Genomic DNA, 118,782 nt, shown 5'->3' with positions numbered 1-118,782 from the left:
AAAAGATTAAAAGTAGGTAAAAGTAGGTAGGCAGCGGCTTGGCTCTGCCCCTGGCATTGCTGAAGTCCATGGGCGACGGTAACCACTCACCATCAGGTGGGCCGTATGCTCGTCTGCCTACAAGGGCAATAAAAAAAAAAAAAAAAAGTCTCGAGAATAACGTATCCTTTTATTTTATTTTATTTTATATAACCTTAATGCATTTAACAAAGCGTTGTACAACATTCACAAACATTAATATTCTATGTAAAAAAATTAAATTCAATACACGATATAAATAAATAATAATATTTGAACGACAATTAAAGCGTTGTAATTGATCAATAGTTTTGCCTTTGTAAACGCCCGTCTATGGTCGTATAATAATGTCGAACTAACGGAATTGTGAACGAAATGTGTTTCGGCCCGTCTCAGACTCTATTAAGTGCTTTTTTTTTTATTGCTAGATGGGTGGACGAGCTCACAGCCCACCTGGTGCTAAGTGGTTACTGGAGCCCATAGACATCCACAACGTAAATGCGCCACCCACCTTGAGATACAAGTTCTAAGGTCTCAAGTATAGTTAGAACGGCTGCCCCACCCTCCAAACCGAAACGCATTACTGCTTCACGGCAGAAATAACGGCAGGGTGGTGGTACCCACCCGCGCGGATTCACAAGAAGTCCTACCACCAGTAATAAAACAAGAGGTCCTACCACCAGTAATAAAAAATTGTCAACGAAATGTGTTTCGGCCCGTCTCAGACTCTATTAAGTGTTTCTTAAGTACTTAACAATTTAACTCCCATGCAGGTCACCGGTGACCTACGCGGCGCACTGAAGTAATTGTGTCAATTTCTCTCTTCGATCTTCTTACTAAGGGGCCGAAATATCTAGGAGACTCTAGGAAAGACGAATTAACGGCCGTCTGGTGTAGTGGTAAGTGAAATGGTCACTAGACAAGGGGGTCGTGGGTTCGAATCCCGCCAAGGGAGGATATTTGTATGATAAATATAAATGTCTTTTCCAGGGTTATGGATGTATCTTAAATATATGATGTGTATAATAAAAATCTTACATTTATTTCCGTTATCTGGTACCTGTAACACAAGTTCTTTACGAACTTAGCACGGGACCAGTTAACGTGGCGTGATTGTTAGTTAAAAAAAAAAAACCGAAGTTACTGAGAATGAATCATATTGAATACATTGAATACATTGAATTGAATAAAAGAAGGCAAATTTAAGCAATCCATGGGCTTAGTAACAAATCGACATAATTACTTCAGTGCGTCAAAGGGTCAAAGAGTTTATAGACATCAATCACCGCGTGTTGACAGCGAGATGAGTAAGAGAACTAACTATACTTGAGACCTTAGAACTTGTATCTCAAGGTGGGTGGCGTATTTACGTTGTGGATGTCTATGGGCTCCAGTAACCACTTAACACCAGGTGGGCTGTGAGCTCGTCCACCCATCATCAAAGTAATAAAAAAAAAAACAAGAAGCCCATATTAGATTATGCTTGAAAATTTCTTATTCGTCTCTTGAACTTGGCTTAATAATACATAAATACATTTATTCCAACAATATCTTCCAATTTAATGATAAGTGTGTGTTCAAAGACAATTATAACTTATCTACCTTAAATTTTTGTATTAAAATGTAAAAAAATTACAATTCCGCATTGCCATAAATGAGCGTTTACTCGCAAACAACAGACACGTTTTCGGTCATATTGCAAAAACAAGCCAACAAAAAATCATACACCCACATCCATGCACACGTATTGTATGTACTATCAGGTGAACGGAAGTAAGAAACCACATCCATTCAAAGTTGCAAATCGTAAAAATAGTTTTAAAATACTTTTCATTAAAAGCGGAGTATGATTGGGCTGCTTTATTAAACCATTCATAAGAGTGTGATGAAATTTGCTATGTTTCAAATGCACGTCCACGTTTTTTTTATATTGCCCCTTCACACACACACCCTTCAAACCGAAACGCATTACTGCTTCACGGCAGAAATAGGCAGGGTGGTGGTATCTACCCGTGCGGACTCACAAGAGGTCCTACCACCAGTAACGTGTAGCTTCAACAAACATTCGAGACATTTGGCAATAGTCATATCGGAATATGATCAGTTTTCCGTATGAATGGAATGTTTTTATCGAATTTACCATGAAACCATTCCGTCAAATTCCATTCCTTATCTTAGATCTATTGTCCGTTTTCATGTGTGTTTTTGCAGGACTACTTGTTTTTAGTAGATAAAAATTTACATACAACCTTCACTCGCAAAACGATTTGCAATATGACCGTTAATACTTTAGCTATTTAAAATCACTAACACCGACATTACATTATTTCGTTTCTTACAAAGGATACAGATAATTCTATAAATGTTAGTAAAAAATACAAGAAGACCCTTTATTTCATTTTAGTAGATATGTGAAAAAGAATACCTTGTCTTAAGGGCTTCTCATATTTTAGATTCCGAGGGACGAATAAACAGAATAATGCATTTTTCTCGGTTTTGGCGAGTCCTTTAAATAATTAAAATGAATTTTACGGTTTATATTTTTATGGTTTTACCACATGCCCGACCGTGACCACGACAACTGTAACTCAATTCGAAACATTCGAAAGTATATAATGAATATTAAAAAAAACTAACTATATTAAACCACTCAGTTAACTGATCGAGTTTAGACCAATTTCATTTGTCTTCACGAGTTGGTAATTTGTATAAAGAGTGTTCTTTTAATTTTTCAAATCCATTTCTCGCCCACATTGTCTAACGAGCAAGCAACCGAATCAATTATTTGGCCAATCTCAATTAAATTCTTAATAAAGATCGCGAGCAGAATATCCAAAATTGCATGCATTAGAGAAATTGTCAAAGTCGGCTTTCGTAAGCAAAGATGACATTTAAGTCGATAATATCGTCAAATTTTGATAGTAAAGAACAAAAGCATCTGTCTATTTGCCCCTCCGAACTAGAGTACAGAAATTGGACACAGTATCTATGATCTAGTTAAAGCGAAGGACGTATTATTGTCGTATTGTAACATGTCATAATATATTTCAACTATAGTACTTTCTACACACCGAATATACGATAATATAGTGTAGGCATAGAATAGATGTTCTAATTTATACATGATACATTTTGAAGGGAATTTCGATTTGGTCTCTGACATTATGACAAACGAAATATTACATACTTAATTTAAAGATATAAGCAATTAATGTAATTGATTATTGATTTCGTTCTTTCAATTTAAATATAATTTTATGTGAAAGTAAACAATTTAAATTTTAAGAACTTTTTTTGAGAAAATAGTTTATAATTATATAATTACATATATGGCATATTCTAGAATTACTAAATAATAATGAAAGACTTAATTGCGTTTTTTGTAAAATATTAAGAAAACAACATTTAAAGCCTTTAATCTCCTTTTTAAATTATTATTTTAAGCAGTATTATTGATTTATGTAAAACTGAACTCTTATGACAGACCCATGACAGACAGTGTCAGGTCAGTGAATCTGTCTAAGAAAAATCTTTTTTTAAAACAACAGATTTGTAAAAGTTTCTCTTAAAGATTTTTCTCTACACTTATTTAAATGTAAATAATACATTCGACATTAAAATTGTACAAAAATAGGGCACACTTAAAAAAAATTTTCACAACAAGTTGGCCGTTTAGTATTTACAAGAAATAAATTCAACTTGAAATAGTTTTCCTCGTAAAGTCATCCGAAACCTTCACCCAAAATCAATACATTCATTATTTTTATTTTATGTGCAGTAGACAACCGGGCGCATCAATTACAAAACAACCAAAAATTTTATAAAGATTTCTAGTGTTTTCTGCGCATTTTGCGAGTCGTAGACTTAATTAAAATAACTTTTACGTGACCACGAAAACTGTAAAATATTCGAAACTTCACAAAATATATATGTAGATCAACGATCATTCAACTAAATTATGAAAAATTAATGGTAAATTGCAATATCACGAAAAAAGCTTATTATATAAATAACATTTTTGACATCAATAACAACGCTTGTAATTTGTGGCAATATTTTAATTAACAAGTAACGAAGCCGTGTTCAACCTAATTTTGTAAATTTTGCGCGGCAAATTAAAAATAGAAACTGTCCGGTTGTCTATTGTCAAATAATGTCCAATAATATAAATTCAGCAATATGTTCAAAGAAAATTATGTTGTATTGATAATAGTGAAAATAAATTATAATTCTTTAAATTTCAATAATCAAGAATCCAAAAAGTATGTGTATAATAACTGTAAAATTAATTAGCAAAATACTATTATATTAGAGAATTAAATAATAATTAATATACAATTATCTTGTATTTATAATGCATATGGCTCAAATGCATAAGATAATAAAACATAACAATTAACAATAAAAAATTTAAGATCTTAAATCTAATTAATGGAAGACTCATTATAATTTAAAATAACATAATTAGGTATTAACTGTTGCAGAATTAACATCAGAACATTATTATAAATTAAGTTCATAACATTATTAACTTAAGTAATCTAAAGGAATATAAATAAATAATGAAATACTTCGTGTATATTCCATACTGTTTTAAGCAGAATAAATTTTGATAAATGTTAATTATTAATTGTGTATCTGTATTGTATATTTAGTGAACATTGTAGTAAAGTACCGAAACAACAACAGAGTGACGTCAGCCTTCAATTTTATTACTTGTATTATATTGAAGTGCTTCGAACAGATCAATTTAAGAATAAATATAACGAGATTTGTTTACAAACAATATAAAAACAATACTTATTATTTTCTCGCTAAATTGAAATCCTTGCTTACGGGTTTCTTTTTACAGATTTAGCGAGAAAGTCGAAATCATATTGAGAAGATTTATTTATTTATTTTCTTATTATAAAAACATATTTTATAACAATACCATCTTAGTTCAGCTTTACACGATTTTCATTATATACTTTAAAAATTTACAAGAAACTCGTCACAACCAGTTTTAAATTACAAATTAAGTTTTGACATTAATTAAATTCTGCAGCGACTTACCAATTATAAATCTGTTAGATAAAGTAATGTTCGATACCACTAAAATTTATAAAAACTAATTAATTAAACTTTAAACATAAGTACTTAATATAAATATAAGTTTCAAATTCAATCAAAATTTATAAGCATTTCAAAGTTGAGAAGCTAGATGTATTTGTTTGAATTTTCCTCATAGGACCGTCTTTTCAATAACACATGAGACTTGGCTCGAAATGGCGTACGATGTATTTTCAACTTATTCAAAATTCATTTAAACACAGCAAATTGCACTTAAAATCTAAAATAGGAACGAGAATTATAAATTACATTAAATTAACGGACGTATCAAACTTTCTATTTTTTCGTGGAAGAAATAATTTCTTTTAAATAATTATTATATTATATTTTTCGCGCTAGGTATTTGGCAAAAAACTGTATTATTACAACAAATTGATTCGTCATATCTACACGCACAAAATTAACAAATTATTAGTTAAATACAAAACATAAATAATGTCATCAAAACGTTACTAATCACACACATTCTGAGATATGTTTAATTCTGTCTACGTAACAACATTTCTATCACATAACAAATATTACATTACGACTATGTAATACACAATTAATATATTGATTAAACACGCTTCCAACAGCTAGATAAAATACATTTTATTTTTTATAATTTTTTTACTCAAAGACATTGTGAATGCCGCGACCAATCTAGAGATACGCGGTTTAAATTTCAAATAATTAATTTTGTATGGTGGTTTTCTTCGAAAATGAATTCACCGTTATACATATATTGCGTCAAATATTTGATCGAATTTATCGTGATATTTATATACCTACTACAAACATTCGCAAAAAATAAAAACTGGTGTTTCGGCGGTAATGGATTCAACTCACGCTAGAGCTAGCTAGGATTAGCAATTTCTTCATCTCGAACCTCGTCCGCGCGTAGTTGAGATAGATAGCCCTGACATTTTTTATCTAATATTTTGGGCTACAAATGGGAAATAGGGATATAATGTATAAAATATTTTATTCTTGTTACTGCCCGGAGCGATGAACTCATGGCCCGTCTAATGTAAAATGGTTACCGAAAAACAACAGTGTAGATATCACAACGCCAATTGTGAATTGGGTGGTGTCCTACCCATCTCGAAATATAAATTCGAAATGTTAACTGAGAATGCGAATTTGATTTTTAAAACAGTTTTCGATATGTGTCCCGCAAATCCCGTCATTCAAATTCGAGAATTGCGTTATAGTTATTGGTCAAATTCTGTTGACATCTTCATAATTACCTTGCATCAGAAGTTTTACAAATATTCTTACAAAAAATACGGCCTCGAGAGCCTTTTGTAAAGGGATCTTAAGAATCGAAATAATCAATAAAAATATGTTCTAAAAGCTGGGCTTTTAAATTTAAAAGGTTCCAAATCGAAAAGCTATTATAAAATATGAATATGAAAAAATTAATTGCGTTTCACTTGCGATTTCTTCTGAATAGTTGTAATTACAGAACGCCATCTTCATTGATCGATATCAAGTAGCTTCGGATCACCACTATGTAGTAAAAGTTCTCAGCTGCAATAACGAAATCATAGAAATTAGATCAGTTTAAGCAACGGTGTTCTATAACCGTCCAAACATTGATAGATTTCATTTAATGATAATGGTATAACAGCACTAATGGTTAGATAAAACACTAAATGGATAAAACACTTAACACAACACAAACAACACAACGTTAATGGGATTATATTATAGTAAACCAGCCTTTCTCAAAGTGGGCGATAACGCCCCCTTGTGGGCCTAAAGGGGGGCGGTAAGAGACCCAGAAAAAATGGGGTCGTTGTGTAGATAGAGGCTTGGGAGGCGATTTGTAATTTCATTTAGGAGGACTCTTATATACCGACTAAGCTCTCGCTGTAGTGGTTTTTGAGTAGGTGAAAAAATGGGGGCGCTAAAAAATAATTTATTCTCAAAGTGGGCAGTAGACAAAATAAGTTTGGGAGCCCCTGCAGTAAACGATTAATGCCGGTCACGGGCATCAGCAAAAGCAGAGGTTTAGCTGTGAACTAGCTGTGAATTAGGTTCCGGTTCGATTTAATTCGTAATCAGCATCTTTGTGATAATTATTTGATATTCAACGGCTGGTGGATATTCTTGTCTTGTTTATTTCAAGCAGACAGGAGAAGTACTTCGTTTGATTTCAAACATTAACACAGCTCTACAATGCATATCTTGGGAACGAAAATGTGTTTAAAAAGGTAATAATTTTATTTCATTAGGAACTCACCTAAGAATAGAATTTGCGCGATGACATGGCCAGCCCCCATGTGAAACAGTGACTTCAGGAATCCAATGATGAACAGGACGAGAAAGATTATCCAAAAGATGCAGTACTTCTTCATTATTCCACATTTCTCCTGTAGGCATATTAACTCGGTGCGATTACCCGATTAATGTGTATGATGGTTTTTTACTTTGATTGTCAGACAAGAATATGTGCCTGGTGATGGTTGATCATCCATAAACGTGCATTTTTTTGAGAACACCAATGTGAATCTACTCCTGGATGCTCACACATCCGAAATAATACATTGTGTTGCGATAGCTTATTATAACCGCTACGACCACAAAAACGATTCGGTTATAACTTATGTGCTTTTTTTATAATTATTTTTTATGCCTACCTTTTTCTAATAACCTCGAAGGGTTATGTTAGCTTCACAGAACGTGAGCTCACAAGGCTCAGCCTGGAAAACTTTTCTAACATTTTCCATAGCAGGAGCAGTGCTTCGCTGACTCTACTACGGGATCGGAACCACGAACTACTGAGAAGATCCGGCTAGAAACTCAGCGGGCTGTGTCTGTGGGTTAATTTACTCGCTGAGCCCTTCGTCGCAAGCGACAGATTTGAGGGGAAGGGTGACCTGTGCTTGAGATACCTAAAAGCACCGTTAGTGGATCGGGCTGATCCGAAATGACATGTTTGGGGCGACGGAGACTGTTTACCGTTTGGTTGTCTTTAGTTTTGGTATGACAAGAGGGTTATCGTGTCACGTACGCTTTTTCGGAGAACTTGTACGCTCAATTTTGCTTCCCACCTTTACAAAACTGTTAAATAAATACGATTCACAGTTAACTCTTCTATTGGAACTGAATGATCCTGGTTTGCGTCGTGCATCAGTTAAACTTTGTTTTTCCTACCTAAGCTGAGAGCCTTGAGAGGCTATATCAGCGTAACCTTAACTAGTAGGTGCGCTCACGGGGATCAAACCTGACGACGTTGCTAACACGAACCCTAGCAAGAGCAGTGCTTCACAGAATCAAACACAGGATCGGAAACGCGACCCACTGAGAAGATCCGGCGAGAAACTCAGTGGGCTCAGTTAAACTATCACTGGTTTCTTATGCTGGTCTAACATTCATGCGATTTCATTGTGCTTTTGCAGTTTTAGAGACCTTTTGGCGTACACATTGGCTCGTTAGATTATTCTTCCACGCTCACCTTGTAAACAGCATAAACGAACACCAAATCGAAGAAAAACTTCACGAATAGAAGTACCACGAGCAGGATCACGATGGTGTAAACGACCGACGACATGGCGGCGTCAGCGTCGTCGCGCCTCAGTTGCGCTTCGGTCGCGCTCTTGATGTCCACAGCAAACGTTATTAGGATCACCGCGAGTACAAATGTCAATATCTAAAATAAATTTAATTTTTGATTAGGAAATTAGTATGAGAGGAATCTAATATCCTACACTTTTAAACGAGCAATTCTTGTGTATTAATATATATGTATATAATCTGAATATCGGAAACGGCTCCAACGATTTTCATAAAATTTAGTATACAGTGGATTTCGGGGGCGATAAATCAATCTACGATTTATTTTCAGAAAATGTTGTTTTATTCGTGTTTTCAATAATCAACTCTTCTCGACATCTATTGGCGAATAATAATATTATTTTTCTTAATTGAAGGAAACTAACCGCTTTAAAGAAACAACCAGATGGCGTTATAAAAAAAAAACGAGCAATGCTCGGTTATCATCTAGTTTTTTTTTTATTGCCCTTGTAGGCAGACGAGCATACGGCCCACCTGATGGTGAGTGGTTACCGTCGCCCATGGACTTCAGCAATGCCAGGGGCAGAGCCAAGCCGCTGCCTACCGCTACGTAGCCGCTGCCTAGTTAATATTAATACGTGAAGCAAAAACTTTGTACCCCTTTCTATGAAGATTGCGCGGAGAGAGTCTGAAATTTCGCAAGGTTATAGAGAATATAGGGCAGGAGTGCAGACTGCTAATATTTAAAAAAAAACGCAAAAGAAAACATAAAATCAATTAAAAAAACATACAGACTACCATCTATTTGACACACAATAAAATATTACATTATTTTATTTATTGTTAAAGTCTGTGGTCAAATTGAGAATAGTTTAATATTGTTTGTCTTTAATACAATTTGTCTATAGTGTACCCTTGGTGAAATGCGTGAATATAGAAGTAAAGTCTTTGAAAATAGAATCATAATAATGTTGAAACTTTTTAAATTAATTATGGTCGAATGTTGAGTACTGGGCAGCCACTATTATATTTTAATACGTCACGAAAAACGTTATACAAGTTTGGAGACATGGGAGACATAAAACTGAACTCAAATTATGGTTCTATGCGTGGTTCTATGGATATCAACAAAGATTGGTTTCGAACTTTACAAACAAAGAGCATTCGAGAAATTATAATATTATTATAAATAAATTAATATAAATTATTTTTATTATAAATATTAACAAAAATTTCGTAATTTTAAAGTGAAATAGTTTTAGATTTTTTTTTATTGTGTACATCGGGTTGTCTGGTATAAAGTTACCGGTGTTTTTTTTATAATAATTAATACGTACAGAGTTGATGATGCCCATCGTGATGCATCCACCCCGCAGGTTGAATACAAAACAGAATTTATCCAGCACCGGAAGCTCCATTCTTGCCTGGAATTTCAATTATAACTGGCTTTAAATACATTTTGTTATCAATTAACAACGCATAACAGTTAATAAGTGATTTTTTTTTTTTTTTTTTATTGCTTACATGGGTGGACGAGCTCACAGCCCACCTGATGTTAAGTGGTTACTGGAGCCCATAGACATCTACAACGTAAATGCGCCACCCACCTTGAGATATAAGTTGTAAGGTCTCAGTATAGTTACAACGGCTGCCCCACCCTTCAAACCGAAACGCATTACTGCTGCACGGCAGAAATAGGCAGAGCGGTGGTACCTACCCGCGCGGACTCACAACAGGTCCTACCACCAGTAGAAAATAGTAGTTGGCACTAACTTCACGAAATTTGGACCAAATTATTTGTTGTATAGGGTGTCTACCCATACCAGCTTCGAGTTCCATTCTTTGCAGCATTTACAGTATTTTTATAAATGACGTAGTCTTCAGATCTCTTGTCGCGTTTGGTACAACCCGACAACAGGTTCTGCGACGGCGACCTGTTGTTATCGGACACGTGTGGAATGTCTATCACAACTGGACTGCGAAGATTCTCGCGATTATGATTAAAAAGATATGTCCCAGATCTCTGGATACAGGTCATAGTAAAAAATTAGCTACCTCTGTAGCCCAGTTTCAGTTGTGACAGATAGTTAAATTTTATTTTTATTTTGATTATTGCTTAGGTGGGTGTACGAGCTCACGGCCCACCTGGTGTTAAATGGTTACCGGAACCCACAGACATATACAAGGTAAATGCCGCCACCTACATTAAGATATGAGCTCTAAGGTCTCAGTATAGTTTTTTTTTATGAATGAGTTATTACTAGTGGCCCAGAGGCCTTTCCAATTTCACAGGCCTTTCCAGTTTTACCAGGACAGGTGGGCGAGCAAAGACTCACCCAGGAGGGGTGGGATTTACTAACAGCTGCCCGAGCGCCTCCAAAGAAGACCTAACAACTCAAGAGCAACTGCTTCGCAAATTAATCTACCACCGGATCAGAATCGCGACCCACCGAGAAGATCCGGCGAGAAACTCAGCGGGCTGGCACATCAGTATAGTTACAACGGCTGCCCTACCCTTCAAACCGAAACGCATTACTGCTTCACGGCAGAAATAAGCAGGGTGGTGGTACCTACCCGTGCGGACTCACAAGACGTCCTTCCACCAGTAACCAGTCACATACTGGATCGTCCCAAGACTGAGACTAGAGTTGCACTAAACATAACAGACTTATTTCAGGGGTCTCACAGCCTGAGCGACAAATAACGAGTAAAATAACTACGGAGATCACGATTCACGGAATTAAAGCATATGACTTGAATACGCAAGTATAGCAGATTGGGGATGTAACAAAAATGCATTGATAGTACTTGGCTTTTTTTTCCTACCTATGCTGATAGCTTTGAGAGGCTATATAAGCATTGCCCTAGCGTGTAGATGAGCTCACGAGGCTCAAACCGAAGGTGTTGCTAGCACTGGCCCTAGTAACAGCAGCGCTTTGCAGAATCTACCACCGTATCGGAAACGCGACCCACTGAGAAGATTCAGCGAGAAACTCAGTAGGCTGTGTCTATGGAATAATTGGTACTGTTTCTTACGTCAATTGTTCCTAAAAATATATAGTGAGCTGTTGCATTTTTTTTTATTAAAGTACAAAGCATCAAACTCATTGACAAACACTAAAGTAGCTACCGAAAAAATAACACCTTTTCACAACATTTATTTAAATCACTTTACGATTTCCAGTGTGTGTGTGATTTAAAAAAATTATATAGTGTCATGTAAACTTCTATTGTCATACAACCAACATTAAAATTAACACAATTGAAGCCCGAAAAGGTTTTAAAATACTCACCATTTTCGTTATTAGAATGCAGTATATGAAATCGCGTAGTGTAACTTCGATGATAGACGGCACAAGTATTTTCTAATACATTTTAGATTTGTCGCGAGTTCATTGTTAAGACGCGCGCTCCGCTTGGGAACGGCCGATTTGATTCATCTCTGTTACATAGTTAAGGAGATGGATTGCACATTTCAGAATCGATACGAATTTTTTTTATATAATTATTTATTGCATAGATGGATGCACGAGCTCACAGCCTTAACACCAGGTGTGTTAAGTAGTTACTGGAGCCCATAGACATCTACAACGTGCGCCACCCACCTTGAGATATGACTTCTAAGATCTCAGTATAATTACAACGGCTGCCCCAGCCTTCAAACCGAAACGCACTACTGCTTCACGGCAGAAAGGGTGGTGGTACCTACCCGTGCGGACTCACAAGAGTTCCTACCACCAGTGAAACACCACAGTACACAGTTTGAGTACACCAGCCGTCATAAGAGATCATGGATGCTATGACATTATTAATGACATGACTAATAAGCACCCGAACAGTAACATAAACAGTTTATTTTTGTACTTTTTACTCAATTATTACTTACAGAGCGTTTAGGCTTCCCAAAACCAAGATGAATTAATATTTCAATACATTTTTTTTTAATATATCATCATTACCTTATTTCTCGAAGTTTAATAGTATTAAATAAAGGTGTAGTATTCTCCTTAAGTAGGAGGCTGCGACGATCCTGCGCACAGAGAAGCACTTCTAATCGATACGAGCTCCGGACATGAATTCCCGATAGTGTATACATAGGTACATCTAGTTATCTACCTCGTAAACAATTACCTTCACATACTTATTTGTATCTCAGATCTCAAGGGACTCTTTTTTTTTCTCAAAACAGATTGATACCAAAGTTTAGCTCGGTGGAAAAAAATACATATTATTATGTATTATTTAAACTTATTGCTGAATATATATTCGGTAATGAGTTTTCGAGAACGTTAATGGATTTGTTATTTTTAACAGACTTTTGTCAGCTTGACCATTTCTGTTTAACTTTTTTTTTTATTGCTTAAATGGGTGGACGAGCTCACAGCCCACCTGGTGTTAAGTGGTTACTGGAGCCCATGGACATCTACAAAGTAAATGCACCAGCCACCTTGAGATATAAGTTCTAAGATCTCAGTATAGTTACAACGGCTGCCCCACCCTTCAAACCGAAACGCATTGCTGCTTCACGACAGAAATAGGCAGGGCGGTGGTACCTACCCGTGCGGACCCACAAGAGGTCCTACCAACAGTAAACTATCAATATAGCGGAAGATTTAAAATTTGCATTTAGTTGAATTCTGAAGTATACGACTGTATTTTTTACACGTCTATCAAGAAGCGATTCAAATACTATAATTTTATTGCTTCGTAGTGAGTTCCTGAGCTTCTGGTGATTTTCACCAGAATAAAGAAAGTTATTTGATTTTTTAGTTCAGATTGAAATTATATTAGTTTTTAAATAATATTCGTGAAGTGCGTATCTATTAATGAATGTACTACCCCAAATTGAATGATTAACCAACAACTGACGTAAATGCAAATAACCCACTTTGAGATTCGAAGGTCGAAGCCACAATTGTGTTTTACATCAGCTGCCTCATCGTACAATCCAGAATGTTCTTTCTACTTCGCGGCAGAAATAGGGAGGATGGTGATAGGTCAGGAAGGACTCACATGGCACTATCAAAAAATACCACGCATGCTTAAAGTCAAAATAGACTTTTTCCCTACCTAGCCTGGTAGTCTATCCCAGCTACGCCCGGAAGGGTAGGTGAGCTCACGGGCGCAACTGATAGTTACTAACACTGACCCTAACAAGAGCAGTGCTTATCTGAATCTACCACTGGCTCCGAATCGCGACCCAATGAGAAGATCCGGCGAGAAACTCAGTCGGTTGGAGCGCTTCCTTTTTTTTTTTTTTTTTTTTATGATTGAAAGTTTACTGGTGGCCCGAAGGCCTTTCCAGTTTCACCAGGACAGGTGGGCGAGCAAAGGCTCAGCCAAGAGGGGTGGGATTTGCTAACAACTGCCCGAGCGCCTCCGAAGGAGACCTAACAACTCAAGAGCAATTGTTTCGCGAATGAATCTACTAGCGGATCGGAATCGCGACCCGCTGAGAAGATCCGGCGAGAAACTCAGCGGGCTGATGCATGGGTTAGGTTGCACGTCGACCTCTTTGTCGAGTTCGACGAGTACGGTTACCGGGGTCCCTAAGCCTGCCCCTAGTATTAGAGCTGAAGGCATCTAATGCAACGGTTATTGGATCTGATGGATCCGTAAGGACGTGTCTAGGGCGTCGACGGTGACTGGCTCCTGCATGATCAGGATTCGGGGAGTAGTCAGCGGCGGCAACGATAAGGCGATTATCATGACGCATAGCCTTATCGAAGTATCGTTCCGACGTTGACTTCATGTATTTCCGAATTGATTCGAGGCCCAGGTCGTCGTGTAGGTCAACGTTCCTCACGAACCACGGAGCCCCGACAGCTAACCTGCAAAAGCAGGATTGTAGGGATTGGAGGGTGTCTATGTGTGTGCGGGCCGCGTGAGCGAACATCACACTCGCGTAAGTCATGACGGGCCTTATGCAAGTTTTGTAAAGTGTCACCTTGTTCCGAAGGGACATTTTACTCCGCTTACAGATCATGGGGTAGAGTCTACCGAGAATAAACGCGGCACGGTCACGGACTGATTTTATATGCGGGCGGAATGTCATCGATGCATCCAGGGTAACGCCCAGGTACTTGACCTTCCTGGCCCAGGGTATGGGTTGTCTAAAGAGAGTAATCGGGGGTGTGAGATTCCTCCTCCTAATCCGGGAGGAAATCCGTGTGGAGCTTCCCCTCTGAAATAGCACCGCAGTACTTTTCGCTGGGTTGATGTCTATGCGCCATTTTCGGAACCACTGTCCTAGGGCTAGGGCTGCGCTCTGAAGCTTCTTCGCGATTAGGGACTTATTTCTACTAGAATAGTAAACAGTCGTGTCGTCGGCGAATAAAGCTAAATGGGTCGGCGGCGACCGGGGAATATCGTTGACGAATAAGCTAAATAGGAGGGGTGAGAGGACAGAGCCTTGCGGGACTCCAGCTGTGAGAGGTCGTGGGGAGGAGCGGGTTCCCTCGACTCGATATCGAAAAGAGCGGTTCGACAAGAAGTCCCGTATAATGAGCACGAGACTATCCGGCACGCCCATGTTGAATAGTTTGAAAATCAAACCATTGTGCCAGACTTTGTCGAACGCTTTTGCGACGTCGAAGAAGAGAGCTCCCGTGTATAACGGTTTTGGTCGATTAAGCCCCACAAGAATGTGCTCCGTGAGGCGGTGCACCTGTTGAACGCATGAGTGATTTGTACGGAATCCGAATTGTTCATCGATAAGAATGCCCTTGGATGAGACGAAGTCTCTGAGGCGTTTGTAGAGCAGACGCTCATACAGTTTGCCTAGAGACATGAGGAGGCTAATCGGGCGGTAGCTCGTCGGATGATTTTTTGGTTTACCGGGTTTATGTATGCCGATAACGTCCGCTTCTTTCCACACCGCGGGAAAGATACAGTTCGCCATAGCGGCATTGAAAATAGATGCCAACATCACGATGAGTTGGACGGGTAGAAGTTTAATAACGCGGTTGGATATACCGTCGGAACCGGGAGCCTTGCGAGGACGTAGGTCTTTGATCAAGTCTTTAACTTCCATCGGGGTGACGGGTGGTAGCGCATCAGAGGGTGGCAAGGAGGCTCTGCGTACTACCTCACTGTCTACTAATTCTACATGAACAGGGTCCACGGATTGAGTGCTGGGCGTGCACTGGGTTTGCAATGTATCGGCCAGCAGCTCTGCTTTTTCGTCATCATCGAACGCCGCGAGTCGGCCTGAGGGGCCTACGAGGGGGGGCATAGTTACTACCGTATCCGATTTGAGAGTACGAGCTAAGCGGTAGTAAGACCTTTGGGAGGGCGCGAGTCCTTCTAAGAAATCAGACCATCTGGCATCTCGGACTTCGGCGATGCGAGACTTTACGTCGCGTTGTAGGGCACGCATTCGAATACGATTTTCCGCGGTAGGATACCTGTCGTAGGCGCGTATCGAGGCGTTCTTAGCTCTAAGAAGTTCCCTAATATCGTCGGACAATTTGAAGCGGTGAAGGAAGTCCTCCGCTACAACTTGTTTCGATGACCTATCTAATGTCGAGGTGATGTGTGACGTTAAGATGTCTATGGCTTCAGCGGTATCCTGAGGAGACGGGATAGAGTCCGGGTTAAACGGGAGCGATGGTGGATCAGATTCAGCCAGGCTGATGCCCAGCGTGTGCCAATCCACCACAGTCCTCGTGACGGGAACGGAATCGGGAGCGCGACCGAGCTTCATAACGACGGGACGGTGGTCTGAATCTAACTCTGAAACTACTTCGATCGAGTGTAAGCGCAGAGTTACGTTTTTTAATAACGCTATGTCGAGTATATCCGGGCGATGCGCGATATTTAGCGGGTAGTGAGTCGGGGTTAGCGGAGCGACGATATCGAAGGCGAGATCATCGACTAACGCGTCAAGCCGCCTGCCATTCGGGGTTGTGGTGTGTGAGTTCCACCTGATGTGTTTACAATTTAGGTCGCCCGCCAGAATGACAGAGCTCCCCATGCCGAGCAGCGCCTCGATATCACTGCTTAGAACGATCTTATCCGGTGGAAGATAAACGGACGCGATAACGATCGGCGCGTGTCCCGTCAGTGAGATTCGGCACACTGATGCTTCGATATTAGCGAGCGCGGGAGGATCGAGCGGGACGCAATGCAGGGCTCTTCTATAGTAAATGACGGTACCACCACCACGGGCAGAGAGCCTGTCGTTCCTGACCATGTTATAGTTCGCGATTTTAGGGTCACGGCGCGCGGGCTTAAGTAGGGTCTCCTGCACTAAAAAGATATCAATTTGGTGGTCACGCAAAAAGTCAGAAACCTGATCACGTTGATTTGCGAGACCGTAAGCGTTAAAAAATCCTATCGTTACGGATAGGGGCTTTATTCTACTTATATACGCCATTGATTACCGGCGGAGTGAGGGGAGGACGTACGTATTTAATGACGCGTATACGTCGGCGTATTCCTGCACAACGGCGATAAAGTGTTGTGCAGTGGAGGCAGCGCGAATAGCGTCGCCCAAAGCGTTAACGCGCTCAAAGTTGATCGACTGAAAGAAGTCGATCGCTAAAGCGAGATTGTCGGACGCGGTCGGAGGGCAAGTCGCGGGAGAGGGACGAGTCGCGGGGGCGGGACGAATCGCGGAGGAGGGAGTTGTAGCCGTGTTCGTGTACGGCAGCGGTTTTGCCCAGGCCGAGACACTGGGCACCGCCGCCGGAACGAACGCTGGCTTAGCCTGCGACGCAGAGGGTGCCGAGGCTTTGATGTCTGGGCCGGAAGCTCGGAGGCGGTTTTGGCGGGCGACGCGGCGATTTATTTTAGGGGCTCGGGGGCAACCACGGTAATTCGCGGGGTGACCCTGTGTTCGACACAGGACGCAGCTAGGCGGTTCCGTCGCGGTTTTTTGGTCGCGAGCGCAGAGGGCCGTGGCGTGATCGCCCAAACACTTAACACATCGGGGGCGCGCGTGACAGTTACGGGAAGAGTGCCCGTACAATTGACAGTTATGGCACTGGCTAGGAGTGCCTTTTTTATGGGGGGCTTCGACAGCGATACCAGAGAGCCTACAGACGGTCTGTGTGTTAAAGATTTTCTTACCCTCGGGGGTAGGCTGGAGAGCGACTAGAACCATATTATATGGCTCCCTACCGCGACCGGTGTGCATACGGTGCACAGAATTCACTGGTAGGCCTTGTTCTAACAGGTCGGCTTTTACGAGCTCTACATCTAACTCTTTAGGGATTCCGCGTATTACAACGCGGAGTTCGCGCTCCTCCTGGAGCGTATACGTATGGAAACTTATACGCTCCTTACGGAGGTAAGAAGAGAGGGCCCTATGGTCGTCGGGTGTTTGAACCTTAATTTGAATGCCGTTCGCGAGGTTACGGGCATTCGTGAAATTTATATTTTTGGCCTTAAGGGCCAGGCAAACTCGATCCCAAGCTGCCTTCTCCTGAAGGATAACCGGGGGAGGGGTCTGGGTTTTATTTTGTGCCACCGGACGCGGCGACGGAGTGGCACGGGCTGGGGGCGCAACGGGAGTCTGAGGGCGGGGGCGCGACGCGTTCACGGCTTTGCTAATTTTAGCGGCCGCGGGAGCTCGAGACTCCGCGGCTCGCTTCTTACCCTTCTGTACCAGGGTGAATCCATCCGTCGATGAGGCGGGGGCGAGGTCGACCTCCATGTCCGAGTCAGAGTCGGAGCACGAGGAGGCGGGTGCAGGCGACCTACGAGCAAGTGTAGGTGTTTTAGAGGGCGCGACGGAGGCCGCGGATGATCGCTCAGCTGAAACGATGGTCACGGCGGACGACGCAGCAGTTTTTCTCGCCAGTATAGGCGACACGGGAGCGGCAGGCACGACAGAGGCTGCGGTGCTCAATGCAGAAGCTCTGCACGCAGGTACAGGCGACGCAGGAGCAGCGAGCGCGGCGGAGTCCTCGAGAGGGCTCGCAGTGTGATTGGCCTTGAAGGCCAAAAACTCCGAGGCGAGCTGTGGGTGGCGAAGTCGGAGGAATTCCGCGAATACAGCGTCCATGATCGCTGAGTACCCAGGTGGGGCGGCCCCGGGTCTTGAAAACACTCGCCTTGCGGCGAGGCCCCAACTTCTCGGACCTGAGCGGTTCTATTGAACACAGGTGGCAATGCGGCGCGATTACTACAGGACAAAGAAAAAGCACAACAAAACAGAAATTACGAAAAGAAACAAAACAAATAAATACTTGCAGGAAACCACTTTGTCGGCAGATGTACCACGAACACAGAAACAACAAAAGGAAACAAAACAAATAAAAACTTCCAGAAAGAGCACTTAGTCGGCAGATGTACCACAAACACAGGCCGCGCGAACAATGGCCGGGCTAACAAAAGCCGGGCGAACAAAGACCGGGCGATCGAGTGGACGATGAGCACGTCCGCACGTGACGGGTGCCTCTATCGGAATGAGGAGCGCTTCCCTGTGTCACTGGTACATATTATCAGTGTTGTAACCCAGCATAAGCTGAAACTTTTGTACCGTAAGCAATTATTCGTTCCGGCTTCAATAGTAGATCTCAAGGTGGGTAAAATTCATCTTAATTAATGAGCACGTTATTATCACCCGCGGGTATTTGCAAGATTATGATAAGTAACAAAAAAAAACATAACAATAATCATAACTACTTCTACGGCTTAATCTCGCCTTTTTTATACCCGTGCTATTTCCGATGTTTCGAGTCATCGATGACCATGAAAACTGTAAAGTATTCAAATCCATAGATAATACACAAAAAAATATTCAAAGCGCCGGAAATAATATTTCATTTAATATGACATTTAAAAACGCGCGATTTTAACTGTAAAAAACAGTTTGAATTAAGTAATATGATTATAATTCTCGAAAACCGAAGAAAATACTCAAACTAGATAACAAATTAAATAATAGTCTTAAATAGTGTTTCTCAAACGAAAACTTTTATAATTTCCATACATGTAGGTAACATGCATTCCATTATTTTTATTGCCGTCAATTTAAAGACGCTCTAGATCGTTCGTCGCTAATTGGACAGTATTTGTTACACCGGCTCCACACGTTGGCCCCAACGTTGCTACCAACGTTGAGCGGTTAAATTGGTGAAGTATCCAAACGTTGGCTGTTATACTAGTTCCTTCCCGTCAGAGCCAACGTGAAGATGTGCAATACCGAAATTGAAATTGCTGTAAGCGCTTTTACAGTGCTGAGTGCGTATAATAAATATTTGTTATTAAAAAAAAAGAAAAAAACAATGTCAAAGGAGATGGTGGATGACATCGCGACATGCACACTCGACCCATGTTGCAACAGGACTGAGCAAAGTGCAAACTGAAGCAAAGCACCAACATGGGGACGGATCGCGAACGTTGGTACGTTTGATAAAACCGATACTCGACGGCCAACTACCAACAATCGCTTCAACGTTGGGGCTAATGCTATTTTCTAGATCCACACGTTGGGCGAGTGGCGTTGGTGCCTATGTTGGGGCCAACGTGTGGAGCCGGCGTTACGTATTGCACTAGTCCACGTGAATCTGACCGTGGCAGTGACTCATGCGTTCATTCACGAGTCAAATAAACGAAAGCGACGCGGTCTAGTCGTTGCCATGTTCCCGCGCATTTTACCTGTGTTCTTTGTTATTTACGCGGCAAAATGTACCTTACGAACAGGTTAGTTTACAATCTTTAAACACGAATCAATTTTGTTACGTTCATTATTAAGATGAAGATTAAAGATATTTATTTTAATATTCGATGTTTAACGTCGTCTCTGGATTTTGATAAATGTACATATTTATTTAAAAAGAAACTCGCGATTATCTCTGTACTAAAAATACAAAATGTGTTACTTATGATGAGAAACAATTCAATCGTTTTAGTTATAATTATTTTGTTGTGCTCTCGACCGACGTCTGGTTAAAACGGAGCTGTGTGATAAATGTATATTTGTACTTAACTGTTTAAAAAACTGTATTTAAATAACGATTTTTTGCAATTAAAGATATAAAAGTTTTTTTCAACATTGATTGTACGAGTATATAAATAGTTCGTTGACTTTTGAATTCTTTTAAGATAGAATATTATTGTAGGTTATGGTTAAATAATAGCTTATTTTATTGTGTAATCAGTTTGTTTGTATTCAAACATTTATGCGATAACAATTTCAATGTAATACTCCGTTGATACATTACATAATTACTGTAGTTTTGTTTTGTAGTGGTGTCAGGGCATCTTGCAAAGTCATATAGGTATCAGGCGGCCTGTTGTTGCAAAAAAAAATTATCTTGCTTGCCGGTTTGATCAACAACTTCAGTAGGTACAGTAATCGGCACCAGTCGCATAGATAATACACTTAATATTTAAGAATGAGTCGTGAGCTTTGATCTTGACATGCGCAGAAGTGCATTTTTGGGTCTGTTTGGAGGCACGAGGCAAGAACGGGGTGACGCATGACGCCGACCATTTCGATTACGTGGTTGGATCGTACCGCGTTGTGTGACAAGCCGTCAGTTGTGATTCGTTCCCTGTGTTGTGTACGCACATCCCTGCAGCAAACTACACTTTCGTGCAATTTTATTATCCACACAATTTTTTTTTATCAACCTCATTTAATTCTTCCAGACACCAACTTCTTATGTAACATTTACTGTGGAGAAACGTACATTAGGGCCACAAGTATATATCTTGGACATTGATCAATACTCGTACAAAAAGATAACATATCAAGGAATTGTTTATATATCACATAGTTCTTTTCTAAAGTAACTTTAGGATTCTCTTATAAGCTTATCTATAGCTAGCTATATACAAATGGGTTTAGATATATTATTCAAATGGTTTCCCTGGTACCAGAGAAGCCAATGAAAGTCGTCTAAAATCTAGTTTAATAATATAAATTCGTATATATCTTCCATATCCATCACCACAAGGAAAAGCAAATCATATAGCGGTAAAAACTCGACAACACACTGTTCTACAAAAAAAACGGGATGAATTGATAACCTTTTGAAAGTCTGTTAAAATAAGGTTATTTCTGGCTATCTTATAAGCAGAACCCCGGACAAAACTATTATAAAATTACTAATACATTATAATATCCCAAATTGAACGAAGTTAATTTAATTACAAAAAAGGTAATAGTTGATTGAACCATTTAATTTTACCCTAAGTGTACGATGCGCAGACGCCCTGCCCCGCCCCACTCTTTTATTTAGAGCTCACCATCACTGGTGCCTCCTACTATATCACAATCTTATACCCTAAGCTGCGCATTGGCATTTACGTCCAGCTGGTGTCTATAGGCTCCAACAAGGCTTCACATCAGCCAGCCCGCCTGTGGCAAAAACTGTTTATTCTTTAACTTCGGTTATAGAGTAACCGAGTTAAGTTTTCATGGGAAATGAATAGACTTTTCTTTTCTATGAGGTCAATATGGTTGTTAAGCTAAAATTATGTATTGTAGCGACAGTGGCCTGTAGGCGAAATGAATTAAATAATTAAAATATAATAAAAATAATGACTTAAATACATACCGAACGCATGTTCTACCTTTGACGATGAAGGATCGTGAATGATTATACTTTTTTTTTCCACCTAAGCTGATGGCCTTCAGAGGCCATTTCAACGTCACCCTAATAAGTAGGTGAGCTCACGGAGCTCAAACCTGAAGAGATTACTAACATTAACCCTAGCAAGAGCAGTGCTTCGCAGAATCTAATCTAATCATTGAGAAGATCCGGCGAGAAACTCAGTGGGGTATGACTGTGGGTTAATTTACTCGCCGAGCCCTTCATCGCAAGCGACGAGTTAGACGAGAACGATGACCGGGTTTTTGTTAAAGGAGCACATCGGCATTCAAGATTGGCAGTTCGCTAATCTGGTGCAATTTAAAATGTTTAGGTTTCATTTTATCGTAGCAAAGCAATATTTAAATTAATCCGCGTCATATGCTCACACAGACCAACAATTCTGGACGGAGCTGGCTGAGAACGAGCTAGCTGAGGCTTTGCAAGTCAAATGGAACCTTGGAGTCGCGAAGAACGTGATCCTCTTCGTCGGAGACGGCATGGGACCTAACACTGTGACGGCGACCAGGATATACAAAGGGGGAGAGAGTCACAGATTGGTTTACGAGAAGTTTCCACATGTTGGACTATTAAAGGTTAAAGAGCAGATAAAAAAACATTCTATCAAGTGTTCCTATTTTTGTTAATTCGGTTTTTTTTATTTTTTTATTGCTTAGATCTGTGGACGAGCTCACAGCCCACCTGGTGTTAAGTGGTTACTGGAGCCCATAGACATCTACAACGTAAATGCGCCACACACCTTGAGATATAGTTCTAAGGTCTCAGTATAGTCACAACGGCTGCTTCACCCTTCAAACCGAAACGCATTACTGCTTCACGGCAAAAATAGGCGGGGCGGTGGTACCTACCCGTGCGGCCTCACAAGAGGTCCTACCATCAGTAATTAAATTAATTACATGGTGTATGTAAGTACATTGTAATGCTTGGATGTTGTGTACAAATCTGAACTATAATTTAAGTAACAAAATTTGAAAATCACCTTAAGAACCCGTTAAATAACAGTGCGTGTAGTATAATATGGGCGCGAATATTTAAAATAATTTTATCCGAGTCGAATGTTATTTGTTTTTTTTTTTAAATAAATTTCTTCCAATCTTTATATGTTCGCACTCTTCAGATTTTCATTTTGTTTCCAAGCGGTTGTATGTACTGCGTGCAAATATTTTATTTTTCAATATTTTATTTTTATATTTTGCACATAGGTATGTCTGAAACCCACAGTCCAAATGGTTGTTAAATAAGAAAAGATTCTGTAGGCTGTATCTAAACATCTGATTATGTTTAAGCTGTACTGGCTGTTGACACTTTTAAAGCTTCCTGATCTGACAAAATTTTATTATTCTATCCTTGGATCTGAAGCTAAAACTCGAACCATTGCTATTAATAGCTTGATTAGTTTATAAATCGTTGCAACAAAATCGACCACTTCTCTGTATTATTATGTTTCCTTCGCGTTTACATCAAAGCAATTGCGAATTACACTACACAAATTTCCTTCATTCCATCAATCGGTCTGTACAAACATCTGTTTTCATTCAGACATTTCCTGTGATGTATTCCTGTAACGCTGAAGTTAACTTTTACCCATGAAATTTGTACGAAATCTTAACAGAAAAGAAACGCTAAATCTAACGTAATAAAATTTGAATTTCATTAATGTAGACAAAGTCAATCAAATATATGCATATTAAGGATAAATCAGAAAGTATTTGTCAGATCTTGATAATATTTGAATCGGTCCACGTGAGTAGCCCCAACTGTTAAATAATATTTAAAAAAAAAACATCATAATCGGTTCACAACGGTGAAAGAAAAGTTTTTAAAAATACGGTAGAACTGAGAAACCTCTTTTTTTTAAGTCTGTCATTAATTACATAAATTATATCCTCAACAAATAATAAAAGACTGTAACAAACATCCACCCGTTCTAACAAACTTTTTCATTTATAATGGCAGTAGAACCAGTTCAGATCAGTTCAGGTCAGTTCATGTCAGTTCAGGTATTTTTTTTGTTGCTTAGATGTGTGGACGACCTCACAGCCCACCGGGTGTTAAGTGATTACCGGAGCCCATAGACATCTACAACGTAAATGCCACCACCCACCTTGAGATATGAATTCTAAGGTCTCAGTAGAGTTACAACGGCTGCCCCACACTTCAAACCGAAACGCATTACTGCTTCACGGCAGAAATAGGCAGGGTGCTGGTACCTACCCGTGCGGACTCACAAGAGGTCCCACCACTAGTTGAGCTTTCCCAGAACTTAATTAAAATGATAAAAATGTTTTATCTCCAGACATATTCAGCTAACAAAATGGTCCCAGACTCATCGTGTTCCGCCACGGCACTGTTCTGTGGGGTCAAAGCCAATCAAGAGACCATAGGAGTGGACGCTAGTGTGAAGCACAAGGATTGTTCTGCTTCGTTGAGGCCAGAAGCCAGGTTGAAGTCTTTAGCCTCGATAGCTCTGAAAGCTGGGAAGAGTGCTGGTGAGCAGAATCTATTATTTCATCTATACTAATATTATAAAGCTGAAGAGGTAGTTTGTTTGGACGCGCTAATCTCGGGAACTACTGGTCCGATTTGAACAATTCATTCAGTGTTAGATAGCTCATTTATTGAGGAAGGCTATAGGCTATATAACATCACGGCAAGGCCAACACAATTGGAGCACCAATAAACAATGTTTCAAAATAGGGGTTTAAATAGCTCCTTAACATTCTATAATTCAAAAATATTTTCACTTTCTACGTAAATGAAATGGGAGTAAAATTTAGCGTTAGACATTCTACTATTGATTAGTAACTAGACGCACCCCCCGGTTTCGCCTGCGAATATTTGTAGTCATTCAGAAATTATGAAACAGTCTGTTTTTGTCCGGGATAACGAGTAGCTTGTGTCATCCGCTACTCGATAAGTTACCGGTCGATTTGTACGTAAAATCAGCGACAGCCAATGATTAAATTATCGTGACGACTGTACACGAACCGAAAAAAATAAACACGATTTTTTTCGAAATGTCACACACATCTGTGGCTCATATTTATTTACCATCAATTCAATGCCGGAACGCGCGCCGTGGATACAAAGAATATATTTTCGTCGAATTATAATGTTAGCAGCGAGATAAGACAAGAGCATTCGTATCGTATGTAGCGATGCAACGGTGTTCGAATCCCGCAGGCGGGTACTAATTTTTCTAATGAAATACGTACTTAACAAATGTTCACGATTGACTTGCACGGTGAAGGAATAACATCGTGTAATAAAAATCAAACCCGCAAAATTATAATTTGCGCAATTACCTACTGGTGGTAGGACGTCTTGTGAGTCTGCACGGGTAGGTACCACTGCCCTGCCTATTTCTGCCGTGGAGCAGTAATGCGTTTCGGTTTGAAGGGTGCGGCAGCCGTTGTAACTATACTGAGACCTTAGAACTTATATCTCAAGGCAGGTGGCACATTTACGTTGTAGATGTATGGGCTCCGATCACCACTTAACACCACGTGAGCTGTGAGCTCGTCCACTCATCTAAGCAATAAAAAGAAACAGTTATTCGTGATGAATCATTATTTTCTGTTAGGTTTTGTGACAACTATGCGAGTCACCCATGCGACCCCGGGTCCCATTTACGCCCACAGTGCTGATCGTAAATGGGAATGCGAAGACAAAATGCCTGCTAGCGCTGCTGCTTGCAAGGATATCGCGAGGCAACTTGTGGAAGACTGGCCCGGAAAAGACTTGCAGGTTTGTAAACTGAATGTGCATTTTGTTTTGATGTCCGGCCTTTTGTTCGCATGGTCTTCAATTATGTAAAGTTACAGGATAAGAGGTAGCTCCTCAGTGATGACATTTCAGTAGGTACGTGTATTCTTCGTGTCATCCACAGCATAGACATCAGATGTTGTTTCAGATAATTTTTAATTGTACCTGAATCAATTAAGCGTTCTGAATCCAAGGGTAGGGCAGCCGCATATCTATATTCACGGCGTGATATGAATGAATGCCATGAAATATGTAATTTTCTTTTCACCAGCACAACCCAGAGCTTTTTTGTAAACCTATAATCAGTCTGTCGAACTTACGCATGTTTAAATCAAAATCCGTAAAGTAATAAAGTCTTCTGAATTCATAATCACATGTCGAGAGCAATATGAACAAATACCATATTGTGAACATGATTTTATTGACGCTTACCGCGCTGTTTGTTAAACAACGCTTAGATGTGCCGGAGACCTGCGAATTTTTTTCAATTAAATACATTGCACCAGTGGTGTTCCGTCCTATAGCTTCTATGGTCCCAGAGATAGAGTGGCATGATGGTTTCCAACGGTACAGCAGACATCTCGCCACTAATACAAAAATGCCGCTGTGTTGCAAGTGGTAAATATAAACAGTCAGCGTTGTGTGTTCCGTGCAAAAGGACGTGCACGAGGAAGATGTAAAATTTAAAGTTCCAATATTTCAGGTAATCCTAGGTGGAGGCAGACAGGTTCTTGTATCCAACAGCACAGGTACTAAAGAAGATCCATTAGATACGTGGTCTTGCATCAGAAAGGACGGTAAGGATCTCATAAAAGAATACCAGAAGGACAAACATGACCGCGGCTTGAGATATAGCTATGTATCAAATAACAAGCAGCTTAAAGGATTCGATGTTGACCAAACCGATTATCTTTTGGGTGAGACTTATTTTATTTATTACCTTAGAGCGTAGGTACCACTTGCACGAAAATTTGGTAATTTTATTTTTAGTAGATATGGCAACACCATAACTTTTTCATAACATTAAAATCGTCATCCGAACAAAATTAGGGTTAGATGTATTTTGTTTGTCACTTCTAATTAACAAATCCAAAATACACATGAGCTAAGAGCACAGAATAGTTCAGGCTCTACGAAATGGTAAGAAACTCTACGGCCGTAGAAGCACCATCAGGTGGGCCGTATGCCCCTCTGCCTTCTTCTTCTTCGTCGCTTTCTTCATTGCTGAAGGTCGTGTCCCTGAAACTTGACCGTTGCCTGTCTCGTGAGCTGTTTCCATCTCGTCCGGTCCTCAGCTGCTCGAATGGCGGTTGCGACTGGCAACCCAGTTAGAGCGGTTACTTGATCACACCAACGGCTAGCTAATCGGCCGCGGGGTCTCTTTCCTTCTACTTTGCCCGTCACAATCACTTTGTCCAAGTTATCTGACTGTCGGCGGGCAATATGACCGAAGTAGCTGAGGATCCTCTGGTAACAGATTGTTGAGAGCCTGACTCGGATGCGAAGCTGATCTAGGATAGATTTATTTGTCCTCTTGGCCGTCCACGGAATTCGGAGCATTCGTCTCCAGCACCACATTTCAAATGCGTTTATTTTCTTGCGCTCGGATGCCTTAATTGTCCAGGACTCTGCCCCGTAGAGAAAGATTGAGAAAACTAAGGTTCGGACGAGTCTCATTTTCGTGACGTTAGAGAGAGTTTGCCTACAAAGGCAATAAAAAATAAAAAAAAATGCATCAGCTGTTGGGTTTTCAAGCATCCTCTGAGAGCGCCCGGGCAGTTATTAACGAACGTTTCGCTCCTAGATGAGTTCTTGAATTCTCCCGCCCCTCCTGGCGCAACTAGACAAAACTTCGGACTACCAGCTATCCTCCCATCCCGCAAAAGAAACACAACCGCTTCACTCGCAATAGTTTCGAAAGGTTTTTGTATGTCTCATAGACATAGGTTTGGGATTTGTACGGCTTGGACTGGATTATAATAAAGATCAACCAGATGCTGTGCTAAGGGTTGAAGGTTAAAGAAACATTACGTAAACTTAGTACCTCTTTGCAGGAATCTTTGCAAACGGGCATCTAAAATATGAACACGAAAGAAACAAAGGTCCTGAAGGTATGCCTTCGATATCCGATATGGTCGAAGCCGCCATAAAAGTGTTACGGAAAAATAAAAACGGATACTTTCTTATGGTCAGTATGAGTTTAAAGCTAAAAGTATTTTGTCAGCAACGTGAGAAAATTTTGCAAAGAAAATCTGAACTAATCGGTCTATATTACGTTAACGATGTCGTACAATAAGTGACGTGTTTGTAAATCAATTCAACGCCGATTGCCTCATAGGCCAAACATAGGAGGACTGGATGGTAAACAAATCTAATCTATACTAATATATAAATCTACAGTGGTTTTTATGGATGTTCCATTATAACTTCTGGACCGTGCATCCGATTGACTTGAAACTTAGTACCCATGTAGAAAATACACGTACTTAATGGATAGGCTAATATTTATATGAGTGTTGGACACTCTTGACCAGTTGCGGGGGCGTTTATTATAAATAGGCCTAATAAGAGTTCATAGGATTATGCGAAAACTCCGGGAAAATCCGTAATGCCGTAATTTTTAATGTTCCTTTCAAGGTAGAAGGCGGCAATGTGGACATGGCCCACCACCGGGGCTGGGCCAAGCGCGCCATCGACGAGTCCGCGGCCCTCGAGGGCGCCGTGCGGCTCGCGGCTGCGCACACCGACCCCCGGGACACGCTGCTCGTCGTCACCAGCGACCACACGCACACGCTCTCCATCAACGGCTACCCCTACAGGGGCACTGATATATTTGGTACGACTCCTTATCCCTACTGTACCCAGTCATCATACATCATCATCATAGTCCAACATCCCAGGGCCCCAGACGTCACGTATTTTCTGACGTCGTTTCTGATATTGTCGTCGTGGCCTAAAGGATAAGACGTCCGGTGCATTTGTATGAAGCGATGCACCGGTGTTCGAATCCCGCAGGCGGGTACCAATTTTTCTAATGAAATACGTACTCAACAATTGTTCACGATTGACTTCCACGGTGAAGGAATAACATCGTGTAATAAAAATCAAACTCGCAAAATTATAATTTGCGTAATCACTGGTGGTAGGACCTCTTGGGAGTCCGCGCGTGTAGGTGCCACCACCTCGCCTATTTCCGCCGTGAAGCAGTAATGCGTTTCGGTTCGAAGGGTGGGGTAGCCGTTGTAGCTATGCTGAGACCTTAGAACTTATATCTCGAGGTGGGTGGCGCATTTACGTTGTAGATGTCTATGGGCTCCAGTAACCACTTAACATCAGGTGGGCTGTGAGCTCGTCCACACATCTAAGCAATAAAATAAAAATTAAAAAAAAAGACGAACGAAATGTGGCCAATTGCGTAGTGTCAGTATGTACTAAGAACCCATGCCTACCTGCTACCTTGCTTAGACGGTAACTTTCAGGTATCAGGTAATCAAGGTACATAAAATCATTACCTACTTCACGTAAATTCTGAAAGCTGATTTTTATATATGTCCACCAGACAACTAATTTAAGACCTCTTACAAAAAAACAGACCGATCCAAGGGGCCAATCATCTCCTAAATTCAATTTAGTAACTCTGTGGGTAAGAGCGCGAGGGCATTATCCACGCGCGTGAGACTGAGTGAGACATGTATTAGGATATATTGACTTCACTGTCTCTGTCTCTCTCTTACAGTTGACTCATATCAATTAAATATTAATATTAAAAGACCTTAGAACCTTGAGTACCTGATACCTGAAAATTGGCCGTCTAAGCAAGGTAGCAGGTAGGCATGCGTTCTTAGCACATACTAACACTACGCAATGGGCCACATTTTGTTCGTCAAAAAATACGTGACGTCTGGGGGCCCTGGGATCTTACTCTATCACGTCATACCCTCAGACACAGCCCACTGAGTATCTTGCCGGATCTTCTCAGTGGGTCGCGTTTCCGATCCGGTGGTAGATTCTGCGAAGCACGGCTCTTGCTAGGGTTCGTGTTAGCAACGTCGTCAGGTTTGAGCCCCGTGAGCTCACCTACTAGTTAAGGTAGGAAAAAAAAACCTATTGTACCAAACACTAGAACGCTACCAACCCTGAGCACTGGTGAACAACCTTCACGTCACGCAATGTAGACATCAAAAGTAATTGCTTACTCATAGATAAACTACTAATCATAAATGTTAAAAAATATACACATGTAGATATTAAACACCCAAGCAAGTGGTAGGACCTCTTGTGAGTCCGCACGGGTAGGTACCACCGCCCTGCCTATTTCTGCCGTGAAGCAGTAATGTAAGTAGAAGAGCGTGTACTGTTAAAAGTGAGACCTTACAACTCATGTCTTAAGATGTGTGGCGGCATTTACATTTTAGATGTCTATGGGTTTCAGTAACCACTTAAGATCAGGTGAACTGTGAGCTCGTCCACTAATTCAAGCAAAAAAAAAAAAACTTTTGACTTAACAGTCAAGAACCCTATCTACTGCGCCACAATATGAGAGGCACTCAATGAGAAGATTTCAAAACCAATCATGACCTTCCAGACATAGCCCAAACTTCAAAATACGACAACGTGAACTACACGACGCTGTCATACGGCACCGGAGGCCCGGGCTCCATGAAGTACTCCGTGAAAACCGAACACAACAGGACCGTGGCCGCCAGAGAAGACCCCGGCGTCAACACCGACAGCTTCGACTACCAGCAGATAGCGGCCATCACTCTGGACGAGAACAGCCACGGGGGCGGAGACGTGGTGGTCTACGCGCGAGGTTCGTGACCACGGCCTGGTGGTACCTCAGGGTATATGTTGGTACTTTGAAGTCGTCGTGGCCTAAAGAATAAGACGTCCGGTGCATTCGTGTTGAGCGATGCACCGGTGTTCGAATCCCGCAGGCGGGTACCAATTTTTCTAATGAAATACGTACTTAACAAATGTTCATGATTGACTTCCACGGTGAAGCAATAACATCGTGTAATAGAAATCAAACCCGCAAAGTTTGCGTATTACTGTTGGTAGGACCTCTTGTGAGTTCGCTCGGATTCGCTTCGCACCCTTCAAACCGAAACGCGTTACTGCTTCACGGCAGAAATAAGCAGGATGGTGGTTCCTACCTGTGCGGACTCACAAGAGGTCCTACCACCAGTAAATATGATCAAATTTCAAATGAGTTTGAAAACAAATTGACGTAATTTACGTTACGCCCCCTTTCCCACGGGTCAGTATTGATATTGACTGATATGATTGGCATTTAATTCTTAAAACGAGGCTTGTGGAGAGTATTAAACGGTAGGCAGCGGCTTGGCTCTGATCCTGGCTTTGCTGACGTCCATGCTCGACGGTAACCACCATCAGGTGGGCCGTATGATTGTATAGAAACAAGGGCGATAAAAGAAAATAAAAAGAAAAAAACGGTGCGCGTGTAACTTGGTGCCCGTGAATGAAGTGAAACTTCTTTTTCGATGTGCGATTTTCTTAATTTTTCAACCTTAAATAAGATTGCTCTTGTAATAGGGAATGCTGTATATAAGAAATGCGACATCTTCAACATTTATATTATACTAGCTTTTGCCCGCGACTTCGTCCGCGTGGAATAGTTACTTTGGCATAACGCTAAATTTTACCCCGCCTCTTCATTTACGTAGAAAGTGAAAATATTTTTGAATAATAGAGAATGTTAAGGAGCTATTTAAGGTACCAAAATCACGCTTTAACTAACTTCAAAAGAGAAAGTTTTCAATTCGACCATAATTTTTATCTATGCATGTTCACCGATTTCTCGAGAACGCTTGATCCGATTCTGATAATTCTTTTTTTTTTGTTCGAAAGGGTAGACTTCCCGGATGGTCCTGTAATCATCAAGATTTGATGATGGGATCCTGGAGAAATCCAGAAAATGCCTATGTTGAAGTGATTTGGTTGTTTCAATGTTGTAATGAATAACGTATTTATTTGAATAGAGAATAATATAATCTTTATAAAAACACCTTCACAAATAATGCTTTATTTTAGAACAAATTTGGCTAGCATAAAAACGGTTATAGTGAGCCAAACTTTAAATATATGCTGTCGCGGATATATTGTTTAAAGCTTTTAAAGGGGAACTATTTTGTCATACATTATTTTAGCGTCACTTTAACCGTTTCCTCAGCGCACACAACGGAACCTCACAAACGGGAAAAATACCCCGATTTTGAAACATTCTTTATTGGTCCTCTTATCTTAGCGTGATGTTATATAGCCTATAGCCATCCTCAATAAATGGGCTATCTTACACTGAGAGAATTTTTCAAATCGGACCAGTAGTTCCTGAGATTAGCGCGTTCAAACAAACAAACTCTTCAGCTTTATAATATTAGTATATACTTTATATATTTTTTAAATTATATTAATTCATATTTACACGCTACCGCAAATATTGGCCGCTACTCATTGCTAACGCTCGCGATGGCCTGTAACAGGTATACGCGCATGCGTTCGAGTGCCACGCGTTCACTCTCGCTCTGTCTCTTTCTAGTATGGTAGCGTTAAACGTTTAACGCAACCTTGTTGGAAGTCTCATAAGAAGTTTCACTTCAAAAAAAAAAACAATTATAATAAAAGTTGTACATTATTCGTCGACCAGGTCCCCACGCTCATCTGTTCCACAACGTGCACGAGCAGCATTACGTGTACCACGCGATATCGTACGCCGCCAAAATGGGCGCCTACTCCGGAACCAGCGCCATCTATACCAACATTTCGTTGTTAGCAATCGCCGCCTGGGTTGCCATATGTATAATGAAATAAACGTTTCCTTTTTTAACACATTTTTTATTAGCTTGCTATATCTTTCCTGCTATAACTTTACACGCTTATGAAGATCGATGACAATACAATAATTTAATGATTTTTACTTTTTTGCTCAATCACTCTATTTTAGAAACTTATTTTCTACTTTTTAGTTGATAACAAAAGCGTGTTCCTTGGTTATTTAAACAATTATTTAATTACTATTTTTTTTCGGAGACTGTGAAATAACATAAGATATGAAGAATAAAGTTGGATTTCCACCACCAAACTAAAAATTAAATAAAAATATATATTGTAATCTATTACCTACGCTATCATTAATAGTTTTATTTAAGAACTAAATATTAGTCTAACGGTTACGACCACATTATCTTTAACACCGGCAAACAATTGTGACCCCAAGCAAGACAAATACATATATAAGAGTTGGAAGAGCGAGCATCTCTCAGATGTGTCTTTTATTCTCTCGCGGGCTAAATCATAGTATAGGACAGTGATTCTCAAGCACTGTGCCGCGGCACTTTTGTGTGCCGCCAAATTTCAAAAGTGTGCCGCCAAATTTTGCAAATATATAATAATGTTAATATTATTAAATTATATCATTTAAAAAGAAAAATATTTTTAACATGAATATATATTGAAATCCACAAAAAAATAAATTATTTTATTATTTGCTTTGCAACGCGGTTTTTCTTAGTGCCAAATTATGATGAAGCGGCGCGCATAGCAATAGGAATATTGATAGTTGGGATTCACAAGGTATATAGTAGTTACTGCACCTTTTCTTTCGTTAAAATTAGCAAATGTATGTGATTCGGTAGTAAGTAAATAATTTTTATCTTTTTCTTTGTGTGCCGCCAAATTTTGAAATCGTTAAATATGTGCCGCAACAAAAAAAAGGTTCAGAATCACTGGTATAGGATATCCTTTATAATAATATATTCTATGTGCGGAGTATCGAGTGGGTAAGTCTAAAAGGAAAGTAGTATCACGAATAATTATTTATTGTGTATGTGTCCGAGTGGCGTGCTGGACTCCGATGGACTGACTTAGCATTGACGTGAGCTGGCACAATAACTTTAGTCTTCTTTTAGTGCCGAAGAAACTTACACTACCATAAAAAAAATGGTAATACTCTTTTTGCGTCAAAATAGTTAGAATTACGCGATACGATGTGGAAAGAAAAAAAAACGAATCACAATAAATTATAATTTATTGCCACATTCAAAATAGAACATCTAAATTACATACATACGTCACAACAATCGGGATTGCGTAAACAACTACCAACATAAACATAATTGTGCAAAATATACAAGAAAAACGTAGCACCAACATTACGATCTAAAATTAAATCACCGGGTATTTTGAAAGAACCGGTTTCACTAATGCTAAATATTTTCGTGACGGGCTTGTATTGTATACACGTACATAACAATTTTATAAATTCGATTTATAAAATTGTTTCATTAAAAATTTTAAACAAATTAAACATTGTTATCCGATTGATTTTGATACTTGAAAATTTAGACACAAAAATTCTGATACGCTAAGAAACATTCTCTTTATTAGGTGACCGTTCTAGATTGTTCCAAAGACATAATTTCAAGGCAATTAAATTGTTATCTGAATTTTATTTTAAGGCAAAATTTGTCTTGATTACTGAAGTAATGAAAATTTTAACTGCTTATGTTCATTTATTTACATTTCATAATACAATATCGTGTTGGTTGATTTTTCTATTATCATCTACAAGTCTCCCAGCAAAGCAATTATAACCCAACCGAATGTAAAAGTATGCTTTTCGTTACAGTTGGTAATGATTTGGGTGATTCAACCGTATTTAATCATATTCAAAAACTTTAAACTGACAGAAATATCAGCAGCAATGAACAAATTTATTTGCAATAAAATTCATTAAACATTAAACACCTCAACTGTGTATGCGTTAAAAACAAAATTTCAGATAACACGAAGACTACAAAGCAAGTTACCTTTAAGGAATATGATTTTTTTTCTTTAAGTTGGCACACTGTTGAACTGTCAAATCCCGAACGTCACCCGCGCAATCAACAATGTCAACAGGCTGCCAACCGTGAGCGCTCGTGAACACACTCGATGTTACGTACATATGATTTTCAGTAAAACTGATAACACAGTGGTACGCGTCCAGCCCGGGTGCCGCGACCTCACCCCCCAACCACCCAAGCCTGACCCACGAGCGCCCTTACATATTGAATAAAACATTTCGAAAACCACATAGCAATATTTCAAAACGTTCTAATATCGTTCCGTATTCATTAACATCTTGATAATCCGATTTTAAATCGATCGGATTCGCGTAAAATGTGTTCCGCTTACAGTTTAATTAGTTGAGATATTTCTTGAGGACGATCCCTATGAGCAAGGCTCCAGCCAGCGCCACCACTGCCCATTTCAATTTCGAACTGTAACAAGAAATATGCTCGTTAGGTTTCAAGATATACGCGCGCTCAACATTTCGTAATCACCCAAGTTTTCTAAATCAAATGAAAATAATGATTTTATTTTACTAATGAAACTTAACATAAATTTTGGTAATACGTATAATTCGCTCACGTTTCACTTTCAAAAGCCTATAAAGATAACTGCAATTTTAGGGATACTTTTTGAAGTGAAAACTTCTTTAGAATCGTTGTGATTTCAAACCGGATGCAACGGAAAAAACGACAGGTAAGAGACACAAATACAACAATGTGTAGGATGAAGCCAGCAAAGAATGAGACAGAAATATACATACTATTTAATACAGCGCCATCTGTGAGATTTTTTAATACTAACGTGTGTATGAAAGCTCTTGTAGTGAATTTTAATTTAGGATTATACGTGAAATTAAAATATCAATTCACAGAGGGCGCTACCTTACAATTATTTACTAATGACAAAATTTTACATATACTTAAGACGTTTAGGATAATTGTATTTTAATTTTGGAAGGTTTCACTTCTACCACGTGTGAATTGCACACATGTTTTTTTTTCTTTGATGCATTTATGGGCGACCCAAACTGGTGTCCAGGTGGTACCAGAGGTCGTGAACGTTACAAAGCAAATAACGTCACCCACTCCGGGGCATGAGATCAAATTCTCTATTGCAATACGCAACGGCTGAACCTCACTCCAGACCAGACATCCTTCAAGGCAGAAATAGGCAGAGCTATTACGGGCTTAACAATACTGCTAATAATTACAAAAAAATGCGAGATTTTCTTTTTATTAAACAATGCTGTTCCCTCAGTGGAAATCATGCGTTAGCATGTACTAGATGCTTCTTTTTTTTAAGGGATATTATGACCTGGTAACTAAGACCTTTAGGTCAATCCCAAGAAGTTACGTCCAGCGGTTTGAAATGAATGATGAGATGAGATGATATGGGATGAAATATAATCTCAGTAAAATGGTGGAAAAGTCAACTGAAACTTTTTCAGTTGACTTTTTGGGGGATCCCAAGAGGTTACGTCCAGCGGCTTTCTTTTATTTTCCCACATTTGTGCACTTTCACAGATACTAAACAGTTGATAAACCACCATTATTACACATTTAAACCCGAAGAAACACTAAATAGACAGAACAAAACAAATCACACAACTTCCCTCCTCGCTTTCCCGCCAAAAAGTCTGCACTAGATGCGTATTTCCTCAGAACTCTTATACTATGCGTTTTTTTGGTATATAAAAAAAGGTATTTAAGCTAAAACGACTTAATGAGGGTAGTTGGAATCTATATCATGGGTATTATGATAAACTGCGTACTATGGGAAAACTTTTTTTTATTTTCAACTAAAACGAATCAATATTTCTAACTAATCAATTATTTTTAATACAATGCTTATAACGACTGGTGGTAGGACCTCTTGTGAGTCCGCACGGGTAGGTACCACCGCCCCGCCTATTTCTGCCGTGAAGCAGTAATGCGTTTCGGTTTGAAGGGCGGGGCAGCCGTTGTAACTATACTGAGACCTTAGAACTTATATCTCAAGGTGGGTGGTGCATTTACGTTGTAGATGTCTATGGGCTGGAGCCCATAGACTTACTGGAGTAAGCACTTAATATCAGGTGGGCTGTGAGCTCGTCCACCCATCTAAGCAATAAAAAAAATAAAAAAACAAAAAAAACGAAATATGACTAGATACAGTGATTTCAAAGTTAAAATTTATGTCTACTATGATCTTTAAGAGTACTGGTACTCAATAGCTACCATAGTCATAGATACTGAAGAGTTCTACAAGAAAAAAAAACGATAAAAATACAAAAAAAAAAACAGTCAAAACCTTCTTGGTGGCGGGCAAGGCGGTGATCTTCCACACCTTGAAAATCAATTAAGTAAATCATTAATATAAAAGTAAACGAAAGGAAATATTTTAATGAAAGCCTCGTTTGAAGCAGGACATGTCATAGCGCTCGGGAAACACCGCTCATTCCAAAGCCGGATGGTACGTGGCAAAAAATATTTCTGGAAACGCACTGTGGATGAACGCAGTGGCTCAAGGTAGTGTGGATGAACTCTACTCCGGTGGCTGGCGGTGTGATGGTAAAAGCGAGATGATGGAATCATCTTAAACAATTCCTCAGAGCACTCCGCATGAAAAATACGGTACAAAATACACAGAGAACTGAAGTTCCTCCGCAGATCCAGAGGTTCCAAACGATCCGTGAGAATGGGATAACAATTCGAACAGTACACACATCGTCTATCTCTTTTGTTTTGGTCACGATATGTAAAATGAAGGTATTAATTTTATTATACATATAAATCTGTATAACAGTATTGAGTTACTATTGACCAAATCCTCCACAAAATATATCAAAAACTATCATTTCAGTTGTTAGTAATTTATTTTAAATTAAAATAATGAATTGAAGATTGAAAATTAAAATATTAACCTTTCTCTGGGCACTACAATAGTCGAAATCCTTCTGTCGACTCTTGGACTCGTCGGAGGTTTGTATTCAGATTTACAAGGCATCCTTCGACTGCTACATAAGTGAGCGTTTAATATCTTATAATATGTATATACTAAAACGTATATAAATATTATGTGCATCAGTCTCCAGTTCTTAGACTAAGGAAACTAATTTTGGGACCAGCTGATCGTTTTTGATTTATCCTCGATTATTTCTATATTTGCCATTTTTATTTCAAAACTAACCGTACTCGCCCGCTTCGCTGGGCATTAAGATTAACATTATTATGTATTGTCATTATTATTAGGGAGTCCAACACTTATATAAATATTAACCTATCCATTAAGTACATGTATTTTCTACATGGATACCAAGTTTCAAGTCAATAGGATGCATGGTTTAATAGGTTTTTTTTTTTTTTTTTTTTTCTTTAAACAATCACACCACGTTAACTGGTCCCGTGATAAGTTCGTAAAGAACTTGTGTTACAGGTACCAGATAACGGAAATAAATGTAAGATTTTTATTATACACATACATATATTTAATATACATCCATAACCCTGGAAAAGACATTTATATTTATCATACAAATATCTTCCCTTGGCGGGATTCGAACCCGCGACCCCCTTGTGTAGTGACCATATCATATTTATCATACAAATATCTTCCCTTGGCGGGATTCGAACCCGAGACCCCCTTGTGTAGTGACCATGTCACTTACCACTACACCAGACGGCCGTTATAACGGAACATCCGTAAAAACCACTGTAGATTTATATATTCGTATAGATGCACCCATACTAGTTTCTCTAAGGAAAATAAAATCGATTACAAAGCGAACATTTTGTATAACTCATAACATAACATAAAATGAATTTAATTTTTTTATTGTAATTACGGTCGAATTATTGGCGAACACGTTTATAATGAAACAAATAATTTCTAGTTTACATGAAGTTTCGCTTTGGAACATTTCTTCTCTCTTATTAATTTAATTGTTAAATATAATGAATTGTTCAACCTCGCCGGGGATCCGTCGTAGGTCCGCCATGATTTTTCACTTGAGTTTCTTGAACTGTATAGAATAACAATCCCATTACAATCTAGTTTCGACAAATTACGATCTGTACTAGAATACCAAAGAAGACTTCCAATATTAGGCTTATATTTTTATAGTTATATTCACAAGATTTTTTTTTTCAATTGCCAAACTGGTACACGATCCACAATGGTGGATTTACACTAAGGGCAGTCGGGGCTAGTGCCCAGGGCCGCAACTTTTTTAGGGCGGCAAAATTTTGAAAGTGATAAAACATTTTTTTAGTCTTTCAGAATATTGTTCAGAATAAAATTAATTAATTCTATTAATTAATAATTTTCAGTATAATTGATAATTCAAGAAATTCAATTCATCTATTATTTGTGAATTATAAATTTGGCACTTTTGGAAAAAAAAATGAAAATTATTTCATCAATTAAAGAAATTTAATTCGTTTTTTTTAGTCAGGAAGGTGACATAGGCTACCTTTTATCCACAAAAAACACCTAATTCCCACGGGAAAATGTTTTATTATCGACTCACTTATTTACGACTAAAAGTTATTACGAAGACATGGTCACTAACACGTTCGACGGTGTTTTTTAAGGAAAACAAATCAAAGTTCAATGACATAATGAGTAGCTATTTGTAACATGACCATTGAACAATATAAGAAACGGCAACAAAAAATATTAACCTTGAAGATCTAGCAGCTCTCGTTTTGCAACTGCAAATAAAAAATTATCTAATCACTGCCCGTGTCTTAAACGTGAATAGTAAAAGATTTTATTATGTAAATACATATTTTGAAATTCATAAGTATACGATAACGTGGAAAAAGAGACTTTATTGACGGCAGTTATAAGAGCCAAATTAGAAGAACCAAAAAAAAATTTATATAAAAATAAAGTCAAGGTAATATGTATAAGTGGAGATAGTGGAGATAAGCGGTATTCATACTAGACATGTCAACGTTCGTTATCATGTATTATAACAACAATATGAACTTTTGAATGAATAAATATCAATAAAGTTTGTTTTTGGCACAGGTTATCTTTACGAGTTATAGATAGCTTTTAAAAAAAAATCCGTTTTTTCGTTGTACCCATTTGATATAAAAACGTAACTTGAGGAGATAAGACTTATTTAACTTAAAATCTTCTTATTGTTAAGATACACTACGCCAGCTGAGTCTATCGAGAAACTTGTTGTTCAGAGTTGGGACAATGGCAAAAGATCTCGTGAACAAAGCCCCATGCGCTGGACTGATCTGTGTGTTTAGTGCGAGTTTTTTAACGTTCACGATAGCGTAAAAGTTAGCTCATATTTGTATGGAATAGGATCGTTTGCCTACGTTTGCCGCTAGGGGCGCTGTGCCAACTGCGTAAAAAATTGGGTTAACTTTTACGCTATCGAGAACGTTAGAAAACTCGCACTAAGCAGACAAATGAAAATCCTTACCAAAACCCCACTTAACCAGTGCGTACCCAAGCCTCAGTTCGCGAATTATGGAGAACATCTATCAAGGCTTTAATAAACACAAATTGACCGCGACTGTTCTGCCAATAGTAGCCGTCTATGATGATTGTCAAGATGAAACTCGAATTTTAGCAAAATAACAGATTTTCAACGATTTTCAATGGTAAGGCGCATTGTGTGCCTCATTTAAAAAAAAAAAAATGAATAATAGAGCATAAATATTATAGAGCATAAAGCAATAGAGCATTATCTCTTTGACTTTGTTTCGATGGCTGTTCTTAGGAATAGATTTTATTCGAAACAGTGTTACACCTAATGTGGTTTGACGTTCATCAAGTAGGTATTGGTGCCCTTTAAATTGAAATAAATGATCATTTGTTATCTGAATAAATATAAGAAATTATTTGATTGTAATTGACCATATTTTATTTGAATTTTTTTTAGGCAATGACAACCAGAGACAGCCATAACAACCATACATGAATATTGTAATCATAATGAAATAATGATCACAAAATAGCAGTCATCTCAATTGTAAATGAGTGCTGCAAATTATTACAAAATAAATATACACACTTACCAATCTGTGATGATTTTGCATCTTTCACCTGGAGGCAACGTTCCAATTTTGTATTTCTTCAACAACTCTCTGAAAATAAGATTATTATTTTTTAATAGCAAGAAGTAGGATTCATAGCAGTACCTAATATCCATCTACTAAATGGAATAATCTATACTAAAAAATGTTTCAAAATTAAATATAATTTAAAAAATTAAAAATTATACAAAAAAATATATACCGAGCATCATCACTATGTCCCACGTCTTCAAAAGCCTGGGTTCCATCCTTCCCTGCCACTTCTAACAATGAATCAGCTCCACCTGGATGCTATAAACATTTAAACTCTTTAGTTTCAGAAAACAATTGAAACAAAATCATTTCTAACAATTCTTTGTTATTGTTCCAGTATTTAAGTCCATAACAGAAATGTTGACACTTTTATAACATTAACAAATATAATATAATCAGACAATCACTGTTCCCCCTAACAAGTGAAGTTGAGCGAGATTAGGCTATTTAGGGACTTATTATGGTTATATTAAAAACATCCACTGCCTAAAGAAGTCAGTCAGAAGTCAGTCAGGAAAGACTTGTAGGGCACTTCTAGTGATATATCATATTATTTACTTAAAATGGGATTTAAGAAGGACTAACACTAGTCCTCTATGATAAGTAGAAAATGGGTCCTATGTGTGTCATCACAATTTTAAATTTGATATACATATTCATAAATCGGAATAATTACTTTCAGTACTACCCACATCAAGTATGTATTACTAATCTACCTATTTCCATGGCAAAGAATATGATAGTTATGGCTTGTATCTTAGAATTTAGATATGTGATTCTTAATTACTGATGGGTTTAAAGTACCAGCATAACTTACGAGCAATTATTTGAGTGATGTAATAGCTGTTATAAAATATTTCTAACTATGATGGTGAGTAGTGGTAATGTTAATGATCTCTGTTCATAGCCAAAGTAATCAATTACGACGAAGAGTTCGACCTGCAAATTAGCCCACAGACAAAACTGACTGAGTTTCGGATCTTTTCAGTGGGTCGGGATTCCGATCCGGTGATAGAAGGTAGCGAAACACTGTATTAGCCAGGTCCTGTGTTAACAAACTCTTTCAGGTTGAGACCGTGAGCTCACCTACCAGCCAGGGCGTATCTGGAATAGCTCTTTAGGCCATTAGCGAAATAGGGAAAACAATATCTCCGAAAACAGCTTCGACACAAGGTTTAACGTAACCTCGCCGATAACTTCTAACAAGCAACCAAGCAATAACAAAAAAAAACCTCCTTACCTCCTCCAAAAACTTAGTCACGTCGTAAACATCATTATGAATGATTATCCACACGCTCTTTTCGTCTTTATGTTTCTTGACCTCGTCAAGTGTTAAATTTTTACTCATTTTTCTTTGAAAATTTTTAAATTTTTGAAAGAAGTTTTAGTTGGGTTTTGACGGTAAGCTTATCACGGTATGAGTATATGGAAATTTATTATGATTAATGGTTATAAGACGAGTTACAATGATGAAGTAGTTTAGGGACGATCAATATCAAGCCCATAGATAATACACCTAAAGGTTAAGCCATCAATAATTCTGATTAATTCTATGATTCTGAACAATTTTGATTCAATATTGTGAATGTCACAAATTGTCAATTGTCATTTAACAGTTGTGCTTTTTTAAATTATAAGGCAAAGAAGTCTATTTTATTACTCTATAGCTATCATTATATATAATTTATTTATCGAAAACCTGAACTCTACTAAAATTTTAAAAATAAGTTGTCAGCCAGCCCAACACTAAGAAAATGAAATAAAGCTGCTGGACGTAGCTTCTCGGGATCCTCCAAAAAGTCCATTGAAAAAGTCTCAGTAAAAAGTTGGAGCTTAAAGTCGTCGTGGTCTAAAGGATAAGACGTCCGGTGCATTCATGTTGAGCGATGCATCGGTATTCGAATCCCGAAGGCAAGGTACCATTTTTTCTAATGATATACGTACTTAACAAATGTTCACGATTGACTTCCATGGTGAAGGAATAACATTGTGTAATAAAAATCAAACCCGCAAAATTATAATTTGCGTAATCGCTGGTGGTAGATTGTCTTGAGTCAGCACGGGTAGGTACCACTACGCTGCCTATTTCTGCCGTGAAGTGAATGCGTTTCGGTTTGAAGGGTGGCGCAGACGTTATAACTGTACTGAGACCTTAGAACTCATATCTCAAGGTGGGTTGTGGCATTTACGTTGTAGATATCTATGGGCTCTAATAACTACTTAACATTAGGTGGGCCGTGAGCTCGTCCACTCTCTTAAGCAATAAAAATAAATAAAAAGGGTTCGAATCCCGCCAAGGGAAGATATTTGTATAAAAAATGTCTTTTCCAGGGTTATCGATGTATATTAAATATATGTATGTGTATAATAAAAATCTTACATTTATTTCCGTTATCTAGTACATGTAACACAAGTTCTTTACGAACTTACCACGGGACTACGTCATAACGTGGCGTGATTGTTAGTATTTTTTTTAATGACCTGGTGACAGAGACCTTTAGGTCAACTAACATTACAAATCAATCAAATCATAGATAATTGTACACTTAGTTAGAACAGACAAGGCTATATGGGCTTAGATCCCCTTGTCTTTCCTAACAAGGAAAAATTGTACCAAAAAAAAATGTTTTTACAAATTGTCCGGTCTGTCGGTAAATATGGGTAAAAAACTTGTATCGAAATACTAAACTAAGATTACGCAGAATAAAAAATCGTCAGAACTGTTCAATTTAAAAACAAAAAATTTGTTAGATGCACACTGATAGTATAAGTTTAAAACGTATATAACCTAACCTGAAACAAAAATCGAAAACGGCGACCACCAGAACGTTGCTAAACTATGTCTACTAATGGCTGTAAGTAAGGATTTTAATGACGTATTAGATGACATAGTGCTTGGTGAAGAAAAAGAGAGCAAGTCTAGCTATGATGAAGGGTTCAGAGCAGGCATAGAAGCTGGTAACATAGAGGGTTATCACTTGGGCTATCATCGGGGTGCTGAACTGGGTCGTGAGCTAGGTGAGTGACATTTCTATGACAGTAAAAAAGGGTTCTTACTAAAAATATACCACTATTCAAATTTCTTTAGGTTTCTACTGGAGCACAGTAAATGAATGCCTTGAACTAAATGAAACATCAGACGCAAAATTATCAGAAAAAATAATAGCCCAGCTGCTCAAAGTTAAAGAACTAATAGATACTTTTCCTCCTAATAATTCTGAAGACCATGACATACTAGGTATGGCCGATGCAGTTAGAGCACAATATAAGAAGGCTTGTGCTTTGTTAAAGATACCTTCAAACAATCCATATGATGCAGGAGTCTCATTCTAAAAGAAAAGGTGAGTTACCTTCTTATAGAAATATAATTTTAACTCCGATAGATTTGATACTTATATTTTATAAGAATAAAAAGTATTTGAGGAGCTATAGTCTTCCTTTAAGGAAAACAATAATGTTTAGTAGTTTCAGATTGTTGCAAATTATACAGGATAATTACTAAATATATTTTGCATTGATCTAGAATTAATGGGGAGTAAACCTTATCTCAACATCCTATATGTTACCATACATGTCCTTAAAGGTTATTACTTAATGCTCAAGCCTAAAAATTCACCAGAGAATCTGCTCTCACTAACCCACATTTTCTTACTGTTTCAAATTTTTTTTTTCCTTAGGTAGATATGATCATCCTGTCTATTTCTGCCACAAAATAGTCATTATTGTTCTGGTTTGAAGGCAGTAACAATTAAGTGTTTTCTCCCTTATGACTCTACGTGGGTGGTGGTATTCATAATGTGTCATCTAATGCGTTCTGATAACTATTTTATACCAGATAGGCTGTGAGCTCATTTATCCATCTCTGAAATAATTAAAAAGTGTAATAATTTTTATATTTACTATTTACTACATTAAAAGTCATGAATGTCTATAAGTTTATCGATTTGAACCTTAATTTTAACAGTTTAAAGAACCTACATAATTCCATACCAATTTAATTGATCCAGATTCAATGAAAACAACAATTCGTAGTCTATGTCACAATATAGATTCCATAATCAACTACCTTGCACCATATTTGCCACTGGTCAACTGTCATATGGTAGAATTCCTAACAAATGACCACTGGAATACATACTTGCCAAATAATTTAAAAGAATATCTCGATCAGCTGGATTTGAATGAGTCACTGGAGCAGTTTTGGAATGCTACTAACAGCTATAAAGGCAATGGTAAGTTAAATAATTATTCAATACAGCCACTAAATACATTTCTATAACTATTATATTTTAAAATAAACTCATTATATTAAATAAATAATAGTTTTCAAAAACTAACAAAATACACTTTTATAGAAAATCCAACTAAAAAATAGAAAATAAATTTTATAAATTTGAATTAAAAATAGTGTAAGAAAAAATGATTTTATTGTAAAAAAGCGTTTTTTTAAACTATTATTTATTTTTTAGTTGAATTTCAATTTTTTTTATATATTTTTTTCATTTTTTTTTTAATATTGAATTGTCATCGGTCCTTAATAAGTATACCAAATTTAAATTTAATCCGACGTTTTGAACGGGGTCAAAATCATGTTTAAAGATTCCGTTACATCTGAAGCTAATTAAAGCGTAATAAAAACAATCAACACCGAATTACAGAACCGACTGAATTGAGAAAATGGATAACGGAGGCCAGAAAACATTATTTGGAAGTCAATAATGACTATTGTTTGTCAGTTGAACAGTTGAATGAAAGGATCAAGTCATGGGGCGGGGAACTGCAGCCAGAGATCAAGGTTAAAGAATTTATGAATAACAAGAAGAGTTATGAAGTAAGTCATTGTTTTTCTTATTCTATATTTGTGAAATTGAGATGTATTATAATATCGACGCTTGAAAGGCAAATGTGACTAAGCAAAAATAACTGCTTTATACATAAATAATAGGCAATAACCATATTCGAAGCGCAAAATAAATATATTTGTAGGTCTATTAAAATCATTTCAATCCCACAGCTAGATTCGTTAAAGTATAATTTTTTTCAGGTATTTCTACTTTAAATTAATCTACTGTAAAGTTCACGCATTGTCGCTTAGTCACGTTTACCTTTCAAGCGTCGATATGATTCAAAATTATATATATTTTTTGTACTATTATGATATGGGTAAATAATAAGTTCATAGCCCACCTGATATGAGTTAATGACTGGAGTCTATATACAAATATGAATACCATCTTCCATGAGATTAAGGTTAAAATATCAACTATATTGTACACTAGTCCTGTACACCCAAGTAAAACAGAAAATCCTTTGCAGTAGAAATTTATAGGTTGGCAATCAATCCCGCTCAATCAGGCTTATAAGACTCCTTAACACCATCAAAAACTAAATACTGTCTACAATTATCATAATCGATTACTATGTAATTACCATGTTTTAAAGTCGTCGTGGCCGAAAGGATAAGGCGTTCGGTGCATTTGAATTGAGCAATGCACGAGTGTTCGAATCTCAGGCGATTACCAATTTTTCTAATGAAATATGTACTCAACAAATGTTCACGATTGACTTCCACCGTGAAGGAATAACATCGTGTAATAAAAATCAAACCCGCAAAATTATAATTTGCTTAATTACTGGTGGTAGGACCTCTTGTGAATCCGCGCGGATATGTACCACCGTCCTGCCTATTTCTGCCGTGAAGCAGTAATTCGTTTCGGTTTGAAGGGCGAGGCAGCCGTTGTAACTATACTGAGACCTTGGAATTTATATCTCAAGGTGGGTGGCGCATTTACGTTGTAGATGTCTATGGATTCCGGTAACCACTTAACACTAGGTGGGCTGTAAGCTCGTCCACCCATCTAAGCAATAAACAAAAATTGTAATAATTATGAAAGTCATAAGAAAATATAACGATAATCTTCAATCTTAATCAAAACTCTCCATGTCAGGTACAAACAATGGCACGTGCAGTGTCGTCTGTATACTCGGCGGCATCAGGCACGTGCTGCGTGGAGGCGGGGGGAGGCCGGGGACACTTGCTGACGACCCTAGCGCTCGGGTACCACATACCCAGCCTCACTGTGGATTGCGACCCGAAAACACTAAGTGCTGCTATAAATAGAGTCAAAGTTATACAGGTGAATATAACAGTGCTAAGTGATATGGACCTATTTTTTCTTGTAGTTCAACTTATTATATGTACTTGTTTAAGATATATAGAATAATAAAATAAGGTATATTTGAAAACAAGAAAGCTCTGAGCTTTTCTCAAATCTTTTGAGTAGTTACTCTTGTATGAATTAGTGGTAAGGTGATGACCGTTTTGCAAAGCACTATAAAAGCCTACTATGAACATACACATATTATGTAAGTCTATGTAAGTACACAATATATTGCGAATAATTAAAAGTCAACTTAAAAAAAATTATTGTTTTATTGCTTGGAAGGGTGGACGAGCTCACAGCCCACCTGGTGTTAAGTGGTTACTGGAGCCCATAGTCATCTACAACGTAAATGCGCCACCCACCTTGAGAACCTTGAGATATAAGTTCTAAGGTCTCAGTATAGTTACAACGGCTGCCCCACCCTTCAAACCGAAACGCATTACTGCTTCACGGCAGAAATAGGCAGGGTGATGGTAACTACCCGCTCGGACTCACAAGAGGTCCTACCACCAGTAATGAAATACATATACCAGTATAAATCGTAAATAGTTTTTCTATTAAGCAGCCTAGTATTTAGTTACATATTAATGTGAGCAAGATTAATAAGCTGTTGAAAGGTGAGAATTTCTAAAAATATAGTAAAATCTGAATATGGTGAAAAGAAACGGCACTGACTGCTAGATTAATTAAATTAGTTTGTCGGATAAATTTGTGGTTTTGTAATGTATTTTCGATTCTTAACGGTTTTATAATTAAATCGGTTACACAGAAACAATGGCACGCCATCGCCAAAAGGATACACGACGGAGCCGAAGAGAAACCGCCTCACTTCAATAAAGACCTCCAGAGATTCGCTCAGGCTTTTATAACCAAAGACACTGATCTTGGAGGCGTCGTCAGAGAGATGTTCCCAGAGTGTAAAGACTTGGATACTAGGATTATTCTCACTGGTGAATATATGTTTGATAATATCATTAAATACTATTAAACTATCAGAGGATCTTTTTTGATTCTAAAATGGTTGGAAGAGCTCATGACTCTCCTGGTGTTAAGTGGCCACTGGAGCCCGTAGACATCAACCACAATAATGCCGTCGCCCGTCTTGAGACATTAGTTCCAAGTATTAGTTTCTACAGTAGAACGGCTGCCCCACCCTTCAAACCGAAATGCATTATTGTTTCACAACAGAAATAGGGTGTCCCGATCCTGCGGACAGAATGGAAAGCAGTCGACGTTGCCCAAAACACGTGATTTCGGATCCTCCCGCTCCACTAACGGTGCTTTTAGGTACCTCAGGCACCGGTCATCGTTCTCGTCGAACCCGTCGTAAATTAACCCATAGACACAGCCCACTGAGTTTCTCACGGGATCTTCTCAGTGGGTCGCGTTTCCGATCCGGTGGTAGATTCTGCGAAGCACTGCTCTTGCTAGGGTTCGTGTTAGCATCGTCGTCAGGTTTCAGCCCCGTGAGCTCACCTACTAGTTAAGGCGACGCTGATATAGCGTCTCAAGGCTATCAGCTTAGGTAGGGAAAAAAAATAGGCTGGGTGGTAGGTACCCTACCCGTATCTACCCGGCACAGTCGCTCGATTCTTGTCCTAAGAAACTATTCCTAAGACGCCCGGTGCATTCCTAAATACCGGACGTCTTATCCGTTAGGCCGCAATGCCTTCGGAACATATAAAATTTTATATTGTCCAAAGAGAATTAATTGAAAATACCTCTGCTAACTGAAAACGTCAATATTTGTTCTAAGGTCTCCATACTTGTGGGAATCTTGGTCCGGACTCGCTTCGTATCTTCACGGCTCGATCGCAGATAGCAGGCCTCCTCACGGTCCCGTGCTGTTACCACCTCCTCACCGAGGACTCAGACGTGGAACTCTTCGATGTTTTCCAGAAGGAGTACGGAACTGGAGAGAGGACGCAGGGTTTCCCGATGTCTGAGTATCTGAGAGGTATGGTTGAAATTTCAGAATCTGATTAGAACAAGGTTGGTTTTCAGCTAAACCAGAGGTGAGCAACCTTTTTAATAAATGGGCCAATTTAAAATTTCATTTTTATTGGCGGACCACAATTTACGAAACTTTATCTATCTATCTGCTATCTATATATATAAAAATGAATTGCTGTTCGTTAGTCTCGCCATTAAGCAGGCCGAATGCAGGCAAAATTGGAGGAAGCTGGTGCAAAAACTGGGCCAAAGTGGTCACGACCCTCAGTAATGAGGAAACGACAAAGAAGAAGAAGAAGAAGTCTCGCTAAAACTCGAGAACGGCTGGACCGATTTGGCTAATTTTGGTCTTGAATTACTTGTGGAAGTCCAGAGAAGGTTTAAAAGGTGGATAAATATGAAAATGCTCGGAATTAAATAAAAATAACGATTTTGTTTTTCCTTTGATGTGTCCCCCGTCGGTGGGATGCCTTTGGTTTGTTTTAGGTTTATTTTATACAAAAGCTTCGGTCTTTTATTTATCGATTGAGGCACTACGAAGTCTGCCGGGTCAGCTAGTTTATTATAAAAAAAACACCCGTAGCTTTATATCAGACAACCCGATGAATACAATAAAAAAAATTATAACTATTTCACTTTAAATGTGTGTGTATATTGTGCGCAGGCTACAGGCTGGGTCGCAACGCGCGCATGCTGGCGGCGCAGTCCGTGGACCGCGTGCTGCACCAGCGCCAGCTGCCGGCCCACAGCCTGCTGCACCGGGCCATGCTGCAGGTATACCGGGCTCACTAACGCTCACAGACGCTCACAGCTGCCGTAATAACTTAGACGTGAACCGAATTACCTGAAAAGGGAAGGTCTTGTTCCGAATGTGATCTAATAACGTAACCTTGGTAACGGAATAGTCCAATTATTATTTTATTTTATTATCTATATATTAATACGTGAAGCAAAAACGTTATAGCCCTTTTTACGAAAATTGCGCGGATGGAGGAGTATGAAATTTCCTACACTTTTACTAATTTATTGCTTAGATGGGTGGACGAGCTCACCTGGTGTTAAGTGGTTACTGGAGTCCACAGACATCTACAACGTAAATGCGCCACCCACCTTGAGATATAAGTTCTAAGGTCTCAGTGTAGTTACAACGGTTGCCCCACCCTTCAAACCGAAACGTATTACTGCTTCACGGCAGAAATAGGCGGGGTGGTGGAACCTACCCGTGCGGCTAACAAGAGATCCTACCACCAGTAAAAAACTTGGTAAGAGGTTCGACGTACAACATAACCTATACATCAGCCTACTGAATTTCTCGCCGGATCCTCTCAGCGGGTCGCGATTCCGATCTGGTAGTAGATTCATTCGCAAAGCGGCTGCCCTGAGGCACTGAGGGAGAGCGCCATAGGGCGTGCGTGGCATGTCCATTAATTTATTTCATAAAAACAAACAATATGAAAAAGTATGTCTTAATAAAATCTAACGCTCTCTCCCCAGGTTGTCATCAAGAAATATTTACCAAACACCACATTAAAGGAAGGCAAATTGAAACGCATCTCGAAATGCGACACCTTCGAACAATACCTCAAGATGGCCGACAAAATTCTTAATTTAAATCTAAATCTGCCCGAAACGTTCTACACAGATACGCAATTGTATTTGGATTGCCAGTGGAAAAAAATGACTTTATTTTATTTAATCAGACTGTGTTTGGCCCAAGTAGTGGAAAGCGTAATATTGTTGGATAGAATATTGTTTTTGTATGAGAACGGCTTCGAGAAAGTTTATTTAGTTAAATTATTTGATCCGGTTTTATCGCCGCGCTGTCACAGTATTGTTGCTTTAAGATAATAAAAAAAAACGCGTAGACTGAAGACGTTTATATTTATCTCCGACATTGAAAATATAAAATATCTTTATCACAAAAATCACTATGTAAACGTTTAGTGTGATTTTGTTATTAGAATCATGATACCCTATAGACCAGTGATTCTAAACGACTGTACCTCGCCACTTTAAAATGAATATATATATTTTTTTGCCTTATAGGCAGACGAGCATACGGCCCACTTGATGGTGAGTGGTTAACGTCGCCCATGGACTTCAGCAATGCCAGAGGCAGAGCCAAGCTGCTGCCTACTGATTAATATAACGTATTTATGCGTTTTCAATTTATCTTTTGTCTCGTTAAATTTTACGATCGTTAAAAGAGTGCCGCGGTGAAACAAAGGTTGAGAATCACTGGTCTAGACAAAAATTTGAAATCAAGAAATGGAAAATTTATAAAGACATATAATATTACAGAATGTTGCCTGATATGTCTTTATTAAACTACAGAACAAAATTTGAACTTATTTGAAAATTTGAATTTATTTGAAAAGTTGAAAAAATGAACATCCGACCTTATACAGCTTATATTTAATATCTAAAGACTCATTAGGTAATGGCATAGTCTTATCCTTTAGGCCAAGACGACTTCATACCCTGTTGTTATTAAGGTTCTGGATTCTGGATAAGGTGTCTCTTTCAGGATTCTGGAAGGTTCTGGATAAGGATTTGATCTACATATTATACCGACACTTATAATGTAGGAACTTCTATGTAAATCTCCTCGCCAAGTAGATGATATGTATCATTTACATATGTAGTAAATTTATATCACTTATTAAAATATTTGATATGTAAATAATATTAATGAATATAGTATTTTTATGTATTCTAAGTGATGTTATGTAATTTATATTATTATACTCTAAATAAAAAAACAACTGCTTAAGAATTTTTATTTATATATTCGTCACCCTACTGAGTTACCAGTACAAAATATAATTTAATTTTTTTTCGTTTGTCTAAAAATTAATAAAGGGTTTGACTGCCGGTGATCGGTCAATATTATGGACGGTAGAAGTAATTAGCATTATCTCAGTGTGAAGTATTCGCTGGAAGGGAGACTTAAGGTGGCGCCACTGTAGCAAGTGGAAAGATTTTAGAAACAGCGCCATAAACTAGGAGTAGGATACGCTTCAACGTAAATAGTAATAGAAATTAATAGTTGAGATAAACCATATGCGTAATACAGAATGAATTAGACAAAAAAAGTTTATATTTTAATTATTTTTTAACTACCCCAAGTCACGAAAAATATTAAATTTTTCAAACCAGCACACTCCACTCTGTCTAAAACTGCTATATTCATAAATCATTTTCATTTCCGACAAATGCGCTATTTCAATGAGTCCAACTTTATCTCCTACCTATGCTGGTAGCCTTGAGAAGCTATTTCAGCTTCGCCTTGACGTGTAGGTGAGCTCACGGGGCTCAAACCGGGGTGTTGCTAACACTGGCCCTAGCAAGAGCAAGCAGTGCTTCGCAGAATCTACCACCGGATCGGAAACGCGACCCACTGAGAAGATCCGGCGAGAAACTCAGTTTGAAAGTCCAAACAATAACTTGCTGTTGACATGTGGACATTTTTTAAACGTGTCTCCTATAAAAGATGATGCTCCTTACTTCTACCCTCCATAGTCGATATCAAGTTTCTAGTTGGTTGTCAAATATCGTAAAGTAATCTATTAAAACGTAAAACTGGTTTTAATTATATCTGCCACACGCGAAAACCGAAAAAATTACTAAGTATTCTTAGTTCTGGCGAAACTTTGATATACGCTGTGCAAGAATGGTGCATTCACACCCGATAACCCTAACAGAGTAGAGGCCGGTCTATATTTAAATTCTACTCCCTTCCAATAATAATAAACTTTTTTTATTATTGCTTCTGAAATTAATTGATCCCAATTGTTTATTTGGGGCGATGGATTAGGGTCCTAAATATTATCCATGGGCCCGCGGTCCACTCTCAACTTCTGCGGATCATCTAATCCCACGCGCCCCCTAGGAGATCTCGTAGGAGATTGAACAATAGGCAATCTTATCGCTAAAAGCGAAAATAAAAATTATTTAAATATTGTTGTCAAAACGAACAATTGCTTAAAAAAAATTGCAAATTATGTGCCTTCTGAAAATTATACTTTTTCCGTGCCATTGTTAAGATATTAATATGATACTAGCTCATGTTGATATAGTTGTTGCAAAATACGATTGGGCGCCACCCTTAGTTGTGTGAGTGACCAATCTGTATACGCGTCAATGTAGGCTGTATGTAGCTAATGTAGAGCTACTGACCGATCCCACGTCGGATGTACACACTAACGAAAATGCGTATTTACGATTACAACTACAAATAAAGGCCATGCGTGGTCGTACTTTGCAACAAATAAAAGAAAAAAATTTTTTTTTTATTGCCCATATGTAGGCATACATACGGCCCACCTGATGGTGAGTACTAAGTAACCTCTAATTTTCTATAAAATATATTCCTTGACATCTCATATTTTTATGATACCAAAATAACTAACGGTACCTTGATGTCTGGCAGTTTCCAATAACGATATTTTCAATAACAAATGATCTATAAATAAAAGTATTGCGCCGTCTCCACGTCGATTTGGCGGGCAAGCGACAAACAAAATCAGTTATTATCTCTTATTAGGCCTGAGAATAAAGCCCGCGATAAACACTACACTTTTACAGCTCAATAACAGAAATAAGAAACTAGAATGGCTATGAAGCATTGCTAAAAAATATTTACATCTCTGTAGATTATTTTAGACAACAATTATCGAGGCAGTTAAATGGCGACAAAATGGAACCTTTGCGAAATATTGGTATGTCATGTCATTTATAAAAATTATTGTGCAAGCCGTAACATAAAAAATGTAACAACGTTAAGATGCAATATAAGAGAAAGACGTGCCGGAAATTTAACCTTATTGACCACCGTGCCTAATGCTATATCTAATGTTAAGCTAATGCTCCTATGGATTAGGATGGACTAGATCCCAAACAAATTATAGACGCTTGATCGTAGATGTTTTTAAATGAAAAAGTTTACTTTGAACTTACGCCTTTTTTCTGTCAAAAGGAATTCCCATGATGCCGTCTACACAGTGGAGGCGATGAATGGAGTGGAATGGCCAAATATGTCCTTTGTCCTTTAGCTTAACTTAAATAAGCTGTCCTTTAGCTTAACGAGTCCCTTTCGAACTCCTAATGAAATAAAAATTAAACGAGGCAGGCATGAGTAGATAATATACGTACAGAAATCCGTAATTAATAAAATAATGATTTAGATCTATTATTACATTATAAAATTTTATGGTCTTAAGGCGGTCACGGTGATTTGACTGAGAAACCGTTTAGCCGAAATATTAGGTCACTTTCAGATCCGATATCAGCTTTTGCACTTCCAGTGATATAATTCCATGTTTGTTGTTATGAAGCTTCGGCGTGGGTGGAAGGATGTTGCCGAATTATTCGCACTATTTTATGTACCGGGAAAATCTTAGATATTATTCATTTCACTAGTTTGCTGGACGAGATAACTTATCTGATGTTAATTGGTTACCGGAGCACGGAGGAAAACGTGGATTCCTCAACTTTGCTTAAGTAAAACAGGCGTCACACCTTTCTGATGCCGTAATCAAGGTACCTTATGCTCTGCCTACCAGCAATATTATTTCTTCCCTACCATCCGCTCGCAAGCGTGACGAACGCGTTAAATTATGCCTTACATTGCTTAACAGACAGGCACGATGGAATTTTGAACCGCATTGTCATTTATGATGAAAAATGGATTCCTTTCGTAATTGTAAGCGGTGATCATGTTGGTTAGACCTTGGTCCAGCACCTAGACGATGCCTCAAACGAAAAACGAATCTTAAAAAACGCACGGTCACTGTTTGGCCGTGTAGTGCCAATATAATTAATCACTGCTTCTTATCAAATGTCCTTGTAGCAGACGAGCATACGGTCCATATGATGGTGAGTTGTTGCCGTCACTCGTGCAAAGTCGACAGCATAGCCAAGCCATTGCTAATCGCTACACCCTGCAAAACTCGTTAGAAGAAAGTTAGAGAAAAGAAAGTTATTTTAGTAAATACATATTATTAGCATTTATTTATTTTATTTCTTTCTTTGGGAAACCAACAGTACAAAACGTTCAAGTAATATTTAAAAAAATTGCTAAAACAATAACCAAACAAGTTTCAACTATCAAAATCTATACTAATATTATAAAGAGGAAAGATTTGTTTGTTTGTTTGTTTCGAATACTCCGAAACTACTGGACCGATTTGAAAAATTCTTTTTCCATTAGAAGCCGACATTGTCCCTGATGAACATAGGCTACTTTTTTTTTTTTTTGGTTTCATGTGTGTTTTAATGTTTTCGAAGCGAAGCGAGGGCGGGTCGCTAGTCACATATAAGTAGAAAGTGAACAAAGGCAAAGAGAGAAATTTAGAAATTTAAGTTTACACAAAAATCAAAACATAAAAACTAAAGCAACACAATACGCACATCTGTACATCAATTTACAATTTAAAACTTAATAATACTTATCGGACTAAATCACCTTATAAATATTCTAAAACAGCATTTCTATATGCTAGCTACGGGTGACGTATTTATGTGTGTAGGTACTTCGGTGATTTGTACCCTTTTCGTGGGTGGGCGGTGTGATTCGACAAAACCTAAAATATTAATAGCTCACAAAGAATTTGCGATGACTAGTAAACGTCCGCCTTCGGATGACCCCATTAATCATTAGTGTCGATTTTGTTTTAATTATCTATATATTAATACATGAAGCAAAAACTTTGTATCCCTTTTTAAGAAAATTGCGCGGACGGAGGAGTACGAAATTTTCCACACTTATAGAGAATATAGATAAGAAGTGCACAAAGCTAATATTTTTTAAAAATAATGCATCAAAGATACATTAAATCAATAAAGAAAACATTACACACACTACATACCATGTATTTGACGCACACACGCATGCATACTATTTATTGTCAAACTTTTGTTCTTGACGTTTGTTGTCAAATTGAGAATAGAATATGGTTTGTCTTTGTTAATATTTTTTATAGTGTAGTCTTGGCGAAATTTGTGATTATAGAAGTATAAAATACAATAATAATAGTGTACAAACTTACAATTCCAATTAATTATAGTCGAATTTCGACTACTGCGGGACCACTAGTATTCTGAATAGAGTTTTATTATAGTATTAATAATTAGATAACTTTATTTTTGTAGGTTTAGTTTTATAAAAGTGTAAGCGGATGTTTTTTTCTACCATCTACTCACTCCACTGGCTATTCCACGGGTTTTTCGTGGATCACGGACGACTAATTTAATAACTTTGAAGTTTAGGTAGCTTTCATGATCTACACCCAGTGGAAACCGCAGAAAACACTCATTATGTATAATTTTCTTTTTGGTTCTTCAATCTATTTTTCTCTTTAGTAGTCTTTGACGGGTTTTGGTGTTATAAAAAATTAGAATCATTGAGTTTTTACATTAAATTATATCAACAGTAACACAGAAGAGATATTGTAATACATGATTGAATTTAAATCTTGGGGTGTCAGTGATAATCTTCGAAGTTCGTTAATTGGGCGAATATCACTGTTTACTTAACTTAAAACGTTTTTTTACAATAAAATCATTTTTTATTACACTATTTTTAATTCAAATTTATTAAAATTTATTTTCTATTTTTTAGTTGGATTTTCTACAAAAGCGTATTTGGTTAGTTTTTTTAACTATTATTTATTTTTCATTTTTTAATTGAATTTAAAAAAAATCCATTTTTTTTTTCAATTTTTTTTAAGTATTGAATTGTTATCGGTCCTTATAAGTATACCAAATTTCGAGTTAATCCGACGTTTTGAAGGGGGTCAAAATCGTGTTAAAAGATTCCGTTACAAACATACATACATACGTCTGAAGTTAATAAAAGCGTATTAATGAGAACGTGCCATGTTCTGTAACATAATCCAGTAGATATTATTCTAGGAGCCAATAGAGGTCCAAGTTGAATATTGACAGCCACCTTTAGCTGGTTAGACGCGATATGAGCAGTGGCTATGCCAGTGGATCCACCTGAACTGTTTTGCAGTACTTTTTGCGTGGTATTAATTTGAGTCATACTGGACGTCGTATCGTGGGCAGACAGTCAACGAGGTAGACCGATGACCTGGTCAAATTGGTTGGTAGGGACTGGATGAGAAAGGCAAGAGACCGAAAAGAATGGGGTGCATTCGAAGATTTTTTTAAATTGCTTATATGAGTGAACGAGCTCAAAGCCCACCTGGTGTTAAGTGGTTACTGGAGCCCATAGACATCTACATCGTAAGTGCGCCACCCACCTTGAGATATAAGTTCTAAGGTCTCAGTATAGTTACAACGGCTGCCCCACCCTTCAAACCGAAACGCAATTACTGCTTCACGACGGCAGAAATAGGCGGGGGGGTGGTACCTACCCGCGCGGACACTCGAGAGGTCCCAGCACTAGTAAAAAACCTAAACTCAGCATTGGGTAAAAAGGAGTTGAAAATGAGATATTATGGAAACTTTTTGACATATTTAAAGTAATCTTCGACAATATTTCCAGCAAAAGATGTATTAAACATAACGTTTCGCGATTGTCACAGAGAAGCCGGGATTTAGATCGTACTAAAAGGTATTCTCTGGTTTCGTTTTCGGCTTTTGAATAATCTTAGTTTTGGTCGTAGTAATCCTACCGTCCTAAAGGTTTACTTCGGCTGAGCCCACGCAACAGGAGCTGTCACGATAAATTATATTATCAAATCGAACAATTAAACAAAACGTGGGCGACTTAGCAGTCTTAAGACAATAGAACGATAATCTTCACATCGCTTTCAGCCCTACAAGGTGTTGAACAGGCTTATGGCAAGACAATATGTGAACCCACGCGTCACCATGTAGACTTAGACAAATCATATTGAGGTAGGTACATTAATCAAGTATAGTACCGGTTTCTGATGTGTTTGTAGTCTGCGACTATATAGAAGGTTGATCCTCAGTATAAATAAGGTATTCTCAAAGTATTTTTTATTGCTTAGATGGGTGGACGAACTCACAGCCCACCTGGTGTTAAGTGGTTACTGGAGCCCGTAGACATCTACACAGTAAATGCGCCACCCACCTTGAGATATAAGTTCTAAGGTCTCAGTATAGTTACAACGGCTGCCCCGCCCTTCAAACCGAAACGCATAACTGCTTCACGGCAGAAATAGGCATATGATATGAGCATTCTGATTTTATAATAGAAGCGTGTTAGGAATTCAATACATTTTTCTTGTTTTCACGGTAAAACAGTCCTGTATCCGTCTAGTTTCATTAAACGCTTTTGCAATTTAGTCGTTTTAGTGGCATTACAAAAATATACAGACAGAGTTCACAAATAAGGTTGAAGCTTTTCAATACTAGTCAAAATTAGTAGTAATGGATACCGCCGCGTATATTGATATCACTGACAATGGACCATCAGTTCGGGCTATACCTCATATCTCAATACAAAGATATGTAATGATCGAAAACTATTATTAGTAAGCACAAGTTACATTTAATGAAAGAAGCAAGTATATTCGAACGTGAATATTCATGAGGCTGTGGCGGGTAGCCATCATACAACGCAAGATAATTGGCAGATGCCTGAATCTCGCTTACGACATTTTCAAGATAAAGCGCACATATACAAGTTCCGAACAACAACATTCGGACCGTCGATCTACCGAGCAATATCATCCGCTCGGTGAAAGATCTTCCCTTCGTCGTAAGCCTACCAAAAGACTAACAAAATATCAGAAGGGGGCATAAAATGATGGGAACAAAATATAGAAGGAAACTAGGTCAGATTTCTGTTTGTTTTTTATTTCGGGGGTACAATTCTTCTCAACCACAAATTTCAGATCAACTATAAAGATTTCATATAGTAATGGTACATATAACTATAGGTAGTAAGTTCAACGTTTTTTTCTTCTTTTTTTTCTTTGATGGTTGGCTCACAGCCCACCCGGTCTTAAGTGGTTACCGAAGCCCATAGACATCTACAACGTAAATACTGCCACCTACTTTGAGATATGAGTTCGAAGGTCTCAGAATAGTTACGTTCGAAATGATTTTATAACATTAAAAGGTGTATTGCGATAGAGTTAAGTATTTCTCAACATACTAGATCATAACCGCTTAATAAAACACAATATACCCACATATTTATTCACAGCTTTACCACCTGTGAATACTTTCTAGTCTAGAATCTATAAAATGTGACGTTAGCTTTTCTCATTACTGCATAGTTTCAGATTTGCAACAATAGGTTGTGAACTTTATAATTACTGTTAAATTGCATCTGAGTTTGTGCTTAATAAATAAATTTCTATATTGTTTTATGAAGTCGTTGTGGTCTAAAGGTCTAAATGCATTCTTATCAAACGATGCAACGGTGCTCGAATCCCCTAAGCCAAGATACCAAATTTTCTAATGAAATACAGTCAAACCTGGATTAGCAAGAGTTCAAGGGAGCACAATCTCATTCTCGCTTATAGAGGTTTCTCACTAACCCGAGTTTCTCGCTAATGCACCCTCTGAATTTCATTTCGCGATTTTCCGGATTCAAACGCATTCACTATTTTAAGTTTATCACTTAATGACAGTACTTTAATTTTCCGTTTTGACATGATGCAGAACAGAACTTTCCTTCGCAATTGATTAACGATAAACTGAGTAAGTCCGACAAACAGGACGGTACACAGGCACACGTGTCCATTCGAAAAGAATGCGATAAAATAACAACGTTATTTAGTTCTACGAAATAGAACACGTTCAATATTGACGAGAAACCAATACAAAAACAATGATAGGAAGTTCCACAAAAGTTAAGAATGAGTCATAAAATTGCAGATTTTAAATTTGTAATTTGTTTTCTTATTTATTCCTCCTAAATAATATAAATAAATAAAGCTTGACTGTTACTTATAGAGGTATAGATAAGTAGCAGTCTCACTTACGGAGGTCTATGAGGGAAAAACGACTCTCTCTTACAGAGGTTTCTGTTTCTCGCTAATAGAGGTTTTGGGAGCTTAAAATGACGGGTCCTGGCTATTATTCTCACTTATAGAGTTTTCTCACTTATCCAGTTCTCACTTACCCAGGTTTGACTGTACATGCTTATCAAATGTTCACGAATGACTTACACACAATAACATCGTATAATACGAATAATAAATATGAGTGAATCGCGGCCCATCTGACTTAAAGTGGTTACCGGAGCCCACAGACATCTACAACGTAAATGCCACGACCCACCTCGAGACAAATTACTAAAGATCTTTATAATACTGCCAAAGCTTATTTCAATGCAGTCATGGGAGAATGCCGAATTGGAAGTACAAATAAATGTGTGGCGAATCGAGAATAAAACCACCTGGATTTGAAAGCAGGAACGATAGGAAGCAAATGCCTGTTAACTTTCTAGAGCAGGAAAGGTTATTATTAATTAACTTATTATTTAAAGAGCAGCCCCAAAAAAATGGGATATGGCGAAGCTCAGACTCTAAGACAAAAAATGATATGCATTTTTATCACTGCGGATAAAAACGCATATTTATAACTATACTTGAGACCTTATAGCTTATATCTCAAGGTGGGTGGCGTATTTACGTTGTAGATGTCTATGGGCTCCAGTAATCACTTAACACCAGGTAGGCTATGAGCTCGTCCACCCACCCATCTAAGCAAAAAATAAATAAATAAATAAACATAATATATGTATACAAGAACCTTCGCATTTATAATATAAGTGTAGAAGCATAGATTATACAGTAAATAGTCGAAGAATTTGACTAAAAACAAGATTACGTTCCGCATAATGTAACAGTAAAACTACATAAAAATTTATATAATACAGATATGAAGGATGTTCTTGAAAATAAATAAAGTTGTTATGAAACCAGAAAACTATTTTAGAAACTTTCATTTTAATTTCCCGCCCATACCACGATATCAATTACTATTTCTCCAACACGTTCTTGACATCAAAACTACCACGTCTTTCTTTTTATCAAAGAATTACGACTTTAACTCCTAAAGCATAAAATACATTTTCGTTTCGCTCGCAAACATCGGTTCTCATTTCGCTAACAACTGAAATTCATTTTCCTATTGAAAAATGCAATTTCCCTAACGTAATATGTGCGTAATATTTTACAGGGTTTTGTAAAAATAATCGTAAGCAATAAATAAAGGATAGGTCGCATCGTCAAACGGATTTTGTATCTGACTTTGTGGGCGGTAATTAAAAACGTAACATCGAACGTTAACTATTACGTTTTGGCTTTCAAGATCCGTAGCTACCATTGTTAACATAAAAAGGACCATACGCCACTAGATCCAAGTTTCAAATCGCCTAATCTGATTACGTACTGAATAATTACTAGTGTTGCCATTAGAATTTCGTGCTAAATTCACAGATTTCCTTGAAAAGGGGATTAGTTTGTCGGAGTTTAATGAATAATAAATAATAGTTTAAAAAAACTAACAAAATACACTTTTATAGAAAATCCCACTAAAAAATAGAAAATAAATTTTAATAAATTTGAATTAAAAATAGTGTAAGAAAAATAGGACGCTTTTTTTTACAATAAAACCATTTTTTCAGTTTTTTTGTTAAAAATTAATTGTCATCGGTCCTTAATAAGTATACTAAATTTCGAGTTAATCCGACGTTTTGAAGGGGGTCAAAATCATGTTCAAAGATTCTATTACAAGCATACATACGTCTGAAGCTAATGAAAGCGTATTAAAAAAAGACAGAAAATAGCGCATCGGCATACGATACAAATAAGCTTTTTCGAACCAAACACGTTCTTTAATGAACACTCTTGAAGCTCAAGTCAACCTTTTCCAACCTTTTCGCTATGAGCCTAAAGGGCTATAACAACTACGCCCGGACTGGTAGGTGAGCTCACGGGCTCGACCTAAAAGAATTTGTTAACACTAGCCCTAGCAAGAGCAGTGCTTGGCAGAATCTACCACCGGATCGGAATCGTGACCCACTGAGAAGATCCGGCGAGAAACTCAGTGGGCTGCGTCTGAGGGTTAATTTACTCGTCGAGCCCTTCGTCGCAAGCGACGGGTTCGACGAGAACGATGAGCGGTGCTTGAGGTACCTAAAAGCACCGTTAGTGGATCGGGAGGATCCGAGATGACGTGTTTGGGGCGACGTCGACTGCTTTCCATTCTGTCCGCAGGATCGGTAATGTAGTTACCGGCGGCCACGATGAGAGGGTTCTCGTGTCGTGCCGGTTTTTTTAAATGAACTAAAAGTGCTTGTGCTATTAGAGGAATATCTCGATATATAAAAATGAATTGCTGTTCGTTAGTCTCGCTAAAACTCGAGAACGGCTGAACCGATTTGGCTAATTTTGGTCTTTAATAATTAGTGGAAGTCCAGAGAAGGTGTAAAAGGTTAGACAAATATAAAAATGCTCGGAATTAAATAAAAAATAACAATTTTGTTTTTTTTTCCGGATCCGAAATGACGTGTTTGGGGCGACGTCGACTGCTTTCCATTCTGTCCGCAGGATCGGGAATGTAGTTACCGGCGGCCACGATGAGAGGGTTCTTGTGTCGTGCCGCTTTATCGAAGTGGAAAGAGCAGTGATTGGCAGAATCTACCACCGGATCGGAATCGCGACCCACTGCGACGCGCGACACTAAGTCATAAGTCAAAAATTGTACTAATCGCAAATGAAGGGCTTACGCGATCTTGCTTTGCTGCTGCTTTTTAACAAAGTTTTATGTACATTTATACAAATAAACAAACATACGCCATGTAAAGATGTAAAGAAAGCTAATAATACAAAAAAAAACGCCCACTTACTATAACAAATAAGTTACTATAATTCGTTTCAAAGTGATGAAAGTGAATTAATTTATTTGTTTATTTAGGTACGTATCACCATCCTGCCTATTTCTGCCGTGAAGCAGTAATGCGTTTCGGTTTGAAGGGTGGGGCAGCCGTTGTACTTTAGAAACTGAGTCTTAGAACTCGTGTCTTAAGGTGAGTAGCAGCTTCTACGTTGTTGATGTCTATAGGCTCCGGCGTCATACCGGTAATGACTTACGGAGCCGAAACGTGGACACTCACAGTACGGTTGGTCCGTCAGTTCAAGGTCGCTCAGCGAGCCATGGAAAGAGCCATGCTCGGAGTTTCTCTGAAGAATAAAATCCGGAATGAGATTGTTCGACAGCGAACTAAAGTCATCGACATAACTCAAAGAGTCAGCAAGCTGGAGTGGCAGTGGGCGGCCATATACGGCGTAGGACTGACGATCGCTGGAGCATACGGGTGCTCGAGCGGAGACCGCGCAGCGGAAGACGTAACGTGGGACGCCCCCTGGCTAGGTGGTGCAATGACCTCCGAACGGTGGCCGGCAAGAAGTGGATGAGGAGAGCCGTAAACCGGGCTCAGTGGTGTGGATTGGGAGAGGCCTATGTCCAGCAGTGGACGACTGTGGGCTGTCGATGATGATTATGATGATGATGATAGGCTTCGATGACCACTTAACACCAGGTGGGCCGTGAGCTCGTAATTAATAAAGTATTAATAGTAAATCTGCTTAGCAGCGCGTTGCCACCCAAATAATAAATATTTTTAATTCCATTTAATTTTTATAATAACAAAGGTGAGGAAAACGTACCGCCAAAATTCCCAGTCATTGAAATACGTAAATCAGTTTTTATTTTTCAATATTTGGAATATCCATGATGCATTTGGAGTTTTGAATCAACACTGTCATCCAATGATGATTTTCTGTTGTTTCCGTGGATTTATAGCAATACCTATCTGTTCCGAACTCATGAAATATCGAAAACTAGGTAAACCTTTAACTCGACATGAATTATGTAAGAATCTAAGAACGATTAAGTTTTTTTTTTATTGCTGACACGGGTGGACGAGCTCACAAAGTGGTTACTGGAGCCCATAGATATCTACAACGTAAATGCGCCACCCACCTTGAGGTATAAGTTCTAAGGTCTCAGTATAGTTACAACGGCTGCCCCATCCTTAAAACCGAAACGCATTGCTGCTTTACGGCAGAAATAGGCAGGGTGATGGTACCCACCCGCGCGGACTCACAAGTGATCCTACCACCAGTAAAGTGCTCCTACCACCAGTAAGTGGTTGGAGGTAACAGATACAAAAATTCAATTAATTTTCAAATTAAATTCAACAAATATTGAAATAAACATAAATAAATGTCAAACCGAGAACCCCGCCTTTTTGAAGCTGGTTAAAAATAAGATAAAAACCAATAAATGTAACGTCATCATTTGTATGACAAGGATATTAATGATAGAAAGTATATAAATCTTTAAAAATCCTTGTATTAGTTATATACCTGTACGGAAACTAGAAAGATTATGATTTATTAATTATCCACACCTTGACCGACATTACTATAACAGTTGTTTCTGGTGAACAGTTAAGCATTGTTTAATGAAACAAAAAAGTTATAGTTTTCACATGAAAACAAAAAAAAAACAAAAACAATTGAGCGCCCTGTTTAATAAATTGAGAACGTTTTCTGTTATAATAGCTTGTTTCGCGGGAAATCTTTAGTATGAAAAAGTTGACTTGACAATTCAGTTCTGTTTTCCCGCCAATTATTTTTTTTTCGTCCAAAACGTTTGCCCTGATTTTATTGTCTTTGTCAATAGTTAAGTAATAAGTGAAATAATTCTGCATTCAAACTAATAAGGTTACGTCTAATATCAACACTAAGCTTAGGGTCGAGCTGGGGCGTTTCATCCCCAGCTATAAAGCTGGGGCACACATCATACACGGCATTCGGAAAGCGGCCATGAAACAGAACGGGACGCGCGCGGTCGCCGTGCTGGCGTTGCTACTGGCCGGTTAGTTTCAAAAGTTTTATACAATTTATTTATTAAGTTGCACCAACAAAGTGATCATCAATACAAAACATTGACAAATTGACAAAAGTTCCTAGCAGATATCACCTCAATTATAGGTGCAATCGACAGTGCATTAATTACAAAAAAAAATGTAACTAAGATTTGATTACATTTGATTGATTGCTTAAGATTAATTTATATTTAATTGGGAAATGATCCGCGACAGATTGTTCCTGTAAGTTGTGAGACAATTAGAAAAAACATCTATTTCATTTAAAATGAGTTCAGCGCAATCGGACAACTCCAATTATCCGAATCATTATTTTATTATAAATCTGATATTTCTTAATAATTGTGTGTAGAGAAACGACGGATAACAGTAAGTTTTTATACGAAAGGTAAGTGTTATCATCGAGAAAAAAAAAAAACAATATTGCCCATATTGTTTCATTTCAACATGTATTGTTATATAAAATTCCTTCCATTTACAATCTCTAAATTAATTTGAAACGTGTTACGAATCATCTTAGAACTCGAGTGATATTTTACAAACCATTACCTACAATTTATTTAATTTCAAATAACATTAAACTCTGATTTCTATTTAAAACTAGCTGACCCGGCAGACTTCGTAGTGTCTCAATCGATAAATAAAAGACCTAAACTTTTGTTAAAAAAAAACAAAATTGTTATTTTTTATTTAATTCCGAGCATTTTTATATTTATCTAACCTTTTAAACCTTCTCTGGACTTCCACTAATTATTTAAGACCAAAATTAGCCAAATCGGTTCAGCCGTTCTCGAGTTTTAGCGAGACTAACAAACAGCAATTCATTTTTATATATCGAGATATTCCTCTAATAGCACAAGCACTTTTAGTTCATTTAAAAAACCCTTCAATGTCTACAATAACTATAATTAAAAACGAACTTCGTTGATTAATACGTTTTAATCCAATTACTGTGTGTAGTTATGGAATACATAAAAAATATTATGATTTCGTAGAAATATGAATTTTTTTTTTTTTAATTAATAAGATGTACTTAAAATTGCGCCTTATTCTATTCCTTAGGGAGGAAATTAAGTAGATTACCTCAATAGACACATGCTCGGTAAGTGAAAACTGGTCTCGCATAGATATCGCAAATGAAGCAACGATATATTTAAAAAAAATTAAAAACAAAAATACTTTGTTTGTCTAGCTTTGTCCGTGTTGATGCTTGAAGTTGACTCCGAATACCGTTGACAAAATTAAGTCACAACAGACCTAAAGAATTTGAGTATCAAATAATATAATATTATAACCTTACCCATCAAGGGCATACGATTTATTCACAAGCATAGGTAGGCGGGTAGTATATTCGGGCAAAACAGAAAAGTGGCAATAATCAATTATTCCTTCAGAAGTTATTCGTTGTGCACCTTTTTCGTAGGTACATCATTCAATCAATCAGAATGATGTTTATTCAAATAGAAGATTAGATTTTTTTTTATTGCTTATGTGGGTGGACGATCTCACAGCCCACCTGGTATGAAGTGGTTACTGGAGCCCATAGACATCGACGTAAATGCGCTATCCACCTTAGATATAAGTCCTAAGATCTCAAGTATAGTTACAACGGCTGCCCCACCCTTCAAACCGAAACGCATTACTGCTTCACAGCAGAAATAGACGGGGTGGTGGTACCTACCAACTAAAACTGTTGTATTACTGATTCGAAAGTAGCTTCATTGTAGATGCATTGCTCAGTAATACCCACAGACACAGCCTACTGAGTTTTTTGCTGGATCTTCCCAGTGGATCGCGTTTCCAATCCGGTGGTAGATTCTGCGATACACTGCTCTTCCTAGGGCTAGTGTTAGCAACGTTCTTAGGTTAGAACCCCGTGAGCTTAACTACTCGCTCGTTTACGCTGGCATAACCCCCTAGATTACCACCTTAGATAGAAAAAAAAGCTCAGTAATGCTGATTTCCCATTCCGTCCAATAGGTCAAATTTGCAAATCTATACTAATATTATAAAGAGGAAGGATTTGTTTGTTTGTTTGTATTGAATAGGCTCCGAAACTACTGAACCGATTTGAAAAATTCTTTCACTGTTTGGAAGCTACACTATTCCCGAGTGACATAAGCTTTAATCTTTTTTTGAAAAAATTAGGGATCCTTACTAAAACTCCAATAACGTAACCTATGGTGTAAAATTGCCTAAAATATTTTTTACATCGCGTACCCTGCGAAGACTATTGATGATAGAATAAAATAATTTACTACGACTTTGTAGAACACATTATTATTTACGAAAAGTGTCGCGACAGCATATGTCTAACTATTTATAGTTATGCCGCAAAAAGTGTTCTTTTATTTAAAAAAATAAAACAACGTCAAATATCGTTGAAATTTTTGATAAAGACCCGAGCGGAACCGCAGCGGTCCGCTAGTAAATTATATAATCAAAATATTGTTTATTTGATAAAAACAGGGCTGATCAAAACAATAAGGAAAAAGTTTAACAACTTAATTCCAAGTACAATCATGAGATATTTTATTATTATTTCGAGGCTGATTTCAATTTGTCGCCAATTTAGTACATAATGTATTTCCTTACCGCATTAATTGATATATTATAATTTGAAATATATTATAATTATATTATAATTTGATTAATTATATTTTGAAACATTATCTAAATGATACTCGTTTAAACTTCTGTACTTTATTAATAATAAATAATAATAATAAATAAATATTTACTAACAATCACGCCACGTTAACTGGTCCCGTGATAAGTTCGTAAAGAACTTGTGTTACAGGTACCAGATAACGAAAATAAATGTAAGGTTTTTATTATACACATACATATATTTAATATACATCCATAACCCTGGAAAAGACACTTATATTTATCATACAAATATCTTCCCTTGGCGGGATTCGAACCCGCAACCCCCTTGTGTAGTGACCATGTCACTTACCACTACACCAGACGGCCGTTAAACACTGTCACTGTCTTTGTTACGGAATGCAAAATATATCCAATAACATTTACCAGCTATGATCCTTTCCACGGCATAATTTTTAATAACTTTATTGTTATTTTGTAAGTAACAAACTCACGGGCCACCGAATGTTAAACGGTCATCGAGCCCATAACATTGGTGCCATAAACTCTTACAGGTAATAAGGGGTACCAATCAGGGCGTACTTACGGCATTATATACCACAAATAGTTAAGTCACAAAGAGATGGCGCATTTGTTTTTTTGCTTAGATAGCTGGACGAGCCCACGGCCCACCTGTTGTTAACTGGTTACTGGAGTCCATAAACGTCAACAACATAAATTCTACCACCCACCTTGAAACATGAAGTTATAAGTTTAAGTCTCAGCTGAGAAAATAAGCTTAGAATACCAGTACAGGCGTAAGGTGCTGCAGTGTTTTTTTTTTTTAAATCGGTAAAAGCGTGAACGAGCTCACGATTCACCAGGATTTAAGTGGTTGCCAGAGCCCATAGACACACTACAAAGTGAATCAAGACTCATCACCTATACAAGTTCCTTTATATTTGACAAAGACTTAAAATGTCATTAGGTTTCGCAGTTTCTGATACAACTAACTCACAGACACAGCCCACTAAATTTCTCGCTGGATCTTCTCAGTGGGTCGCGTTTCCGATCCGGTGGTAGATTCTGCGAAGCACTGCTCTTGCTAGGGCTAGTGTTAGCAATGCCCTCAGGTTGTAGATGTCTATGGGCTCCGGTAACCACTTAAATCAGGTGGGCCGTGAGCTCGTCCACCCATGTAAGCAATAAAAAAAAGAATCCAATCTCTAGGATTTGCGTTTATATACTCACACGCCCTTATTTACTAAATTCTTAAGGCGTTGGATTCATAGGCTTTAACCCCAATTATTATTGGAATGATAACAAGCTTGGCAGCTCTAATCCAAATCCCAATCACGGTAGTAAATATCCGATAACCTAACTGGTAAGATTTCACTTACCTGACTTGAGAAATAAAAATATCACTCGAGCACGAAAACAGATAACAGTTTTCATGTGGGGAATCATTACTGGACTACAACAAGAATCTAGCAAAAATATTGTCCATAATCACCTCCAGATAATCTAAACGCCAACAATCCAATTCAGGTTTTTGCACAGAGCTCATTTCATTTTCCGATACCGCTATAAAGATCCTTCGTAGTAGGCTTAATTTTAATATTGAAAATTGACAACCCTCCAGTGACTTGATGGAAGTATGAAAAACACCGATTAATTTTATCAAATCCTATGCGACCGTTGGCGGTACTCTGACCTGAAAACTTCCCCCTATTCCCAACAACTACACAAAGCTTCAACTCAATCGATTAAAATACTTTTTTTTTTCCTTTTTTCCTACCTATGCTGATAGCCTTGAGAGGCTATTTCAGCTTCGCCCTAACATGTAAGTGAGCTCACGGGGCTTGCTGTGTTGCTAACACTGACCCTAGTAAGAGTAGTGCTTCGCAGAATCTACCACCGGATCGGAAACGCGACCCACTGTAAAAATCCGGCGAGAAAGTCAGTGGGTTGTGTCTATGGGTTAATTCGCTTGTCGAGCCCTTCGTCGCAAGCGATGGGTTTGATAAGGACGGTGACCGGATAAAAGACATTAAGAACGTGACGTATCAAAGACAAATATTCATTCCCATAAACTTTAACTGTACCCTTATCCCAAAGCAAGGCAGAATTTCGATTTCGCATCACTATCGAGATATTTTTCCGGTTGTATTCACATTCTATCTATGGAATCCAATATGTCGGTTGATCTAAATCAGTCTTTCTCAAAGTGGGCGATAACGCCCCCTTGGGGGCGTTTGAAACCTACAGGGGGGCGTTAAGGGGCCGAGGAAAAAATGGGGGGCGTTGATGTGGGTTAGGGGGGCGCTGTAAAATTTGTAATTTCATTTACTTTATAGTATTTTAAATTTCACTAAAATTAAAACCACCTACTACACAATAACGAATAATTAGTTTATATTTCTACCCTGTATGATGTTATAAAAACTTAAAATAATTAACATAGATTTCGTAGGATAGCCCACACACCGTACACCATCAAGTTGTAACAAGTTTCTGCGGAACATGATCGATGATAGTTAAAAAATTAGAGCAATTTTACCTTAATTACATTGCACCAGAAATTATTTTAAACATTAGAAAAAAACTACCGTGCAGAGTTTTAAAATATTACATATACGTAAACTAACACAAATTGAGGTTTTCTTTACTTTCTTTCTTGTTTTTAACATAAGGGCATTTTACAGCATTTTCCTAGCATTTTAGAGGAAATTACTGATGTAAGAATCATAATTTTTATATAAAATGGAAATGCGTATATAATTATTGTTCAAAAACTTGTCTTAGATTATTATTTTTTAAAATTTACCCATTACCGTCCAATGTCAAATAGTATAGTAAGCCTAAACAGCTCACTTATTGTAAACATTGTTTACTATTTTATTTCTATATAATAATAGGTTAGGGAAAAAGTTTCTTCGCATTTTTAAAGAAAATTCACAACATTTTTTAAAATAGTTTATTCACATTTAACTAAAGTATGTCGGTACCATTTTGTTCGATAAGTTTTTGTCATCTTGTAGGTAGGGACATGATCCCATTGCTATAGAAATTTTGGCGCTTCTGATCAAAATACCGCGACAATTGGTTTTGGCAGTTTGGTTTGGTTTAGCTTATGAGTGTGAAGGGGACAGTTAAGGTTTTGCTTTTATTAAGGTTTAATATAGCGTGGTCTTGTTTTATTATTAAATTATCATTATCTATTAATCTAAATTTAATCTAAATTATAATGTCATAAGTTGATAATAAATGCTATGCAATAGCTTTACCGCCGCAATTCCCGGTGCCACACGTTTTTTTTTTGTCAGGAGGAAATCGCCGGACTTCCGCCCTGCACTGGGGATGGAGGGCGGGGCATGTCGGAGTCGAACCGACTAAAACCTCCTGTCGCTCAACAACCAGCATCCAAACCTCGCATGAAATAGAGCTCATGGAAAGGCAAAGGGGGGAAAGCGAAGCGTTTAGTGCGGAGCACATCTCTCCCATCACCCTCCCCCTCGGGCGTTCGGCGTGGACTGGCGGTCGTCGGCGCCACGACCACCAGCCCTCTCGGTCGGCGGGCTGTCCGAAGCCCGTCTAGATGGCGCCGGTTAGAATGGTCTATCCTACGGAATACCCCGCTAGGTCAGAACCAGCGTGAGTTGAGGATAGCCGGCCTTCCATTACCCGGATGCTCATGCGTAAAACGTGTACAGAGCAGCTTGCACGTCGTCTTCTTAGGCACCCTTCGCCGGTCCCCAGGCTGACATGTGAGAGAAACCCGAAACACTTAGAGGGCCAGGGCTTGGGCGAGATCCGCCTCCCTGGACCCCGCTCGACGGCGGCGGGCCTGTGCATCTCTCACACGCCCCGCCGCCTCCTTTTTCGAGATGGTGCACTCGCAGAAGTCGAGCATCGCCTTCCACGACTCGTCGTCACCAAGCATCGATGCCAGAACACTCGGCAACGACAAGTCGTTTCCTATTTTTGCGACGAGGACACGCCACTACCTCTCCCATGCGGGGCAGGCGACGAGCGTATGCTCTGCCGTGTCCAAGTCGCAACCACAATGATGGCACTCTGCCGTCGGCTCGGCTCCGATCCGGTGCAGGAACTCACCGAAGCAACCATGCCCAGTGAGTACCTGCGTGAGCCGGAAAGTGAGGCCTCCTCTGTCACGATTCACCCAATTCACAAGAACCGGGCGAATCGCCTCGACGGTCCTACGACCAGCCGAAGGATCGGCCAGCCGCCTAGACCATGACTCCAGCACGGACCGCCGAGATTGGGCCCTCCGCACTCTGACCACACTGGGGCTGGGACGTGCCACGCCCCGGGCACGAAGGTTAGCCCGCACTGATTGAACTTTTTTTCAAAAAACAATAAAATCCTGTCACTCGGGAATAGTGAAGCTTAAAAACAGTGAAATAATTTTTCAAATCGGTTTAGTAGTTTCGGAGCCTATTGAATACAAACAAACAAACAAATCTTTCCTCTTTATAATATTAGTATAGATATTAATTATTACAAATAATAAAAACGCTGACTTAGGCGGCGGTCTTTATTTGAACCAGTTCTAAATTATAAACTAAAATTCTATAAAAAATTACCCATATTTATCTATAATACGAAATGATATTAATTTATTTTTCGTAGTTTCCTTCCTTCTTGCGTCGATAATCCTCAGTGCTGGGGGTAGTAGCTTCCTCTAATAACTTTCTCCTGCATCATCTTGCGCCATTCCTGCCTGTCCTCGGCTGTGTGGATAGCAACGTGGACTGAGGTATTGAGAGTGGAGCGTATTTGGTCCGACCAGCGCATTAGATTTCTGCCTCTGTGCCTTCTCCCGCATACCTTGCCTGTTACCAGCAGCTTTTCCAGATTGTCACCTCTCTTTCTGGCGATATGTTCAAAGATCTCGAAACTCCACCGCGCGCATGTAGTGCTGATGCGCATTGAAATCTTGAGCTTGGTAGGAATGGATTCGTTGGTTCTGTGTTCTGTCCAACGAATCCCGAGCATTTTCCTCCAGCACCACATCTCAAACGCGTCGATGCGTAGGCGGTCGGCTTTCTTGAGGGTCCAAGTCTCTGCGCCGTAGAGAAAAATGGAAAAGACGAGGGAGGTGACGAGCTGCTTTTTGGTATTCCTCGAGATGTTTCTGTCCGCCCAAACACGGTCCATTTGGGACATAGCTCTCTTTGCCATACTGATTCACCTTCTGAGGTCCTTTTCGGAGGATCCATTACTAGCTATGACGGAGCCCAGATAAATGAAATCCTCTACGACTTCCAGGCTTAGCTTATTCGTAGTTTAATAAGTTATTATTGTTAGTAGTATTATTTACTAGTCGAAATATAAATTTTTAATTATCTTATGATGAGAATCTTATATCAATGAGAAAGATATTCAACAAAAATAGTTTCGTTCTAATAAATTAGCATAGTAATAGTACAGTGAACTAGCAATTTATTTTGGTAATTCTGAATTTAAACAAACATATTGATGATTTTTTTTTTTTTTTTTCCTACCTAAGCTGAGAGCCTTGAGAGGCTATATCAGCGTAACCCTAACTTTTGTAGGTGAGCTCACGGGGCTCAAACCTGATGACGTTGCTAACACGAACCCTAGCAAGAGCCGTGCTTCGCAGAATCTACCACCGGATCGGAAACGCGACCCACTGAGAAGATCCGGCGAGAAACTCAGTGGGCTGTGTCTGAGAGTTAATTTACTCGTCGAGCCCTTCGTCGCAAGTGACGGGTTCGACGAGAACGGTGACCGGATATTGATGAGAAGAATTCATTTTTACTTTGCAAATTTGTAAATACACGATCTGTAGCAATGTACGGACATATAATAATTTGAAGAAACAATAATAGCATCTACAAATACATATGTACTACGTGGTACTACGTTTACTAAAATTAGTACAACATTTATTAATTAAATTAATGAAATTGTGGTTTTAAAGTTTTAAGGGTGTGTAAAATATGGGGGGCGCTGAAAAATAATTGATTTTCAAAGTGGGCGGTAAAAGAAATAAGTTTGATAATCACTGATCTAAATGCTAGTTCCTTTAGATCCAATACATTACTCCCTCTTTTTCCGCCATCATTTCCTCTATCTTTGTTGTTAAATTAATGGCAAAAGTAGCCACTATATTTAATTGATATCTTCGTAGCTTGAAAGATCTCTTTTCATTTAAATGAAGGCCATTTCGCTTCTAATGTAAAAAAAAAAACAAGGAAAAAATCATTGAAATTCCAATAAATGCTATAAAGAAAGCTTTTAAGCTTCCCACGTCAATAAGCACACACCCTAAAATTATTAAGTATTCGTGTAGACAAAATATCTTTATGAATATCTTACTTGTATACGTTGAGCGTATTCTTGGTAACCGTGTCACATGCGTAACGTTAATGTAAAAATTAACCTAAATTTAATCATAATCAAATTAAGATATAAAACCCTCACCTATTCGCTGGTAGCCTAAGAGGATAACTTAACTTCTCGCGGAAGGGATCCCAACACGTCCGGTATTCACAACCAACCTAAATTTCCTGCATGTGTCAATGAATATAAACTAGTGGCCCCGCAGTAGTCGAAATTCGACTATAATTAATTGGAATTGTAAGTTTGTACACTTTTATGTTTGTATTTTATACTTCTATAATCACAAATTTCGCCAAGACTACACTATAAAAAATATTAACAAAGACAAACAATATTTAATCTGAATTTGACAACAGACGTCAAGAACAAAAGTTTGACAATAAATAGTATGCATGCGTGTGTGCGTCAAATACATGGTATGTAGTGTGTGTAATGTTTTCTTTATTGATTTAATGTATATTTTATGAATTATTTAAAAAAATATTACATTGTGCACTTCTTCTCTATATTCTCTATAAGTGTGGAAAATTTCATACTCCTCCGTCCGCGCAATTTTCGTAAAAAGGGATACAAAGTTTTTGCTTCACGTATTAATATATAGATAAGATTGATTCAATTTAAAATTCAATTTCCTTAAGATGCACTCTACATTTATTGCCACTATCGATTTACGTGAAATAAAAATTCGCAAATAAATAAAAGTTTACTGAAGTACTTCACTTGGACTATCGCTCGCAGCTATTAGCCTATTACTCGTAGAAAGTTATTAAATATTTAATGTTATCAGTCATTGAGTGTATTAAAATGTAAAATTAATAGGCTATTTATATATTATGGTGTATTTAACGGCTCAAGGCAGGATTTTTTTAATGTTATAAGTGCCGCAGACACACAAAATGAATACAGGGCCCCGATATCCAAATAATTTCCTTATTAATTTCCTTAATATTCCAAACAATACAGAGGTTTCAAGGTGCGTAAGTAATGTTCACTGTCAGTGTCATATCAACAATTAAAGATAGGTAGACAAAGAGCTAACAGCCAATTGAGCCATATGGAACATGATATCACCATACTGCTATGCAAAAAAGGCGGGTTTTTTTTTCTTCGACCGCACAAGAATTTTTCCTCGCCCGATTATGAATATAATCAGAAGTCTTTTAAAAGTCCGATGTTAAGCCACGGTCACCAAGTGCTTAGTAGGTCAAAACCATGTCTGCCACTGTCATCTGTGTCAATACAAAACAGTTATGTTATTTTCTATTGTTTATTAAGAATTTGTTTTGATTTATTTTTCAAGTTCAATCGAACTAAAGGATTCGAATCGTTCGATAAATCAAAATTTTTATCCATATAAAGAGGATGTAATTTGAATATGTTGTATATTTTTTAAGTATTATCATATTTATCTCTCGTCGTAGCTCATAATATAAATTTCGTTTTGAACAAAAGACGTGTAAAACTACACGTGTCTTCACACAATTGTAGAAAATTTATTAGGGTTTCCCGTTAATGATTTTTATTTAAAGACGACTTACGTCTGGAAAAATAATTCATAACACACAAAGTATAGGATCAATTAATATACTCGATAAAAAATACAGCTTATTATAAAAATAAATAATAGTTTAAAAATAGATAAAAAGATAACAAGTCTAACTGTTTAAAATACTGAATTGTTATCGGTCCTTGATAAGTGTGCCTTTAGAGTTAATCATATATTTTGAAGGTGGTCAAAATCATGTTCAAAGTTTCCGTTACTTACATACTAACATACGTACGAAGCTAATAAACGCGTATTAATAAAAGAGTACTACATGCAAGGCTAAGAAAATAAAGATGTCACAAACTATCTCAGATGTCGTCGTGCTTAGAGATGAAAATCTCAGTGAAATACTCCTGGCTTTAGCTGTTCAAAGTCCCTTGAGGTTTCGTCGAGGCCACCTGTTGAGTGGTAACCTCCACACACGACCTCCCCTCCCATCTGTTGCATACAAGCGCTTAAACCCATATCTCTTCTCATTTAACAAAATCTATTTATCTATCTTTCTTATATATAAAAAAATGAATTGCTGTTCGTTAGTCTCGCTAAAACTCGAGAACGGCTGGACCGATATGGCTAATTTTGGTCTTAAATTATTTGTGGAAGTCCAGAAAAATATAAAAATGCTCGGAATTAAATAAAAATAACAATTTTGTTTTCCCTTTGATGTGTCCCCCGTAGGACGGATTCCTTTTGTTTGTTTTAAGTTTATTTTATACAAAAGTTTAGGTCTTTTATTTGGCGATTGAAGCGCTACGAAGTCTGCCGGGTCAGCTAGTTTTAAATAAATTATTCTTTCTATAATATAGTAAATTTCGGTGAAAAATTTTGATAATATGTAGTTTCATTCTGATATTTAAATTTAAAAACAGCCAGGATAAAATATTTAAATTACTTTTTTTCTCATATATTTGTTTATCAATAGTTTTTTTTTTTTTGTTTTTCTTTAATAGCTATTGACGAGTTTAAATGCTATTGATAAGTAACTGTCTGTGTATCTTCAAAATATAGGTAAAGGATAAGAGAAAATTTAATATGTAAAATGAATAAATCTATCATCACCTGAATCTTTAGTTTAGATTCGGATACGATGTGTTCGACGAGAACTATGACTAAATCCTCATGACACGCGCTGTGTCCAATTACACCGGTTTCTGCACTAACCCCATCTATACTATATTCTATACTAAATGAAATGAAATGAGATGATATGGAATGAAATATAATATCAGTAAAATGGTGATAATTTACTGAGACTTTTTCAGTGGACTTTTTTGAGGATCCCAATAAGCTGCGTTCAGCGGCTTAGTTTTATTTCCCCACATTTGTGCACTTTCACAGATACTAAACAGTTAATAAGCCACCGTTATTACGCATTTAAACCTGAAAAACACTAAATAAACGAAATAGAACAAATCACACAACTTCACTCCTCGCGTTCCCGCCAAAAAGCTCCAGACATCAATTCTTAAATGACAACTGCTCAAATTCTGGGTGTCCATACGTCTCATTAAATAATACAAAAAAGTCTTAAATCGAAGGTTTTTTAAAGGGATTTTATGACCTGGTAACTGAGACCTTTAAGTCATGTCTTATTTTAATTTATATTCATATTTTTATGAATATTATGGAGTGAAATGAAATGAAGATGATTAATTTGAGACATTCATCAACTGGGATGAAATTAAATGGGATGAAATGTAATCTCAGCAAAATGGTGGTCATGTGCTAAGATTTTTTCAGTGGACTTTTTGGAGGGTCCCGAGAAGTTACGTCCAGCGGCTTTGTTTTATTTTCCCACATTTGTGCACTTTCACAGATATTAAACAGTTAATAAACCACCACCATTACACATTTAAACCCGAAGAAACACTAAATAGACAAAATAAAACAAATCACACAACTGCACTCCTCGCGTTCCCCTAAATCGAAGGTAACTCAACATAATAATACGCTCTTTATGTTTTGTGCTCACTGTGCCAACGTACCTACATAAAACGTAAACCAAACATCAGACAGCGCTTATTTAAACCTATGCAGGTTTATACGTCGCTATTTGTTTTAACTTCAGCGAATATACGACGTGAGGTTTGTCGTTTTCATACGAGCAAGTAAACACATCCCTAAATGTACGCACATATTATTTCAAAGTCGCAAGTAAACGAAGGCAATTTAGAGGAAGTATTTAAGTATATTGCCGCGAATTTATGCTCTAGGCTCACTAATTATCAAGGCTCAACCCGCGTTTTCTGTGACGTTTTTAAAAAATAAAAATAAAACATTGGAAAATTAGAGAATTAAAGAAATAGGCGCGGTGGTGGTACCTACCCGTAAGGACTCGCAAAACGTCCTACCACCAGTAATTACGTAAATTATAATTTTGCGGGTTTGATTTTTATTACACGTCGTTATTCCTTCACCGTAGAAGTCAATCGTGAACATTTGTTAAGTACGTATTTGATTAGAAAAATTGGTACCCGCCTGCGGGATTCGAACACCAGTGCATCTCTAGATACGAATACACCGGACGTTTTATTCTTAGGAATCAATACTATTACCACGTTTCGGCTTGATATATATGGGACACGCTGTAAATGTTTGAGTAACAGTTTATACCCGTTCAAACTCTCGCCATGGTCAACGATCTACGGCTAAAGCCGGACTGAAATTTTAAAGAGATGAACTAATCGAATTCTATAAATTAATCAAATGACAATTTAATTCATAATATACGATGTATTTGAAAAGTTATTATCTCATAAGACAGACAAACTCATTTAGGCCAGTATTATTCAATTATAATTTTTTTGTTATTTCTATCATCTTGGCGAATTGAGTTACAAGTGCTACCCACTTAACCTTCTTTGTTCGTGTAATTAAGTTAATTAATTTGAACATATCAAATTCGTTTTAGGAACCTGGACGCAAATTTACTGTTACTGTACTTTTAAATATGTTCCAGAATTTCGTTCTTGGCTTGTTTGTCTATAAACCAAACTATTGTCTATGAATGTTGCTTTGAATTTGATCTAGAATGTTCCAGAGTTTTTAGTTAATTTTTTCCTTCACGTTTGTCATGCGATAACTCGATAAAATCGATTAAAATTATTAATTTATTATAATAAATGACAAATCATATTGTGTCCGCACATGTAGATATCATTCTCACTGTTTCCCCGAAACGTCAGGAACGAGAAAATAAAAATAATAACAGTGAGATTAAATCGTAACAGTGGTTTTAATTGTAACTACAATTCGCGAAAACAAAAACAAAAACGATAAAGACTAATTTATAGTACATATATCGGAACAGTAATAAAATCGATAGCATACGGTAATTAAATTTGAAGTCGTCACGGCCTAAAAGATAAGACGCCCCGTGTACTAGTGTCCAAGCGACACGACTGCGCTGGTGTTCGAATCCCGCAGGCAGGCATATATTTTTCTAATAAAACGCGTGCTTATGTCCCTACCACGATCGCGCTGCACGACTAGTGAACTCAATTAAAAAAGTCGACCTGAAACAAACACTTCATCCTCGCACTCCCTAAGCGTTTCTTTGAATAAAGAAATCACGCAAATTTTCTTGAAACAAAAAGGTACTTCGCGGCTCCCGAAAGGCGCTTTTAGTTTTTCATGAATACATTTAAAAAAATCCCTTTGTTTTATTACAAAATTCACGGCAATTCTAATTTTGTCGAATTATTTCACCAAATACTGATGAAATACGTAAATTTTCAATTGAACGCCGTTTTAGGAATTAATATTTAGCAATACTATATTTATTTTCAAAACGACGGGAAAAGGAAATCAATCATTTTGAATTCACGGATTTTGACACAATCATCATTTTTTTTATTCTAGATTGATTTTAGTTTGATTTCACTTTTTGATTAATGTTAAAATATGTTTTATTGATTCGTAAAATATTCCAAACAGCGTTTCTTATCGCGATGATTGTTTTAAAACAATCTTAATGTGACTGCAAATAGAGTGCAGAATAGTAATGAATGTTAGAAGGCATTTGACACCCGAATTTTAGATTACAAACCATTAAAAGCAAAACCATTAAAAGTATTTATTTATTTATTTATTTATGTACACACAGAAAACAAGACACAGTACAGAGTAATAGGAAAATTATGTACAAAGGCACTGCTTATTTCTTTGAGAAATCTCTTCCAGCAGACCTGCGAGAGGATAATGAGAATAATAATAAAAAGTGATAAGTGTGTGTAGAACAAATAACACATAACTAAAATAACAAATACAACATGAGAATTATAGCACATACACATAGCAAATATTATAAGTAACACAGTAACACTCGTATATGCGAAGAGTATAGAACCATGATCATTCGGTTGATGAGAGATAAAATTGTTTGACCTTGTATTTAAAAACAGAAACAGACTTGCAAACTCGGATGTCAGCCGGCAACGAATTCCACAGTCTGACCGCGTGCACAGTAAAGGAGTGAGAATAGAAATTGGTTTTGTGGGAAGGGAATAACAAAACAGAACGTTGGTTGGACCTGCAGGGAGCATCAGGAGAACGAATGAAAGAGAATCGCTCACGTAAATATAAGGGAGAAGTGGGCTTATGTAGGATATTGAATAGGAGACATAATATTCGTGTATTCCTACGAAGGCGTATAGGGAGCCATTTAAGTTCTTTGCGAAAATGAGAAACATGATCGAATTTTCTGAGATTGTATATAAAACGGATACATAGATTTTGCATCCTCTCAAGCTTGTTTGAGAGCTCCTCAGTGGCATCCAAGTAGCAGGCATCGGCGTAATCAATTATGGGTAGAATGAGAGCTTGGACGAGAGATATTTTTGTATGCTGAGGTAAGAAGCCCTGCAGACATCTCAACGAGCGCAAGGCGAAGTGCACCTTCCTACTAATCTCAGCAACGTGAGAACTCCACGAAAGATGTCGATCTATAATAACACCCAGGTTTTTAACTGAATCGGTTAGAGTTATTTGAGTCCCATCCAAATAAATTGGGGGGAGTATAGGATCTCTGAGTCTACTGCGCAATTGTTTACCCCCTATAATGATAGCCTGTGATTTTCCCGGATTAATGTGCAGACCGTAGGCTTTTGCCCATTCACTGATCGACTTCAGATCACTGTTCATCGCAGCAATAGCCGATTCAACGTCAGGCTCTGAGAAGTGGCGATATAGCTGGAGATCGTCTGCGTAGAGGTGGAATTTAGAAGATATAAGCCTAGTGACAGAGTTTATAAACACAGAAAACAGAAGAGGAGAAAGAACACCACCCTTTTTTTTTTTTTTTTTTTCGGGTAGAGGGCCGAACCTCCTACGAGGTCCCCGCGCAAAAGGGGCGCGCGGGGTATGTGAGACTCTACGATCTGCATGGTGTTATGAGCAGACCGCGGGACCAAGGATTTTAGGGCCCACCCACTAAACGACTCCCCTGCACTCTTACACCCGACGTCCGATCCCCTCCGAGGTCAGAACCCGGATGAGGTAGGGGGGTTACCGCGGTCAACACTACAACCAGACGGCGCGGCTCACCCCAAGGACGCCCAGCCGACGGAGCCTTCGAGGCGAATCGAAGGCTCTGAAACGTCGGCCGTCTCGGTACGGCAGCCCGTCGGGCCGCCCAGACGGTGCCGCTGGTGTCCCGGAATACCCCGCTGGACCAGAACCAGCCTGCCGGGTCGGGACGCGATACACCGTCGACCGGTCGCTCTATTTACTCCATGGCAGCGCGCTAGAGTGCTGGTAGCGCGCCGCGCGGCCTCACCCCCTCAGGTCGCCCCTTGACCTTCACCGGGGGGAGTTCGCCTCTTACAGGGGCCGAAGTCGGACAAAAGCCCTTCTGCGGCCCCCGGCTCGGCGGCGACGGATAGGTGCGGAGAGGGATGAGCTCTCCCTCTCTCGTTCCGCCGCCTCCTTCTGCGAGATGGTGCACTCGCAGAAGTCGAGCATCGCCTTCCAGGACTCATCGCTGCCGAGCATCGTAGCCACGACAGTCGGCAGCGACAAGTCCGGTCCTATTTGCGAGACAAGGACATGGCGTTGCTCCACCCATGCGGGGCAATATGCGAGCGTATGCTCGACCGTGTCCTCGTCGCAGTCACAGTGGTGACACTCCATCGTCGGTTCCCTCCGGGCAACGCGATGCAGTTACCGGCCGAAACACCCATGGCCGGTAAGCATTTGCGTCAACCGGAAGGTGAGACGCCCTTGGTCACGGTTCGCCCATTTCGCGAGGACCGGGCGCACCGCCTCGACGGTCCGGAGACCGGCCGACGGGTCCGCCAAGCGGCGAGACCACGCCTCCGACACAGACCGCCGAGATTAGAGCCTCCGCGCTCTAATTGCTCCTTCTCCGGGACGTGGTTCCCCCCTGTCGCGAAGGTCACAACGCCACGCATAATCGGCAGCGAGCGCCTCCGCCTCCAGGTCCCAGGGAAAGAACACCACCCTGGGGAACGCCCGCACTGACGTTCTGCCAATCCGAGAAAGTCTCGTCAAGACGGACACATTGCGAGCGCCCCCGAAGGTAACTATCAAACCAGTTAATAGCAGACGAGGAGATATTGTTTGATTTGAGTATTTCGAGCAGAACATCGAAGTCAACAGAGTTAAAGGCGCTGCTGAAATCTAACAACACTAATAAACTTAGTTGTTTGTTTTCCATGGCCCAGCGAATGTCATCGGTCACTTTTAGAAGAGCTGTAACCGTGCTGTGGCCCTTGCGAAAACCAGATTGGAAGGAGCTAAGAAGATTGTGGGAGAGGAGAAAAGACGACAACTGACGGTGGACAATGTGCTCAAGGACTTTGGAAAGAAAAGGAAGTATAGATATAGGACGGAACTGAGATGGCAAAATAGGATTGGGGCTTTTTGGGATAGGAACAACGTAGGCTTGTTTCCAGCAATCAGGAAAGTTTCTAGAGGTAAAGGAAAAGTTGAAAATATGGGTAAGTATAGGTGCTACCGCTGGAAGGATTAGGGCAATCATTTTAGAGCATACGTTATCAATTCCAACAGCCGTGGATGAGATGGAGAAAAAGGAATTACGGACATCAGCAACCGAGACTGGACTTAAGTCAAAAATAGGGATCCGGGGTACGGATAGACTTGAAATCTTAAGCAACGTGGCCGTCTTTGACGAGTCACTAAGTGACACAGGAGGGAGAGAAAAATGCTTATTGAGGGCGCACAAGTCAGTATCCTTGAAAGAAGAGACGGGAGTTTTGCCAATGCCGACAGATTTAAGGAATCTTCAAGTATGAGCAGGGCTGCGATTTTCAAGTGATTTGTGAAAGTAAAGTCTTTTAGCATCTCTGCACAAACGGTTGCACCGGTTGCGCAGTGCTTTGTACATGGCCAGGCTGTGTTCAGTGGGGCAACGTTTGTATCTTCTTTTGGCTTTGTCCCTGCGAGCCATCAGAGTTTTAATATCCGGCGTTAACCACGGTGCAGGTTTATGTTTAATTCGAACTCTACGGACGGGGGCATGCTGATCAAACAAACTGATTACCTTATAATTAAAAGAATTGACCATGTCGTTAATGTTATGGTGTTCAAGAATACACGACCAGTCGGTATTACTTACATCCCGTCGCAACGCTCCCAGATCAATACCCTTGTAATTGCGAAGTAGGAGAAATTGTGAATTACGTTTAGGGGGCCGAACACGATAGGAGAGATAAATCAAGTCATGATAAGAAAAGGAAGCGGAGAGTTGACCATGAGTGATAACATTGTCAGGAGAAGATACTATCATGAGATCAAGTAAAGAAGGAGTACAATTAGGAGAAAAATGAGTAGCAGAAGATGGTAAAAGTAGTCATTCTCATAGCTAAAACCCTATGATTATTTCCAGCGCTTACGATTTTTTTTTATTGCTTAGATGGGTGGACGGGCTCACAGCCCACCTGAAGTTTAGTGTTTACTGGAGTCCATAGACATCTACAACGTAAATGCGCCACCCGCCTTGAGATCTAAGTTCTAAGGTCTCAGTATAGTTACAACGGCTACCCCGCCCTTCAAACCGAAACGCATTACTGCTTCACGGTAGAAATAGACATGGTGGTGATAACTACCCGTGCGGACTCACAAGAGGTCCTACCACCAGTACGAATACGATATATTCTAAGAAATGCTACTGGTGGAACAGGACATGGAGCCAGTGGTTTACACCGCACATTTTTATTATTTTTTTCCTACCTAAACTGATGCCTTGACAGGCTATTTCAGCGTAACCTTAACTAGTAGGTGAGCTCACGAGGCTCAAACTGGAGTGATGCTAACACTGACCCTAGCAAGAACAGTGCTTCGCAGAATCTACCACCGGATCGGAAACGCGACCCACTGAGAAGATCCGACGAGAAACTCAGTGGGCTGTGTCTATGGGCTAATTCGCTCGTCGAGCCCTTCGTCGCAAGCGACGGGTTCGACGAGGACGATGACCAGTGCTTGTGGTACCTAAAAGCACCGTTAATGGATCGGGTGGATCCGTAATGACGTGTTTGGGCGACGTAGGACCTTTTGTGAGTCCGCACGGGTAGGTACCACCACCCCGCCTATTTCTGCCGTGAAGCAGTAATGCGTTTCGGTTTGAAGGGTGGGGCAGCCGTTGTAACTATAATTGAGACCTTAGAACTTATATCTCAAGGTGGGTGGCGCATTTACGTTGTAGATGTCTATGGACTCCAGTAACCACTTAACACCAGGTGGGCTGTGAGCTCGTCCACTCACCTAGGCAATAAAAAAAAAATAAAAAAAAAAGTCGACTGTTTACCATTCGGTCTACAGGATCGGGTATGAACCGCACGTGACGACGCACTGTCTCTACCAAAATTAATATCCTTATTGGGCGTTCATTTAATCACATTTACGTTTTCCTTTCATCAGAACGCGTATTATGTTCGCTCGGGCATCAAAATAGTTGTTTTATGCCCTTATAACATGTACATTTACGAGGTAAATATGACCCGCTACGTCGCCGCGTCGCGTCAAAGACTTGGGAGTATTGAACGACATTCTAATGTCACATATAATTTATTAGACATCGTTAATATATAGATAGAGGCGTTGAGTGATTTTGTTTATTGCGTGGGCGGGTGTCACAACCCACCTGATGTTATATGGTCGCCTCACATCACTATGAGACTGCCACTACTCACCTTTTGAATTAAATTCCAACATATCAATTGTTTTTTTTTACAGCAAATTAAAAAAAAACGACTTTTTTACGCGGCGTTATTCCTTCGTCGCAGACTCACTCGAGAACACGAGTCGATACGTATTTAATTATAAAAATTGATACCCGCTTGCGAGATGCATACACCGCATTATTTCTCTTGTTTCTTTTTGTTAGAATTTATATCATCAGCCCTATAATAGCTATAGAACTTGGACATCGTATGTCACTTATCATCTGAAGGGATTAGAATATATTTTTCGCTAAAAAGTTTGGTGTACCAGGATGTAAACCAAGATTCAACCAAAATAAAAGTTTATCTATTAGATCAGTAGAAAAGGTTTTTTTAAATGCGTTAAAATCTCTTTGGTTATTACCAAGTATTCTGTGTATCTGGCTGATTTTGATATCTCTAATAAGGTGACAATAAAAACACGAAAATAAATAGTGAAAACGGTATCTCGTCATTTTTTTATATTGTATTTCTGTTCGCCAAAATGAGTGAATGTAACCAAGAAATCGTAAATTTCTATTAAGTAGAAAACAATGGAAAGCAAGCCACGTAAAGAATTGTAGACACTGATGGACTTAATCCAATATCAGCACATAACTCGTATGCAGTTTTGAACAGCGCCCCTAGCGGCAAACGTAGGCAAACGTCCTCCATACGAATTTGAGTTAACTTTTACGCTATCGAGATCGTTAAAAAACTCGTACTCTGTCAAGAGTGATACCGAAAAATAAGTATTAAGTCCCTTAATTTTAATCTCGAAGATGAAGCTGACTCTGGTCGATCTTTTTTTTTTTATTGCTTAGATGGGTAGACGAGCTCACAGCCCACCTGATGTTAAGTGGTTACTGGAGCCCATAAACATCCACAACGTAAATGCGCCACCACCTTGAGATATAAGTTCTAAGGCCTCAAAGTTTAGTTACAACGGCTGCCCCACCCTTCAAACCGAAACGCATTACTGCTTCACGGCAGAATAGGTAGGGTGGTGATACCCAAACGCGCGGACTCACAATAGGCCCTACCACCAGTAATTCGGAAACAACTCGCTTCCGTTTTAATACGTAAAACCATTTCTACGATTTCTAACTAGCGCCTAATAACTTTCCACAAAAGTAACACAAGAAAATTCTCTCAAGCAAGATATACTGAGAAACTGGAAAAATCAACTTGTTACGAACTCGCGAATATGGTAATATTGTAATAACGTTTTTCTATACATACATCTCGTCTTTTCTATTGTTTTTTGAGTATGTCCCACAGAAAATACATGGTTTCGTTAATAATTTACTAAGTCATATTTTATTAAGGATATTTATATATCTCATTAAGTACGAATATAAATAAGTGCTTATTGCCAGCAACACGTAATTGTAACTTTTGTTTGAATATTTAAGACTTTCCAAGCAATTTTTATTTGATTCAGTTTCAGCGCTATGTATTTTTATAATTATGTTAGTGACGTAATTTCTTATCATCTGTATTATTATTCTATACTTTATCCCATTAAATCGGTAGGAATTTATTGAGAGATCAGTATCAGATCCGCACAATAATACACGTTTCAATCTACGCTAGAAATACTAAATTAATCTACCTAGTCAGGTCATAAGTATTGTCACACAGTAAAAACTTTTCTTTTAGAATGCTGGCCACAAAAAAGTTTATTGAATTCGAATTTCGAATTGTTCATAAAAATAAAAAATGTATACTTTTAGAATTTTACTCATTTTTAAATATGGAGTGGACGCTTAAAGAAGACCGTATTGCAGTTATTGCGTTGCATCGTTGCGGTTACGCGCCAATTCAAAATTTTAACATACTGAAAATTTTGAATATAACCAAAAGATTCGTTTATCGTACCATCAAACGATACAATGAAGACTCTAGTGTAGATGACAGGTCAAGAAGTGGTCGCCCTCGGTCTGTTAGGACTCCAGCAGTGATAAAAGCTGTGAAGGCGCGAATTCAAAGAAATCCCAAACGTAAGCAGAAACTGTTGGCCCTTCAGATGGGGTTAAGCAGAACCACGGTGAAAAGGGTGTTAAATGAAGACTTAGGGATTCGGGCATATTGAAGAAAAACAGGACATCGTTTGAATGCTCGTCTAATGGACCTGAGACTGAAGAGATGCCGCGCTTTGTTGAAGCGGTACGCGGGAAAAAAATATCGGGAAATTCTTTTTTCGGATGAAAAAATTTTTACCGTAGAAGACAGCTACAACAAACAAAATGATAAGGTGTACGCACACAGTAGTGAAGAAGCGAGCAACCGTATTCCGCGTGTCCAACGAGGTCATTTTCCATCCTCGCTCATGGTATGGTTGGGAGTTTCTTATTGGGGCTTAACAGAGGTACATTTTCGTGAGAAAGGTGTAAAAACGAATGCAGTTGTGTATCAAAATACAGTCCTGACGAACCTTGTGGAACCTGTTTCTCATACCATGTTCAATAACAGGTACTGGGTATTCCAACAAGATTCGGCGCCAGCTCATAGAGCGAAGAGCACACAAGACTGGCTGGCGGCGCGTGAAATCGACTTCATCCGGCACGAAGACTGGCCCTCCTCCAGTCCAGATTTGAATCCGTTAGATTACAAGATATGGCAACACTTGGAGCAAAAGGCGTGCTCAAAGCCTTATCCCAATTTGGAGTCACTCAAGACATCCTTGATTAAGGCAGCCGCCGATATTGACATAGACCTCGTTCGTGCTGCGATAGACGACTGGCCGCGCAGATTGAAGGCCTGTATTCAAAATCACGGAGTCATTTTGAATAAACTTTAGTGTCATAAGAATCTATGTTTTGTTAAGTTCATTTTGGTATATGAATGGTTACATAATGAATAAACTTGTTTCAATTATTTTACATTAAACATGTGACAGAATTTATGACCTGACTAGGTATATATTAATACGTGAAGCAAAAACTTTGTATCCCTTTTTACGAAAATTGCGCCGACGGAGGAGTATGAAATTTTCTACACTTATAGAGAATATAGAGAAGAAGTGCACAATGCTATTTTTTTTTTTAAATAATACATAAAAGATACATTAAATCAATAAAGAAAACATTACGCACACTACATACCATGTATTTGACGCACACACGCATGCATACTATTTATTGTCATTTTTGTTCTTGACGTCTGTTGTCAAATTGAGATTAAATATTGTTTGTCTTTGTTAATATTTTTTATAGTGTAGTCTTGGCGAAATTTGTGATTATAGAAGTATAAAATACAATCATAATAGTGTACAAACTTACAATTCCAATTAATTATAGTCGAATTTCGACCTATAGTATTATAAAATAAATCAAGCTTCATTGCTACAAATATTACCAAAATAAAAACCTAAAGATAATAAAAAACATGTATACTATAATTGAAATACAACTTTAATATTAACAAAGCCATTGCAGTCGGTGACATGCAAAGAAACTAATCATCTGTGTGTAATATAAATGTTCCCGCTGGCTATATTTTTACTAGCATTCAAAAATATTTCTATCTAAATTATATTTGCTGTTATTTATCTTTGTATTTAGTACTTTTAATGTAGTTAAAGCTTTTTTGTTTTATTTCACGTTTATGATATTTTTTGTTTTATGTATGTAAAGAAAGTTATTCCTTTCTTTAATTAGAATTATGTCACGCATGCGCTGTCGACATGTTGTAAAGTCGAAAAGCCTTGACAGATAAACAATATGTCATTGTGTAAAATTTTATAAAAATAATTTCTATTTAGATAGTTACAAGATTATAAAATAAACTTTAAATGTCGTTTCTTTGTTCTTTCAGAGCAACACATTGAAGTTTTATTTTAATAAAACAACATTACCTAATAATCTTATATGTATAATAAAATTAATATTATTTATCAGAGCTACATTAAGTTGAATAAATTTATTTATGTATTCAGCTTTATGCACAAGAGTACAGAGGCAGACTTAATGCCTGATGTATTCTTACCCAGTCACCCAAGGATGGTGTAGAGAGAGAGTCATATGGTAGGTGCGTTCCTTTTTGAGATATAAGAAAAGTTATAATTATATTATTTAAATATACCAACACTCACACTGTATAAATACATAAACATAACGTACAACAACGTACATATGAGGCTGTCAGCGCAAAAGTGGCCTAACCCACAATTATTCATATTCGTGCTTATGTATTTCATTATATAAAACATAATAAATTTTGATGCAAAACTGGCCTATAACCAGTTTAAACCACAGATAACAGATGGTTTTTAAACATTATTTTTGGGTGCGAAGCACTGTAAAAGTAAATTCGAGGTTTTGTTATATCCAAACTAACTATAGTAAGCTTAAGTCACTTTTCGGTCTCATATTATTATATAAATATAAAATTTACACATACATATATGTATCTATATACAAATTCTCATACATACATTTAGTGATTATTTTAAAGAAAAGGAAACTTTTCCCGTTTCAAATTAGTGACGTGACACATTAATAAGTGGAAATATATTGTTTCTTGATTATAACAACTTAAATCTTAGTCAGAAATGCGTTGCCAACGCATTTAAAAAGATTTACAAACACGGACCGCTATTCAACATTGTGTCCAAGCACTACACCTATTTCAAATTTGAGGTTTTATTGCGTAGTTCGTGATATATTAAAAAAATATATTTCGCGAACTAATTCGGTATCGTTTTTCTGATAAATCCAATACGTCACATTTTCTTGTCAGTTATAGGATACGTCATAACGAGGGGAATCGCTCACAGAAAACCTCAGAAAAGGTAAGGGGACTTATTTGAATGTATCAAGTGACAATGTGATGTTTTATTTGCCCCTTTTTTCCACCTTTGCAAACGCAATAAAGTCTTAAAGCAATTTGACATTCGTAAAATAGCAAAAACAATTTATTTGGTAAAGGTTTTTCTAGTTTATTCTTTATATATATTTAAAATTTGAGATAACAAGCATAAAATGTTTATCAGTGCACTCCAGCACCGACGGACATCAACAATGTCAGAGGCGACGCAGTGACGCCGCTACATCCTGCTAAGGACGCTCCTAATTTTTTTTATTGCTTAGATGGTTGGACGAGCTCACGGACCACCTAATGTTAAGTGGTTACCGGAGGCTACGCTAATCAACTACTGGTGGTAGGACCTCTTGTGAGTCTGCACGGGTAGGTACCACCACCCTGCCTATTTCGGCCGTGAAGCAGTAATACGTTTCGGTTTGAAGGGTGGGGCAGCCGTTGTAACTATACTGAGACCTTAGAACTTATATCTCAAGGTGGGTGGCGCATTTACGTTGTGGATGTCTATGGGCTCCAGTAACCACTTAACACCAGATGGGCTGTGAGCTCGTCCACCCATCTAAGCAATAAAAAGAAAATATACATCATAATTATGTTCAAAACATTTCTCACGAAAGTAGATCGAACATAGAAACACATCTTGTTTATTTACATTATACTAGAGGTCCCGCAGTAGTCGAAATTCGACTATATTTATATATATTAATTGGAATTGTAAGTTTGTAAACTATTATGATTGTATTTTATACTTCTATAATCACAAATTTCGCCAAGGCTACATAAAAAAAATTTAATAAAAACAAACAATATATTTAATCTATTCTCAATTTGACCACAAACGTCAAGAATAAAAGTTTGACAATACTATTATGCATGCGTGTGTGCGTCAAATACATGGTATGTAGTGTGTGTAATGTTTTCTTTATTAATTGAATGTATCCTATATGCATTATTTAAAAAAAAATATTAGCATTGTCCACTTCTTCTCTTTATTTTTTATAAGTGTAGAAAATTTCATACTCCTCCGTCCGCGCAATTTTCGTAAAAAGGGATACAAAGTTTTTGCTTCACGTATTAATATATAGATTTGGTTGTTAAATCGTTGGCGGGCTTAGTCCTTTTCGTAAAAGAAACCGCACCACCCTCTCATTCAAACTTTGCCTTTAATTTTTCTTCTTCATGATCGATAACTTTGATGACGTATGGACCAATGAGAATGATCGATGGCCAATATGTTTGAGAGCAATTGTTGTTTGATCAAATGATTAAGTTGGATTGTTTTGATGTTCGCTTTGAATGCACAGATCGTTCGCAGGCGAAACAAATGCTCTTTACACAAGTTTGCCATCAAAAGCCTATCGATGACTAAAATTGGATATTAAATCTTTGGCGTTCACTGTTAGAATCGTCACTGATCATTATGAATATGTCAACTTGCTGACATTCCTATCGCATATTAATCACGCATTTCGATTTGAACACTGGGATTTTGACTTCGATACAAATGCAACGTCCTCATGTCTTGTAGTGGACGAAGAGACTAATATTTCCATCAATCTACGCAAAAAAAAAAATCAGTCTGGTAGGACCTTGTGAGTCCGCACGGGTAGGTACCACCACCCCGCCTATTTCGGCCGTGAAGCAGTAATACGTTTCGGTTTGAAGGGTGGGGCAGCCGTTGTAACTACACTGAGACCTTAGAACTTATATCTCAAGGTGGGTAGCGCATTTACGTTGTAGATGTCTATGGGCTCCAGTAACCGCTTAACACCGAGTGGGCTGTGAGCTCGTCCACCCATCTAAGCAATAAAAAAAGCTTCAATTTATGTTTGTAACTTTTTTGTTTGAGACCTGACGGGTATGCAAGCTCGTGACCCCTAGGTGGACCGCTAGGTAGGTGGGTACCCATTGACGCTAAGAATGACCGTCCACGTAGAGACACAATTTGTCAATCAATTAACTACAGCAAAAAGTGACTGGTTTTTGGTTCTTGATATATTTTACAATTTTGTAGACTTCATTGTCACACGATGACACTCCGTCAACGTCGAAGTCATTCATACTTAGCAAAATTAACACCCGATCTAGGTTGAGAACCGCGAAATCGCATCACAGTAAGTACGCCTTCAGAAAAACGTGGATTGCAAATCGTAGGCCTCTGATCTAGAAACGATTTTCCCTAACTATATTCATACACGCCCACAGAAGATCAAATAAAAAAAATATTTTGAAAAAAAAAAAAGAAAACAGCCTGATAAAAAAAGAAATACTCGGAAGTTATAAGGCAACGTGGCTCCTGGGAATAACATTTATCACGAACCTCGGATATGTTTTTAAGTGGAATCAACATTTCTTCGAAAAAACATTCGCCAATCGGATTCTATTAAAAGTATATTTTGTTAAACGAACGCCTTGAAATGTACTATTGAACAAAGTCTTGAAACAATTTCTTAATTGAATTTTGTACGATATTCTTACGTTAAAACTCACATATTTTTATTGTAACTAGAGGTCCCGCAGCAGTCGAAATTCGGCTATAATTAATTGGCATTGTAAGTTTGTACACTATTATGATTGTATTTTATAATTCTATAATCACAAATTTCGCCAAGACTACACTATAAAAAATATTAACAAAGACAAACCATATTCTATTCTCAATTTGACAACAGACGTCAAGAACAAAAGTTTGACAATAAATAGTATGCATGCGTGTGTGCGTCAAATACATGGTATGTAGTGTGTGTAATGTTTTCTTTATTGATTTAATGTATCTTTTATGCATTATTTTAAAAAAATATTAACATTGTGTACTTCTTCTCTATATTCTCTATAAGTGTCGAAAATTTTATCCTCGTCCGTCCGCGCAATTTTCTTAAAAAGGGATACAAAGTTTTTGCTTCACGTATTAATATATAGATAATGATCTGAATTTTTTTCTGTCAAGTGAAATCAAGTAAAGTAAGTAAATTTAAATAAATAAAATATTGAATTGAAATAGAACGTGTTATGCCTACACGGTACTGTTTTTACGGTCCAAATAACATACAATTGACAGTACCGAAAGAAAATATTTCCACGCGTTGACATGGTTGAGGTCTATAGGCTCCGGTGACCACTTTTTTTTTTTTTTTTATTGCTTATATGGGTGGACGATCTCACAGCCCACCTGGTGTTAAGTGGTTACTGGAGCCCATAGACATCAACAACGTAGACGCGCCACCCACCTTGAGATACAAGTTCTAAAGTCTCAGTATAGTTACAACGGCTGCCCCACCCTTCAAACCGAAACGCATTACTGCTTCACGGCAGAAATAGGCAGGGTGGTGGTGCCTACCCGTGCGGACTCACAAGTGGTCCTACCACCAGTAAAAAACCAACAAAAAAACCAGTAAAAAAAACTTAACACCAAGTCACACACCGATCTTAGCAATAAAAATAAATATGCAACAATTCGTGGGATCATAAAGAACGGGTTAATTCCAAAGTATAACAATTGTCCAAATCCAGCCAAATTCCTATGCAGCATGATATGATAGGAATGGGGACATCGAGAGGACATGCAGCGCTAACCCCGCATGATATGGGCAAGAAGAACATGAAAATGTCTTCTAGAAATTAGTGACGTTGATTTGGTGATGTCTATGGACTTAACACGCGGAGGCAGTTAGCTTGTCCACTAATAAATAATGTATTAACAGAACGATGTAGGTTTTTTTTTCAACCTAAACAATATAATCACTTTCTTGGGCGTTCGTGCGTGACAAACGGTGTTCACGCAGACTTCCATTAGACATAATTACTTGCCATACATCTGTACGTGTGACAGTGGATTTCCCAAACGGCTAAACGCTTTTACCTTTACAGCCAATATCGTTTAAATTAAATCTGTTTGAGCTTGGGAGTATAATTGTTTTAGTGCTAGGCTTAATTTAATATGTTGAACGCCATGACGGACACCATATGTCCACGACATACTTTCGCCTTTTTTTTCGGATAGGGGGGCGAACCTTCGGATTTTACTGTTTCCCCTAGAGCTGCACCAATATATCACGAATTGGCCAAAAATCGTTAAGGTGTTTTTCCGTAAATATTGTCAAGACAAGGAGTAGCCCAAAAATAATGGGCGATTTACGGAAACGGTGACTACTCGTTAGATATCAAATGACAGACACACAGTTCCGTCGCGGCCCCCTATACCTGACTTATTGGGGGTTATTAGGTGTCCGCCCCGGCCCCCTGGGCTAAACATGGTTTGTAGTCTTATTTTTGTATTATTAGTTTTGTAGACCTCCCGAGGCAGAACATATCAAAAGCACAAGCCGATTCCTTTTTAAAATATCTCTTGTTCGTATATTGGTTAGCAAAAACGAACAAATGTTATGTTAATTAAACAGACTACTTTCGTTATTAAGAAGCAGCGCACTGTTTTTCAGCTTCATGGTTTTTTAAATACACCCAGTGACATGTATTTAAAAAAGCCACAAACCGAATGATGACCACCAATCATGAATAATACTAATGCTTGAGGCACACCCAATCTTGCTGAGTTTGATGTTATAGTAATCTTGCTTGCTTGATTGCTTGGTTTTTATATTTTGTACGTGCTACGGCCGCACCCATTGATATTCACTGTTTTTTTTTTATTGCCCTTGTAGACATACGATCATACAGCCCACCTGATGATGAGTGATTACCGTCGCCCATGGACTTCAGCAATGCCAGGGGCCAGAGCCCAGCCCCTATCTACCGTGTTGTACTCAAAGTGCTGAAAAAAACAAGAGCGCCCATCGGTCTAGTGCTGAATATCTTAAACTAAATTACCGTCTCACCTAGAATGACGAGACGACCTAATCTCGACCTAAGCTGGCTAAACTTAATTTTGTGACCAGGAAACTTTTGAGTTTAATTTTCGATCTTTCCATGATAGGAGCAGATTCGCTCGCACACCACTACGAAAGCCAGAGCCCGGACTTCCTCCGGCTCATGGCTGAGAAACACTGGCTGGGCCGATGGGACAGAAGACCACACATCGAAGCAGAACTTGGCCCACCGGCTTTACGCCTTGACTTCCCCAAAGCTGAAGAACCGGATAATTTTTTGGACGACGAAATGAGGTACAGCAAATAACTTTAGGAACTGTTTAAATCTAACAACATCTATTTTATATATACGTTATTTTTTTAATAAATCCACCCGGCATCATTTTGAATAAATTCGTGTTTAATTTGGACTAGAAAATTTGTAGTTTGTCATCGATTTTTTTTATATCACAACGAAATTAGCGACTTTTTAATTTAGCCTGATATAATAGCGTTTAAAATGCAATAACGGAGAATAAACGTTGTCCGATCCGAGACCTAAAGATTTGTGCTTAGATAGCACCAGTGATATGCTAAATAAGCCGTTTTGACACATTAGTGATTTTGTTGTTGTGTGATTTATTTTGGGTGTGCGTGTGTGATAATGTCCGTTTTTGCATCACCCAAGAGTCATTTGCGGGAAGTGATGCTTTTCTCCTTTGATTCGAAGGCCGTTGGCTGAAGCGCATCGAGATCTCCAAAAAATTTACGGCGACGCTGCTCTGAGCGAAACAGTACGCTCTGATTGGTACCGTCACATGAAAGACGTTGGTTTCAAGGTTCACGACCGTCCGTCTAAATATAAGCCAAAAACCCTCGAAGAGGCTGTTTGGAGGCATTGCTCTTTTTTTTATTCTTTTTATTGCTTAGATGTTTGAACGAGCCTACAGACCACCTAGTATTAAAAGGTTACTGGAGTCCATAGACATCTACAACCTAAATGCGCCACCCACCTGAGACTTAAGGTCTCAAGTATAGTTACAACGGCTGTCCCACCTTTCAAGCTGAAACGCATTACTGATCACGGCAGAAATACGCGGGGTGGTGGTACCTACCCGTGCGAACTCACAAAAGGTCCTACCACCAGTCGATGAGGATATGTGCCAAACGTAAGATCAGCTTGCTTCAGCATTAGGAGTTACTCGCCAAGCTATTGCATGCGTTGGGAATGATTCAAAAGCAATGAACTTGGGTTCCTTATAGGTTGAAGCCAAGAGATGTTGAGTGTCGTTTTATCGCCAGTGAACAACTGCTACAGCGGTACAAAATGAAGGGTTTTCTTCATTGCATTTTAGATGTCCGGCAGTAAACCTCTGTGGGCTATATTCAAGAAGTATACGCTTAAAACACAAACGTATTTGGAGTTCGAAAACAAGAATTTCTTATTCTGTACAATATTCGTCAAATAAAACATATAATAGGAAAATTAATTCACATTCGCAGAATCTCCGAGTCAATAATTATGATTATAAATATGGATAGAAAAACAAATCAAATTTGGGAATGTGTTCCATGATATATACGAGTATACTTCTTTAATCCTTTTACGCTTCAAAGATCTGTGGCAAATTGAAGTTTCGTATTTTTATATGGAAAACGAGCTAGACACTCATTTTCGAAAATAAAATGAAAAACATGTATAGTCTTTATTTCTTTTGAAGATTTTTGGTAAATAACTTACAAAGTAGCATCAGAGCATCAGTGTTTTTGGACAAGAAATTTATATGTACTATTTTAGTACATAAAAGGTATACCTACCTATACAGATAATTAAACTGAAAATGTGACAAAAAAGATTTTTTCAAATAGATTTATAAGCTAACCACAGTTGGGCAGAAACTAAAAACACAATCAACAGCATTATAACCCACATATATTTATTTAAATTTTACGTTTTAAAAGATTTTCTCTTGTGTTACGGTTGGCTTGTACTATATAGGACCTCTTGTGAGTCCGCACGGGTAGGTGCCACCGCCCCGCCAATTTCTGCCGTGAAGCAGTAATCCGTTTCGGTTTTAAGGGTGGGGCAGCTGTTGTTACTATACTGAGACCTTAGAACTTATATCTCAAGGTGGGTGGCGCATCTACGTTGTAGATGTCTATGGGCTCCGGTAACCACTTAACACCAGGTGGGCTGTGAGCTCGTCCACTCATTTAAACAATAAAAAAAGACACCACTTATTATAACCCGACTACAAATACCAAATGTCTTTAGTGACCGCGAATCGAACCTCTGGTATTAAAAAGTAACTGGTAGGGCGCCTGACCAATATGTCAAGCAATGCGCCAAGAACCCTATCAAATCAATAATAATTAAACAACTTACTTGGAGAAAATTTACATTTTTAAGTGCTTTGAATTTTCATCACTCGTGTTAGCCATTTATATTGTAATCGTCATCAATGACGTTACGATTTATTGAAGTAATGAACACAATTCGCTACAAAAAAAAAAAATATGACCTTCGATGCCATACGAGGCTGGGGTTCACTTGAAGCTCGGAGGTCATCATCGCTCATATGCGCGAGAAATTCCATGTGCGCAAACAACCCGCTGCTTCTTCAAAGTTTCATGAAGCATCGTGGGGTTGATTTCATTACAGTCACGGACGCGAAAAAAATATGTGAAAACGCACTGTATCCACACACACGGCACTAGCATTAACATTTATTTACTGGTAAACTGTGCGGTGATAAGAGTATACCAAGGAATATACAGTAAATTACAACGATTCCATTAATTATTCGAGATGATCACCTCATTTCCTATTTATCATCGCACCTCCCGTCATCGGAGCAGAGTTCATCCATATTATCTGGAACCGCTGCGTCCATCGACAGTGCGTTTCCAAAGATCTTTTTTGCCACGTACCATCCGGCTTTGGAATGAGCTCCCCTCCACGGTGTTTTCCGAGCGCTATGACATGTCCTTCTTCAAACGAGGCTTGCGGAGAGTACTAATGGTAAGCAGCGTCTTGGCTCTGCCCCTGGCATTTCTGACGTCCATTCGCGACGTGACCACTTTCCATCAGGTGGGCCGTGTGCTCGTCTGCTTACAAAGGCAAAAAAAACAATAATCCCAAACTAAACTTAGTTAAAAGCTTTGTATCTAGGAAGCGAGGCAGACACGATACCGCTTATAGGTCTTATCCGATGTACCGCTTTTTGTTTTGCGCATTAAACATATGGTTTAAATTCTTTCTCAGGTTCAATTCAGAGAAGCGATCGGCAGTAGCGTCGGCTTTGAATTCTGGACGTCGCCGACGACAGCCAACGCCGGCGCTCGGTAAGGACTACACTCCATATGGGGGCGTCGGTAAGCAACGCCGAACACATTGTCCGCACAATGTCCGGCCTTAGACGACGAGACCACATAACACGATATATATTTTTATTGCTTAGTTGGTTGGACGAGCTCACCTGGAGTGGTTACTGGAGTGGTTACTCGTTATTTTCCGAATAGTCAAATAACAGACATGCGAGAAAGTCCAACCGTCTTTCCCTGTGCTAATAGACCAAAACTCATTCGACGTGTTAAGAATATCTAATAGTATTGCTTACGCCACACTGGCTCCACAAGCTCGCCCATGTTGACCCTGAAGTCTTTTCTTTTATAGCTTAGATGGATGGACGATCTCACAGCCCACCTGGTGTTGAGTGGTTACTGGAGCCCATAGACATCTACAACGTAAATGCGCCACCCACCTTGAGATATAAGTTCTAAGGTCTCAAGTATAGTTACAACGACTGCCCCACCCTTCAAACCGAAACGCATTACTGCTTCACGGCAGAAATAGGCAGGGTGGTGGTACCTACCTGCGCGGCCTCACAAGACGTCCTACCACCAGTAAAGATCCCTTCATAAACATTTGCGGTGCATAAGATGAATTTACACGACAAATTTCTTATTTTCTCTCGGGTACTTATTACGAATAGATTTATCATTGAACATCAAAATCTAAATTATTCATTTTATTCTCATTTATGCTTAGTAAGATATTATGATAATATTTATTATCATGTCATCAAAAATTTTATTACATATATAAATTGCATTCAGTTATTCGTACAAAAACTTATACCTCATCTAATGATATCCGGTTCTATTTCCGTTGTTTTTGTAGATATGTTATTTTTGGACTAAGTATTGTATTCGATTGCTATTAATAAAATAATATGATTCGAAAAAGCTATTTCTTCGATATTACGCCTCTGTGATTTGTTTTGTTGTTTTTGGAGTGTCAACCACCCACACCAGTAATTACGTTAATTATAATTTAGGGTTTGATTTAAAAATCAAAGTGTAAAAAAACATCGATCGTTTAGTAAATAAACTGTTCAGTATTTCTTCATATTTGAATTAATTCGTGAATAAATAACAAATTATGTTTTAATAGAAAAATTTGCATTTGTCTGAGGACATTGAACTCTAACTGCATCGCTGGATACAAGCTTAGACTACACTAGAATTAGTCCGCTGAGTTTCTCGTCGGATCTTCTCAGTGGGTCGCGTTTCCGATCCGGTGGTAGATTCTGCGAAGCACTGCTCTTGCTAGGGCCAGTGTTAGCAACATTCCGGTTTGAGCCCCGTGAGCTCACAAGCTGAAATAGCCTCTCAGGGCTATCAGCATAGGTAGAGAAAAAAAACTAGAATATATTAACATCCGATCTAAACAAATTATTGCCGCCTTTGCTAATTAAGTATGCCCAGTAAGAGAGGAAGCAGTGCGGTTTGTGATCTATTCGCGTAAAATTTAGCAACGGCAATCAATTTTAATCTTTTTAATTTTTTTATTTGTAATTTATTATTTGTAATTTAATTCAGTTAGTTACCACCGACGTAAATCTTATCCGAGAAAGCATTCACCTTTTGATATTCTCGATCAGTGAACTAGGAAAATGCTACATAATGTTTTTTAAAGAGGCAAGATGTTCTCCAGTGCTCGACAGTGTTGAAATCAACTCCACGACTAAGCTATGACTTGCATTAACATTTTTTTATGTTTATGGATTTTTTTGGAATGATAAGTTTGTTGAAAAGCGCGCTCCTCTTCTGTTTGACAAAGAAACAACATAGCTTAGGTTAGCATAGCTTCTTCCCGCAATGCCAATAAAAGATAGGTAAGACCTCTTGTGAGTCCGCGCCGGTAGGTACCACTGCTCTGCCAATTTCTGCCGTGAAGCAGTAATGCGTTTCATTTTGAAGGGTGGGGCAATCGTTGCAACTAAACTGAGACCTCAGAACTTATATCTCAAGGTGGATGTCGCACTTACGTTGTAGATGTCTATGGGCTCCAGTAACCACTTAACCCAGGAGGGCTGTGAGCTCGTCCACCCATCTAAGCAATAAAATAAAATAAAAGCCTCAGACTTGTTGACAATAAAAACCATTAAATCTAGTCAAAATGTGATTATAACCGGACATTTTAGCCAAGTGACGCACAGACCGATTTTCCGCCGATTATCCGCACTCATCGATAATCCATGACCGAATAAAAATTTACACGAGCGTCAAAAAACGAAAATAAACGTACCTACCGTAATTTTATCCTCCTAGAAAAGTTTCCTCCTTAGAGCATCCTAACGCGCATTACCAAGCTCGATACATAAAAGGTAATATGTCGTGCGATTGACAAACAAAACACCAATAAATCAATTTACGATACACTTGTCGGGAACATACATCATTTTACCATCATTTGGGATCTCTTTTAAGACCTCGTCTTGGCGTTTCGGTTACTCATCTATTTACTCCTTTACGGTTTTCGTTATGCGCTGTTGTGTTTGCATAATTTTTTTATTGCGGACGGATATATGGACGAACTCTCAGCCAACCTGCTGTTAAGTGGTTACTGGCGCCCATAGACATCTACAACGAAAATGCGCCACCCACCTTTAGATATAAGTTCTAAGGTCTCAGTACGGCTGCCCCACCCTTCAAACCGAAACGCATTACTGCTTCACGGCAGAAATAGGCGGGGTGGTGGTACCTACCCTTGCGAACTCACAAGAGGTCCTACCACCAGTAATAACATTAACATGGTAACATGTAGCATGGTACATAGAAAGTAACATGGTCTTAAGACATCATCATACTTGGGCAGCTGCATGCGCTGCCCAAGTGAGTTAACAAAATCGCAATTACAATCTCGTGGCGGCTGTTCCCGATTTTAATCTCGCCATCGAAAAAGATTTGGACAGGATTTTAGGATCCACTGGTTCATCAAAGCCATTGTTTAATTAAAGATTCTAATTTGATTCGCCGTTTCGCAGGTGTGCTAAACGACATGAGCTCGTACTTCAATTTCCTGCGCGACAACGTCGAAACCCTGGCCTCGCTGTCCCCGCAGCAGCGGTCCACATTCGTCCAACCGCCTTCGGTCGTCCAGGCTCCTGGAAGCGGTGCCGGTAAGTTTGACAAACACATGATCCAAGACGGGTTCTACTTCAATATCCGATCGGAGTTAACCTTGTTAACACGTTGACTGCCATATAGGTCACCGGTGCCCTACACGGCGCAATGAACTAATTATATCGATTTCTCTCTTCGATCATCTTACTAATGCGCGGAATACCTAGTAGACTGGAAAAAAGAACTGTAGATACTGAGAATGAATCTATTTCTAAGAGACTTAAAAGAATAAAATATACATTAACAAACAATTACCTAATAGAACTTAGTAACAGAATTCGATATAATTACTTCAGTGCGCCGCGTAGGGCACCGGTGACCTACATGGCAGCCAACGTGTTAAAGATATTTGAGTTTCATTTGGATGTGGAACGTGTAAAGATTTGACTCCATGAGATATGAGATCAAAGTTTCAATTGTTTTGTGTAAATCCTGTTTTTCCCTTCAACTGGAACGCATGACTGATTTTCGGCAGAAACTGGCTGGATAGTGGTACTTGATCCAGCCTCAATATGTTGCTATTTGCACTGTTATATCTAAATGTCTGGTATGGTTAATTCAAGAGACATATGACTCGGCGGTGTATGCGATGGTAAAAGAAAAATCCATTTTAAATAGGATTCACGTGAATCTGTTCTTGGTGGGTGTCTATAACGCAAAGAGACTATTTGTCCCAAGAGGAAATCCATCAGTCTAATATTTTCGGAGATCTCGTGATGAATGAGTGACAATGCGCTTCAATCTGTTAACATATACTCATATACATATACGTCGATGTGTGTATTGATAGATCCCTGTAGACTTCAAATTAAAGATTAATCAGCAAAAAGGTTTTGGCTAATCAGGGTTGACTAATAAACATACCAAAAATATAATTATTCGGTTAATCATGACCGTACATCATAAAAAATAGACAATGCGTAATATGTGTTAAAGAGTCGTAAGCGGTAGCAGTTTGTCTGCAAACATGATATTGCTTTCGTCCACGGGCGAAGATAAAGACTTATTTTTTTGTTTGGGAGATTACTGGTGGCCCGAAAGCCTTTCCAGTTTTACCAGGACAGGTCAGCCAGGAGGCGTGGGATTTGCTAGCAGCTGCCCGAGCGCATCCAAAGGAGACCTAACAACTCAAGAGTAGCTGCTTAGCGATTGAATCTACTACCGGATCGGTATCGCGACCCGCTGAGAAGATCCGGCGAGAAACTCAGCGGGCTGATGTTTAGGTTAGGTTGCACGTCAAACTCTTTGCCGAGTTCGACGAGTACGGTTACCGGGGTCCCTACTCCTAGTGTTAGAGCTAAAGGCGTCTAATGCAAGGGTTATTAGATCTGATGGATTCGTAAGGGATAACAACACACCATCAGGCGATCCATTGTCTCGCCTGCACAAACAGACAACAATGTAACCATTTCTTTTTAATCCACGCCTTACAATCCATAAACCACTAATACAATAATGTACTGCTTATTTCCATTACCCTTTGTTTTCTGTATACATTATGGTAAGGGTTAACTTCTAAGTACCCACGTTGTTTTCTGATCCGGTATATTCTAACTCAAAAATATCCTTTAATCAAATTCCAGTTATATCAAAACCGAACTTTTTTTTTTTTATCATGCATTTTTATTCCCGGATTGATCTCGCGATAGACCTCGGGAAACGAACAGACAAACTGATTAAACTTGCATCGGTTCTATATATAGACTTCCGTTACAAAGTCCCCTAGGTGACGCGATGCCGGAAGTTTAATGAGTTTCGTGTATTCTAGGACTTCCTGGTGCATAGGAAAAATGTCGAGCACTTGTTGTCATGACCTTTTAATCGGATTGCAATCGCGCTCGATCGGTCGCAGGTTCGAGACTGGGCAAGTACCGATACAAATTCAGCTTAGTGAGGCAGACATGATAGGAAAGCTCTTTTTCAGTACAATCCGGATTTGGGTCGTTTTTATAGTTGAATATAATGTAGACCATAGACCATCTGTAGGTAGCGGCTTGGCTCTGCCCCTGGCATTGCTGACGTTCATGAACGACGGTATCCGCTTACCATCAGGTGGGCCGTATGCTCGTCTGCCTTCAAAGGCGATAAAAAAAACTGCACTCTCAATGCTCTTTTTTTTTGTTGTATAACGGCGACGACCTTTCTGTCCACTCGTTGTTAAATGATTTCAAAATCAAGGATAGAAACAACTATATTTATTTATGTCGTGTACAAAGGAAGTACATCGTTTTAAGGTCAAAGTTTGCAACAAAAGGGCCTGAATGTTTAAGTGGGTGTGCGTTTTCCTCCTACGTCGCTATCATTGACTCTGCCCACGTACTAAACAAAATATATTGTAAATTTTGTAAACATGTATGTGATGAACTTTCTAAAGAAGTTTCTTTTTGAACTTTGTATATAAAAAAAAAACATCCTAAAATGTCAGCGAGACGGATCGCACAGATGTAATGAGCTTATTAAGCGACTTCAAAGAAGAGGAGGGTCTAAATAAGACTGGTTTTATGTGTGTTGTTATTTACCTCAGAACTAGTTTCTAGGTAAACTGATTTTGATGTTTTTTTTTTTGTTATTTAAACTCCGGAGCGTCTCAGTTGAACCGATTTAAATTTTAAAAAGATATGACTCTTATATTTTTTGAGATAACTCAATATTTCAGGTTAAAATTTACTTCGACTACATTAATAATATTCTTTTCTTCTTTTATTAAGTTGAAGCCATTTTAAAAAATTTGAATCTTTTGTTTCTGTTTCATCATCATCATCAACAGCCCATAATCGTCCACTGCTGGACATAGGCCTCCCCCAATCCACACCACTGAGCCCAGTCTGCGGCTCTCCTCATCCACTTCTTGCCGGCCACCGTGCGGAGGTCATCGCACCACCTAGCCAGGGGGCGTCCTGTTTCATTGAGATTTATATCCCATTTTATTTATTTTTTTGACTTAAGTTCGTCTTAGTTTATTCTCTGTAATATTTCGGAAATGTTGAAAACTTTACAGCTTTCTTAGGTGACGGGGCTTGCCTTGATAAAACGGGTTATCACTATTCAGTCTATTTATGTAGCGAAGTAGTCCTGCATTCCGTGTTACCACCAAAGAACGTAATTTTAAAGTTTGAGTCCACGCATACCCCTTTCGTTGCCAACAAAATTGAATTCACTAAAAAAATTAATTTAACTTTAAATAATAATTTGAGATCCTTACGAGAACATCGCCGATAAGCATGATGTCAACATGAACACCAAATTTAATGAATCCAGACTTGTCCTTTGGTGACCCCAACGAGATGGTTTACATCAACGCATCATGTGCGTCAATTAGATTAGTTAAGGATAGTTTATTTTGCTTCCTGCGGACACTTCTTGGAAGCTGAATCATTTGTCTCCTTAGGAAACGATTGTTGGTATTCACACTAGTAGTCTAGCGGTATATTTGGTCTGGTTCAGACAGTCGCAACTTCGAAACTGTTTAGGTACGAATACATAGATTAAATTGCTATAATTAAAACTGAATATACACGCACCGCCTCAAATAGATAGAGATGGAGATGTCTCGTAAAAGCCGCAACCAAGCAATCACACAATACATAATGACCACTCCGCTAGCAGCGTACGACTAAGAAGAAGAAATTAAAACTAATTATATGGTTACTACGAGATACTACTATACTATTCAAATCATCAACCTGTATCTCTCCACTGCTGGATGTGGGCCTCTCCCATAGTCCGCCACAATGAAAGATCCTCCGCCTTTCGCATCCAATCTTTCCCAGCATATCGCCGCAAGTCATCGGTCCAACGGGCAAAGGGACGCCTAACGCTGTGCTAACAGGTAAGCGGTCTCCAGTCCAGAACACGTCTGCTCCATCGGCCATCAGTTCTGAGACACATATGTCCAGCCCATTGCCATTTCAGCTTGCTAATATTTAAGGCTATGTCGGTTACTATATTATTATGGCTACAAAACCGCGCGGGAGGTCAACAATGCGGTGGGCCTATCAAATTAAAACTACAGTGGTAGGTCCCCTAAATGAGTGCAGTAGAATGACCTCGAGCAGGGAGAGATGGCGAGGCATCGTGAGACACATCAAGTCTGTCCTCTCCAACACTACATGACGATCACGACCACTCAGAGTGACACGATTGAAAAGAAATATGGTTTAGGCTCGTCTTTTCTTTAAATGTCATTATGTTATTTCCGATGATTCGAAATGTTTTCAGTTTTTACAGTCTGAGAACCATGATCATGTCGTAACAGAGATTAAACCTTAAAAGTAGTTTTAGTTATTTATCTTCTTCTTCTTGCCTTTGTTCTTCTATATGGGGTTGACGCGTTATGTCTTTTTGGCCCTCGTCCTACGATGTTTTTTTTTTTTATGATTGAAAGTTTACTGGTGGCCCGAAGGCCTTTCCAGTTTCACCAGGACAGGTGGGCGAGCAAAGGCTCAGCCAAGAGGGGTGGGATTTGCTAACAACTGCCCGAGCGCCTCCGAAGGAGACCTAACAACTCAAGAGCAATTGTTTCGCGAATGAATCTACTACCGGATCGGAATCGCGACCCGCTGAGAAGATCCGGCGAGAAACTCAGCGGGCTGATGCATGGGTTAGGTTGCACGTTGACCTCTTTGTCGAGTTCGACGAGTACGGTTACCGGGGTCCCTAAGCCTGCCCCTAGTATTAGAGCTGAAGGCATCTAATGCAAAGGTTATTGGATCTGATGGATCCGTAAGGACGTGTCTAGGGCGTCGACGGTGACTGGCTCCTGCATGATCAGGATTCGGGGAGTAGTCAGCGGCGGCAACGATAAGGCGATTGTCATGACGCATAGCCTTATCGAAGTATCGTTCTGACGCTGACTTCATGTATTTCCGAATTGATTCGAGGCCCAGGTCGTCGTGTAGGTCAACGTTCCTCACGAACCACGGAGCCCCGACAGCTAACCTGCAAAAGCGGGATTGTAGGGATTGGAGGGTGTCTATGTGTGTGCGGGCCGCGTGAGCGAACACCACACTCGCGTAAGTCATGACGGGCCTTATGCAAGTTTTGTAAAGTGTCACCTTGTTCCGAAGGGACATTTTACTCCGCTTACAGATCATGGGGTAGAGTCTACCGAGAATAAACGCGGCACGGTCACGGACTGATTTTATATGCGGGCGGAATGTCATCGATGCATCCAGGGTAACGCCCAGGTACTTGACCTTCTTGGCCCAGGGTATGGGTTGTCTAAAGAGAGTAATCGGGGGTGTGAGATTCCTCCTCCTAATCCGGGAGGAAATCCGTGTGGAGCTTCCCCTCTGAAATAGCACCGCAGTACTTTTCGCTGGGTTGATGTCTATGCGCCATTTTCGGAACCACTGTCCTAGGGCTAGGGCTGCGCTCTGAAGCTTCTTCGCGATTAGGGACTTATTTCTACTAGAATAGTAAACAGTCGTGTCGTCGGCGAATAAAGCTAAATGGGTCGGCGGCGACCGGGGAATATCGTTGACGAATAAGCTAAATAGGAGGGGTGAGAGGACAGAGCCTTGCGGGACTCCAGCTGTGAGAGGTCGTGGGGAGGAGCGGGTTCCCTCGACTCGATATCGAAAAGAGCGGTTCGACAAGAAGTCCCGTATGATGAGCACGAGACTATCCGGCACGCCCATGTTGAATAGTTTGAAAATCAAACCATTGTGCCAGACTTTGTCGAACGCTTTTGCGACGTCGAAGAAGAGAGCTCCCGTGTATAACGGTTTTGGTCGATTAAGCCCCACAAGAATGTGCTCCGTGAGGCGGTGCACCTGTTGAACGCATGAGTGATTTGTACGGAATCCGAATTGTTCATCGATGAGAATGCCCGTGGATGAGACGAAGTCTCTGAGGCGTTTGTAGAGCAGACGCTCATACAGTTTGCCTAGAGACATGAGGAGGCTAATCGGGCGGTAGCTCGTCGGATGATTTTTTGGTTTACCGGGTTTATGTATGCCGATAACGTCCGCTTCTTTCCATACCGCGGGAAAGATACAGTTCGCCATAGCGGCATTGAAAATAGATGCCAACATCACGATGAGTTGGACGGGTAGAAGTTTAATAACGCGGTTAGATATATAGTCGGAACCGGGAGCCTTGCGAGGACGTAGGTCTTTGATCAAGTCTTTAACTTCTATCGGGGTGACGGGTGGTAACGCATCCGATGGTGGCAAGGAGGCTCTGCGTTCTACCTCACTGTCTACTAATTCTACATGAACAGGGTCCACGGATTGAGTGCTGGGCGTACACTGGGTTTGCAATGTATCGGCCAGCAGCTCTGCTTTTTCGTCATCATCGAACGCCGTGAGTCGGCCTGAAGGGCCTACGAGGGGGGGCATAGTTACTACCGTATCCGATTTGAGAGTACGAGCTAAGCGGTAGTAAGACCTTTGGGAGGGCGCGAGTCCTTCTAAGAAATCAGACCATCTGACATCTCGGACTTCGGCGATGCGAGACTTTACGTCGCGTTGTAGGGCACGCATTCGAATACGATTTTCCGCGGTAGGATACCTGTCATAGGCGCGTATCGAGGCGTTCTTAGCTCTAAGGAGTTCCCTAATATCGTCGGACAATTTGAAGCGGTGAAGGAAGTCCTCCGCTACAACTTGTTTCGATGACCTATCTAATGTCGAGGTGATGTGTGACGTTAAGATGTCTATGGCTTCAGCGGTATCCTGAGGAGACGGGATTGAGTCCGGGTTAAACGGGAGCGATGGTGGATCAGATTCAGCCAGGCTGATGCCCAGCGTGTGCCAATCCACCACAGTCCTCGTGACGGGAACGGAATCGGGAGCGCGACCGAGCTTCATAACGACGGGACGGTGGTCTGAATCTAACTCTGAAACTACTTCGATCGAGTGTAAGCGCAGAGTTACGTTTTTTAATAACGCTATGTCGAGTATATCCGGGCGATGCGCGATATTTAGCGGGTAGTGAGTCGGGGTTAGCGGAGCGACGATATCGAAGGCGAGATCATCGACTAACGCGTCAAGCCGCCTGCCATTCGGGGTTGTGGTGTGTGAGTTCCACCTGATGTGTTTACAATTTAGGTCGCCCGCCAGAATGACAGAGCTCCCCATACCGAGCAGCGCCTCGATATCACTGCTTAGAACGATCTTATCCGGTGGAAGATAAACGGACGCGATAACGATCGGCGCGTGTCCCGTCAGTGAGATTCGGCACACTGATGCTTCGATATTAGCGAGCGCGGGAGGATCGAGCGGGACGCAATGCAGGGCTCTTCTATAGTAAATGACGGTACCACCACCACGGGCAGAGAGCCTGTCGTTCCTGACCATGTTATAGTTCGCGATTTTAGGGTCACGGCGCGCGGGCTTAAGTAGGGTCTCCTGCACTAAAAAGATATCAATTTGATGGTCACGCAAAAAGTCAGAAACCTGATCACGTTGATTTGCGAGACCGTAAGCGTTAAAAAATCCTATCGTTACGGATAGGGGCTTTATTCTACTTATATACGCCATTGATTACCGGCGGAGTGAGGGGAGGACGTACGTATTTAATGACGCGTATACGTCGGCGTATTCCTGCACAACGGCGATAAAGTGTTGTGCAGTGGAGGCAGCGCGAATGGCGTCGCCCAAAGCGTTAACGCGCTCAAAGTTGATCGACTGAAAGAAGTCGATCGCTAAAGCGAGATTGTCGGACGCGGTCGGAGGCCAAGTCGCGGGAGAGGGACGAGTCGCAGGGGCGGGACGAATCGCGGAGGAGGGAGTTGTAGCCGTGTTCGTGTACGGCAGCGGTTTTGCCCAGGCCGAGACACTGGGCACCGCCGCCGGAACGAACGCTGGCTTAGCCTGCGACGCAGAGGGTGCCGAGGCTTTGATGTCTGGGCCGGAAGCTCGGAGGCGGTTTTGGCGGGCGACGCGGCGATTTATTTTAGGGGCTCGGGGGCAACCACGGTAATTCGCGGGGTGACCCTGTGTTCGACACAGGACGCAGCTAGGCGGTTCCGTCGCGGTTTTTTGGTCGCGAGCGCAGAGGGCCGTGGCGTGATCGCCCAAACACTTAACACATCGGGGGCGCGCGTGACAGTTACGGGAAGAGTGCCCGTACAATTGACAGTTATGGCACTGGCTAGGAGTGCCTTTTTTATGGGGGGCTTCGACAGCGATACCAGAGAGCCTACAGACGGTCTGTGTGTTAAAGATTTTCTTACCCTCGGGGGTAGGCTGGAGAGCGACTAGAACCATATTATATGGCTCCCTACCGCGACCGGTGTGCATACGGTGCACAGAATTCACTGGTAGGCCTTGTTCTAACAGGTCGGCTTTTACGAGCTCTACATCTAACTCTTTAGGGATTCCGCGTATTACAACGCGGAGTTCGCGCTCCTCCTGGAGCGTATACGTATGGAAACTTATACGCTCCTTACGGAGGTAAGAAGAGAGGGCCCTATGGTCGTCGGGTGTTTGAACCTTAATTTGAATGCCGTTCGCGAGGTTACGGGCATTCGTGAAATTTATATTTTTGGCCTTAAGGGCTAGGCAAACTCGATCCCAAGCTGCCTTCTCCTGAAGGATAACCGGGGGAGGGGTCTGGGTTTTATTTTGTGCCACCGGACGCGGCGACGGAGTGGCACGGGCTGGGGGCGCAACGGGAGTCTGAGGGCGGGGGCGCGACGCGTTCACGGCTTTGCTAATTTTAGCGGCCGCGGGAGCTCGAGACTCCGCGGCACGCTTCTTACCCTTCTGTACCAGGGTGAATCCATCCGTCGATGAGGCGGGGGCGAGGTCGACCTCCATGTCCGAGTCAGAGTCGGAGCACGAGGAGGCGGGTGCAGGCGACCTACGAGCAAGTGTAGGTGTTTTAGAGGGCGCGACGGAGGCCGCGGATGATCGCTCAGCTGAAACGATGGTCACGGCGGACGACGCAGCAGCTTTTCTCGCCAGTATAGGCGACACGGGAGCGGCAGGCACGACAGAGGCTGCGGTGCTCAATGCAGAAGCTCTGCACGCAGGTACAGGCGACGCAGGAGCAGCGAGCGCGGCGGAGTCCTCGAGAGGGCTCGCAGTGTGATTGGCCTTGAAGGCCAGAAACTCCGAGGCGAGCTGTAGGTGGCGAAGTCGGAGGAATTCCGCGAATACAGCGTCCATGATCGCTGAGTACCCAGGTGGGGCGGCCCCGGGTCTTGAAAACACTCGCCTTGCGGCGAGGCCCCAACTTCTTGGACCTGAGCGGTTCTATTGAACACAGGTGGCAATGCGGCGCGATTACTACAGGACAAAGAAAAAGCACAACAAAACAGAAATTACGAAAAGAAACAAAACAAATAAATACTTGCAGGAAACCACTTTGTCGGCAAATGTTCCACGAACACAAAAATAACTAAAACAAAACAAATAAAAGCTTCCAGGAAACACACTTGGTCGGCAGATGTATCACGAACACAGGCCGCACGAACAATGGCCGGGCTAACAAAAGCCGGGCGAACAAAGACCGGGCGATCGAGTGGACGATGAGCACGTCCGCACGTGACGGGTGCCTCTATCGGAATGTCCTACGATGTATGGTCGTAGCATGTCCTCTTTTCCCATTCATCTCTGAACTCACACCCTTCTCTCGCAAATCTTCTAGTATGCAGTCCATAAAAGTCTTTTCAGTACGCCTCCTCCTCACATCACCGTCTACTCGTCATACCCAGCTTTAGTTACCTAAAGAAAATATCAAATTTAATTCTTATCAATATTTGGGTGAATTTCCTCGGGGGGACCCTCGGTCTCCCAGTCCTTCAGGAGTTTGGCAGGCTTGTACAACGCAGAGATGATCTTGTTGAGGACTTCCTTCAGCACCAAGATCAGTGGTCCCGGACCCACGTGCTTGGCTCTCGATTTCGTAAAGAGTCTTCCCTTTAGTCTCCGGTAGGATGAAGTATAAAAAGATTTCATGAAATATGGACATCTATCATTCTTTATAAAATATATATGTATCTTTATAAATTGACGTAAATATTCAAACAAGTTACACGGTACACCTGTATAGAACGTGGGCGAGTTTGCCCAACCAGAACATTTAAAAAAAAATGCCTTTACACAATGGAAGCTCCACTTTTATGAGCTTCCATAGTGTACTTAATGTGCCGTAAAAGTATAGGATATAACCTTCGGATAGGTATAACTCGCGTGGGCTTGTGCTTCAAACAGAACAGAACTGATCGGATTTTTGGGCAAACCTACGAAATATAGACTTGATATCGTTTTAGACATGCCTATTGTTCGTAATAAAGTATGCGGAAGAAGGCCCAAAGGCAGAAGTCCAATTCGCTGGTCGGACCAGATACGCTCCACTCTCAACAATTCAATCCACGATGCTATCAACACAGCCGAGGATAGGCAGGAGGGACGCAGGATAATCCAGGATTACTGGAGGTAGGACCTCTTGTGAGTCCGCGCGGGTAGGTACCACCACCCTGCCTATTTCTGCCATGAAGCAGTAATGCGTTTCGGTTTGAAGGGTGGGACAGCCGTTGTAACTATACTTGAGACTTTAGAACTTTTCTCAAGGTGGGTGGCGCATTTACGTTGTAGATGTCTATGGATTCCAATAACCACTTAACACCAGGTGGGCTGCGAGCTCGCCCACCCATCAAAACAATAAAAAAAAAAGGAGAAAGTTCTTAGAGGAGGTCACGACCTTCAGCGTTTAGGATAATAGATGCAAGAAGAAGAAGAATTGTCTGCAGTGATACATACTGAATGTACTCGCATGGTAATAGACAAAATTTTCTTAGATTAAGAGTCGGTTTAGAAACTGCCCGCAAAGGACTACATGAATCAAGAATACTGAATTTCATTTATACGTATGTTTTTTATTTATTGCATAGATGGGTGGACGAGCTCACAGCCCACCTTGTGTGTTTACTGGAGCCCATAGACATCGACAATGTAAATAACGCCACCCACCTTGAGATATGAATTCTAAGGTCTCAGTATAGTTATAACGGCTGCCCCATTCTTCAAGCCGAAAGGCATTACTGCTTCGCGACAGAAATAGGCAAGGTGGTGGTACCTACCTTTCGCGCACATTAGGTAAATGACTATATGAGCTGACTGAAAATATTGCCGCAGCCGCGATCTCCTCGATTTCCATCATCGATACCTAAACGTCCTAACATATCAGTAGAGTCAGTAAATGAACGTTCACGATTGTGTGGAGAGTTGCCCGATCATGGCGGCGATGATGGACGATCATTTGTAGACCCATCATGGCCGATTGTGAAGAGGAGCCATTAAATTACCGCATTAACTCAAACAAAAGCAGCGGATTTCAGTGGTGAAACTGCGCTCCTAATTGTTTGTAAGGCTTAAATGTACCTGTACTTAAATAAAAAACGATTCTCATTTTTTTTATTTGACGTCAAGAATAAAATGGTAAACAGGAAAAAGATGTTTTATTTATTCTACTCATTCTTTCACAGGTAGTGGCGGCGGCGGCGGTGGCTTCGGCAAAATCAACAATCTTCGACCGTTCCGACCTTCAAACAACATCAGGTGGGCACAATACAACTGATAGTTACCAAGCATTCTCTTCTCTTAGTAATGATATAGTCATCAGCATATTAGAATCAAGAAATCCAGTAGCTTTTAATCCGCTAATATGCTCACCTTCTGACAGCCTATCGTAAGGGGACCCGTAGTCAGTGGCGTAGCGAGGGAAAAGACAAGGGGGGCCATCATGTAAAGGGGCCCAAATATTCCGCAAAACAAAAAAATTGCTAAATATTTTTGTTTATTTTTGGTTTCTGGGATATATTTTATTTTATTTTTTATTACTTAGATGGATGGACGAGCTCACAGCCCACCTGGTGTTAAGTGGTTACTGGAGCCCATAGACATCTACAACGTAAATGCCGCCACCCATCTTGAGATATGAGTTCTATAGTTACAACGGCTGCCCCATCCGTCAAACCGAAACGCATTACTGCTTCACGGCAGAAATAGGCGAGGTGGTGGTACCTAACCGTGCGGACTCAAAAGACGTCCTACCACCAGTAAACCACCAGCTTGTATAAATGTTAATTCGTAAATAAAAAGGAAAAAAGGGGGCGTCTAAAAACGTATTCCGCCCCGGACGCGAGTTTAGATCTTTACGCCATTGCCTGTAGTCAATGGTCGTATGGTCTAGAATGCATGCTCCAAGTGAGAAACAGACAGGAATGTTAGCCTTTAAGGCAGCCGCTTGCTTGATAGTCACTATAAGCCACGAAACCTGGCTCAGAATGAATTATCGTAGTATCAACCTCCATCATCGCAAATCTCATTAGTAACATCCATCGTAGGTATAGTCCATGATAATTTTTTATCAAACTGCGAAAGGACAGTGCTTGTCAAAATGTTGTCATTTTTAATTACATTGCTGTATTTCGTCGTTGTCAAACCAAAATCTGCTATGTGCACTTTTGAGATTTTTACTTTTTAAACTTTCGTATAGTTCACAGCCCTATAGTTTATCGTATAAAAAAAACTGTTGTGTGTCTATTAGCTTTAATATTTATCTATAGCTTTCGTTTGATGTAGTTCTTAAAATTTCACCTTCATATAAAATTTTATACGAAAATGTTTTTACTCGTTAATTCAAAATAGAGTTTTTGCACATAGCAGATTCTGACTTGACAGTGACGATTTGCTTTTTCTTGATACTGGAAATGCAATGAAGCATTAATAACGCATTAAAATTATGCATTAATTACGCATTAATTACTTAACGCAATTAGATATTAGTTTTATGAACTCATTAGTCAATCAATCATTAGTCTACGATGCATTGAATGTTGAACGTAAAACTATAGTATAAAATATCGTTGTACGTAGATCTTACAACCGCAGATCGAACTTGGAGATGGACGGTGAGTACCCGGCGGCCAACCATCACGACCCGGGACTGCTGTGGACAGGTCTCGGCCGGTAGACAACAAACACGCCACACAACTCAGCCAACACGAAACCAACATTATGGCCAACGTTCCAACGTTTATAACCACGACACGAACACTATGATCACTCGATTAAACCCACGTTTCGATCATAACACAATTATCGATAAACAAACTGAATACAATGCACCACAGCTGGATTTAATACAGGCCCTTAAAGAGTTTTGCTACGTGTAAGAGATTCTTGACAGCGAATATGGCTGTACTGTGTTGATATTGTGTAATTTAAAAGAAACTTAGCTCGGCAAGTATGTGGTTAATTCAAATTTAAAAAAGAAAAATTCATTTAAAAATTATAGAAAGCTAGAAGATAAATAGACATAGAATATGAAAAATAAAAAGCATTCGTATGTCGTGAGAGATTTGTAATTCCGTATTGAATATGATATCTCGTTCTAGTCAAATTACATGTGTATGAAAGTGTTAATGAAAAATATTTTATACCTACCTAAGTATATAGAATATAAAAACTTTAATAATCATCTCGCAGTTTGAGAAACGATGCTTGTTACGATCACATAACAATGAAACGATTTGTTTCCTGTAGTTTCTGTAACTTTTTGTGACCTTTACAGTAATTATTCAGCCGCCATTACGATTTACCATCATCTGACGATAAAAAAATATTTTTCACTAACATTATTTATATTTTTCATATTCGTTACCTTCTTCTTGTTTAATTATAATTAACTTCTTATTTAATTATAAGTAGCTATTGAATAACTTGTTAAGGGTTTTAAGTAATGAACTATAATTTCCTATTTATTAATTATACTATTTATAAAAAAAGAAAAAGAAACTGTTAATTAATTTTATATGCTAATTATTGTAGAACTTGTATGCGTAATAATATTGAAATTACTCAATAAACAAAAAAAAACATATGTGAAGTATTTCTAGACTGTAAGTAATTTTAAATTATTATCATCTAATTAAACGTGATTTCACAGCCGGTGTCTTTCATTTTTATTATAAGTAGTGGCCCCGCAGTAGTCGAAATTCGACTATAATTAAATGAAATTATAAGTTTATTGTCAAACACTATTATAATTCGATAATATAATCACAGTATTCGCCAAAACTGCACTATAGATCAATTATATTAAAGACAAACAATATTAATCTATTTTCAATTCGACCACAGACTTTAAACAATAACAAAAGTTTCCCAATTGACAGTAAACAAAGTATCTTTTATGCATTATTTTAAAAAAATATTAGCATTGTGCACTCCTTCTCTATATTCTCTATAAGTGTGAGAAATTTCATACTCCTCCGTCCGCCCAATTTTCGAAAAAAGGGGTACAAAGTTTTTGCTTCACGTATTAATATATAGATTTTCATTAAATAAACCGCTTCATTTCACAAACTAGTACACTGCGGAACAAGCTCATATTGGCCTGCCGCGGTACTTTGAACTGGTGCGGAGAAAGAAAATTATGTCCCTCTCTCTGATACTCCCTAAAAGATGTTTTAAAGGCAGGCAATATCTAAGAATCTAAGATAATAAAAATATTTTTTTCATTTATTACTTGTTTACTTGTTTTATTTTCGATATTCCCGTTATATTTGTCTGCCCCATCACTACCGAAAATACTTTCTAGTGCGGATCAGGTCGATATCGGCCCGCCGCTTTTCCTGATTTATTCCTCATTTCCTGTTTGTCAGATCCGTGGGCGAAACGAACCTAAAGAAGTTGGGTTCGCGGTCATTTTTACAGTATACAAAATAATTGTATATAGTATGTTTTCGCAAAGCTATAGCATTTTAATCTACACTAGTGCTGGGGGTCACGAAAGACCGCAAAAGACGCACTAGTGGAAATATCATTGAGGGTGCAGTTCGGCTCGCCGCCGCACCAGATGAAGTTTTATGATTTTACTTGCCGCTGCAAAGGCGTTAAGGACCAATCATTTTCTTTACGGATGACTGACGAACGCCTCAACTATGTTGTCAGATATTATTAAAACGACTATTGCTGCTTGATTGCGCGTTTTTATTATCATTTTACTATATCTGATTTTTTTTTATTGCTTAGAAAGATGGACGAGCTCACCAATCACTTAGTTTAAAGTGGTTACCGAAGCCCATAGACATCTACAACGTAAAATGGCGTCACCCACCTTGAGACAAAGATCTACGTTCTCAGTTTTAATAGTACAACGGCTGCCCCACCCTTCAAGCCGAAATGCGTTACTACTTCACGGCAGAAACAGGCAGTGTGGTGGTACCTACCCGTGCGGACTCACAGCGCGTCTTACCACTAGTAATTACGCAAATCATAATTTTGCGGGTTTCATTTTTATTATACGATATTATTCCTTAACCATAATAATGCTACGCGCTGAGGTTCCGGATAAATAAATGCTCCACCAGAGAACAACTTAAAACTTTATTTATCAGTTAGAACACACAGAACCCTTTAAAACTCTCAATTCGCTTCTTCCACTTTGCTTCGGTGATCCGTTTGCTGTTTCACTTCGAGTAGTTCCGATTACTGACTGACTTCGTGCCATGTCTGCAACGCTTTTATAGTCGATACGACATCCCCAGAATCGTCCAGAACATTCCTCACAAGTCTAGTACGTTCGATATGTGTTTCCGCTATCTGACAATAGATGGCGTTGTACTTCTCGAGCGTTCTAGATGTTACTAGATCCTTCGATATTCGTTCGGCTATTCTGCGATAGATGGCGTTACTCTTACCGGCGTTACAATAAGTTAAGACTATAATTTAGATGAACTATAAACAAAATGGTGCATGACTAGCTTCGGACTTGAAACTGGTCACATGGGAGACGCAAAGGCGATTCTAGTCCCCTCTGACATTTTATAAATTTTAAGATGACCGACCTGCTCACAGCTCATATGTTGATTAGTGGGCAGCGAAACGCATCGATATAAATGTGAATGATACAGGTACAAATCTTGAGACATGAGAGAAGATCTGCTTGGTAAATTAAAGTTCATTCATGTCGGTCTGTAACAGGGTGCTGTGCTGTGAGAATCGGCGCTCTGCCTATGTCTGTCTCGAAGCTGTAATAATACGTTTCGGTGTGAGGGATGGGGCGGCCGCTGTACTGTAAAAACGGGGACCTTAGCACGCTGGTCTCGAAGGGGGGGCGGCATATACGTTGTAGACGTATATAGGCTTCGGTAACCACTTAACACCACCTAACCTAAACATCAGCCCGCTGAGTTTCTTGCCGGATCTTTTCAGCGGCTCGCGATTCCGATCCGGTAGTAGATTTATTCGCGAAGCAGCAACTCTTGAGTTGTTAGGTCTCCTTTGGAGGCGCTTGGGTAGCTGTTAACAAATCCTACCCCTCTGGGTGAGCTCTTACTCACCCACCTGGCCTGGTAAAACTGGAAAGGCCTCCGGGCAACCAGTAATCCCACAAATATATTAAAAAAAACTTAACACCAGGTGGGCCGTGAGCTCGTCCACCCATCAAAGCAATAAAAAAAGGAGTTGTGTTTGTCTATTTAACGGACAACACAATGCAGCTAAGACTGTGACCACGAGGATGTTGTATGACCGAATTCACGATGCAATGTGAGCTCCGCTATCTTAACGACAGTTGAACTGTGAGCTCGTTCACTTATCTACGATTATTTTTCGCCAATACCTCATTTGAACACTGCGACGTTCCGTTGCAAATATAACATGAAATTTATAATTTTGCTACATTTACAATCGAAAAACAGAAATTGAAGTTAGGTACACCAATTGTATAAATAAACTTATAATAATATACTAACGACACATGCTTAACGCTGTGTTTTCCATAAAATTATTATTACTAATGACATTGTAATGATTTTAGGTACAATTACTCCTAGTGTACATACCAATTATGACTGTACACACACACAATGAATAGTCATAAAATGTGCATATTTTTTTGTAATTTTATAATGATTTCAATACCTAGTCAGGTCATAAATTCTGTCACATGTTTAATGTAAAATAATTGCAACAAGTTTATTCATTATGTAACCATTCATATACCAAAATGAACTTAACAAAACATAGATTCTTATGACACTAAAGTTTATTCAAAATAACCTCCGTGATTTTGAATACAGGCCTTCAATCTGCGCGGCCAGTCGTCTATCGCAGCACGAACGAGGTCCATGTCAATATCGGCGGCTGCCTTAATCAAGGATGTCTTGAGTGACTCCAAATTGGGATGAGGCTTTGAGCACGCCTTTTCCTCCAAGTGTTGCCATATCTTGTAATCTAACGGATTCAAATCTGGACTGGAGGAGGGCCAGTCTTCGTGCCGGATGAAGTCGATTTCACGCGCCGCCAGCCAGTCTTGTGTGCTCTTCGCTCTATGAGCTGGCGCCGAATCTTGTTGGAATACCCAGTGCCTGTTATTGAACATGGTATGAGAAACAGGTTCCACAAGGTTCGTCAGGACTGTATTTTGATACACAACTGCATTCGTTTTTACACCTTTCTCACAAAAATGTAACTCTGTTAAGCCCCAATAAGAAACTCCCAACCATACCATGAGCGAGGATGGAAAATGACCTCGTTGGACACGCGGAATACGGTTACTCGCTTCTTCACTACTGTGTGCGTACACCTTATCATTTTGTTTGTTGTAGCTCTCTTCTACGGTAAACATTTTTTCATCCGAAAAAAGAATTTCCCGATATTTTTTTCCCGTGTACCGCTTCAACAAAGCGCGGCATCTCTTCAGTCTCAGGTCCATTAGACGAGCATTCAAACGATGTCCTCTTTTTCTTCGATATGCCCGAAGCCCTAAGTCTTCATTTAACACCCTTTTCACCGTGGTTCTGCTTAACCCCATCTGAAGGGCCAACAGTTTCTGCTTACGTTTGGGATTTCTTTGAATTCGCGCCTTCACAGCTTTTATCACTGCTGGAGTCCTAACAGAACGAGGGCGACCATTTCTTGACCTGTCATCTACACTAGAGTCTTCATTGTATCGTTTGATGGTACGATAAACGAATTTTTTGGTTATATTCAAATTTTTCAGTATGTTAAAAATTTGAATTGGCGCGTAACCGCAACGATGCTACGCAATAACTGCAACACGGTCTTCTTTAAGCGTCCACTCCATATTTAAAAATTAGTAAAATTCTAAAAGTATACATTTTTATTTTCATGAACAATTCGTAATTCGAATTCAATA

At 39.2% G+C, this 118,782-nt stretch overlaps 6 protein-coding genes across 9 annotated transcripts; 4 read left to right on the top strand and 2 right to left on the bottom strand.

The window, feature by feature from the left end:
- Positions 1–4,594: 4,594 nt before the first annotated feature.
- LOC105841969 (uncharacterized) lies at positions 4,595–12,142 on the bottom strand. Its single transcript, XM_012692079.4, has 5 exons — positions 11,928–12,142; positions 9,972–10,058; positions 8,576–8,770; positions 7,361–7,490; positions 4,595–6,645 (listed from the first exon to the last, which is right to left on the bottom strand). The coding sequence occupies exons 1-5, from the start codon at positions 11,928–11,930 to the stop codon at positions 6,575–6,577; spliced, it is 486 nt and encodes a 161-aa protein (XP_012547533.1). The 5' UTR covers positions 11,931–12,142; the 3' UTR covers positions 4,595–6,574.
- A 7,983-nt stretch (positions 12,143–20,125) lies between these two features.
- On the top strand, positions 20,126–32,814 carry LOC101743834 (alkaline phosphatase). The gene is made up of 9 exons (XM_004928089.4): positions 20,126–20,286; positions 22,575–22,777; positions 24,499–24,691; positions 25,786–25,949; positions 26,671–26,884; positions 28,022–28,155; positions 28,605–28,803; positions 30,553–30,780; positions 32,635–32,814. The coding sequence occupies exons 1-9, from the start codon at positions 20,223–20,225 to the stop codon at positions 32,796–32,798; spliced, it is 1,563 nt and encodes a 520-aa protein (XP_004928146.3). The 5' UTR covers positions 20,126–20,222; the 3' UTR covers positions 32,799–32,814.
- Positions 32,815–33,996: 1,182 nt separating this feature from the next.
- Positions 33,997–42,504, bottom strand: LOC101743544 (cytochrome b5). Of its 3 annotated transcripts, none has more exons than XM_021349324.3 (8): positions 42,135–42,504; positions 41,064–41,152; positions 40,844–40,912; positions 39,482–39,511; positions 38,767–38,820; positions 37,723–37,815; positions 37,110–37,145; positions 33,997–35,248 (listed from the first exon to the last, which is right to left on the bottom strand). In XM_021349324.3, exons 1-8 carry the CDS (start codon positions 42,240–42,242, stop codon positions 35,170–35,172), a joined length of 558 nt encoding a protein of 185 aa, XP_021204999.1. In that variant the 5' UTR covers positions 42,243–42,504; the 3' UTR covers positions 33,997–35,169. The 3 variants fall into 3 exon arrangements, with proteins under 3 accessions (XP_021204999.1, XP_021205000.1, XP_021205002.1); XM_021349325.2 differs by having other exon boundaries at positions 37,723–37,812; XM_021349327.3 differs by lacking the exons at positions 37,110–37,145; positions 37,723–37,815 and having other exon boundaries at positions 42,135–42,501.
- A 944-nt stretch (positions 42,505–43,448) lies between these two features.
- On the top strand, positions 43,449–44,234 carry LOC134200542 (protein LTO1 homolog). The gene is made up of 2 exons (XM_062673592.1): positions 43,449–43,912; positions 43,983–44,234. Exons 1-2 carry the CDS (start codon positions 43,744–43,746, stop codon positions 44,225–44,227), a joined length of 414 nt encoding a protein of 137 aa, XP_062529576.1. The 5' UTR covers positions 43,449–43,743; the 3' UTR covers positions 44,228–44,234.
- LOC101743405 (probable methyltransferase-like protein 25) lies at positions 44,094–51,787 on the top strand. Its single transcript, XM_012692214.3, has 8 exons — positions 44,094–44,235; positions 44,902–45,126; positions 45,553–45,725; positions 46,843–47,031; positions 47,828–48,008; positions 48,815–49,015; positions 49,676–49,785; positions 50,506–51,787. Exons 1-8 carry the CDS (start codon positions 44,205–44,207, stop codon positions 50,857–50,859), a joined length of 1,464 nt encoding a protein of 487 aa, XP_012547668.1. The 5' UTR covers positions 44,094–44,204; the 3' UTR covers positions 50,860–51,787.
- A 12,746-nt stretch (positions 51,788–64,533) lies between these two features.
- Positions 64,534–114,563, top strand: LOC101743266 (uncharacterized). 2 transcript variants are annotated; one of them, XM_004928085.5, is made up of 6 exons: positions 64,534–64,851; positions 94,320–94,506; positions 97,457–97,536; positions 100,524–100,658; positions 112,100–112,172; positions 113,493–114,563. In XM_004928085.5, the coding sequence occupies exons 1-6, from the start codon at positions 64,800–64,802 to the stop codon at positions 113,587–113,589; spliced, it is 624 nt and encodes a 207-aa protein (XP_004928142.1). In that variant the 5' UTR covers positions 64,534–64,799; the 3' UTR covers positions 113,590–114,563. The 2 variants fall into 2 exon arrangements, with proteins under 2 accessions (XP_004928142.1, XP_062529568.1); XM_062673584.1 differs by having other exon boundaries at positions 64,557–64,851; positions 113,508–114,563.
- The last annotated feature ends 4,219 nt before the right edge of the window (positions 114,564–118,782 follow it).

This window comes from Bombyx mori, chromosome 18, assembly GCF_030269925.1.
Source record: "Bombyx mori chromosome 18, ASM3026992v2".
NCBI lineage: Eukaryota > Metazoa > Arthropoda > Insecta > Lepidoptera > Bombycidae > Bombyx > Bombyx mori.
Note: the sequence above shows the minus strand (reverse complement) of the source record. Positions and strands in the feature narration are given on the sequence as shown.

Bases quoted from the DNA above. Each gene is read 5' to 3' on its own strand.
- LOC101743405 (XM_012692214.3), top strand. From the start codon at position 44,205: ATGATGCAGGAGTCTCATTCTAAAAGAAAAG. The intron at 48,009-48,814 runs GTGAATATATGT...ATTTGTTCTAAG, and splicing joins TACTAGGATTATTCTCACTG to GTCTCCATACTTGTGGGAAT. The intron at 49,016-49,675 runs GTATGGTTGAAA...TATTGTGCGCAG, and splicing joins GATGTCTGAGTATCTGAGAG to GCTACAGGCTGGGTCGCAAC.
- LOC105841969 (XM_012692079.4), bottom strand. The intron at 8,771-9,971 runs GTACGTATTAAT...AATTTATTTTAG, and splicing joins CGATGGGCATCATCAACTCT to ATATTGACATTTGTACTCGC. The intron at 7,491-8,575 runs GTGAGCGTGGAA...ATATGCCTACAG, and splicing joins TCGTTTATGCTGTTTACAAG to GAGAAATGTGGAATAATGAA.
- LOC101743544 (XM_021349324.3), bottom strand. From the start codon at position 42,242: ATGAGTAAAAATTTAACACTTGACGAGGTCAAGAAACATAAAGACGAA. The intron at 38,821-39,481 runs GTTAATATTTTT...TATTCTATACAG, and splicing joins AGAGCTGCTAGATCTTCAAG to TTCAAGAAACTCAAGTGAAA. The intron at 37,816-38,766 runs GTTGAACAATTC...TCACTTATGTAG, and splicing joins TACGACGGATCCCCGGCGAG to CAGTCGAAGGATGCCTTGTA.
- LOC101743266 (XM_004928085.5), top strand. From the start codon at position 64,800: ATGAAACAGAACGGGACGCGCGCGGTCGCCGTGCTGGCGTTGCTACTG. The intron at 97,537-100,523 runs GTAAGGACTACA...GCCGTTTCGCAG, and splicing joins ACAGCCAACGCCGGCGCTCG to GTGTGCTAAACGACATGAGC. The intron at 100,659-112,099 runs GTAAGTTTGACA...ATTCTTTCACAG, and splicing joins GGCTCCTGGAAGCGGTGCCG to GTAGTGGCGGCGGCGGCGGT.
- LOC134200542 (XM_062673592.1), top strand. From the start codon at position 43,744: ATGGCTGTAAGTAAGGATTTTAATGACGTATTAGATGACATAGTGCTT. The intron at 43,913-43,982 runs GTGAGTGACATT...AAATTTCTTTAG, and splicing joins TGAACTGGGTCGTGAGCTAG to GTTTCTACTGGAGCACAGTA.
- LOC101743834 (XM_004928089.4), top strand. From the start codon at position 20,223: ATGTTCCCGCGCATTTTACCTGTGTTCTTTGTTATTTACGCGGCAAAA. The intron at 22,778-24,498 runs GTTAAAGAGCAG...TTTTATCTCCAG, and splicing joins CACATGTTGGACTATTAAAG to ACATATTCAGCTAACAAAAT. The intron at 26,885-28,021 runs GTGAGACTTATT...ACCTCTTTGCAG, and splicing joins CCAAACCGATTATCTTTTGG to GAATCTTTGCAAACGGGCAT.